The 144,179-nt window shown below is 39.9% G+C and overlaps 1 protein-coding gene across 1 annotated transcript; it reads right to left on the bottom strand.

Moving 5' to 3' along the window:
- Positions 1-2,095: 2,095 nt before the first annotated feature.
- On the bottom strand, positions 2,096-76,857 carry SPTLC3 (serine palmitoyltransferase long chain base subunit 3). The gene is made up of 12 exons (XM_061990476.1): positions 76,443-76,857; positions 50,247-50,438; positions 49,458-49,612; positions 48,383-48,531; positions 38,824-38,948; positions 37,365-37,458; positions 27,794-27,899; positions 20,414-20,633; positions 18,169-18,295; positions 5,936-6,071; positions 4,849-4,978; positions 2,096-2,483 (listed from the first exon to the last, which is right to left on the bottom strand). The coding sequence occupies exons 1-12, from the start codon at positions 76,554-76,556 to the stop codon at positions 2,370-2,372; spliced, it is 1,662 nt and encodes a 553-aa protein (XP_061846460.1). The 5' UTR covers positions 76,557-76,857; the 3' UTR covers positions 2,096-2,369.
- Between the last annotated feature and the right edge of the window lie 67,322 nt (positions 76,858-144,179).

The raw sequence follows: 144,179 nt of genomic DNA on the forward strand, positions 1-144,179 counted from the left end.
TTCCCCAAGCCCAGGGACAGTCAGTCTGTACCTTCTCTAATGTGTAGGTGACGGAAGAAACATCTAATAAATCAATTGACAGTCTCTGAAAAATAGCTGTCTTGACTCCTTAATATGAGAGAGAGTAATGTTCTGAGGGCAGGAAGAATTTGGCTTTAGACAGCAAACATTCCCCTATAGGGGAGAAAAAGTGATGATTCTGTAGTTTAATCAATCTCAGGCCTCTCTTTGAGGGCAATAGCATGTTGTCTGCAACAGCACGTGTAATAATGTTTTCTGAAATATAAACTATGGCCATCTATCCCAAGATGGAAGGTCAGAAGTCAGCTGAGGATCTGGGTGCAGATGTTTGACAGTGGAGATCAAGAAGCAATATATCAAATTCAGTCCTTTTCATTGAGGAACAGGTCGCAGAAACGTCTCTCCCGATCTCCTTTGCAGTAAATGCACTCACCCTGCACGGAACAAAGCTGAACACCACAAATGGCCAGGCTGCTCAAAGACAAAGTCCACGTTTCCTAATTCCTCCTTGTCCTGTGCTTGAGTATTTTAACACTTAGTCAGTGAGTTTGCTCTTATCTATAACCACAGCTCCCCTGAACCTTCACAACACTTTTCAAGCCCGTCAACCACGGTGAAGAATCACATGACACCATCCAGTCTTCTCCCAGCCCTTGATATGTATTTCCTAAAGCTGCCATTTGATATAAGGGAATGTGTTGTAATCAGTTCTTATAGCACCACTGGATTTTTATTAACTTGCACAACAACAACAACAAAAATCCAACCAAAAAAACGGGCCCTCGTAACAAATCAGCCTTGTTATATCCTGAAAGCTGCTTTAACAAGCAGAGAGTAATATAGTGTAATTGGTACTCTACAATTTAATTGTTCTGTTCTTAAATCCAATATTGCAGCTGTGGGTTAAGTTTACACCACAGCTTTCAAGAGAACATGAAAGTGTGGTACATCTGTGCAACAGAAAGCTAAACATCTCTCATCTGATGTGTTTACAATGACATTTGATAGTGTGGAATGGTTTGGAGTTCCTTCTTAAAGCTGCAGAACCGCTTTTCAACGCTGTAAAAAAAGAGAAAATGCCTCCCATCTCCTTTGAGCAACTCAGCCCACATAAGCCTGATGAGAACACTGCTGGAGGCACGGCAGGGAAACTGCCAGCTCTAACAATGCCTTCAAGTATGTGGAGCTTTGTCACTTGGGGAGCAGGAAAGCGGACAAGGACATCTTTCCTCTCAGATGACATAATCAATTACTCGAAAAACAAACCACTCAAAAAAGGCCACAATTAGACAAGGAAAACAACCCCTGACATGCATAAACCAGACAAGAATATTTCAAGAAGTGTTGTTAAGTGGATGACTTTGGCACATTAAGAAATGGTGGAGTTCTCAATTTAACAGGTGGCTGAATTGCTTACGGTATCTTGAACTTCACATTCTCTGTAACTAACAGCTTCAGCATTATGTACTTGTTAGTGAATTTATTAAGCCCATAAGTAGTTCAAGAAACTTAGGAATGAGCCCACAAACGTCATCTGCAGTTTGTGAACTGCAAGTATCTGACTGTTTTGATCAAGGCTTTTATGGGAAAGTTAAATGGTTATTAACATTATTTACTACTGCTACACGAAAAGGGAGCAAGGCTGCTGAAGAGCTTGCGCTGTGGTGAGATGTGCTAGGCTGTAGGTCAAATGTGTTAGCAATAAAGCATTTCTGCTTATGGCTAAGCCCAAAGTTTTGTACATGACAAAGCTTACAGTGTATTTAAGTGGCGGAGAAAGGGTCTGTGATCAGCCTACTTCTCTTGTTCTCAGCATTAGCCAGCTTCTAACATTTTCTGTCCTTGAAGAAATGCATGACAGGGCAACTTAGGCAGGCAGGTAACTTTCTGCTCATTCCTCTGTGGCAGTCCGCACCGATGTCTTGATTTATGCTCTTCAACAGAAAACAGCAATCTCACTGATGAAGCTCAGCTATGTCACCATATTACACTGGAATACATTCAGTTTTTAAACTTTATTATTTTAGTCACAATTAAGACTATCTGAAGCCTCTTCATAAAAAGGGGCTGTAACAAAAGCTGTACGCTAGCAACTTGATCAATGGATGCGTCCCTTCTGCATCCAAAACAAGGACAGATCTCCTGGGGAGGCAAATCTGTATCTGTATTTCAGTCTCTTGAATACAGAAATTTGATACAATAAAATGCAACACCCGAGCTTCCCCTCCTTTCAATTAACTGAGAAACAAAAATTGTCCTTAGAAGGGAAGAAATGCATTTGTGTTTTTTAGTTTTCAGGTTTTCCCCCTTTTCATAGCATCATAATGTTCTCTTCATGGGTGGAAAACTCAATCTTCAAGTTCAAGCCTAGTTTCTTCATACAGTTCGGGATGAGATGACTTGGAATACCGGGAATATTTCAGTTGTAGAAAATCACCCAATTCATCCAGAGCATTCAAAACCTGTAAGACCATTATACTGTGTCAATTCTCTTGGAAAAGAAATGAAGTGCCAGCAACCTCTACTTTACAGCAGAACAAGATCATAAAAGCACCAATTAAAGAAAGTTTAAAGGGCAAAATGGGCACATTTTGCTTTCGTTCTCCTGCAGTGAGTGTCAAGGCAGCTGTAGACGTACAATAGCATCTGTGAGAATAGAACTTATTCCTTCAGTAGGTTATGGATTAGTAGAAAGTACATTAATTGATCACAGATGAAAATGAACTACCTTTTTCTAAAAGCACAGCCAGATGATAAAAATCCAGATAAAGTTATCTTTGCTTCTGCAAAAGTGATGTATAAGGCAATACTTCATATTTCACTGTAGATCCCAAAGACTGGACTTGTCAGTGTGTTTTCTTAGATGAGGCTGAGCCCACAGTGCTGATCAGACTCAAGATAAATAGTCTGAACAGTTTAAGATATCTTCATGTATTAATATCACAGGCATAATTAATAATGCACTAACATTGTAATGCCATTTGCTGAGCTGTGTGCCCAGCTCTTAGATTCAAAAGTAGCCAGGGAACTACTAGTGCAGAGACAAGCAGCTCCGTGCTTTGCAGCATCTGATCCACATTCAAGAGCAACCAATCTTTTGGCAGCAAAGGAGAAAAGAGCAATTTTGATTTTAAACCTGTTTCTGTGAAGCCCCTAAAATGAGCTCAAGAACTAAAAGGATTAATTGAGTAATGGCTTATGCAGAGAGATGGCTTCAAGGTCATTAAGGATGTTATTCCTGGGAGCTTGCCCCTCCATGGATCTTTCCTCTTTTTATTTCCAGGCTGAGATTCAAAACAAATTTTGCCAAAGGGAAAAGTTTTCATTGTGCTTGTTACCTGTCCTTACCCTGGGTTTAGGCATATTCACAAACCATTTGTCCTAAAAACTTTCCACCTGCAAGTAATTAAACTCAGGGCATTTCCATTCTCCCATACTGTAAGGACATTTAAAGAATGCCACAAGTACTATGGCTGTGGTATCGCTTTCAGAGACAAAACACAGCGCCTTCAAGAATGATGGCTGAGGAGTGTTTCAGCCCTTCACTGGTACCAGGAAGCAGCAATATGCTGGTAGTAGGAACTGAACATGCAATGATGGCCCAAAAATGTAATGGGCTTGATATTTGGAGGTGGGGGGAAAGGAAGAAAATCAAAGCAACAAGAGATTAATCTTCAGATCAACTTCATTGCCTATTCCTACTTATCTAAGCCAAATCTACACATTCCAACAGCAAAAGCTGACAATGACCAACAGCAGGATGTAGCTATGCCCTGTTCTTTGTAATGTTATCTTCATGGTATTACGCCTTGGTAATAAACTACTGCACCTCGAAGAGCAGCAGGAATTTTACATTGCACACATGCAAAGCAGACCTTTCAATATTTGAGAGGCATCTACGCTGGCCTGGGAGCTGCTCAGCCAAGCAGGGCTCCAGCCTCAAGCTCCACATGAATCTCAGGACACAAATGGAGAGCCAGGGTCTCTCTGCAGGCACAGGTGCTTGTCTGCACAAAGAAGTGGCATTTTTAACTCAAATGCCTTCCCTGTTCAGAGATTTTTTCGCTTTGACCATTTTACTTGTACAAAAAGAGGAAAAGGGAAAGCCTGAAATGTACCGTTAAGCCTTTGTGCTTCACAGCCCTAAGCTTATTCTGAGAATGAAAGAATGTATATCAAGCCCAGCCAAAACACCTTCAGCAAGAAAGGGAGATGGAAAATTTCAAAGGGTTTATTTTAAACACATTTCTGACTGCATTGGAATGGAGGCTTATGATGGAAGTCTCAACATACTCTTAACAGCACTTCTGATACGAGAGAAAGATACAGAACTGAGACAGACCAGACAACACCATTTAAACTTCATGAGGTTCAAACAGCTCCAAACACTGTTTGCAATTGCCACCTGCACCCCTAAGGCTGTCCCAGATACTTCTGCAATTCAAGGAACACATGGAAGTGCGGGAAGAAAATAAGGGTATGGAAAACTTGCTTTTTAGTTACTTCCATATCGTTTCAGGTTTCCTACTCTGACAGTTTTGACCTAGCATTTAACTCTTGTCTTGCTGTGGTCTTCATGTAGGTCTTTATTAGTGATGACAGCTTTGGTCACCATTAGCAATAGAAGAACATAACGAGTTTAACTTTCCCATAATTTATATTTAAAAATAAGATATGTGAGGCTAAAATGCCTTTAAAGATCAAGTGACAGGGCCACAAAAACAAATGTAAAAATGAATTACTGAGGCTCAAAGTATCAGACACACAGTTTCTCCCAACCTCCTTTGCATCTGAAGTTAATTTCAGCTGGACATCTGCTGTGCTTACCGTGTCTAACATCTCCCGTGTATGTGCAGCTGACACACAGAAACGAGCCCTGGATTCTGTGATAGGAGTAGCTGGAAACCCAACCACAACCACCCCAATGTTTTTCTGTAACATGCTTCTTGCAAAAGCCCTAAGGAGAGAAAAGAAAAAGACCCAAATGTAAATTATCTCCAATCAACTGACCACAGAGAGAACATTCAAGTATAATAAAACAATGGGTAAAGTCCTGTCTCCAATTGAAGTGGATGGTAATATCCCCATTGAATTCAATAGGAGTCAGAATTTTACCAGTAGGACTGGGATTCTTTGCTGCTTAACAGCTCATGAAGCCAAGTTGGTGTCAAATATTAGAGGCAGAGAGAGCACTGTAGAATAGACATGACTCATTTATTTCAATGCAAGGCTTTGAGTGCAAAGTGGGCATTCACAATCTCTAAGCACAGACCAAGCTGGGCGTCTGGAAGGGATGAGAGTGAGTTCCTGCATGTCAACAGGAATAAAACTGTGTGACAGTTTCTTTGCTCTCACAACTACTCTGTCAGTTTAGGAACCTTTTGTGTGGTATGTACTAGGTTTAGAGCACATAGTCAACCTAAGTTGCCTGCAAATACTCCCCCACAGCTCAACCCTAACTTGCTACTACCAACTTCTGTCCAAGTCAGTGCACAAGTTCTGCCTTATAGGTACTGAAGATTAAAACATGCAAAAACTGTTTGAAGATGAGAGGAGGAAAAAGAACAGTCATACCAACCAATTCATACATCAAAGGTAAAGTACCTCTTTTAATGATTATATTTAATAAGAATTAAAAGTCCAAATTCTAAATGCTGACAAGAGTATCATTACAGAGCCAGTTAAAAAATGATGAGAAAAACTGAAAAAATCCTGAATACTGAAACAGCTCACAATTAACTCTAGGGCCAAATTTAAAACAGCACATAAATAATGATGGATTCACCTAACAGGGTATATTTTGCTTGTGAAGCATCTGCCACACATAACTATATTTTTCATGGTGTATACCAAATGAGCTATGAACTTGAATAGTGTTTGTTTTGCCAACAGGGTTTTTTTTTTCAGTACTTACCCTATCTTACCAGGCATGTAAAGGAGCAAGGGGACAACAGGAGAGTCATCATTGCCATAAATGATGAAGCCCATTTCATGCAGTCTTCGCCTGAAGTACCTTGTGTTTTTCGCCAGCTGGCGCACTCTTTGGAGCCCTGAAATGAGTCAGTCAGGAGATCAGTCAGTGCAAAGATCATAACCAAGTCTTAGTAACAGGTAAGGAATGGGGCTTCAAGTAACAGTTCAGAAAAGTTTGGCTGAAATGTATATGTTGCTATTTCATTCAGAAGAAACCCTTGGAAAGTGCTGAATGTTGGTTATCATGGCACTGTAGGTGACTGGAATTCCTGTTACACAAGTTCTGATCTGCAGTTTCTTACCAACCTTCAGCAAAACTCTAGTTACTCTAATATGCATCTACATATATATCTCTTGCCGAGTCCTGCTCAGTTTCTCTGTCCTCTTATCTTGCTATTATTACCTCAATATCATCATCTGACAACAGCCTTTAGTCGTTCAAGACTTTCAGACACAAGTTTTGTTCTCCACATTGTCCTTGGCCTCATTCAGTCACAAATCCACTGATGTGTCTCCCAGCAAAAATGACAGGAGAGTTAAACCCAATTATTTTTAATGAAGGAAAAAAAGACAAGAAACAACAGAGGAAACATGTGCTTGAAAAACCATCTCAGCCTGCTTTCTTTTTGCAGTGTCACTCAGGAGGCAGTTGCTGCCAAAGCACTTGCCTCCCCATCCACTGTATACAAAAGGGAATAGCCACACTCAGCATCACTGTAGTAGGAGATATGTGTCTTTTCCCCACTCCATGTGCATTCTGCTTTGTTAGCAAGCTGGTGTATATGCTGCTCTTCTGACACTGTACAGTGCTGCTAGAGTTGGTGTCACCTACTCTGTACCCAATATGCTGCTCTTTCCCATTGCTCCCCAGTCCTAGGTTCACACAGCCACACCATGGATCAAAACAGGCCTGGCATCTGCCAGACCTCACCAGAAAGAAAACTGACAAACCACTGTCAAACAGGTCGATTCTCTAAACCTGAATTGCTGTGCAGCTGCTGTGCCTGCCCAGCAGAGGCAGTGGGAGCACGTGCCAAGACAAGGATTTAGCAGGTCACTTCTAAACTACATTCTTAACTCTTGTTTTCCTGCCATTTATCAGCCCATACTTTCAATATCACTTACACTGTACCACCAGACATGAACGCTGAGGCCTCCAGTACGACTCATTTCCTCCTCATCCCGTAGCTTTTAAAGTGCCTTTGCACAGAAGGATTACATTTTTGCTCTCCATTTACTTTTCATGTTACTTTTCGTTCATTCTGTTCTTCACTGTCTGCTTTCTGCTGTCACCCTTCTGACTGGATGCCTGTTTCCCAACTTCACATCTTCCTTCTCATAACCACAGTGGCTGGTTAGGCATCTGTAGCTGCAGATTTGTCCTCAGACACCATTCTGCCCCACCATCTGCTGTGGCTTTTCTCCCATTCCCTCCTGGCTAAGGTGGGGATCAGCACACCTACATAAACCTCCATTCCATTAATCATGTCTGAGTGCACGTAGGTTTGCACAAGATCTACTGCTTCATCTGTTCTGTATCTTCCCCAGTCAAGGTTCTGTCTATGTTCTGGCTGGGAAATTTATAGGGAAACTGGGACTCGCTTCACAGTGATCAGTTTTTGCTGAATAAATTAAATGATCTCATAAAACCAGTGCATTTTGTAACTTTATGCAGAAAACTGCCCAAGCAGACAACCTGTTAGTTACAGTTTCAGTCATTCAGTTTACGGCGTTCAATGGAAGAGATCTGCTGGTTAGAAAAGGCCACAAATAGTTTAACCATCTCGCTAATGCTGCTAAAACAAAACCAGCTGTGTCAGAGCAAGGAAAACAAATGAAACACAAAAGCATCCTACTACAAAGCTTTCCAGTCACTAATAAAAACAATAGTCTGTGGTATTTCCAAAAATATTTCTGGTGTAGTAGATCTCAAAGAACCAGGAGGAAATGCTGAGGAGGAGAAATGGGGGCAGGGGAGATGGCAAGGAAAGGGAGTTACAGAAGAATGGCACAATAACGTGTCTGAAGAATACAAAGAGATTTTTTTTGCCCTCATTACAGTTTGTAAGGATGTTATTAGCACCTCTCAAATGCCCAGATTACAATGAGGAGGGTGGGGGAGTAACCTGAACTGGGGGCTCAAAGCCACTGGTGCTTCTTGCTGCCTTAGCAGCCCCTGAGCTAGATTCCCAGCTCTCAGTCTACAGCATTTGAAACTACTAGATTTTCAATTAGGGAAAGTTTTCATAAATGCAGATGTTCTTGGCGAGTGCAGCTGAAGACTTGCTGCCTTCTCCTTTCTATTCAGCTGTTTACCACAAAGCTGGAAACAAAGTGTCAGCCATGCAGGATTCCAGACCCTTCAGTATTTATCAAACCATATGCACATGGCCCAGAGTAGAGCACTTTGTCTCGACTTCTTTTAGGTACCAGGAATTTAGACTCCAAAGCAAAAGTGGGAGTCCAGCAAAGGAAATATTGGAGCTGAGAGACGAGTTTCAGGCAACCCCCTGAAAGTCAAACAGCTCTTCCCTTGCTAAATCTATATGCTCAAGCATTTTGTGTGGGACAGATCCCCTTTTGAGACTCCCTACAGAAGTCATTTCAAGCCAGCCAGTGCTAACGCAAAAGAGCCACTTCAATGTTTTAGCAGCATCCCAGAATAGTAATTTCATTTGCAGAGATGCATTAAAAAGCCAAATAAAAGATCAGAGCGCTCACATATATCTGGAGGGAAAAAAAGCACATTAGGAGACAATTGCTACACACACTGTATTTGTGGGTGGGTGGCTGGGAGGAACCTATTTCTTTACCAAGTGTCAACGCTTTCCCTTCTAAATGTGAAGCTTTGTGGTCAAAGACCACATACACACATCATATACACAGCCATCTTATATGCTGTCCTGATAAGGGCAATAGACCCCTTAAAGTTTGTGATTGTATTTCAACACTCCTTTCTGTTCCTTTATGAGACCCTCCAATGTCAGATATGGAGGCAGATCTGAGCAAAATGTTTATTTAGGTCTTACTGGCCTCAATTTTCCCCTACGCTGCAGATTAAATCAGTGTAAGAGTGATGAATTCAGTTTAGAATCAGATCTTAGTCCAAATCCACTGTGGTAAGTTTAACCAAAGACACAGCACTTGAAAACTATTTTCTTTGATTCAAGAGGCTGTGGTCTTGCATCCTTTGTTACTGATGGAGTGAAAATCTGCAGAGTCAGATCCTTGAGCTAGAACATACAGCTGCATCTATTGGAGGGTAAGGATTTACCTGTACTAATTAGAAGATCGGGTCATTACACAGTAAGTAGATTTGTTCAAAAAGTCTTAAGTGCTTTGCAAAATTCTTAAGGATTTACAGTCTATGCAAATAACTTAGAGCACAGCATACAGGATACCCAGATAGTTGTATTCCATAAAATATGTGCACCACAACACAGCATATGTTTAGAGAAAACAGCCTGGACAGGGAAAACTGACCCTCAGCTCATTAAAACTAAGCCCACTAATGCCCTGGTGTTTTCAGCTAAGGTTAAGCATGACATTAAGTTCTAGATCTTTTTATTAATTAAGAAGGGACAGAAAGATTGAAAACTGAAGTATAATAAAGAGTTTTTAGATTACACAAGCTCTCTTCACACTGCTGGGGACATACAATGATACACAGCCAGCTAACCGGGATTTTGTTAAAACACAGGATCAGTTGTCTGGATGGTACAACAAAATCAGATTTACTGCATCTGCAACCCACCTACTGCTGGCAAATTTAGACTTTACATTTGTGGCACTGCTTCGAAAATGTCTGGTTTCCTGCAAAGTTCTGAGGTGTTGGCAATTCTGGGGAAAACATGGATGATATTTTTATTTGACACGCATTATTGTGTATTGCCAGTTTTAGCTCATTAATTTCTGCAGGCTCTTAGAAGGCTTTAAAGCTTAACATTAATATGGTTTAGTTTAAGGAAAAAATACAAAGAGAAGACAAGAGAGAGAAATGATAAAAGACAGTGGCTTGCTTGTATTTTTGTTGAAGCAATAAGCTTTTTAAGAGAGACACTTGGTAGATGCTTTAGAATCATAGAATGGTAGGGGTTGGAAGGGACCTTTAGAGATCATCTAGTCCAACCCCCCTGCAGAAGCAGGGTCACCTAGATCAGGTCACATAGGAACATGTCCAGGTGGATCTTGAAGCCCTCCAAGGAAGGAGCCTCCACACCCCCTCTGGGCAGCCTGTGCCAGGGCTCCCTCACCTCAACAGTGAAAGAGTTTTTTCTTATGTTTAAGTGGAACTTTTTGTGTCCAGCTTCATCCCATCCCCGTAACAGCTTTGTCACAAGCCAGGTCACAGCTTCAGCCCTGCTTTCAGTGCAGAGCTGCTCAGGAGTTTGACAGCAGGAAGGCATCCTGACTACACATCTGAGGGCCTGACCTCAGGCCGGCGTCACCTGGCAAAGCTCCACACACTTCAATAGAGTTTTGCTGTTTATGCCAGCTGAGGACCTTATCCTGGCAGAGAAAGAGGTAGTAAAACTATCAGCTCTCTGAAACAAAAGTTTGTTTTCCTCTTCCAGAGACGTCTGCTTCTCACTCCTGCAAGATTTTAATAAGCAGTGAAGCTGGCTGCTTTCAACTCCTGCACAACATTCTACCTTTGAACTCTTCCTGTAGGCTTCTACCCTTGGAAATTTGGACTCAGTATATTGAAAACAGGGATAAGCAACCTGTGGCCTTTCATATCAAGACCTCAGGTGTATTTTAATTGAAGGAGAGCTATTTTCCCTGAACTCATTCCAGGAAAGAGAATCTCACGCTGCACTTTTTCTTTCCTTTGGCACGTGGTGGACTCTTCAAGACACAAATCCACCTGCTTTAATCTTTTCCAGCTGTAGTTTCATAGGGTCTTTCTAGATAATTAGTTACACAATCTAACTTTTATGTACTGGTGTCAGTGTGTCTCTTCAATCTGGGTGCCTTGGATGGAGAACTCCACTCCCTGCTCTTCTCTTTTCTTCTAACAACTAGATAGTAAAAAGCAAACTTTCATAGGCTGAAAAAAACCGTTGGGAAACAATAGCTCTTCCCCACTAAACTGTTGCAGATGGATAGATTCTCTTCTTTTTTTTCCTCTGGTTGCATTATAAGAGTAACACACATGTACCTCCATGTGCATTAAATCATACATAGAATGCTATAAAATTGGGGTGCCTAAAGGAAATATGTTCTCAGATAAAAAAATCTTTATCAAAAAGCCACTTTGCTATCAAGTGGGGAGGAGTGAAGACATTTTCATCTACATTCTGATGCCAACTAGAAACCTAGTAATTGTGACTTAATTCAGCTGCTAAATAAGCCCTTAAGGACTTACTTAGTCTGTCCTATTTTAACCATGAACTGCTGAAAAACACTTTCCAGAGCAGATTAAGGGAAGAAAAAGTGGTGATTTCTGCTGAGGCAGAAAGGAGGAAAGTTGTACAAGTTCTGTCATTTTTGTGTTCTTACTTGAATGAGTCAGCTATGCCTGCCCAGCACCTTATCTATATTCAGATGCATAATGTAAGCATTCAGGGTCCTGCAGCAAAGCAGGGACAGAGCAGCCAGCCTTGGCTGAGCCTTATTTACTCCCAGCACAGGTGATTAATCACAGAGCACAGTCAGTCCCTCTGCTGAAAGGCAGCCAGTGCACAACGTGCTCCATCTGTATCGCATTAGGTGTTTCTGAAATGCCAGTGATCTAAAGGCCCTTAAGAAAAGGCACTTCTCTCCTTTGTGTTCCTCAGGCTGATAACAGTGCTGGATTCTTTGGGCAGCTGTGAGCAGCATCTGGATCAGAGGAGGAATCCTCATGCTCTGTCCCAGCAGCAAAGACACCCTTAAAAGGCACCTGTGTCATGGAGCTGCGTGTTGCTGTCTCTGGGGAAAGTGCAGCTTTCCTTGCTGGGGGACAGGCTAAGAGACACATCCAAGTCTTGTCCCATCCCTCCTCTGCCTGCAGTTAATACTTATTGGTGAATCTGGGGGACACCTCTGCATGGCTAGAGGACACTAACTGCAAAGCCCCTGCTTTTCCAGATGAACTGACCCTCCACAGATACATTTGGCTTGCTTTAGAAGGTGGACTGCATGGCAGGTGGCTCCGCCATTCATGGATGTATGGATGAATTGTTTTTGAGTAAAGATGGCAGAGTTTAGCTCTATTTCATCATCCACTGCTGGGAGAACATCTGTGATGTGTGTATCTTAGGCAAATAATAATCATGACAGGACATTATCATCAGCATCTCCACTGTCACAGTGCCTGGGAGCCCTAGTCACGGAGCCAACGTTGTGCAAGCAGGGAATAAATTCGCTTACGTACTTTAAATATAATCACATCCTTCCTGGGAATATTAACTTAAAATTAAGCCAGGGTTCAAGCATTCTGCTTGATGAGGACCTGAGAGAAGCAATCATCTCAGAATGAAGCAGCAAAATGAGAATTTGAGAGGGAATAGTAAAAAAAATAGACTTTAGTGTGCCTTCTGCAAACTGTTTCAAGCAGGTTCTAGGGTCTGTTGCTAAGTAGCTTCCCATATTAAAGCTCACAGCTAGAGTTTCATGACCAGTCCAGCGTGGCACAGATTTATTTTGCTGCTCTTCTCAGCTCCAGCTTCTCAAGTCCTGGCACTGGGCTTCATGTAGCCATATGGTAGATTGGCTCATGGAACCAGTTTGGCTGTAGGCTAACCATTTGTGGGAGGGTTGATTACTTTTCAGCTAGATCAGTCTCTGGTTCAGTTCAATGCATGGCTACACGAACACATGCTGGAAAAAGGGCACGAATAAGGGGACAGGCAGGGGAAAAAGGGGAAAAAGGATGGCAAGGCTGCCCTTCCTCACCCCAGTGCTGGTTTGTGCTGGGTTGTAGGGATGTGAAACTGAGGTTTTGAATTTACAGAGGACCCTGACAGGCAAAGCCAATGTTTTCAAAAGATTGCTGAGCACAGATAGCAGTGGGAAATGTTGGAAACTGGGCATTTTAAGAACCTGGTCCTCCAATTATATAAAAATCTAAGACAGACTGAAATGCTTTTAAAAAGAACATTTTAAAACCAGATCTTTTTAAGGCCAAGCCAAACCAGAAAGCAGTGCTCTGCAGCTTCTCACAGCCTGAATGAGCTCAAATGCAAGAACTCAAACCCTGCTAGAAACAAAAATGAAAACTAGTAGTTGCAAAAGATAAATCAATTACCACAAAAGGCAAAGGAAATTCACTTTTTAAAAGAAAACTTTCTATCTAAGCAACCTCAAGAATTATCTCTTAATATAACAAAGGCAGCAGATTCCCAAGGACAGGGGTTTACAATTTTCAGCATCCCATAACAACATATGAAAAGTATCTGCTGCTCTTGGTGAATTCTAGTTGCTGCAATTTGCTTTTCACACCACTGTGATTGGTTATCAGTCCTCAGGAAAACTGCTTTAGGTTTTCTAGCACTCTTAACTCTGTCTTGTAGTTCTATCTTTTACCTTTTGGTATTCTAAGGCAGAAAAAGGGAAAAAAAGGTCCAAGGTCACAGCTGGAGGGTCTGTGTTGCATGCAAGTAAGTGTACTTGGAAATCTGTGCAGGGTCCAAACATTCTGAGTCAACTTCAGTCTCATCATGGGGATAAAACCACTAAGGCAGCTGCTGAGTTTCCTGAGGTATCTCCAATGGTGTAATGAGAAGCCACAAGGAGAATGTATAAAGAATGTCTATACTATGAATTATAAAGAGTAAATGCCATGGGATCTCCTGCTTCCCAGATCTCTTAATAAATGAGGAGAGACACATTTGAGATGAAAAGGCCACAAAGGCTTAAGAGGGATAAATGATTTTTAGGACTATAACTGAGTGATGGAACTTGCTGCCTTATGACATTACTAAAGGAAATACAGCTGCCAGAAGTTCATATGCTTTTGAACAACTCTATTATAAGAACTGTGATAGTATCTATGGCATTATGTTACCAAGAATAAATGTATCTTGTTGTATAAGCCATCAAGTTTCAGAGAGTCCTGCAAAACGTGGCACTGAAAAACACCAGAACTTGTACTCTACTACAAATACCATTTCACATGACAATAGAAATGCATTTGTGATTTTTGTTGTCATTCTCTGACTCTTCTGACACAAATCAATCCAGAAACAAGGGACCTGGTCATAGTGACCCCAACCTACCTATCTTTCCCAGACAGGAACTGTATTTTGAGGAAACTGGTATTTTCTCCTAATTTAATATTTTTTGTACTTCATTTTCTCAAGTCACAGCAGAAAACATGGCAAAAGATGGAAACTGTAATAGCTGGCTGTAGGTTCTGCAACATCCTCCCAGTCCCAGTATCGTGACTGTATCACTGTATCTGTGATCACTGATATGTGATACACCCATACATTTATAAATGGTTTCTGCAGGAGATACCATATCTTCTCTACATCTTTTTCTTATGTCAGTGAAAGGCTTTTAAAAAGAGAACTTATGTATCCCAATTGGGCATAAGCACACATTTTGCTAGCACACTTTCACAGCAGTTTCCTGACCAGAGAAGAACAAGAAATGTCTGAGGTACCAGCACCGTTTTGGAAGGTGGTATGTTTGCTACCGTTTCATGCAGATACCTTTGTCCCTCTTCCTCTCCTTCCCCACATCAGGCTCTTCTTCTTCACTGCCTCTCCAGCTCATGTTCTCAGCACCTCATTTTGGCCCTAGTCTCCATCCTTATTACTCACTTGCTATCCATTCCCTTATGTTCCCTTTGCTTGTCAGAGTCTCTTCTCTCTTTAGTCTTCCTGGTTCACTTCCCTAAGTACCTGACAGTGCAGGATGGATGCAGGTGATGAGGGCCCCAGTCCTCTACTCAGGCTCCAGGTAAGAGATGCTCCCCCAAATTGAGCTGAAAGATTCTCCTTCACTCACTGGATCTTGAGATTTATTAATGTTCATTTCAAGCAGAGTGTTTTTTTAGAGAACTGCAACATCACAAGACTCAGATGGTATTTCATAGACATGGCAAAAACTACAGACTTGGCTATCACAATCAAAGTCTTCACCTCAAAGCCTGGAGAAATTCAAACATTTGTTTTTTCAAATTGTTCCCCCCAACACACACTTCCCCCCACCCAGATTATCAGACCCATATGTGTATCTAGCCTTCTTCTGAACCCTTTTCTGTTGCTATGAAAAACTTGTAGCCTGAAAGACACCTGCTGTGGATTATTTACAGCTAAACAGTTTAGGTTTCACAGTGTTGTTTTTAAAGTGCTAACCCGTTCCTTCCTTGTAATGGAGCGGTAACCCCTGTGTCTATAAACATCTATTGATACCCTGCAGTCATGCATCCAGTATAATGATCCTGCCCTGGAAGTGCACACCCCAAATCCTTTTCCAAACAACTCTATTCTTACTACTGGAAAATAAAAGAAGAAAACATGGGAGATGGATCATTTGGATACACAGCAGGAAAAACACAAGCAGGATTGTGCATTTCTGGCCCCTGGTATTACCCACTTCCACAATTCCACCTATGTTGCTCTTTTCTAGATCAGCTGCTTAACACATTGGAGGAAAATAATTAGCAAGAAGTTGAAGGGAATGTGAAAACATGATATCTGGGAAAATATAAAAAGGACATGTGAAGTGCTAAAAAATATAGAAGAGAGAGTTTTCAGAGCAGCAATTTAAGTGAACAGATCAAGCTTCCTTCTCTTAGTTTTCTTTTAATCTACTGAGGAGTCAGTCAAAATTCATAGGTAAGAACATGCTGGGTGAACAGACTTGCTGCTATCCCAGATTTCATACACTTTTTAAGAAGCACTCTCTAGTTAACATTAAACTTTTTGTCAAACTCGAATTTCACCCTTTTCCAAAACATTCCCAATGTTTTTTGCAAGGCTCCCTTCCCTACAGAACTGGCCTCTGGAGGACAACATGTCACTGGATATATCCTTACAAAGGATTCTCCATTGATTCAACAGGCTTCAGAGAACAAAGGGTCCCTGTAGCAGCTCTGGTCCACTTGAAACTTCTCTGCCAGGTGACTCTGCTGCATGGGTCATACATCTCACAAGGATGGGTCACATTCAGGATTCTATGATAGAGGACCAAAAGGACTCAGCCTGGGCCACTGTTGTCCTTGGAAACAAAATTATCCAAGAAGAGACAGTGCTTTCTCCCTTCTGTTCCCTACCCTTTCTAAGCCACCACCACCTTCTGTCTGATGCCAAAGTAGCATTGTAGTGTAGTCCAGCATAACATTTTTTCCTGTGTTTTGGGTTGGGTTTTTTTTGTAGTCCACAAGACAGTCTAATGAGGGGAGGCCCACATGAAAGAAAACCCAATAGACTAAAATAATGAGTCTGGCTCAGAAGGAAAAGCAGCATTTTTACACATCATAGCCAGTTTGCTAGCCTTTGTGCAATGCTCCAAGTTGTGATATATGATTTATTAATTTGTTTTTCTGTTCATTTGCATTTCATATTACAACACAAATTTAAAAGAAAACCTGACAGGATACTAATTGGTTTCATAAAGGATTTGCAGAAGACTCCAAAAGCACTTATTTTCTGCTGAAATACAAACATTGTGTCATTACACAGGCTCTTGGAAGAGAAAAAGCTGCAAACTGTTAGCCCTAAGACAATCAGACACTGCGTCCTAAACAGCTCTGTCTTGAACCAAGTTCTCCTACTAGCCTGCACTGAGCTGCACTCAGGATCACGCTAGCTACAGACCGTTTTTAAGAGGCTTTGAAGGTTTGGAAATGCTCCGTGTGTTTAATGTTTGACACGCCTGAGGTATGTCACTCTGGGGAAGGCTAAGATCGCCCTCTGATGGCAACCAGCTCCTGCAGCCCGGGCAGGCAGCAGCACGGCAGGACTTGCTGCATGCCTAGTCCCCGAGGTAGAAGAAACGTGTCAGAGCTGGTCTCTGAGATTGAACACGATGTAGGCGTCAGCATATGCAACCTTGACCTTTCAAATTACAAGCTGGAAACAGTTGTTACACTTTGACTTCTCTGCCAAAATGACAAAAGCACAATTTCCTCATTGCCTACATTGTAGTGGAGTTTTGCTGCACTTTGGTACTGCACTCAGCAGAATTTGGCACTGGGACTGGGCTTTCTATCCTTCCTTCTGTACTCTACGGTCCTGTAAATTCTGGCCTCACTGAAGGACTGCAATAAACATCTTCATAACCTCCTGTCTATCACAGTTTGAAAGAGCTCTCTAGGGTGCTGCAATGGAATTGTGCAGAGCAGTAGCATACCTGCTCTCATTCCTTTCCATTCCTACCTTACCCTCATCATATCTATCAGGGACAACTAATATAGAATTACTCTGTTAGTCCTACACAAGGTAAACAAAAACAGCACAGTGATGCTGGACCAGTACAGAAGAGATTACAACTCAGTACAGAATCTGTATCTTCAGGTGCAGCTTACACAGCAACACGATTCTCAGGCATTCCTGACAAAACTCATACAAATTGAAAAACCAGCAGCTTTTCACCGAGTTGGAATGCAAGTCCTAGAACACTGAATAAATATCAGAATCACTTTGAAACAACAGCAGATAGATGTGTCACACAGTTGTTTTGCTGCTTGCTGCATAGAAAGGATGTTACACAGGGGATTGGACTGTAGGTGCATCTGCAACTTCAGGAAAGGAATATAAATAAACCTGATTTTCATAAACATGCCAAGTAGTTAACTCCTTTGGGACAAAATGTACTTCAAAACTAGCTTCAGGACACCATAATTAATGCCTGACTGAGGTAGGATTTATTATAATCATCTTCCCATACTATCATTCCACATACAATGCCTGTTTTGAATTTCTGCTCCATGCTTGAGTTGCTTGCTATTTGGAAGGTTCACACTTACAAAGGAGCTCAACTAGCCCATAAATAAAGGCACATCGTTATGAGCCTCTCCTACGAACTCAGACCATCTACTCAAAAGGCAATGCATGTACTCCTATGTATTGCTGTAAAGCAGAGTGGGCTGGCAACTACAGAGCCAGAATATTTCCATCCCTGCTGCATGCAGGTGAGTGTGGAAAAAGAGAGAGAGTTGACAGCACTCAGAACTATGATGATTTGGATATTAATTTCACAGTGAGAATGATTTCCTTTGCACTGCTTAATGTGGCTTACCTTGTGTTGTCCCATCTAGTCCCATGAGGCACTTCATTGCCCGGATGATTTGCTCTGCCACGGGCGGACACATAGACGTGGCGTACACAGCACTGTGAGAATGAGTTCGTAAAAAGTCCACAAGGTCCTTACACAAGCAAAACAAAGTGTGAATGAGCTTTGAGCTGGCCAAACAGCAGATTTCCCTCTTAACTACTGCAGGAGTGAGAACAAGCTAAAGGAAGGGGACATTTCACCAGTTACCACTTTGCTTTCTTGGCTGCTACTGTTAATACGTGGCCTGAGGAAACATCAGTCAGGTGTAAATGCTTCACCATATCAGAGGGGCAATTGCTGCTGCAATAAAAACCTGCTGCTTCTGTGCTAAGACTTATAAATAAGCCAAAACGATTTAAAGGCCAATGAACAACTGCACTTAAAATCCTACTCAGTTCCTGTCTGGGAATGAAGCAAAGCCTACATGACATCAGTATAGTCCCTCTGCCACGAGACCCAACTCAGGAAAAGAAATCTTACTGGGATCTATCTTTGGCTATCAGCATATAAACTTAGTTCAGCTGAAACTTTCCATCTGTGTGGCAGGGACAGTCATGTCAGAGTTGCTAGAGTTGCTTCAACATTTCCTCATATAATAAAGAGCACAGTGTGTGCTCTCAGAAGCAGCATTGATGTACTGTGGGCATGTCTGCAGCAACAGTAACTCTCCTTAATCCGGCGACACTGTAAGAATTTAGCGCTTAATCAAGACCCATCATTATTACCACAGCTGATACCTCCTAGTGCAAAATATCAGAGTAACAGTTACCACACTAAAAGCTGTCACCTATCAGTGAGAAAAGGACACGGCCTGTTTGAAAACTGCCACCAGAAAAAAAACCCACCCACCAAAAAGAGTAGCACAATTAATTGCTGAAAAAGCCAAATAAATGAGCCTTGTGCAGTAACTTCAATGCTAAGGATAAAGATGTACCCAGCCTCATCCAGGTTATACATCACTATATTGCCATTGTAACCCTAAGGGTTTGATCAACTAGCTGAGAGGGCCTCTGTGCTCCAGCTAATGGTGAATAAACAGTGCCACAGTGAGTTTTTGGCTGCAGAAATGAATATAAGTGTGCTAAATGTGTTGGGTGAGCAGCTGCCACCAAGGTCTGGAAGCCTGGGGCAAAGCTTAGTGATATGCACAGGCATGGAAAGAGTGACCTACTTTCACTTAAGAAAACTTACAAGGATTAGGTGATGAATTACTTTAGACTGCTTTTCACAGGTCTAGGCTTCCTAGAATTTCCAGTTACATTACCCACATTGTCTTTGGTAGGAGTTAAACCTTCAGATACAAATTCAGCAAGCAAAGGAAACAAAGCAAATCGATTCTTGCTGTATAATGATAGCCTGTTTTAAGATCTCCAGAGACAGAACCAGAAAAGACAATAAAGAAATACATGCTTTATACTTTCTTATAGTCCTTTCATTCTACTCGAGTGCTACTCTTAATGTTATCCTGACAACAACCATATGGGCTGTCTAAACAGGCTTCCTACTCATTCAGCAAACTACTTAAGAAATACATTCAATGGGGTATGAAAAGGATAAATAATCAGCAACCACCTGATAACTCTGTCAAGCAAGAAAACTGATGACATTTCACAATGGTGCTGATTATGCTCTCTCTTCTACAGCCCCAGTTAAGCTCAGCACAACTTTTTGTTGACATCTGTTGTTGGCAAGAGGTTGTTTTGTTAATGCATGCAGAGCAACTAAGGACACGGATTTTACTATTGCAAAAGGCTCTCAGTAACCCTCTTTCTCTATCCTCCTAAAAATGCAACTATGACAATTCACAACTGTTTAGGAATTTTATTATCAGTGGATGAATTTGTGGCTTTAATCTCTCAGTATTGCTCCACACACTGTTTACAAACGTGAAACAAAGGAACAAGCAGTCTGCATGCAAATTAATGTCGTGAAGTATATTTAGCCAACCACAACGTGTCTAAGCTTTTCCAAGACAAACAACAATCATCAGGGTGGCACAGAAATACTGAACCCAAGCAAATTACATAATATGAACATTAGACACAAATAAGAAAGTCTGACTCTTTGATGTGCATTTGAGATCCAGACAAAAACGGAACTAGCTTTAGAGCAGCGCTCCTGTAGAGCGGTCTGTGTGAAAATAATGAGATAGATGTATTAAGAAGGCACTACCCTCCCACACCTGGATGTTACAATGTCTGTGTTTTACCTTTTTGCCAGCTATGTATCCTCCAGCTGCACCAAAGCTCTTTGTGAACGTTCCCATTAAGACGTCAACATCGTCAGGGTTCATACCGAAGTACTCCACAACTCCTCGGCCCGTTGCCCCCACGGCACCGATGCTGTGAGCCTCATCCAAGTAGAGGTAGGCTTTGTATTTCTTCTTCAAGGAGACTATCTCTGGCAGGCGCACGATGGACCCTTCCATGCTGTGGATGGAGAGAATCACGGATGAGCAACAAATGCTGTACACTTCTGTTCCTTAAGAAAACGTAGGTGTTAAATGCTTTACTCCATGAAAGATGATCTGGAACCTCAATTTGTATCTACAGTCCAAAGAAAAAAATGTGACACTTTCCTATCTATAGATGAGTATAAAAGAGTCAAATGGATTTAGAACACAACCCATCAAAATCAGTCAAAGAGTCTTTGAACATTTGGGATTTTTTAACATGCAAGGAAAGGTAGAAAGCAAAGGGGAGATACTCACCTGAAGCAGCACATCAGCATTCACTGCAAACCTAACATTCTAATCAATTACAAGGAATTGCAACAATTCAGTCTGGCCCTTGCTATACTTCACTGCCAACTACTGTGGCAATATTTAGGGGTAACAGCTCTAGAGCAAATTACTCATGTACAGAGGAGTTGAGTGTAAGACATGCAGGAGATGGATCACATGAAATGCACAGATGATGCCATAACTCTAAGCAGTCCCAGTTTTCAGAGCAAACAGAACCAGGGATTAGAAAAGGGAGGTCAAATCCACTCTTGCCAATTGCTGCTCCCAATATGTACTTTTTAGTAAACATAGCCTGCTACCTGGTACTCAAAAGAAAAGTCGTTGCCATTCCTTTTCTTTCACTTCTTGTAGGCCTGCAGAAAAGGAAATATCCTGAACTTGCACCAATGGTGTATTGAGATTTGTAGAAATTAGAAAAGATTATAAATCTTTTGTATTGTTGGTAATTACATCATTAAGTTAGAAGGCACAGAGGAGGCAAAAAGAAAGCCCAGGGAGGTGAATAAGAAATGCAATCTAATCTCATAAAGATGAAGTATCAATAGTATTGCTGTCAAGAACACTAGATCTTGAACACCTTTGTGAGACAACTACAGCCATGCTTAGATATGCTCTGATGCACTTAGTATTCATTTCATAATGAGTTACACATGTTCTCTTCCACTAGCTCTATGAGCAGGTCTTTTAAGTGCTAAATACTTCCTATCAGACACAAAGTGAGCGTGCTGTGTGCCAGGAAAACCAGCTATCCATGGCTAACGCCTGTGGCTAAGTTGTATCTGATCACAAACGCTACAATAGTTTCAGGTAAGCAGAAATGAGGAGTTTGTTCCCAAACAGCACATATAAAGAGCAGTGCAATCAATGCAATTTCTAGGCAACTTTTAGATCCTGGACCAGTGGCTTTCACAGACTGTATTATTGTCAATCTAGCTGCACCATGCAGCTGGAAGTCTGGTACCACAAAAAGAGTGGGATATGCTTTTAGCACTTGGGAAACTCCTAACAATTTTAGTACTTCTTCATCCTTTGGTCTCCTGAGTAAGCTTGGAAACAGCTTACTCTCCAGTTATAAAGGAGACCTGCCCATAGGCAAGTGTCTGCTAGTTTGAAAGGACAGCAGGGGGGAGCAGCCATGGACAAGGATTGTTTTTGCTGTTTGTACTGGGAGGTTCTGAGAGCCTGGCTGTGCCTGCCTGAAGGCACACTTTTGGCTGTCAGGTATCTGCTGGTAAATCTTGCCTGGCCATAGAAGGGCAGCTGAGGGGGTTGTTTATTGGCACCGCCACGTCTCCTGCAGCAAGGAAGGATGGGCTTGTACTGCAAGCTCCTGAAGCCTGGGCTTTCTCACTTCTCCCAAAAGGCACTTGGCAGCTGAGAGAGAAGCAACTTGAACCACTACAGCTATTTTCCTAATGAATACAAGGGCAAAAACATAGTTCTTACAAAGCCCAGTGTCCAAGCATTGGTCAGATTAAAATTGTACCAAAGCAGTGAGATGCACTCAGCATCGTATGTGCTGGGGATGGCGGTGTTCAGCAGTGACTGCCCAGCCTGCACGGTGGTCATATGGTCAGGGAGGGAGAGAGGTGCCAAGCAGCACCTCTGCAGGGGGAAGAGACCCTCCACCCACCACCTATACTTGAGCAGACCAGCTAGGAAGTGAAGGACAGTAATAGTTTTCCCACATTTACATGGACGTCATCAGGCTTAGTGGCTCATGGAGATTCAGATGGGAGAGACCTTCAAAAGATAGGAGTAAAAATGGGAAATTAAAAATATAGAGCTTCATTTGCTTCATATTTGTGGAACAGAAGCAAAGTTGTTGCTGAATCCCAGGACATACAGAGCTGGCACATGGCTGTTGCAAGATTTAATGATTAAGAAGACTTAATGAAAGCCTTTCGTACTCACATGAGTAGGAGATTTCCCTTTGAACTCTAAGCTGTTTAGCAGAACAAGGCACTTGTATTCAGTTTGTGTTGATTTACTGCTCTTGAAAGATGCTGGCTGACATAAATGTTACAATAGCTGACAGAGATCTTAACATGGCCTTGAAGTGTCCATGGAGTAGAGTGCTGCTGGTTTTGTGTACATTTTCTGTGCTGCCATCCAAACGCCTCAGCCCTCCTAATGACAGCTGTTTTGCTGCCTACTCTGTTCTTCTCTTCCTTTCAACCCTGGGAGATGGTCTGTGATAGGAACACTGCTCTGTTTAGAACTACTCCAAGATAAAGCTGACTTCACAGAACCCCTTGGGTAGCCCAAATGGAAAGTTGACAATGCTTCAGTAAATACTGATGTCAACTGAGTTTAAACCAGAGAGACAGAAGTGAACTCTAGTCATGTTTGGTTGTGTCACTTCTACAGAGCTATTGATCTGTTTCCAGATCTGCTCAAGCACACAGAATACATCAAAAAAGCTGGATGCAGATGAGCACAAGCTGGCTCTGTCCAGGCCATTTACATATCTCATCACATGGTATTATATCTTCTCTTGTAACAAAAATTGATAGGGATGTAAAGCTTCCAGACTGCAGCTGACCCTCATCTCCCTTGTTTAGCAGGTGGGCACAAAAGCTTGCTGCAGTACACACTCAGACTGAACTTCCAGGTGTGAGGAAAGAACAGAAAATTTAGTGCTCACTGAATTTTGAAGCTTGGTTCAATCTCTGCCAAACCACCGAGATTCTTCCTGACTCAGCTGATGAATCGTGGAACCACTGCTTTGACAGACTGGAGGTGTGCACTGTGCTGGTCCCTTAGCTGGGAACACAGGCTCTCCCTTGACAGGATATCGACAGGTTCTATCCAGTTAATTTTGAGACTTCTCAGGAAAAGAGTTTTCTATGTCCTACTACAGTACCACAGCTTCTAGTTCTTTTTTCTTTTCTGTCAGGAAAGTCAAGTTATGAACATTCAACCTATTATCTGCTTCATAACTGCACCACTCAAGGTCTCCAAATATGCTGTATAGTACCACCGTCCTTTCAACATCTGAAAACTTTACCTGTTCCCCTCTCAGGCTAGTTTGTAGCTGGGAAAATCTCTCCTTTCCTGACCTATTACTACCAAGATGCATGCACTCCATTTTACTATTTACTTTAAGGTATTGTTTTCTTACATAAATGTTGCACAATTCACACAACAATCTGGTTTGTAGTTTGAAGCAGTAGTTTCAAGGAAATTTTCCAAGCCTGCCCTCAAATACAATCCCATACACTGAAATGATAGCAATGTTAACCTTTAATGCTGGTCCTTGGCCAAAGACATTAAACATTACCCCGTTCTTTTCTGGAAGTCCAGTCACTTAATCCCAGGAAATAGAATATAACCCTGATAAATTTCCCAAGGAACCTCTAATGCACATGAAAAGCATTTGACAATATCTAACTGATCAGAGAGCTCTTTTCTTAGCTGTAAGGGGAAAATACCCAAATTAAGTTAACAGCAGGAAAAAAGCATGAAAAAAACCAGTCTGTTTTGATCAGTTTCTGGTGCCCTGGGCCTTGGCCTGTCTGACTCCTAGGTAAATATGTGTGCAAGAGAGAAGAAGCCTAGTACAAACCATGTAAGAACACAGTAACTCATTAATCCTGAACTGGAAATCATAGAAGCCAAGGAAAACATTAGCTGGAATTTAAATAATAGAAATATGATTTAGCAAGTCAGTTTAACTTATGCCCTGGACACTGCCAAAACTTGTTCATGCTTTTCGTACTGAAGATTGATGGCGCGATGGCCTCTCTCAGTTTGGAACACAAGTGGAATACATTGGCTCCTAGGCTAGTTCAAGTTAAGAACCAGCTTTCATTAGTAGTTATATTTATTTTTGAGGGTTTTTTTCTTCTTCTTAAGATAATAGAGACATTAAAAAGCAAACAAATGTATACTTCTTGCTATTTATTTGACACGCAGCTTGAGTGCTTCCCAAGTGAAGAGGCCAATTCTGCCTTCAGTCGTAACCAAGCGAGATCTGTGGGTTATGGTTTCAAATACAAGTCTGATTTCCAGAAATGCTGGTGTTGGTTAACAATGACCCTTTTCAAATTGTGCCTGCTGGTAAGTCTGGGCACATGCACAGTGTAAACACTTTAACATACTCCTAATGGAAAAAGAAAGCAAATTTGTTTCCATACCATCAGCTTCACCATGCTAAGACTGTGTTGTCCCATGTAACAATGTTTTTTTAAAGAAGGAAAGCTTAGTGTTGCTTTTGCATCTCTGGAAAAACCATTTCTGTAAATATTTGCCAAGTCAAACTTGCAAGTCAGGGTATTTTGACTTGGAGAATGGCTCTGAACAAGTTATTTAAATTCTATATTAGTTGTCCCTGGAGTATAACTTAAGTCCTTTAAGGAGAGAAAAAAAATAAAGGCCAAAAAAAGAGACAAAAAGCAGTATTAACTATGGCAAGAAGAATACATGAAAAACACTCTACTTCCTCTTAAACCTTCTAGATGAATGTTAATTTGGCATCTGGGAAATCTTCAAGAAAACTCATATGAGCCAATATGGGGTTGGAAAATTTTGGTCTCCTTCAAAAACACAGGCCAAGAGAGGAAAGAGCATGCACACACAAACCAGTGAGAGTATTTCTAATATGTCTTTCTCCATCTTTTCTTTTGCACATGAAATGTTATTGGTTATGTCCTGGATTAGACTCCACAGAGCTGTGTGCATCTGGGGCTGGCAGCAACGGCAGGGATCAGCACAGTGGGCTGTGCTGGTACTCTCCCTCACGTCAGAGCAGACTTGCTTTGCAATCAAACCACAATCTGCAGTTTCTGATCTGCTTAGACTATGAAAACAACCAACCAACCAACCTAGCTACTTCTAGGGCTAGCTTCCAAAGAGAGATTATCAGAGAGTTGAGCTTTGGTTTGCTTGATGCCTTTCCCAAGCACAGACACCCAGGGTGTAAGTGGTCTTAACGCTATTTAGCCCTGATGTGGCTGAAGGAACTTTATGGCTCCTTTTTAGTGAGGTTCTCTGAGATTTAACAAAATGAAAAATATCTGGCATTGCATCAAATGGCTGCTGGAACTTTTGAGAATGAAAGTCCCTTGGAAAATTAACTACAAAACCAGAGGAAAAGAAAATTCTACAGTAAATATACATCTAGAAATATGGTTGTACTTATTATAGTAGCAAATATCTGCCAGTGGATTTGTGTCTCATTGTTTGGACTGTTCCATGCTTCTGTGCTACCAATATACTTTCTTGCTCCCTAGTGGTCAATATCCAGTGTAAAGGATTTAAAAGTGAACAAAGCTCAGCAGCTGGAGCATTTTCTGCAGGCCATGTGACCGATGGCAATATTTGTCAGTAAAATGTTGGTGGTCCACTTAAGTTCTGCATGATCAAAGTCCTGACATCTCAGTTTTCTTTCAGGAGTGCCAAGCTATGTTTATTTGCAGTTTCTCTCTGTTTATTCTGGTTGAAAGGAGATGTTCAGCCTGCTTTAGATCAGCTGATCTGCTGCTGACCTGTCTCAGCTCTGAGTGACAGGTGTTTAGATAAGGGCTGATTTGTCCTCTTTGCAGATGGAAAACGTTAGGTGAAAAGAAAACACTGACAACTAAGAAGTTGTGACAACGTGAGATCGTAAAAGATTCCTTATGAAGAAAGTTAATCAGCTCAACTGTGCCAGCATTTCTCAACGAAATGGCATGAACAACTGCTCAACCAGACTGGCTGTATTTCAGTAACATGTGATATGATGCTCACATATGAAGTTTAATGTTGCTTTCATAAACCATGTCACATGAGTGGGGTTTTGGTTCCCTTTACCCTGGTGCAAGTGCTGCTACTCCCAAAACTACTCTTGTTGTACTCCATGCCTCTTTCCTCATCAGCACAGTAGCTTTGCCTAGATCCCTGAAAACCCTCTCACTGTCCAGATTCCTGTTTCTTCAGCCCTTCCTTCCTCTTCATGATCTCTACCTCTCCCTGCTCCAGCTCCTTGCCACCAGGGGCTCCTCCTCTATGCTGTCCACCAGCCCCAGCAAGCTTCTCCTGATCTGAGCAGCTGCCAGGATGAAGCCTGGGATGGTGAGCCTGGCTGGTGCCTCTGCTTTGCTGCTCAACTCTAGTGATGGTTTGTGTTTCTGGTTGAGTGTGAGATGCACCACACTAGTGAACCAGAGCTATCTGACTAGGACGCTCTAATTATATGGTATTATCAATGCTGATATCTGATGGATTCTCAAAGCCACTTCTCTCATTCAAACTCCTCCAGGGACTGGGGCTACATGAAATACCACTATGTAATTCTTTGAAAGACAGTGTTTTGATTATTTTTCTTGTTAAAAGTGTGAGCCCATTAGATCCAGTCTTAATTACCAGAAATGTGCTGACATGACTCGACCTATGTTTAGCTTGTGTTTTTAGATTCCAACAGCTGGGTATGAAATGGGCATGAAGAACTTCATTAATTCTGCATACTTGTCTTTTGATCTGCCCCTGTATAACAAACAACTCCAGAAAACTCAGCTTACTCACTTAGCAAAGCTCCTCACCTACTATAGCTCCATGAATTTTATCACATCTGTGATATACACTAGCTGATGACCTGTCTTCCTCTCACATTACATTTCCCACTCCACTGTCATTTGCTAAATCAACGTTCAGAACAATTCACGGGGCCTAACTGGAGCAAATTACACCAGGGCTTGGACTGAGGTAATGGAAATCAATATTTATAAGATAAGAGAACTTCACTGTAACCTCTGATCTCATTAAGATTTCTCTCAGATACCTAGAGTTAATGTTTGTTTTACTCAATAAATCATTCTGCCCTCAGAAGCAGCGAAGAGTACTCGCATCTCTAAACGACAAACATACCTGTAAATGCCCTCCACAAGGATGATAACTTTTCTCCATGCTCTGTGGCTTCGAGGCTGCCCATATATTATTGCTTCCCTCAGCAACTTCTCAAGGCTCTGCATATCTTTATTTAAGAAAAAGGAAGAAGGAAATATATTAACCAAGATTTTTTACTGGGCACTATTTTTCCCTACAGAGAAAAAGACAACATTAAAATAATGTGCCTTGAAGACAAACATCCTTCATTAGTAGGTAAAAGCCAACAATTGATTTAATTTGCCTGAATGCAGTGTAGTGACCAGGAGAGTTACAAAAATCTTCCAGTTATGCACCTTATCTGGGAAGCCAGAAGTTATTGGCATATATTTTTATATATGGAATACATATATATTGGCATATATTTTTATTTAAAGGCAAAAGAGAAGCACTTTGCTTTAGTACCGAGACTAAGTGCCACCAGTTCTCTATATGGGTTGGTGATAGCCGTGTCTTAAAGCTGAGGTGAGTTTTCAGTTGCTTTCCAACATCACCGTAGGCTCATGAATAACATGCACTGCTTCAGCAAAAGTTTGGGTCAGGCTGCATGAAGCACATCAGGATGGCAGCAAGAGAAATCCTATCCATCTCAAGAAGGAAGAATGGAAGGTTGCTGATGGGAGAGAAATAGATAAAAGCATATGGCAATGGCACAGGCAGGCTAATTTGGTGCCAAAACGTTTGCCAGTGGTGGGATTGATACAAGGAGGTCTGGAACTGGGTAAGAAACTTGTCTACTTTCTCAGGGGCTGAGTGTGGATAATCTAATAAAATTCTTGAAGAGTTGCCACCAAAGTTTAAAAAAAACACAGAAGAGGCAAGAAAAAACACCACAGGAATAAAGGTCAGACCAAATGTGACTCTCAGTGCAGAGCTGAAATCTAAGCAGCACTCTGATACCTGCACATGGATCAATACTCTCCAGAATTAATTATTCAGGTACTTTTTAGGAACATGGATTGACATTTCAAAATGTTTTCAAAGAACACCTTAGAGAGACTTGTAATACCCCAAGGAACACTATGAATCAGCTTAAACTGTGAGTTGAGAAAATCAATGGCATTTTTTCACGATATAACCCCACTTTTTCAGCAACATAGCTTAATGCAGTTACCACAACCTTCTAAAACAGTACAAGGCTCATCTTTAAAATACAGTTATACTAACTGAAAAAAAGCCCACACCTTAGCTATATTCCTGTTGACCTATAGCTTGGTTTCCACCTGACTGGAACCAGGCCATTTGCATAGTAACTGTCCACTATGGTAGCCTGGAACATGAAAAATGGTCAGGTTATGATATGAACCCTTCATCCTGACACCTCACCTCTTGCCACTTCCATTTACTGATGTCAGTGAGTGATAAATTTCTTAGAAACACATGTGCCACTCTGCACCTTACCACGTAAGCTCTTGGCCTAGCAAGGGCTTGCTATAACTCAGAAAGTACAGCACATGCACAATAAGTTGCCCCTTCTTTCAGTGGTGCAATCTCCCACAGAGCTCAATGAGCTCCCAGATGGAAATGCTATTATGAATAATGCAATGCAGACAGCACAGTTTCCACTAGATGGCAATCAAGGAAATAAAAGTTCCCCGGTGCTTCATAAGAGGAATTTATAAACCAGCACATGCACATTTCATATAAGAGAGCTGCTCACCTTTTCTTACATTTTTGAGTAGATAATATTGAAAAACCCTTTTGAGAAATAAAGGACTCCATAAGATGACAGAAAGTTCACTCAGTCACTCAAAGTAAAATCTGGGCACCCCATTTTCTTCACAGAATTATTTCTCTACTGATGTCACTGTCATTTCAATCCTTTTGGAGCCTTTGAAACCCTCCTCACACAAGATCTTTCAAATTCAGTATTTTGTCTACATGTCAGTCCAGATTCCTTCTAGGCTTCAGGAAAGTCAATTTAGCTCTCCAAGCTAAAAGCATGGCTTGAAGATTCAGTTGATTGAACATACATCCACATGAAAGGAAAGAGGGGAGGATACAGAGAAGGGAAATGTATAGGGTTCTGTTTAATAGAGCTGTTTAAAAAAACCATACATGGGTGTGAACATCTCCTCTGTCCAGAATAGTGTGGAACATGACACTACAGACAGGGAAGAACCTCTGTGAGGGATGAGCTTTCCTGACTTTACAAATGACATGGGCCTGGTGGAGCACAGGCCAAGGACACACTATTCTGCAGGATCAGGGCTATCTCACTTTGGTTTTGATGTCTCATTCTGAAAAACATGTATGTGTGATCCATTTTTAGGCCTGTAACAGTCAACATGATTTGTTTAGGTGCAAATGAGTTTTACTGAGCTTCTTACTCTGCACTTGTAGTGACTTATTTGGAAAGGGGAAATTGGAAGGGAGAGAAAGAGAAGATGTAATGCTCTCCATGTACTTGTGCTTTAGACTTTCCAGAAGAAGGATATACTGAATGCCAGGAAAAACAGCTGTGCAATTCAAGGTGACTTCTGGATATCAAATTATTTGCCCATTAAGTACAGTTAGACTGTGAAACACTGGGACACTGAAATGATGAGTTCCAAGAGTCCATCTTGAATAACCAGTTATGGGGAAAATAACTGTCCTTCCTTGTTAGACTATCAGCAGCCCAGGCTTTCCAGTGGTAATGGCCAACAACCGGCCACCCAGGAGCTGGTGTTAAGAGTTTCACTTGAATAATTTGTCAAAACACAACCAAATCTATCCTTGTCTCACTTTCCACCTTCTCCCTATGGCATATAGTCTAGATCTGGAGAACAAAGTTTCCTAGCTGGAGACAGTGGATCTCCTGGGCCTTTTGGAATTCAATACAGGCTTGCATAATCCTTGTTTGGGATCCTTCCTAGTTACTCCAACAGCAACACCAACGCCAGGACCTGCTGGCAGGTCCAGGTGAGCCTGGCACTGGGCGGGCAGCGGTGTGTCACGTTGCCTGCAGTGCAGGTGGGACTCCAGGCTCCTGAGGGCCCCGGCCCTCTCCCAGGCACACTCAGCACCTCCTCACAGGGAGACACGGTGTCTCCACCCCTTGTCCTTACATTGCAATGCTGGGGATGTCATCACCTTTCCTCTGCGTGGGATGGAAATCTCCTGCGTGATGTCAGCTGAATCCTTTTTAATTAAAATAAGCAGACTACCACTACCCTTATCACATTCTTCTTTCCCTCGCCTTTGTTTGCCACTCTCATTTTCCATTTCTCCCATTTTGCACTCTCATGCAAGTTCATGCAGACTCTATTGCTACTTGACCCTTGTCAGCCTTCCATGCAACCACCTCTCCTTTGCTGCAGTGCAGCTGCTGCAGCACCCTCCTCCTCTTCTCTTGCTGTTCCCACACTGCTACCTGTCCTGATCACTGGCCCTTTGTGGGTGACTTGAGTGGCTAGCTCCAGTGCTGTCCCTCCCTGTAGACCCCTAAAGCAACAAAGAGAAACCACCACCAGGGTTTTGTTGACCTAAACAGTAACTGCAAGGCTGTAGAAGGTCCACATGGAATGGGGCGGTGGGACTGGTGACTGCTGCAGCCACAGTAACAGTCTGAGAGTTCTCTCTCTGCCTCTCAATAAATATATAACTCTCTGGAAGTAAAGAGCACTTGCTTAGGAAGGTTTCCTGTTCACAGGTGGCGAGTCAAACATGGCTTTCTCAAATCAGAGAGGGCAAATGCAGACACAGCATGCTAGGAGCAGGATATACCAGTCTCCTCTCTGGCAGCGTCTGTATGCGTCACATGGAAATACGTGCCAAACTGGATTAGGCTGTGGTCCATCTATCTGGTGCAATAATCTTGTCTCTGATAGTGGCCAGAGGCTTCAAGGAGGACAAAACCTTAGTGGGTAATGTGCCTTTCATCCTTCTTAATTCAGGGATCACTTACATCTTTGGGGAAAATCCCCCAAAAAACGTAAGGAACCACCTTGTACTAAGCCACTGCAAACTCTGTTTTTTCAACCAAAGACATTTTTCAACCAAAGACTCATTTTTACCTGTTCATTTACGTCTTTCAGTCCCCTCCATTTTATTTACTTGCTTGCCTAAAGACATGCACTGACAGTTTTCCACTTCATTTTCTCTCTTCTCCTTTTTTTTATTGCTAGAGGATGTATCTACACTGAAAGGTAAGGGCCTTCTGCTGCCTAAAAGTTCTTTTACTGCTAACTACAACTCCTCCAAGTAGCTATGTTTTGTCTGTAAGATGTCCTCATGTTACACATATCTGGACTCCAAAACATTAATTTGACTGAGAAACGCCAGAGTTGGATTAACAAAAATATCACAACTATCCCCCAAGCATGAAACTATATGTGATATGGAAACCTCAATAGCTCACACCTGCATGACACACTTCTGTCATCAATCACCTGGTTTGTAAGAAACCCAAAAAACCTCTTACTACTTTTACAACACTCTGAAAAGGTGTGTGAGGAGGAGCATATAGTAGAACTAGAAAGGACAAACAAATCCTAAGCCTTATACAACACCTTTTTATACAGGCTGATGTGAACAGAATTCACTTGGATATAGTTAGTAACACACTAATCTGTTCACTGAATGAACACAGACATCTGATAGCAGTGTAAGTCCCAGATCTGCTGCACCTGACACCAATATAAGACCCCCCCCCCCAAATTGCTGTGACAAAAACACTTGCTAAAATCACAGGCTGATTAATGGTTAGCTCTTTGGTTTTGTTTTTCAAGTTTTATTGGAAGGGTCAAGGGATTCTGGCTAATATTTAACCAAGATAATGGCCAGGGGGTCTAAAAAAGTGCCTTAAAATAGATGTCATTATGGAAAGATTGTCTTACAAATAAGAGCCAGTGATAATTTGGTGTCTCCATGGGCCAGGAAATAAAAACATCCTAGAGTGTGGCTCCTATATAGGTAAGGGACCTTCATGCTGCTCACCTGGGGAGGGTGGGAGAGGCTCCCTAGAGCCCAGGCCTGGTAAGGGTAACATCAGACACCTTCTGGCACAAAACTAACCAAGACCAGGCCCCTATTGCTGCAGAGGCAGTGAGATATTTTAGCCTCAAACCTTCCTCTCCTTGCATACTAGTTGTTGGACCACGCTGCTGGCTGCATTTCAAGTGTAGCAACGTAGCTCTTCTCTAGCTTCCTAAACAAATTGCTGCCTGGGACAATGGTAACTTGAATGGTGCCCACACCACAGCAAAGGAGACAAAAGACAGGTGATTTAGAGGCAGGTCAGAATGAATTTAGCCCACTCAAAACACTGCTGCATACATTTAGGACTGCTCAGGTCCTTCAAATTAACAAAAACCCAAACCCCTCCAGCCATTCCTCACAAGCAGAGGCTCCAGGGAACTGAGCTTTGCTGCTAACATCCACAAAAACTCACAAGTGCCTGGAACTGAAAAAGTCCCTTAAAGGCCAAATACGCTGTGGCATAATGGTGTGACCTTGGCAGGGTAAAGAGCAGCAGTAGTGCTAGTGAGTGCCCACAGGAAGGGAATGCCCTGCTCAGTAGTTTTTAGTTATAAGGTTGGAAAGTATTTACCTGAATTTCTTTCACATAGATAACCTGTGGGGGTGTGCCTGTGCATTTCATTCAGCCTAAGCCTGTAAACTCCTGTCTGTCTACAAGGAAGGAACTCTGTTCAGGAGGCAGGATGCACAACACATTCCTATGTCCAAATAAAAATGGACTAACAAGTCTACAGCACATTTTTGTTCTGTTATTCACCTTAAGGCTTGGAAACCTCACATCTGTGCAATGTTTTTGTCACGGAGGAGAAACATTCAGATGCCTTTTATTTTGCTTAAGAGAAGCACACAGGTCTAAATATTTCATGTGTCCTAGAAAAACAGATTATGTGTGAAAAGTGTAACACCTAGAACAGCTACTCACTGAAACAGAATTTCATTAACTTTTGCAAGAAGAATGATACATAATTAAGGTATAAGGTAGAGATTACTTCGTGGCTTATTAATGCAATAAGCATAATTATTCCCCTTTGTGTAATGACAAATAGATGCAGTATTCCAGATTATGTGTTTTGAAACAACACAGTTTAAAAGAATTAGCTACAGCCTAGCCTTTGAAAGATGAATGTGCTTCAGTAGCAAGTTTTAAACTCTCTTTTCTGCAAAATAGTTTTATCATAGAACAAAGTTTCTTATAGTTTTTCCTTTAAAAACATTTTTTCCATAATGGCAAAAAAGGGGAGGAGAGAGAGATTTACAATGCCAAGCTTGCTGGAAAGAGAGGTTACTAGCACGCACCTGTGTGTGTTTTGTGTATAACATTCAGGAAGTAGCTGGTTCAGAAAACATACCATTGCTTCACTGAATTGTTACAACTATTCCTCCTTGTTTTGATAGCCATTTATAAAAACTGCAACAAACATTCACACCTCACCTTTTCTCCCAGTGTCTCTTCTACGTGTGTGCAACCAAGGAAGTCAGAGCCAAAGTAAAGATGTTCTAAGCATTTCTATCAAGGGTACTACACAGCATTTTGAAAGAGGCTGATGTAAGCAACAAGAAGCACAGAAAAATGTCTGCTTGCTCAAGCTGCATTCAAATAGCAAAAAGGTAACTTCAAAATCTGCTGCCTCATTTGAAAAAATTATGTCTTGGGCACAAGTGCTGGTGTTGCTTGGCATCTCTTTTATTGCCTTTATTGTAGAGCAATAGTGGGTCAAACAGTGTGTGTGTATAACTTGGCACAGCTCCAAAGGAGGTGAGCCAACTCATGCCAGAAACACAACTTGGCTTCATACACACAAGTAAGCATGAAATGCATGTTAAACCCTAATCCTCTTTAGGACAGTACTTAGATTTATCCTTTGTTTCTGCATCTTGTTGGAGAATTGTTCCAACTGCTCAAAGGCCCTTGCCAAGCCTTTGACACTGTAACATCCTCCAGTTCATACTCAGAGCCAAGCTCTTGAAAGAGTCATCAATTTCTTTCTATGAAATGACACACATCAATCTCCTGTCCTTGAAAAGTGGAAATACTCTCCTTGAAGTGGTGAGTATTGCCCTTTTCTACTGGAACACAGAGGAGTATTTTAAGAAGTAAGACAAAACACATTACTACCTGGCACTGAAAGTAATGCTTATAAAGATCTTCAAGTGGTAACTCAAGGTGCAAAGTTTTCTGTTAATCCACAGGGCCAATATAGCATAAAGAACATTTCTTTTGCATCATGTAGTCTGACACAGAGAGTGGCTTAATCCCCCTGTTCCTAAGCATGACCACCACAGAACTAATACAGCACTAACAGACTGACAATTTGGGCCTGTGTGTGCGTGCCAGTACGTCTGCTATATATCCACACATTAGCAAGAAGGATAATCTGGGAGCATAGGAACACAGCTTTGATCTAACAAAGCAAATGAGCACCTGCTTAACTGAAAAGAAACCTCCCAACACAAGCTTGAAGATTAATTAAGGACACACATAACTAAATTTGCTGTACTGAGGGGTATTACACTGCTCCCTGACAGACCCACGGAGAACAAGGCCTCCTGCTTCTTTTGGGGTGAAACTGTGCATCCTGCAAAGGCAATTCTCTTGGATAATGCTTTCCACTCCCATCCCCACCCAATACACAACCCATTTTCTCCAAAGCAAATGGCATGTACATACATTTCTGCATGTGTGACTTTAAAAGCTGCTGGCTTTTGTCAACATGGATATGCTTAAAATATTCAAAAGAAAGAACTTTCTAATCATGGAACTAACATACTGAGAGAGTCTCAGTGGCTGAGAGAGAGAGAGCATGAATGTGTGAAGCTTCTCCACATGAAGTGCTCTCCAAAAGCAACTTAAGTTAAGGCTCGAGGCCTACAAAATTGTGATGACAAGAGGTGATACTCAAATTCCAAACAGTCTACATGAGTTCTCTTCATGGGTCTAAAGAGTTTCACTGTAGGTGATGCCTCAGCAATGGCACACCAGACTGACTTTGCAAACCACATCTCTAATCTAGAAAGCAGTGAGTTTTTCCAAAGCAAAGCTTCCACTAATGTTTGCAGAGACCCTTAAAGGGACTGTCTACATATTCCAGTGCTGGATTAGTGCTTTTTGGGTCAGGTTACTGTTATTTTTAAGTTCACACATCAGCTTTAATTTGTCATAAACACAAGCAGAAGCTGGTTACATATCAAGTATTTAGGAGCAAAATGAAATATTGGGAGATGGTTAGAGACTAAATTCCTTAAAGCAAGAATGGCAGCTCCAAGTGATGTCTTCCCTGCTTCCCTAGCAGTTGAGAGTAACACACTCCTCCAACTGGAATGTTCTTTGAAACACTGGGGGAAGTGACACAAGCCAGCTGGGCCGCACACAGCGTAGGTGGGTGGAGAGGCTGAGAACATTTGCATTCAGGTAGTGAGAGGTCATCCCACAAGGTGTGAGGTAAACCTAAGTTTGAATGGGATAAAGCACTGAACAAAGTAAGGAAGAGTGGAGTAGAGTAGTATAGCAACTGTGCCTAGCACATCCAGATTTGTGGAAGTGAAGCGAATTGGGGTATGCTACAGGCTAATCTAGGAATAATTACTTCTGACAAAACATTTGGGTTCAGATGATCTTTAAGTCTTAAATGGTCTTCAGAAATTGCTTCTTGCCCAAATTATGAATAGATATTAATTATAACAACACCTTATATTATAATTGTTGTGTGCTTTTCATTCCAACAGATCCTTAGGCCTTTTACAGCATATGCATAATTCATTTCTGCTCACTTCAGGGTTGCACACCACACTTAATAAAGAGAAGAGACTGTATGAGCTATTAATGAAGGTGATTCCACCTCTTTTCTCATTCCTCACCACTTCTCTAGTTTCTTAACCTCTGTTGCAATCAATGCCTGGTGGTGGCAATGTGAATTGTAAATTATAATGAGAAATATGAGGAAAGCACAAGCTCTTTGCATCAAACCCAGTCACAATGTCTGTGCCAGTAGCCACAGCAACATCAAATAAACGTTAAAGAGCATGAGTATTTTAGAAGATAATTATATGACTGCAAAGTTAATGTGTGATTTCTGTAATAAAATTATACTTCAAAGAATATTTGGTTTGATGCTTTTGATATAACCATCTGCATCTTTGGTATAGCCCCCTGGGAATTCAGGATAACTGTTTCAAAGTCACACCACATTAATGTAACTCTTGTTGCACTGAACCTGCTAGAAAGAGAAACGGGAAATAAGGAGTATGGTTTTGTAAATATGTTTGTACTACTTTGGCTATGGTGACAATAATAAAACCTTTATGACACCACAGTCATTCAGCATGTCAAAAAGATAACCATGAGGTTAAGACTCTGGATTTTGGAATTGAAGTCCAACCTGATGACTCAAATCATACACAATAGCAATTATAGCATTACACTATTAACTTTTCCCACCAGAAATCACTCAAAAATATTGGGCAGTTAATCCTTCTGTGTGGACAAAAGTATTATCTGGGAAATGACAATAAAACAAGCACTGAAAGGAAATGTTCTTCTTGCCTTTATAAGTGTGAACAACTGTCTCTGATTATTTCCAAGTTTAATACTCACTATTATGCTTGAAGATTCTAATAGTAGCACCTGAAAGCCTCGCACCAAGAACGAGAGAAGTGTGGTTCAACTCATCACTTAAAATGAGGCAGCCCTGTGGAGAAGGAGTACAATTAGCATCTGCATGAATTGGGAGGCTGTTGATGATCTTAAAGGTCTCTTCCAGCTGAAATGATTCTATGATTCTATGTGTGTCAGCATACACATGTGTCTGATACAGCATTATACCAACTAAACTGGATTGAAGATGAACTAGATTTTCTGCCACTTTTCTGAAGGTACTAGAATGCACTGCTAAGGCAGGCAGAAACTGTGGGATCGGATTCTCAGGCATTCCCAAGTGGTGCAAAGAAGTAAAATATTTCCTGCAACTGAGTAGTAGTGAAGAACCTCAGTAGAGCCTGACTTTATAGTAAAATCAAGTGCTCTTCTTCTATTATCTGTCTACAGTCTATTTTGTGTTGCAAGGAAAATGCAGTCACTGATAGTAATGTAAGGAAGAGTAACACTGAGACTGGACTGACATCAGCACTGTGAACTGTAGAAATGAAATCAGGACAGATCAATGCTTCATTGTCCTGATTTCAGCTGGGATACAGTTAATTTTCTTCCTAGTAGCTGGTATGGAACTGTGTTTTGGATTTGTGCTGAAAATGGTGTTGATAACACAGGGAATTTTGGTTATTGCTGAACAGTGCTTGCAGTCTCAAGGCCTTTTCTGCTTCTCATCTTGTCCCATCAGTGAGTAGGCTTCGGTTGCAGAAGCTGGGAGGGGGCATGGCCAGGACAGGTGACCTGAACTAACCAAAGGGCTATCCCCATATCACAGGATGTCATGCTCAATATAGAAACTGGGAGGAGTTGGCAGAAAGGCGCTGATCACTGCTTGGGCATCAGTCAGCAGGTGGTGAGCAATTGCATGTGGTATCGTCACTGGGGGGGGCTGTTGTTTTTTTCTCTCTTGGGTTTTATTTCCCCCTCTCTTCGTGTAATCTTCCCTTTCATTACTAGTATTATAATATTATTCTCATATTTGATTTCATTTTAGTTATTGACAATGTTCTTATCCTGCTGGGGGACTCTGGGTATGTGAACAAGCGGCTGCGTAGTGCTTAGTTGCTGGCTGGTGTTAAGCCACAACACCCATACATCCCACTTCCATTAAGATGGGATGCAACATTTCCTTATGTTTTAAGGAGAAGCAACTTCAATAAGAAAAGCTAAACAACTGTATCTCTCGTCTTTAAAGAGATGTTAGATATGTGTGATAGGAACACCCAGATGATGAAGGAGCATATTTAAGGTCATAAGGTCATCAGCCTTATGATTCATGCATTCCTGATATCCAGCTTTGGTCCTCAATCAAGCTTTGCCACTTAATGAATGCCCAGAATACTGCAATAGGCGTTAAAACAATTAGTAAAGGATTGTTCTATGTGTTCCTTAAGGAAGTACTCACCTTCCCAACAAGGGCTGGAATATTCATTGAGTTAGTTGCAAAGCCCATGCCGAACACCATAGCATCTTCCACACCGAGGAATTTGGCCACAAGTTTCTCTATTTCTACGTGTTTGTCCAGAGTGCCTGCAGAAATAAGCACGGTAAATCTTAAATCTCATTAATCTCTTAAATTTATTAATGCTAAGGACCTAAAGCATACAAAAGAACAGGCTACAAGTGTGTCAGGAAGCTATACGACACTGAAGTTCTAATGAAGGTTTTCCATTTCTGTCTTCTGCATGAGGGATAATGCAAGAAAAAGTGAAGTTGCAAAGCAGCTATAACTAATGCTAACAAATATTGTTGCTGTTAAGGTAGCTAAAGAGTTCCTTTGGGAAACATTTTCCTTTTTCCACAACAAAATCTTTTGACATAGTTTATTCTGAAAGGTAATTTTGTGCCTTTTTCTTCTCCTGCAATGAGACCAAACCCATCTCCTTCTTGTAGGAAATGTGGGATAAACATTTTAAGGTTTCTTGAGTTCTCTCTGGATACAAATGCAAAAACCAACGACAACAAAATTATTCCATGTATTTTTGTGTGCCTATATGTATGTGTACAAAATGCTTAATTATGATTTTGTATGGTTAGACAAATATCCTAGTTTTGGCTGAGACAGAGTTAATTTACTTCCTAGTAGCTGGTACCAGGCTGTGTTTTGAATTTAGTGTGAGAATTACACTGTTTTTGTTATTGCTAATTAGCACTCATCTTGAGTTAAGAACTTTGGAGTTTCCCATGCCCTACTAGCCAGAAGCACAAGAAGCTGGGAGGGAGCATGGCCAGGACAGCTGACCTGAACAAAGGGCTATTCCATACCATAGGACATCATGCCTTAGTATACAAACTGAAGGGAGTTAGCTGGGATGTGCAGATCACTGCTCAAGCATTGGTCAGTGGGTGGTGAGCAATTGCTTGGTGCATCATTTGTCTATCTTAGGTTTTATGTCTCTTTTTCTTGCACTCCTTTTCATCACTATTGTTACAATGTTTAAAAATTACTATTATATTTTATTTATTACACTGTTCTTCTCTCAACCCATGAGTTTTACCTTTTTTTCCTGGTTCTCCTTACCATCCCACTGGGATGGTGGAGGAGTGAGTGAACAGATGTGTGGTGCTTATTTGTTGGCTGGGGCTAAACCACGACATCAAACAAAACTGTTATCCATCTTTTTCTGCTTTGGAAGGTAAAAGCTATGCCACTCTCTGCAGTTCAGGTTAACTCTCCTCTTTCCTCCCTCTCGACCGTCAGACATAAATGACAAGGCAACACTAGAGAGCCTTCTTTGTTGCACATTACTTATTACTTATCCAATACTAGCTCTCCAAAACAAATCAGGTGCTCCAGCTATCCAACAAAAGCAGTATCTTTCCCACCCAGTTCACAATGGAGGATGACAAAATACAAAAGACAACAAATGAAAGAGTAGTGTTAAGAGATTGATATAACAAATAACTTGGAAGAGTAATGAATCATCTCAACTTGCCAGCTCTCTAGTCTTTGGTTGCCTGGCTGTGCATTGCAGGTACCAAGGCAGAAGGGACTCTTACAGGATGATCTGTGGGGAAGAAAAGAGAGTGGCCTGTGGATTCTGCCAGAGCATTTCCACTATGAATAAGGCTATAGGCAGGGAATAGAAGAAAAAAATTAGGGAAGTGAATATCCTACCTCCCTTGCACTGCACCAACTAATGTCACAATCATTTAGATAAAGGGAATCACAGCTGATGGGAACAAGAGACCTGTGCTCACTGTGATGGACAAAGGCAGAGGAATGAAGTAAAGCAGAAGCTCGGCTCAAGTGTCTCAACAAGAATTGTGAGTCAGGAAGATGATCTTACCTTCACCACAGAGCAGAGCTCATTAAAAACACCTCAAAAACCAAACCAGCAGTAATGTAGTTTTAGCAACACTACTAAAGCTCAACTGGTTACAGAGAGGTAGTGTCTTAATTACATTTTCTTGTTAAATATCCAAAGAAAGAGTGGAATTCACTTGGAAACAGAATGTGAAAAGAAGCAGTCAGGCAAGTAACTCTCCAATAGCCAGGGAGATAAGGGGCAAGGACCATGTGGCTTCTGAAAAAAGCTGGATTACATGGACAGTGAAGAACAGTGGTGCCACAATTTTGCACAGAGCCTGCCTAGGTTCTGCTACATCTGAGCCAACTGCCACACAGCTTCAAATGTCTCCTTGTATCACACAATGTCTGAGCTGGCTTATCTGCGGCTCTGTACTCTGGTAGGTTGCATAACATGACACAGAAAATTTGGCTCTGCAGAACCCTCCAGTAGATGTGAGCTGACTCTGTATGCAGCTCTTGGGAGGATAGCTTCTTTTTATGTCTATGTATCCCAAGACACACAAGGGTATGTGCTGTCTCTGCACACAGCTGCCCAGCTCCATGAAATACAAAACCAGTGTTTCAGAGTTGAGCTGCACACTGTAACACTACTGGGGTGGAGTTAAATTGCTTTTTGGGGTTGCATCATGTTTTCTCTTTTTACAAACATGAAAAGCCTGACTCACTACAGATTATTTTGTTCAAGTATCTATTAGATGAACCAGAAAGGAACAGCACATTTTTAACCTATTTTTGTCAGTTTTGAGATGGTGAAGAATGAAACATTCTGAAAGTGATTGATTGCTACTTACTATTTACTAATCCTAACAGTGAATGCAGATGATCCTGCATATTACTATTGCCTACAAATCCTAGAATACAAATTGGAATCAATATGAGTTTGGTTTGCAAAACCAAAACCTGAACAACAAGGGTTTGCAAAATGAATCCTACTTTTGAATGACTTTAATTGAAGTGGCAATATTGAAAGTGGTAGGTGAGGCGTTGCAGAAGCAATACAATACATATCAGTTCTGACAGTGAGAGGTTCATGACAGCAAGATACATTGACTAGGGCATATCAGCTTCCATTTTCACAGGTTTCAAATATAAAGGGCATTTATTTAATAAGTTATGCAATTGTTTAACCAGATCAGAAGATTTCTCCACTATGGGTCAGTCCCTGGACACTATATAAATTGCACTGAGTATATCAATGCTCTCCACTGGAGGAAACAAGGGGTCAGATATGTGGCACTGGAATGAGGTTTGGCCACTAACATTCACAGCTGGTCTCAACAACCACTCCAACAAGCATAAACAGCACTACCAGACAGATGCAAATTTGATACAAAGGAACTTCCACTGTCTGTTACATCTCAAGGTACATAAGAAAAGGCAGTAATTACACTAGTCTTCATTAAATACAACCTTAGCAGTGTCAAGTCAGGTTATCATGACCCTTAAAATGTGTTGTGCTGGATTTACATCAACATCACGATCTAGTGAATGAAAAGCACTATACTAGATATCTTTTTATTAATACACTGTATGCACAGATACCTTCTCTGCTTGTCCTACACACAGACATTAGAATTTTTCCACCTTACTCTACCTGCTCTGAATTTTATGCTGACTACAGCTTGGTTTGACCTGAGAAATGAGGCTACAACTAACTACTCACAGATGTATGCCATCCTGCCAGGAAAGATTTAAGACAAAAAGGAAAAAAGAAAGTTACCTGCAGCTTTAAGAGACAAAATGGAATTCTTTCTTTTGAAAATGATCTCCCCCTGCTTGTGATTCTGTGGAAACGATTTCTCCCTGCTTACCAGCTATATGCAATAGAATACAGCAGGTGTTACTGTGTTTTAAGTTTATATAGGTGTTACAGAAAGTAAAATTGAAGATCTTATCACAAGTGGACTTTCACAATGTTAGCCACCTCCACAGATTCCCACACTTTTCAAAGCAAACCCCTTCATTTCCAATATCTCATGACCTAGTTCCCTCCATTAACTTATCACCGTACTCTGGCAACGGGGAACACGAAATACACTGTGCCTCTCTGCAGGCTTTCATAGCCTTGCCTGTGCTCTTGGGTTGAAAGTCACTGTCAGCCTGTTAGACAGATCAAGCTTGAAAATGCACTTCCCATAATCCACACTGTTCATTATTCATTATTTTTGACACTTTCAGTTTGGACAGAGTGGTTTAGGCCCTTGGCGAGTGTGTCCAATAGTATTTTGGGTTCTTATATGCTAATGATATGTACTGGCTAAAGAGACAACACTGGCAACAGTTCTGAGACCCAAATATGACAGTAAAAAACTGCCTTGCTTCAAGGTAAATAAAAGCTGGAGGAGTAAACTGAGATAAGCAGCAAGTCATTGAAAGAAAAAGATAAGATTCCCATAAAAGTCACTTCCACATATGAATAGCAGCCAGGAATCCTATGGATCACTGATGTGACTCACCAAGGTGAGTAAGAAGCATTACTCCAGGGAAATGACAGTTTGTCAGAGGTATCCTTAGGAGAGTGGAGAACAGAACAAAACTTAGAAACTTCTCCATCACATTTTAAACTTAAGGTCACAACCTCCTTCTGGGAAGATATTTGTCACAGACAGAAAAATATTACTGAAACACATACACACCTTTAAAAGCAAGACTGGATGAGTTATTACTAGGAAGATGAAAAAAACACAGACATAGAAAGTGTATTATTTATATACATCGTTCTACAGAACTGGATGGTGCAGCTGGTATCACTGTCCTACAGAGCCCACTACAAAAGCAAAACCTAAACCTGTAAAACAATAAATATTGAGGGAAAGAGGAACACCACTGTTATGCAATTGCCTCATTTAACACTAGGTGTGCATAAGAGAGTCCTCAAAGAAGTGGGTTATGAGGAAGCATTTGAAAGAAAGAGAATGCTCAAACTATCTTAATTCTACCAAATGATGGGGCTTTCATATCACAAAGATACTGCAGTTGTTACACACACAATGACGTACCTGTGTAATTTACTCATTGTGAGAAAAGAGTAGATTCATTTTAGCAGAACTTCCAGGTTAAATCAGATCCAGTTTTGTTTGCTTTTTTGCTTTATAAGAACAAAAGCCTAAAATTTACAGTTTAAATCAGCTTTTTAATGTCAAAGTCTGGAAGGCAGTGTCTTAAGTTTCTAAGTAATTGCTTCTATGTAGATAACATTATATATTTTTGAGATATTTTAGGTTTTAAACAGGTCATACAACCCTGAGTTACTCCTGATGTTTTCAGTTCCACCTGCCAGAAGATGGACTGTCCAGAGTTTAAAGATGCTTTGCCAAGCACACTTTTGCAGTGGTGAAATACCAGGAACAAACTTGACCCTTTGATCATAATTTGGATCTGTTATTTCTGAGAAGGTAGACACAAAGTTGATTTATGTCAGTAGGAGATGACAAAGAACAAAAATTCCTCTTGTGAACTGTTTCCTAATTTACAACATAACCGATCAGAAAGCAGCCAAGATTATGAAATATATATATACACACACACACAAATTATCACTTATGTGGCTGTATTTCTTCTTAAGCTCCTATTGGAAAGCTGTAGCTCTTTATCTCTTCCTCCTAACTGAAAAATGGATGCTGTATTTTTGTGTACAGTACTGAGTTTAAAATGAGCCCTGGCTCTGACTGAAGCTTTGATGTGGTATAAAACAAAGAATAGTCAAATAACTATTTTGACCTTCTTGAAATGCTGCTAGAAATTCATATGAGGTCTTAAAACCTAATGGAAGGAAGTGAAGGGGATAAAGCTATAGCTTCATAGTTGGCACAGGTTTTCAGATCACATTCAGATATTTAAAAATCCTCAAACAAACACAAAGCCCTGCAACTGAAAGATAAGTTGAGTGTTAAAAGGCAGTCTCCGAACCACGACCATGCCAGAGTGAATCACCCTGCAAGTGTTTTGTGCAGGCTCCATCTTGTCCTTTGGTCCAAGACATAATCACAGGAGAAGGGTTTCAAATGGCAGGAATCCTGCTTGGCTGCTTAAATAGCACTAATGATACATTTGCTCCTATTACTCATGTATATTATCTCCATAAGGACTAGTGGTGAGTTAGATAAATAGAGCACTGGAACTACAATGTGACAGCCCAGTCACTGCTCTGGTGCTCAGCCCAGGAACCTTTAATGCAGGATAATCTCCCTTATTGTTAAGAAATATAACATTACTGACTTTATTATCTGCAATCAGCAAGCAGGACACTGTTAAATGATCATTTCCGTATTTTTCCCTTCATAATTTCAAGTTACGATGCTTAGAAAAAAGGTGACTGCAAACACCATGGGATGGGCTCAGAAAAAAGGCTTGTGAACCTGTCTAAACAGTAGCAAACTCCCACTCTAGCCATTGAAATACATTGATTTGCATGGCAAAAGGGACTTCATGTTCGAGTTGTTCTTTCTGCTATCCAAAAGGAATACATGTGATTTCTAATTTCTTTAGATTCCTATGTGTTTGTATTTTTATCAAGACAAAAAATGATGCTTTTGAGAGAATGATTAAAATAAATAAAACATAGTATAGAGATTTTTTGGGGGTAGCTTACATGAAACACTCTAACATTCTGAGTACTCCAGTTGCTTCAATAGCTGGTTTCCAGTTACCTAAATCCTTCAACATTTAAAAATTATTGTCTCAGACCCAACATTTATTCCTGGAAAACAAGACTTTCTGCTCTTTCATGTCCCAACTAGTTTCTTGATTTACAATGAAGTAGCCAAAGAAATTTTAAGAATTGGAATTGGCTTGTTCTGCACCCACAGGGCAGATTGCTACTGACAAAGCTGTTTTAATTTGAATTCCATTCATGGTCAGTTTTGTCAGATATGGCAGGCACAGATCTCTTCCTTAACATCTCACTCAGTTAATGCAACATCTTTTCTCCTGGCTTCAGTAAGTTTAACCTTGCCCTTCTCAGATGTGCTCAGAATGCTCTTACCACTCTAAGTGAAAGGTCTTACCACTCTTCCCAGCCTGTCCCTCTGACCAAGATGGTCCTCCCGTTCTACATCCCCATCTGCTCCAAAGTTTTCCAAAGGTTCTTTCTTATGCTTAATTTTTTGCTGCCAAAATCCTTCAGGGACTCTTTCCATTCCATGTACCATCCAGAACTGAAAAGTCTTTCACCTCTAAGCAGACCATGATATCACTGCTTTTTGCCTTCTGCTTACCATCTGCAAACTACCACTTTCACATATTCACTTCAGCTACTGCTCTCAGAAGACAATTCCCAAGCATATGTGCAACTCTTTCTTATTGATCTTGTGTCTTCTTTTAATGTCTTTTAATCTTTGTGTCCTCAGAAACACTGAAAACAACCAGGTTACTGTTTCATTAGTTCCTTACATGCTACTTCTAGTCTAAGTACTATCCAACTTCATAAAAATATGAATAAGTGTATGTTCCTGACTCAAGATGAAACTGAAAGATAATATGCTAGTCCACAAATGCAACAATTACTGTACAGCAATGGCCATTGGCATATAAGCAATACTATAAATTACTAAACAAGCAACAATATAAAACAATGCTTAACAACTAGTATTAAATGCATCATGTCTCTTTGCCCAGAATCCTTCACCTGACAGTGGTCTTGTATCGATGTCTGGGGAACAATGAAAGATAAACATATATATAGAGTAGAAAGCCAGATCCTGATTTCAGCATAAGGACATCCTGAATCAGAAATAGTTTTGGTATTTCTAGTAACTATCAATGATCTCTCATCTGTAGAATACAACAGAGTGTAAAGTTTTAGCATCTGTAGCCTTCTTTGCAATGGAATCCTCAGGTCTGCTACCGTGAATAGTCTGAATCAAGTTCATGGGACTATTTGTTGTGAAAGCAATCAGAACTAATCTAAAACTTTGCTCAATCTGTCAAGTACTGCACAGGAGTTCTGATGAAGAGAAAGTCCTAGAAATCTGTATACATTGCTCTCAAAATAGACTAGGTGAAGTTTGGGGCTTTTTTTTTTGAGAGTAAGTCAGTGATGTGTGTCTGTCACATACAAATTTCTGCAACAGAAAAAGAATGAAGAACACCAGACATTCTTTGACATGCTACAAACAATTCGAAATGTTCTCAGACAAAACAGAATCCAAGAGAAATGGACACAGAGTAACCTTCCTTCAGTACTGTAGATGACTGGTAATGGTGGCCACTTCCAAGCAATTCAATCAGTGTTAATCAAGCAATTTCAAATTGTGTTAAACAATCTGTCATCTCCAAAAGGAAAGTAGGGTCAATGTCTAAACCCTTTGGATGGTGTCACTGACATATTTATTAATGGCAAATCAAACCATGATGACAAGATAAGAAACATGACAAAGTCTGCATTACTTTTTGACTGGCAATGAGATTTCAAATAAAAATCCCAACTGAAATGCATTATTTGTGTTTCTATGGCTTACACTTCTCTTGGGGCAGGGACAGGCAGCATAGTTGCCTGTAAAAGGTGTGCCCAGGTGGAGGACCTCCTGCAGCAGGTGACTGAGCTGCAGGAGGTGGTCAGCAGGCTGCATAACACCAGAGAGGCTGAGGAGGAGTTCCAAGCACTGTCTGCACTGGATCCACAGCCCACGGCCAAGCAGCCAAAATCCCCCCAGTCAGCACATAGGGAAAGGAGGTAGACCAAAAATGAAGAAGGAAAGCTTGCAATGGCAGCACCATGCAGAGGAAGAGATTTCCCCTGAAGCCTGAGGTACCCTTGCAGAACCTCTTCACTGCTCTGCAGGCTGAAGAGGAAAGATCAGTCATATGAGGAGAGATGCTGGAGCTGAGTATGGCAGCCTACATATAGATATAGAAGCAGCCTACAGAGAGTGGAAGCAAGGACAGATAGCTTGGAAGGAATACAGAGAAAGTGTCCGAGCAGCCAGGGGTCAAATTAGGAAAGCTAAAGCCTTGATGTAATTAAATTTGGCCACAGGTGTCAAGGGCAACATGAAAAGCTTCTTTAGGTATGTCATTGATAAATGGAAAACTAGGGAAATGTAGGTCCTCTCTGGAAGAAAATGGGAGACCTGGTTACCCAGGACATGGAGAAGGATGGGGTACTCAATGACTTTTTTGCCTGTCTTCACTAGCAAGTGCTCGAGCCACACCACCCAAGTCATAGACAAATCAAACCAAAAAAGTCAGACGGAGCCTTCCTGAATTTGTTCCTTAGAAGCATGCTAGAAATTTCTATGCTGTGCCTGTTAATGTCTTGTGAAATATAATATATTCTTAGAACACGGGACTAAAACAAAAGAACACTTTCTCACTAGTCTGAACACTTTGTATGTGGTAACTGATACAAATCTGCGATACAACTAAATCTGCCCTAGAACAATTCTGAGAGTCTCAATGTTTAGTTTACTGCTTTTAAAAATTAAGCCTGTTACTTCCAGCATTGAAAACCCCGGGGCACTACATGACACATTTGGTTTTGCTTTTACAAAAAATCCTTATGTGACAAGGAATAAAACACAGCAGTTTTAACAGTGAAACAAGTAATTGTTGATGTGACTAAAGTTTGCTAAGCATTCAATTCCTTCAAGATATCTGTAAGGAAAACAATATCATTACAGAAACTCTGGTGGCCATCTAGCTGTTTACTCACCCATTTCCTGCCTGGTACTGCAGATTCCTGTCCCATATTTTTCTAACTCTATGGTCACAGTTTTCAAAGCATTAACATCCGTTTCTGCAAAGCCGAGGTAGTTATAAGAACCCATATTGATTACATTCTTGATAGTCCTTCCTGTAAGCCTATAATTAAAGCAAATTTTAAAGAATTGTGTGACTTCCCCTCAAACCACAAACAAAAAAAGTAAAGAAAAACACCCCAAATTTTCCCACCAAATTTGGTTCCATGGTCAAATTCCTATTTGGGAATTTATAATCCTCACAGTTTAACATTCTAAAAGTGCTTCTAGCCTTTCTGTTTTCCTGGCTGAATACTGCATCCTGCTGAGAATGTTCTCCAGAGTCCAAGCTCTACATGGCAATATTCTGGTATTAGGTGAAACGGTGCTTTTATGGATGTAAACAAACAAAAGTAAGACTTTATATAGAAAACAACTTAAAGACACTATTTTTTTCAAGCAAGTTGTCAACGCTGCCAGAAAGTGAAGAGCGTTCACACACAGAGAGAAATTAAATGTGAGGAAATGCTGTGGGAAACACTGATACATTCTTAATAAGCTGAAATCTAGTCAACCTACACACTGTGTGGTGAATTTCCATATCTATTTAACTCAGTAACAGTTGCAATATACTGAAATAGTCCAGTGGCAAACTGCTTCAAACTCATCATCGAAGACTCTGTGTAAGGAGCCACATTTATGTATTGCAAGAAATTTCCATTTATATCCTAACCAAGGGATTCACAAATTTTCTTGTAATATTCTGACTAAAAGTCTGTTACTATGAATGAAGCATAAGCAGCCTTACTAGTGCTGCCATGGCCAAACAAAACCCATTTGTGATAAGAGTTCAGTCCCTTCCATAGTGCATTTCCAAACAATATTCAGGAGAAAGGGGACACATTGGCAGCACGGTACTAATTTCAGAAAAAAATATGCTGATATATATTAGTCAAGGATCTAGGTATGAAGGAGTAGATTAATGTGCTTTGCAAATGTATGAAGAGTACCCTTATAAAGCGGACAGTTGCAGAGAATAAGCTGACTCACCTAAAGGTCCAGTTGTAATCATCTGTAACACGTTCCATGAGGTCAAACTGCGGCCCTGGGACACTGCAAATTGGACGATTCCAGTTATCCCGTATTCTCAAATAGAGGTTTCTGGTGTAAAAGTTCTCAAAATCTTGATAAAGTGGCACAAAATCCTGGTTTAAAAACATTCACAGGGTTATGTTGCTAGGAAAATGTCTGCTTTTGTACCTAAGCCATTTCCACTGAAAAGGAAAAACTGCTTCATTAGTAAACCATAACGATTCCACAATAAATAAAGCTTTAACAGCCACATGTTCCTATGGCACAAACAATTCTAATCAGCAAATATCTTTAAATCCCTTTAAATATAGAGTTGGCTTTTTGGGAGCAGGGGGGTGAGGGGGAAATTGGCCTAATTCTCCATTTCAATATTTGGAAAATTGAAAACAGAGGGAACTCACAATTCTTTCCCTTGGAGAAGCCAAATATTTCAAATTGAGCATTTTGCTATCTGTGGAGCAGATTGCAAAACTGGGATAAACAAGTCATTCTGTTTCATGAAATTCTGGACACTTTGGATTAAAACTACTCCAGTGTAAATGATCTGGGTATTACTGGTCCAGACTGGAAATGCAAACTGCCAGTAAAGACAACTAGTTTGGTTGATAATTAATTTCTATCTATGGAATTTACTGGAAAATTAGATTTTAAAGAAAAGGTATGGAATCTAAACAGTCAGGTTCTTGTAGGTAACTTGCAAGCATGGGAAAACTCAGCTGTGGATACGTAATGTCTTTTCATACATACTTTTTGCTCTTCTCTTTCTGCAGCAACGTTACGTTTTTCTAATCCCCAGGCTCTCATAAAATCTCGCAGGTAGCCAAATACTGTTCCCACTCCAAAACCCAGGAAAGTAAGAACGGCAACATACATTGGTGCCTGTTCAAAGTGTTCAACAAATGTTTTTTTGTAGAGAGTTCCATTTGATACGCCATTCTTCTGAAAATATAGAACAGAAACTTGTGATTAATACGTTTCATGTCATCAAAGCTTAGACCTAGAGGCAAATCTTTTTGTCTAATATGCCACAAATTAGCAGAGACATTTAGACCTCACACTGTATCAGATGATGTAATCTGTATCTGAAGAGGAGGATCATCCATTTTCCCTCCTCTCCACCAATGTTCCCACTTGCAGCTGTCTTCAACACCACTCCCTGGTCTATTTTGAAACACGTGAAACTTATGAAAGATTGGCAACACGTTATTGTGTAATTGGACAATTATTTCAAAGATGATTAAATGGAAACCACAATACTCTGTTCTTGCAAGACAGAGCTATAAAAAGGGAAGGGCAGCATTAAAAATTCACCTACACTGTGCCTGACTCTGCTTCTGGAAGTATTGTGTAACTCAATTGCAGCAACTAACTTACACATAACAAATCCTGTCTAAAATAGGGCATCTTTATCTCTTTACCATGATGTTCTTTAGATGTGAGGAAGTATCCAAAACACCGCAACCCCAGTCTTCTATTTCTATTTTGATTTCATAAATGCTTTTTATCAGATTTTCAATGACCCCTTCTACATTCCTAAGGACACTTACAAAAATGGACCAAAAAAAAAAAGGAGGAGAGACACAGACACTCTCCTTGCTGGAATTAGTGACCTCAGTTGTGAGCAAATTAAACAAGTTCACAAATTGAAGAAGCTAAGTTTTTTAGTTGCAATTTCTCAAACCAACTTATATTCAGGTCTATCAGACTATTCTTTGAAAATGAGGTAACTCCCTTATCTTTGCAAGCAATGATGGCATTTACAGTTCCTGCCTAGTAATTGGCCAACCTGTCAATTCACAAATTTTGAAATGTCATCCAGAACAAATAGTGCCCTCTGTAAGAAATTAAAGACATATATTTCTGAGTGTATTATAAAGCAAGACTACCAACATTTGAAGAAATGCCATTAATAACATTGCTGCCTGTGGGATGTATGAACTAAAAAAAGTAGATTGTCTGTTTATGAAATGCAGCAAGCCGAAACAGAATAATCATCTTAAGAACAACTCCAAATTCCCTGTACTGGTCAGACAGAAAACTATTGTTAAGCTTCATAATGCATTAAAATGCCTTTATCCTCAAAAGATTTTAATCGCTGTCCAATAAAGTTTTCTTGGGAGGGAGAAGCAAAAAAACCAAACCAAATTTAATCCCCAAAAAAGATGTTTGGCACAAGAGCAAATGCAAAGATTTTGAAGGAAACTTGCAAAGGAAAAAAAATACTGGTAGGGATGAATAGAAACATATTTAGGCTTTGGAAAGATTTATTGCTCTGCAAGGGAGAAGGAACCCAGGGCTGGCTCTCAGGCTGGTGAGGGTATAACTTTGAAGTAGTTACACATGCACTCTTACCTCAAGCTAATTGCTCTTTTAGGACAACTTATTTACCATGAAAAACATTTTAAGAGGTTAAGTACATGGCCAAGTCATATTTCACTTGAGCCACAAAAGCTGTGTGCACACAGAGAGAAGATAAAGCAAGCATTTCATCAAGGATTAAGCTCAGTCATATTATCTTACATTTGCCATGGGCTAAGAGCATACTGACAGGTCGTCTATGGCAGTTCAATTGAGACTGTAGTTTGTCAAGCTGTGATGATGTGGTAATGCACCTGAGCCCGCAGGAGAGAAACAGCATGATGATTATGTTCATCAGTTTTGTTAAGAAACACTTTTTTGTTATATATCTTATTGGTAAAGGAATAGGGAAGCTCATATCAGACTCCTGCAATGCCAATCTCTTTTCGCACAATACAACTCTTCCGTTGTAGAACTCCGTGTTCAGCTGCTGCTGTTTGATGTCGGTATGACACATCTATTTAAACATGTAACCACTGTCACCTACTATCCTTAATCCAAACAGCTAGTACTAATTGGCATCAATAGTAGTAAAGCACTAAGAAGGCAGAGTCAGACTGTGACTCATATTCTCCAGTCTATTAATGATGAAAACCAAGAGTCTTCCAATAGCCCAGTGTTAGTAAAAGTCTGGGAGAAGAAATTAAATAACAGTGACATCTTGTCTAAAAACTAAACTGAGGAAAACAAAGATTATTTCATCTATTCCTAGAGTTTCACCAAAGAAAAGTAGACAAAGAGTCTCAGAATTGGAATAACCAAAACAAGTGGGTTTGCTGTTTCTGGAGAGCAGTATCGTGTCCTCCACAAGAAGGACATTGAGGTGCTGGAGAGGATCCAGAGGCGGGCTACCAAGCTAGTAAAGGATTTGCAGCACATCTCATATGAAGAACAGCTGAGGCATCTGGGGCTGTTTAGCCTGGAGAAAAGAAGGCTCAGGGGAGACTTTACCACTCTCTACAACTACCTGAAAGGAAGTCGCAGCGAGGCGGGGATCAGCCTGTTCTCCCTAGTGACAAGCAATAGAACAAGAGGAAACGGCCTCAAGTTGTGCCAGGGGAGGTCCAGGCTGGATATGAGGAGGAATTTCTTTACTGAAAGAGCTGTCAGGTACTGGAACAGGCTGCCCAGGGAGGTGCTGGAGTCACTGTCCCTGGAGGGGACAGTGGGTGGATGTTGCACTTAGGGAAATGGTCTAGTGGTTGATAGGGCTGGGACAGAGGCTGGACTGTATCATAAAGGACTCTTCCAGCCAAAGCCATTCTGTGATTCTATGATCTATTTCTCCTGACCCCTTTTGCAGATCATTGATAAGAATATCCAGGTCCAATAAGAGATGGCTGGAGGTCTCCATTCCCTGTATCTCCCAGGTCATCTTTTCAAAAATCATCTCTTATCTGTAAGTCCCCATTTCTTTGGCAGCAGCCCAGAGCTACTCAGCAATTTTGTGTTTAGTTTCCTTTAAACATCTTGAGTAAATACCCTTTTTTAATTGCTAATCCACATTTTATTAACTTGTTTTTAAAATTTTGCTGGCATTCCAAATCCAAGTAGTTTCTCAGTAGTCTGTCACATAGTGAGTACACTTTCCAGGCACAAATGCAAGGAATGGATAAATTCAATGTAAATAAACTCAATGCAGAAAGGCTACAGAGGAAATTAAAACTGAAAGTTATGCCGTGGAGTTTGACCAATCTAGCATTTCATTGACTTATCAGAAACCAAAAGCACAAACAAGAGATGCAATTTCTGTGTGTTGAGTCTCTACTTTGCTTATTAGATCATGCTGTCTTGTACTCTCTTGATACCAAAGGCCACACTGGCTGCTCAGCCTTATAACTGTAGCACATAGTTGCAGTCCCATGTTGACAGATTTGGCAGTGGCCTTAAACCACAGCTGCAAATCAGTTTCCAGTAAGACACTCACAGCAACAGAATTCCTGGACAAGATTTTGATGCCAAGGAAGTCAACAGGAGTGATGCCAATGCAGTAAAGTCAGCTTTCATAGAATCATAGAATGGTAGGGGTTGGAAGGGACCTTTAGAGATTATCTAGTCCAACTCCCATGTAGAAGCAGGTTCACCTAGATCAGGTCGCATAGGAACATGTCCAGGCGGGTCTTGAAGACCTCCAAGGAAGGAGACTCCACACCCCCTCTGGGCAGCCTGTGCCAGGGCTCCCTCACTCTCATGGTGAAATAGTTTTTTCTTATATTTAAGTGGAACTATTTGTGTTCCAGCTTCATCCCATCACCCCTTGTCCTGTTGCTGGCTACTATAGAAAAAAGGGATGTCCCAACCTCCTGACACCCACCCTTTAGATATTTGTAAATGTTAATAAGATCTCCCCTCAGTCTCCTCTTCTCCAGACTGAACAGCCCCAGTTCCCGCAGCCTTTCCTCGTATGAAAGATGTTCTATACCCTTGATCATCTTGGTGGCCCTGTGCTGGACTCTCTCCAGTACTTCCCTGTCCCTCTTGAGCTGAGGAGCCCAGAACTGGACACAGAACTCCAGATGAGGCCTCACCAGGGCACAGTAGAGGGGAAGAAGAACCTCCCTCGACCTGTTGGCCACACTCTTCTTGATGCATCCCAGGCTGCCATTGGCCTTCTTGGCCATGAGGGCACATTGCTGGCTCAATAGCTTTAAGTGCAATACCTCTTAGATCCCCATTCAGAGCATTTTGAAACTCTCCTTCTAATGAAGAAGGCCCTCCTAAACACCCTCAGCTTTTAACATAGTGAAATGAACACTAACAACAAATCTAGCAGTGCTATTAGAATGAGCATCAGTGTAACATACTGAATATAATGGACACACAATCTTAGCCAAAACAGCTTGCTCTACTAATAATAATGCAAACTAATCTCAAAGTCTGTTAAGCACATTCCTGGCAATGCCTTTATGAACAATAGTGACAAAACATGGTATTTGCATTAACAAAGGAAATAAAAGATAGCTATGCAATTGCATGAATGATGCTTAAATATTTGTTCATATTAGCTTTAAAGTAAGGAGAGAATTTTTCAGTGCATGTAGATTCTAAAGCCCCTGGAATAGTGCTAGCTGGCATGAGTCAGATTTGTATCAAGGGGAAAGCTAAGAATTCAACAGCATAGATGTAGTGTCATGGGTAACTGCTTCTGCTGGTATAAGTCAGTAATAAACCTGTGTGAGTGGAGTTGCATCAAAGAAACTGAGCCCTGAGAAGTGTGTTCTGTAAAGAGGATATAAACTCTACAGAAATCAAGAAATCCCAATCTGCTTTTTGAAACCTCTCCTTAATTAAATATTTTGGAGGTATTACGGCCACTTCCAATACAGAAGCAGTAGGTGCAGACAGCTATACCCTTGAAATAAAACTACTGGGAGAATAATAAAGTCATTGTCTTTAAATGTAACATCCCCCCCTAAGAATAAAATGTGATCCAGAAGCATGAGAAACTTTATTTTACTGTCCCTCAGTTTAAGAAAAACATTTTATCTGTTCCTGGATCAGATTTATATCATATTTTTGCATGTAACCTATTAAAAAAGCAATGCAAGTTCACTGATCTACATAAAACTTCCAAGACAGATATGTATAAGAGGAGATAGGTGTTGAAAGCTGGGAACCAAGTGATAGTCTTGTTTGTTCAATATCTGACAGATTTCAGGAGGCCATTGATATCCTAAGTGAATTAGAACAGTGTGTTGCTGAAAACTGCTGGGAGAACAGACTGATAATCACTGATGCAACATCTGAATGGATGTCCTGTAAATGCCTGCACCCTTCTGGAGCAGAAGCTGAAGATGGGATACTGCAGGGTGCCCTTTTGGCCATGAGAAGGGTATGGTCTGGCTGAATCCCACTCAGAGCTTGCCACTGGATAATCCCAGTTTGAAGTGGCAGTGATGCAGTTCTGTCCCTTATGGATCTTTGTTACCTAAAGGCTGAGTCTGAAAGAATAAAACTGCCAGGTTCTAGGCAGACCCACCAGGTTGACTGCCATAATCATTGTGATTTTCCCAAACCATCACTATACCTAGGCATTGATTAGACACTGGGGAATTCTGAATGATTGTATGCAGTCCTCAGGAAAACAACAAAGGAAATTGAAGTTATGAAAGTCAGAAATTTCCTATAATGAATATACTATTGACACCAACTGAGGCTACTTCACAAATCTCTCCAGTTACTAGCAATATCCTTTAAGTATGTGGTTTCTTTTCTATTACATTTCAGATCTTACAGACTCAAGTTTCTAAAATGTAAACGAAAAATGTCTACAAGGGGAATTTGTAGTTTACTGAGCTATAGAGGCAAGACTTAAATTCGAAATAGCTGTGAAACTTTTATGTCTAGAAGGTGCTACAATGAAGGTCATAGCCTCCTGCAATGTGATATAGCCACAAGAAACATAATCTTCACACAGTACAAACTATAAATAGCAACCAAGCCAAAAAGACTTTAGTTCTTATTACTGATTGCCTGCAGAATCCTTGTTTGGACTGATTATTGATTTCTGCTGAAGTTTCAAGAAAAAATATGTACCTGCTAGTAAGGCAATCGATAAGAACTAAGAGTAAAATTTACAAGACTGTCCAGAAGGATTAGGAAATACAAGACACCTTCAGACTAGCTCAGGAATCCATGTGCTACTGAACTTAGCAGAGACTTCAAATTTAACAGCTCAGGACTCTGAAAAGTTTGCTCCTTGTAAAGAGTATTAACTGCCTGCTTGTTCTATTCTGCTGCTGGAGGCTCGTATGAAGATCCAGTTCCTTCACCATACTTTTTGCAAAGGCCTGGAAATGGCTTTTGATTTGTTAATCAACTGTCATTTAATTACTGACTGAAAACTTGGAGTCTCTCTGTACAAATTCATGACAGCAAACTACATGCAAATACCAACAAAGGTATGAAAAGACAGAATCTTCACCTTTCAGACTTGCATAATGTATTTCAGTCAAGCACAAGTGAAACTCCAACATGTTCACCTCCTAATAAATTCTTTCAGCATCAAGTAATTATCCTGCAGTACCAACTATGACACTAATACTATGAAAATACACGTGAATGGCAACACATTTGAAATATACTCTTCAATAGAAAACACTGTTATATTATTAGGAAAACAATACCCTTACTGTTGGTTTTCAGACCAACACTTTATTCTGATGCGAAAATTATGCTTTTGAGTGCAACATAGGAGGTTGGAAGGATGCAGAACTCTTATCCATAAACAATGTTAAAGAAGACAAGAAGTCAGTAGAAGTCTAGAAACAGCATTGCCAAGAGGTCCAAACTAGAACAGATATGAACTTGGAAGGTGCACATTTTGCTGTCTTAGTTTGGCAATTTTTTATGCAGATATTTACACTAATTCAAGAAATTTCTCAGCCTGGTATTTTAGGACATGAATTTCTAGTCCTACACACACTACAAGCAATGTGCACTCTGATATCAATGAATGTTTATTTGCAACTGTCTACTATGTGCAGTTTCCCCAAAATCTACAGACCAACACACATGTTTTCATCTAGTATGAATTTAGTCCAGCAAGTCCAGAACTACACATTGCAGAATGGTCATGCTAACATGTTTGTCAAAAGAAAAGTCATATACATCTCTTTATACTGCAGAAGCTTAGAGTAATGCACACAGGCTCAGGACAAATGCCAGCAGCAAACCATGAAAATGTAATGTGGTGATGGGAACAAAAATCTAAGGAGACCTACATTGAACTGTAGGTTTCAGAAATTGCAATATAAATCATAACAGATATTACCCAATACTAGCTAAGATTCAAACAGCATATGGGAGATTAAAGAAGGCATAGTAAACTGCTCTCCCAGTGGCTTTATAACATCTGTACATTGCAAGCAATAGCAAGAAATACCACAAATTAAAAGGAATATGTACACCTGATATAATTGTTTCTCTCTTCGACATCACTCCCAGAAAACTCAACTCACCATAACTAGGGAGGCATGAGGGCAAAGATGACACTTAATAATTTCAAATTATTAGAGACAGAGCAATGAAGTTAACTACCCAGAGAGAGAGAGTTAACACCAGAAGCTATTTCCTAACCTTACAGCAATTACAGAGTAAAAAGCCAGGCATGTTGAATCAGACAAAAGAACTGGATGAAACTCGTAGGTTACAGCAACTCTGACACAGCACATGTTAAGTTGCTGCAAGTGTTTACGACGATTTCCAAAGCTCATAGTAAGATTCATGCTGCTTGGTCACATCAGAATATCTCCTGATCATTCAAATGCTATGGCTTTGGCTCTAAGAATGAACAAACAAGATGATGATGAAGTGGTATCACTTCAAAGGCTGTTAGTTTCTGCACATCACTGACAATGATCTCTCAGTACAGGAAATTTATTCCAGAAGTAATTTAGCATTTAGAAATTCATTCTATGCATCTCATATACATTTTTATAAGAAACTAGTATTTGTTGGGATTAAGACTGGATATGAATGCAAAGATATTTAAGATGACCTAACCACACTGTTAGTGATTTTGTCTAGTGTGGATTCTGAACCAAAACCTCCACAAAGCAATCTGCCAGCTCAATTTCCCACGTAGTGACTTTGCAAAGAACACCAGAGTACGTTTTAACCAGAATCAAATTGCTCTCCCTGCAAAATTCACTTGTGAAGAAAACACTATATGTGAACAGACAGATCTTAACTTGCATTAGCTGAATCATAGTCAGGTCCCAGAGCTTCTCCCATTACATAGTACAATAGCTTCAAATAGGTGATAAATGGAAACAGTTTATTAATGAGGCACATAATCCCTATCAGATGGATGTGGTCTCATCCTGGATGACATCAAATATGTCACAAACTTCAATCTTAATGCCTTAAAACTTCAGAAATAGTCTCAGGCCATCATTGGTTCCTTAAATGATAGAGCTAGTGATGAAAGTATCTGGAAGGCATAATACATCAGGACCATTGTTAAAGGTTCACAGATGTAATTTACAGCACTTCACACTTCCTACCTAAAAGATGTATATCATTAGAATAATTTGCACATTATTCTAATTCTTCTGAGAGTTATGCATAGGCTAAGTTGAAACAAGAAGTTCCTATCGTTTCAAGGAGAAAAGAACCATATTTCAGAAAAGTGACAACAGAAAAAATCATTGCCCATTTGCAATCAGAGTCTTAGCTGGATTCATGCTACCTCTTCCAAGGTTATTAACTACTCTTAAATAATATTGAAGTACAGGTTTCTTGGCACAGAATGGTTTTGGTTGGAACCTTTAAAAACATCTAGTTCCAACCCCTCTGCCGTGGGCAGGGACACATTCCACTAGACGAGTTGCTAGTGTACCATGGGTAGTGAGGAAAGACAGAGATATGAAGTACCACCAACAAAAAGATCATCAATTTCATGATGGGGAAAGCAGAATTTCTCAAGAACAGCTGGGAAAAAGGCAATAAGGATTTGTGTTTCTAGTTTTACAGGTATGGGAATTCAAATTCAGTAGGAAGGCAACCATCTGGGTAGAGAAGGTCTTTCTCCAAGATATGAAACATTATAAAAAAATGAAAGATAACCCAAACATTCAGAATAAACTGAATAATATATAATACATCTAGATAATATAAATATATATAAAAATAACACAAACTGAATCATAAATAAATTGTTTGGCACATAGGCTTTTAGGGCAGAAGAATTTCAGTAAGGTGAGGGAGACAGTCATCCTATAAACGTGCCAATAGTCTTGCAGCACATCACAGAGGGAATAAAGTTGAGAAAATGACTAGCTTGACACCTTCAAAGACAAGAGAAGTTGTCTTAAGCAAGAAGATGAGAATCCATTTAAACAAGTTAGGCAACTTGGTAGCAGTGACCATGGCATAATTGCAGTCATCAGGACTATACCAAAGGCAGCATCAGAACTGGCATACATGGTCAAATTAGTGCATGATTTAACACCTTGAAAAGGGCTGTCACCCACCTAACCTCAAATTAAACTCCGGCAAGTTTAGAGTAACCTAAATTCACCAACTTGTGCCCTAATGAAGAAAAGCTATATACTTTAAAAATGGCAACAAATGAATAACTTCAGATTTTTTTTCCACCTAAAACTCTACAGAAACAGCATCATCCTTCTCCAGCTATTTTTTTTCTTGGAAAATATCAAAAAAAGGTGGATTCAATCTGCTATGATTAAGTAATGCCCACCCCTATATGACGAACTCACAGGTGGACTCCTCCAGGATCCCAGAAGTATACAGCAATTCTGCAAGAGGCTGCTTCTTCTCACTGATTTAAATTTCTGTCTTAACCAATTGGAAAAGATGACCTGGGCTTTAATGACTTCTCAATGTCTAAGTAATTGTAATGATATTCATTAACCATTATTAAATTGGCTAATTCAATCCTAGAGCTCAGAATGAAATAATTGTATTCTGCTTCGATTGCCTGAAGATTAATAAAGAAAAATCGATTGTTACATCATTCTATTCTTTAGAACATCATACATTGAAGCACTCCTTGTTAGTTATTCCACTAACTATGAAAGTCATAACACTGAATGGTTGGCTTTTTCTCATCTGGACCTTTTGTAACTATCAGGTTTGCAAAAATGACCCTTCATTACTCTCCTATGGTTTCATAGCAGTCTAGATATAGACAAAAACGAAAGTCCTCACCCTACCATGTACTAATTTTCATCAGTTAGATTCATATCTGCCTAGAGGCAAACACCTAGAGGCTGTAGTTCTTGGCTTAAAATACAAGGATTAGGTGAGAGAAGCACACTATAAATTTAAGAGGTGGAAAACAGATGCAAGAATGGTGAGGGAAAGGAGTGGCAAGCATGTTTTGTTGGTTCAGCAAAGGAAGACACCTTTTCAAACACATACATAGCAAGAGACAAAAAGCCAGTTGAATCAGCCTTTGGATTTGAAAAATTTTAACCTATTTTCTAAGAAAAGAATGGCTTGTGCCCTCATCTGACCCTTCTGTCTGCAGGTTCCCCTCTGTCTGTGTGTGCAGTAGCTTTTGAGCTCACAGACCAATTCCAAGCAAATGTGATGGAAGAAAGAATTCTTCAAAATATAAACTTACTGAAAGCTTGAGGAAAATCTGACCTTGATAGTGCAAAGAGATCCAAACCCATGTGCTGAAAGATAACAATAACTTGGCTCTTCAGCCATTCTTGAAGCAAATTACACAAGCAAAAGTGTAATGACCCACATACCATTCAAGTTCACCAATCCTTTGAGAGATATGATAGGATTTCTCTGACTTTTCCATCAGGATAACACTTCTGTTCACACATCTGTGCCTCTGCTCCTAAATTTGGGATGTACCAATACAAAACAACAATAGCTGGTAATACAAAGATATGGCAGGACTATCTAGAAGGGATGTGCAGAAGCTCTGATCAACCCTACACTCTCCTGAGCTGCTTGACACATTTCAGGAGGTACAGAAGATGCCCAAACACCACTTAATTTCTCAAAGATGACCACTGTCAACAAGACACAAAAGGAAGGCTTGCCCTCAGAAAGGAAAGGAACTTTAAAGCTCATGAAAATGTAAAGATTTTGAAGTGCTACTGCAACAAAGAGTCTCATATCTCTGAAAAAAAACATAGTTCTTGTTGACAGTTATACGTGATAAGCCAGTCAGAGTAAAGCTTCCCATCGGATTTAAACATTTTCCAGAAGACCTTGTTTCACCTCTGCCCTTCCACATTTGAAAAAAACCCAGAAAAAATGACAAACCTGAAGATAAACTCTGTGCCCTTCTATAATGGCTGCTACATTTGTGCAATGAGGCAAATCATGAGCAGTGACAAAAGATGCAGGTGTCTCTCTCAACTGCAATGGAGAGAGGCCTCACATTTGTTCTGACAGCTTTAGTTTACCCAGTGATGACTCCTGAGAGGGTAAACTACGTACTTACATCCTACCATCTAGTAAAGGAAAACAGAATTTACTTCTGAGGAATGTCCACATGTGCAGAGTAATATCTCACTAGCATGTCCCACAGTACAAATCAATATATAAAGAATTAAAAAAGCTCAGTTCCAGTGGGGGAAAAAACAACCAAAACAAACCACTGAGGTCTCATGCACACAAGCTCCTCATAGAAATCGAAGGAAACTCTGCTGTAGGTAAATGTTTAGATGATAGATGTTTAGGTAGGTAAATATTTCAGTGTTTCACACATAAGGCTTCACAGTGAATTCTGAAACAATGCTAGTAGACTCTGATAACTCCCAGTCTTACATTGTTTCCCACTCCACAGGGAAGGAATCTCTGCACTCCCTTCTCTCTCATGTAGAAAATTAATTATCTTAAACTGAATTAAGAAATTTTACATGCCCATCCTGACAGCTCCCTTATGGACCAAGATAATAACTTTGGCCTGTGTAAAAATCAGTTCATACAAAATCAAGAATGACAGGAGTGACATGCAGAATAACCTTCATAATTCAATAATAATCCCTTTCTGAGACCACATTCATAGCAGACTGTATGGCTGCTTCTTCCCTCCCATGTTTTTTCTTTGTTTTCATGGATCAAAGCTAAATTCTTAGAGCACAGCAGCTGCTGGGAGAGAATAAGTGTAGTAAAACACTATTGGCAGGGTTTTTTTCCCCTGCATACTACTGAGGAAGAAGAGTGTGGAAGCTCTTAGAATAAAATTGAGGTAGAGGTGCCTAATAGCAGGGACACACAAGGCAGAATCCAGGGTGGTCTGTCAGTGAGGGAATATGGCTAAGGCACTGTGAGCTCCACAGAAAGTGTAGCTCAGTAGTCAGACACACAGCTATGGGCATCAGCACAAGGCACAAGAGAAACTTCTAAAAAAGATGAAACTTGTTTCCAGAAAAACAGAACTATCAGCTGCAAAGGCTGAACTATATAATTGGCTTTTGTTACCTGTTTAAACAATTGCTTGAATTATGGGAGGATCTGATGTTTCCAACAACATCTCTTTAACCAGCAGTGCTTCAGCTCCAGGCTGGCAGGAGATCACACAGAACACTCTCTGTGTCAAAATACACTGTGTTTTGCAGCAAAACAGTCCGTGTGGCAGGTGATTTCTGCAATGCCTGAAGGCAAGGTCTTGCCTCAGTGACATGCAGGGGCTCCTGGCTCACAGCTTGCACAGGAGTTGGTAGGCTTGCCAACTTCCTCTTGATGCTGAGTTTTAAGAAAGCAAGTTACCTTTGAAGTACATTCACTCTGCACGGGGTAGTTGCTCTGGAATCAGACTCAGCTCAGGGCACTGGTCTGGCTTGAGTCTTGCTTACATCTACACAGAAAGAGGTAGTAGTTCATATCCCCATGCAATGTGAGAGTCTAACCCCACAGTGAACTATGAGCTCTAGCATTAAGTCAACTTAAAACAGAAATAAATGAGAGGTTTCTCCTTTGGATATAGGGAGGACTAAAGCAAATTCAGACTGAGCTAAGTACTCAGCATAGCCATGTCCATTGGAGCTGTCATGTGGAAATGATATAGAAACGTACAGTGACAGGCACTGACTTCCCTGAGGGACCTCGAAAGCTACCAACAAAAAGTTATGCTCATTTCAGAAAAGTCAGAGAAAAGCGTGCAGAGAGATGATATCACTTATATTTGATATCACATATCAAATACTGTGAAACATATACTCTGTGTTCAGGTAGTCTGCTTACAGGTTTGCCTTGCAAATGCATTGCTGCTTCGTTCTCACAGAATGAGGATAAAATCCAGTATCCTCTGTTATTTCTTAATGAACAAAACAGATTTGAAGTTCTTTTGGAAAGAAAATACCCTGAACAATGGAAGAGTATCCAAACTGGGATTGTACCATAGACACACTGCTCAAAAAGGTAAGCTTGGCTAGATCTGTCCATTATATGCTAAAATTGCCCGAGGGCAGCCAAGTAGTAAATTTGGGTCCTACATCATGCCTAGAGAACTGAATCAGACAGTGCAGTGGTAAGTGCAGACATACAGGAAGACAGAGAAGATAAAAATGCAATTATGCTTAATGTTCGGATTATCACTTATGTCTTGACAGGAATGGAATGCAAAATCTTTACCCTCACTCAGGTGTGTTACACCGTGTAGATTACGAATACAGAACATAACTTCTAAGGGAGTAAATTCATGCCAAGAATGGAGAATATTTGACTCAGGCATTCCTACACTGCCAAGAGACCACAGAATTTTGAAAGATTTCTATTTTCTGTGGGAGCCATTCCAAAACTCTGACCACTCCGTTTGCAAAGCAGGGCTATGTTATTTTGAAAATCCATCTGTGTCCCTGGGTGTCTGTAGTGAGCGAGAGATAAGTGGTACCAACTTTTTCCTGTATTACAACCCTCAGTAGAATAATGTGGAAGGCTTGCATTCCTACACAAAACCCCTACAATTCTACCCTCATTTCCTATGATCCATCTCATTCTAATACAGTCTTCAGATCTGCTTCTGGTATCTTAATAGACATACTGCAGAGACCACATTTCCCCAGAAATACTACCCCAAATTTAGCTTTCCAAAGAAAATGGTAAAATATTCTTAATGAATGTAGGACGAAATGGATTCAAGCCCTCTTCCTAACCCAGATAAACAGAACAAGGGTTATAACCAAGTTATAACCAAGGTTATGCTTTTGCTTTAAATAAATGTTCAGTCAACACTAAAGTATTTCATTTCAAAGTACTAGGTGTCAGTCAACACACATGCTGGCTGTGAAACAGTTGATGTTTTCGCAGCTATCCATTTGCCACTCCCATTGCTTTGCTATTTGCAAAGAAAAAAGACAGGAAAAAAAAAAAGGAAGGAAGTTAAAAATCAACTCCCTTTGTCTGAGATTGCGGCTGTTTACAGATCGACATCTTCCCCTTCCTTGAGCCATTCCTTCTCCTCGGTTCCACGCCTCCATCCTGGCTGAGATCACCTGTCACAGACTCAACCCATCCACCTTTCACCTCCTCTTGGCTTTCCCTCTTAGCCTGGGGCTATGCCGGCACCCCCGCTGAGCTTGGCACGCCCCTGACCTAATTCTCACAGTGCATTTTGCTCCCTCGGGCAGCTCTACCTCACTCCACCCCAACATCACCACACTGCTGAGCATGGCTGGCTCCCTGAGACAACCAAGCAAACCAGACTCTCTAGTTCAACCAGTGCTTTATCTCACTCCTCCACTTCCACCCTGACTGACCAACTGTCACTCGTCAGAGACCTCTTTCTCCCTTCTGTTGACTCATACAGATTTTACCGACCTTGCCTTGAAAGTGAGAAGGAGTTACAAAAGTTCAACTATGATTCCTTGTAACTCATACTGCCACTCAAATAATTAGAAATTCCAGCAGGCAGGTATGCCTTATTCACAAAAATACTTTTGACAGATGTGAAAGTGGGGCCTGAACCAAATTGTTTATTGATAACTGTAACCTGCTTGTCTTCCGACATGCTTGGCTTTCTATCTAGCTGATGAGTATCCTGATTATGTGAAACTCAATGTCAGATAAATTAGATATTAGTAGCTCAAGGATTATTTTCCTATTCCAGAAGGACCTATTTCTGTCAGCTCTAGGGACATTCCCATCCTTCCCTTCCAATGTCTTGAATGTGTGTGCAGTTTTGTTGTTGTTGGGTTTTTTTCCAGTCTAATTCTCTTTTCAAAACACAGAATATTTCAAAGTCCTAACAATGTTCTGATCCACCAAACTGCTAAAACACAGCCTTGTTTATGAGCTCTGCTAAATCTTACATGTTGAACAATATGGGCTGGAAAAAAAACAAACTCCAATGACAAACTCCTGTTCACTTTCACAATGTGTGAAACGGAACATGTGAAAGGACAAAGCACAGGCACCTCTGCTTGTTTTAACCATGGCTAAATGAGACTAATAAGGAAATAAGGCTCCAGCAGTTGCTTCAATCTAAGAAAGAAGTTCTTTATCAACAGCATCAAAAGTAATACTCGTTCATTTGCCTTTACCATGAGCTTTGTGAAATTTGTGACAGAAGATTTATCATCAGACTTGGTAACTCTGTCATCATGTCATCATAGTTGAAGCTGTTTCCTATTGTAAGAAGGTATAGTTAGCAAACAGGATTGTGATTGATGTCTGTGTCTCACATCTCTGCTGAAACACCATGTTGCAAATCCTGTGTGATTCTGGAGAAAATAGCCAGGGTTTTCGGCCATACAGCTAAGTGGATATGGAGCACAGCCAAGAACGCAATGCACTGTGCAATAGTGACTACATGTAGCCCTGAAACATTAGTCATAGGCCAGGAAGATGGATTGGGTTGGAATAAAAGGAAGATAGGACTAAGCAGTAAACAGTGAAGTCTGCAAACAAAGTATTGTCAACCATGGCAGTTACTTACTGAGAAGTGTCAGGGGGTGGAGATATTTTGATTAGCTTCCTCAGCAAAACATCACTTAAAATCACAAGAAACTGAAGAATCCTCAAACTGCCCTCTGTCAGTCTTTCAGATGACTTTGTTAAGGTGGAAGCCTTTCCTGGATATCTGGTTAAAAGCTCTTTAATGTGTATTCCACACTATTCAACACTTTATATGAGTAGCCCTGAACTACAAATATTATGATTGCCTAAATCTCAAGGAAGAAGAAATCAAAGCTCTCTCAAATGCCTAACCATCAACATTCAGGCCAAGCTTACAGAAACTACCTGTCACACAGTGAGAGGATTGCATCTGTTTCACTTCTGTATTGAAGCTGATGTCTCGAAATATGCTGTTGCTGAGTACATGACATACTCAATCAACAGGAGGTGAAATGAAATCATACTGCCTTTGTGAAATGGGTGACAGCAGCCAGATGACAATGATGCCTTTGACTCTCCTCACCTTTGGACCTGTCTCCTCTAAAGGTGTAGAATTGATGCACGACTGAAATAGAATTAAATTGCTGCAAAACAATAACATTTAACTTGAACTCAAATTTCACCTGTAGATAGACTGGTAGAGGAGAAATGAGACCAAAATACACATTTCTATCCTGACTTACTGGCAGCAACTAGAACAGGAGACAGGTCAACTGCTTACACAATACTGGTAACAAAACACTGATGTCTGAAAAAGTGGGAAGACTTTGATGAAAGCTTAATAGATACTGCTCCTATGTGTAACAAGTATTTTATAAGAGGAGGACAAGAAAAATAAAGTCTTTATCTCAAAAATTCTACAGACTAAATAAATTCCAGAGACATGCAGTGATAAGATAATGCACCATGCAGAAATGAGTTAGAGCAGAAGTAAACAGAGCATTGTGAACTCTGGGAATAATAAATCCTTGGTTTCTACATGTGTCTTGTGTTGACTGACTCTGGTGTCAAATAAAGCAACACAGTGACAGAAACTTCCTTCTTATTTGGGACATAGATCAAATCTCTTTTCTACTGCAGATTCTCCAGGGTACTGGAGGAATGAGTTCACAATGCAGCTTCTCTTTCAACAGGGAATACGCAGGGCCTTTCTCCTGCCTCCAGCTGCCTACTTTAAGGAAAGAGTGGATATGCCTTTGTCAAATCTGGCTGAAAATGCCTGACTACTTCACAAGTTGTTAAGGAGTTGACAGACAGACAGTATCACTAAGTCATTCTTGTTCCTACAGGAAATGAAGCCCAAACCACTTGAGATAGTATAATGTTACCACACTGAAAGAACAAGCTATGTAGGTGGGCTCTATCTTCCCCCTCATACACCATTCCTATACAACCTATAAAGTATTCAGCAGGGAATACAAAGAAGCATGTTTTAAGAATCTGCAAATGGTCATTTATATAAATTTTGCTTCCTGTAAATGTTAACATCTTTACAATAAAATTACAAGATGACAATACTTTATTTCTCATCTGGTACATCATGAAACAGTCAAAAAAGCCAAAGTCTCTGAGAATAATACTGACAAAATCAAATAAGAACATGCTTCACTTACATAAACCCATGTATTTCTCAGCCCACATGCAAGGCAAGTTTTTAAAAGATCTCCAGTTATACTGAATCACAGAGATAAAACCCCACTAATAGCACCTTGCTTCTGCAAATTGTAAAAGATTTTCCATCTATTGTTGGGTAAAGCTGATTTTTGCCTTCTGATCTGCTGGATTTAATTATACCATGCTGAAAGCATAAAGATGATCATACCAATATTTTCAGAAGCTTCAATTAATTGGTATCGTGGGTTGAGGTGAGATGGAAGCTGAGAGAGCTCCATTTTTTTGTCTGTCACACTTGGTAACACCACCTTGCTCACTAGAGAGTCTGCTGAATTTCACTCTTGCATAACCTCCAGAGAGAGAGATCTTTGATGCAAACGCCAGAGCCATTTCCTTACCAAATCAAACAGGCGATGGCAGCACTTTCTTTATACAGTAAGACAATAAAAGGTTTTCTCTTGTCACAACAGAAATTTAGGAAGAGCCAAGACACTAATGAAGTGCAGAGAAAAGCCTGTAGGAAATGGACAGGTGAAACTGTGTGCTTGGGAAGTTGTTCACAGGGGATAGAATGATCTTGCAGACATTACGTCTAAAACTGCTGCTGTAACAAGTCCTCTGCTAGGCTTCTACATTGAGCAGCAACACTCAGGGCCAGGGCTTTGGGGCCAGCTTGCTCATCCCTCCTTATGTAGGAAAAAAAAGACAGCTTCCTTGCAGCCCTTCGTGATCCTGTTTATCTCTGGTTAAAGACAGTTATCTCTTGCAGAAGTTCATTTCTTTAGCTTTCACTGGTGAGCAAGGGATGTGAGAAGGCCATACATTCATTCCTTTAATTCCTTTTCAGGGATGCAATAATTACACCTCTCCTAAGACAAAAGGTTTAAGCCAAGGTGAAACTGAATATTGCTAAAGGTACTCCTCAGTTCCCAAAGCACAAGTCTCCTAACACAGGACACAAACCTATTCATCGTTATTTTACCAAGTCTTACTAATGCACACAGCATATCCAGCATTTCACACCACTGCACATCACTATACCAGTTCCATTAATATATATCTGAAAATGAAGATAGATTACAGAATTGATAAGCTTTCTATCCCTTGAAAACACATGTAGATTTTAAGAACAAGAAATTAGACTTAGCATTTATCAACAGCATAATTGTCATAGAATGAAAAACTATAATGGTGGTACTTCTCTTTCAAAGGTGTAAATTTTGGCAAACATTTTTGTTTTGGACTCTGTACTTGTTCCTGCTCGGTTAGGAGTAACAATTTTATTTTAGAAACAAAGGTCTCTAAGTTCAAGCTGAAGAGGCATTGTTAATAAATGTATTGAAAGAAAAAATGACTAATAGACAAGTTCCATCCATGTGGGGTTCTTCCTAGATTGATAATTTTGTATTTTTTAACCTGGGATGAAACTGGACCGGATACAGGCAGAAATATACTTTGTAACACCCCTTAAATGTTCACCCACAGATGCATCAACTTAAAGGCTTACAAAAATCTCACTATTGTTTTTCTATAACCTAAAGCAAGCAAAAGAAACAGACGATAAGTCAAAGGATGCTTGTGATTAGAAGAGAGGAAAAGGGAAGGAGACTGCATCAATGCTGTTTAAATAGGGTTTATTTCTTTTGCAGTCAAAACAAAAGAAGAATAAAAGGTTTATCTGTTTGGGATTGAAGCCACCCTAGTACCTGCTAAAACCTCTCAATCAATCTTACCATACATATATGCAAACAAAAAAGCTGTTTATGTAACAATGATGCAAAGCCAAAATTACATATAGCAATGCCATATATGAAGCAGATGACACCAAGAGACCTGCAGATGCGCATTTTTTGTGTCAAAGTAACATATTCCATTTGAGCATGCTTGAGTAAAGTGCTGGAAGTTCTAAAGCTCAAACTCACGAACTTGCATGAATGTGCTCGTGAAAGCTGGGAAAAGATACTGATTTTTCAAATGCTTTCTTGCACCCTGTAATGCCTCCAACAAAAGTGTGTTCGCTTTGAATTGTTTCATTGTTTGGTGTTGCTATCTGTGTAGCACCTGAAACTCTGAGGCTGATCAGCAACTGGTCCAAGTAGGAGATATATTTGATCAGGTCAGGGGGCTGGGATTCTTTCAGAGAACAGATAACAATGAGTTACAATGTGACAAGGCACGGGTGATCTTAAATTTATATCCCAAATCGTATTCCCTGACCTCCAAGGGTCCCATCTAATCACTACAGCCACTGACACACAGCTGCTGGCGCTGGATGGAATGATCTGTATCCTGCACTCTCTGGGCAGTGGCTTGGGTGAGCTTTACAGATCTCCTCCACAACAGTGTGCACAAAGGCCTGATCGCAGCTACCTCAGGGAATGCAACCTGGGGATCATAGAGGAAGTAATGTTCCTTCCAGGAGTCAAACATCAAGTTTTGTGGAGACACAAGGAATGAACGGGAAATGGAAACACAGGGACAGACTGAGGTGCTCTCTTGCAGAACAGCCCCAAGAAGCTCAAGACTGTACAAATGGTCCCTGTGATTCCATGTGTAAGGCTCACAGCTTTGCAACTGTGAGAAGATTAGCCAAGTCTCAGCTGTATGTGAGTCACAGAGAGGGATGTATGGCAGCTCTTCAGACCAGAGGAATCACCAGCAGTGACAGGGAAGCAGAAGCTCACATGGAATTTGCTGGAGGAGGCAGAGTGCAGCATGTTGTCAGCTGAAAGGGCTATGAGTCTCAGCTCCCCAGCAAAAATTTACCCTACTATGTTCCTGTTGCTATGTGTATAAATCCACACTCTTTGGTAGGCCGAGGGTGAAAAGAGGGGGAAAGGACAGAGCATGTCAAAGCCTGTGCTTGGCCAAACGGACAATGGAAAGAATACATCTGAATAATTTCCCCTCAAAAAAGATGATCAGAAGAACAAACAGGGGTTTGCTACATCTACTGGATGTTCACCCAGTAATTCAAAGTACTTTGGAAGGGAGAAAGTCCCACAGCCGGAATAGGTTAAATGTTAGTTTGTGCTGAAGGCATGGGTACACATAGATGACATCTGCCCTGGAATTGTATAATTTCATAGTAAAGGTATCTTACTGAATGCTCTGTCCACCTGGTTGAATTAATACACCCTAAAGTGAGAAATGCTCCAGCTCTCCTTCAGTCTGGCACACTGTACTAATGGTCCCCGGCTTCCTGCTTTTCTCCTTAAATAATGCTTTTCTTCCCAATTCAACATCCATCCCACAAGGACGACTCTCTCAGACAACAGTCTTACAAGGCTTGGCTGCTTTCTAAAAGAGTTTTCTCTGGAAAAATTAGCTGTCAGGAATGGCAGGAATTCTCTGTCTGAGCCACTGCTCGTTGTAGGGAAATGTAAGTTCCTGTTTGGTGGTTAATGCCACAGTCCTAGCCACAACAGAAGTTAATAGCAATGAAAAATAATAATCCACAGGACAGTTCATATGTCTGTTGGCAGCAGAAACAGACCTGCATATCTTGATAAGTTAAGGGATCTTTATGTTTATCTAGTACCCTATAAAACAGGATTTGAATCATCACTGCACACTCGCAAACATCAAGCTGAGACAGAGAGCATGATGTTAACCATTATCCTGGTGAAAAGTCAGGTTTTACATAGACTGTGGGAAAATAACGGGAGATTGGCATGGAGGATTACAAACATGCTCAAGTGAGCTGCAGCTGAGGTGTAGAAAAACACACATATCATACTCATCTATGTTTAGCCTTGTGTGTTGGACAAGTAGAAACATCTGTGTTCGTATCATAGAAACCTGTGATGGAATTAGAGACACCCTATTGAACATGCTTGAGATTCCTGCCCTGCTGTGTGAAAGAGCAAAGCACAGTGGTAAATGATGCCTACAGAACCCCCTGAAAAACAGGCACAAATAGCAAGTTTTGTGAATGTCTGGCACAGAATGAGCTCTGTGGTGCCACTTGTGTGCCTCTGCCCAGGTGCCACTTAGGGGATCCTCCGGTTGGCAAGGTGACAAAACTAACTTTACTCTTTGCATTTCATCCGTGGTTTCATGGTCATTCCCATGTCCTGCCTATGCTGGCTTGCACAGAGACCCAGACAGTCCCTAAGCAGACATTATCTTCTCATTCTGCCATTGCAGTCATCAGCTTGCAAAAGTAATTCATTCTCATGCTGAAGGAACATAAGCAGACACGCAATGGGACTAGCCACTTCATGGCTTTTTTTTATTGATTATCTCTACTAAGCACAAACAAATTGCTTGCTAGGTATTTTACTCATAGAAGCCCCACCATAGTACTGCATCAGTTCTGTCCATTTTTAGATCACACTTAGATTTAGAGGTTTCCAGGTGCTAACAGGGTAGTGACTCTAGCCCTAATGGAAACTTACTTATTATGCTATGAGAAAAATCTCTAGCCTTACATGTAAAGTCTCATCAATGCATTTAAAAGCATTGCTATATGAGTTGTCAACTGTTACATGTGTCTACAACTGGCCGCATCGCAGTTTGTAGAAAGACGTCTTCAACATTTCCTGCTTCCAAAGCATTGAGCTCATCACATAGCAGGGTAGATGACAGACACAAGGGTGTGGATCAGACAGCTGTGATTATTAGCTGAGAGTGCTGGTGCAAAGCAATGAATTTCTGGGGCTAGAACCCAAGGAGAACAGAAGCCAGGAACTGAGATTGAGGAGGTCATGTCTGTGGTGCAGCTGAAGCAACAGGTGAAGTAACTGATGGAGAACTCGGTATCTTCCTATTACGAAACTGCTGTGAAACCCAGAGGGTTTATGAGGATTGCACTTGCCACTAACACATGCACAATGGAACATGTCTAAAAGGCTTAGGTGCTGCAGGCAAAACAGGCTGGGGCCAAGAGTCCCTTTTCAGGTTGTTCTTACCCGAAACAACACCAAAAAATATTCTGCTGGTAGATTATAATGTTTGCACAGTTGAGGCCTCACACGTTGGGAAAAGCTGTAGTGTGATCACTCTTTGCTCTTTTGTCTTATTAATAAAGGCCTTATCACATGATTCTAATTGGGGTAATTGGCTTTTTCCCCCCACAGGACTCATTAACACATTGATTTTGCATCCAAAATTCCCCAGGTACACTAACTGCTGCAAAAGCACACGAATTTAGTGCTATCTATACATGTGAGAGGACAGAGCACAAATAAATTACAGGGGATGTTTACAACATATAAGAAAATGTTTCCTATGAAAACATGACATATTCCTTTCATGACTCTTAAAAAAAACAATCAATGCTTTCTTAAAGATCTTCACTGGGGAGTAAGTGACACTGTAGTGCAGAAATGGAAGGCAGAAAAGAAGAGCAGCCCAAAGCATGGAAGGGAAGAGGTTCAGATGTCATAGAACAGCAGGTAAATACAATCAGCTTCCAAATTTTAGAGTCCCCAAAAGCTGGAGGCTATCAGATTTTCAGGCTACCAAATCAGTGGAACAGATGTTATTGGGTTTGACCTCATCCCAGGCTCTTTTTTGCTTTCAGAAAGGACCTTGAAAGCCCTGGAAAAGGCTGTAGTCTTATTCACTGCAAGTTTCTTCCAAGCTACTGTCATTCAGTGCAGAACAAGAAAAAAAAAGAATTTGCAAATAGTTTTATATTATTTTGGAGGCTGCTCTCTAAGGCATACAAGGAAATGCTCTATCAAAGCAATAAAATTGTTGCATGTGTATTGTAGGAAAAAAGAAATGTTTCCACTGGACAAACATTATCTATTGTTTTCAAAAAACCACGTTCCCTACAGCTGACACCAAATCAACAGCACTGTAACAGCAAAAGAAACCATCACTAGGAAAATACCTTCTCCTGGCTACTACAGTTAGATAAATAAATTGGTTAGCTATTGAATTGTGCTTTGGATAAAGGCAAATCTGGGCTACAGGTTCTGGAAGAACAAAAAGCATTAGCCTGTGTTACAAGCACTGATGAAGTGGAAGACAAGACCCACGACCCACCTCCCAGAGCTTAGGTCTTACTGTGGCCCAACTTCCAATGAATGCAAAAGAAGCAAAGAGAGCCTCCCCTACCCCCCTACATTTGATCATCCCTGATTACCTTCCCTGACCCATTAAACAAAATCCTTTCTTCAGAAACCTGGGGGGTGGTGTTGTATCAAAATTGCTTCTGTCATACACACACCAACACACTAAAGGTTTTTATATCGTTATGATGCAAAACACATTGTTCCTGAGCCAGTGTTTTCCAAAGCAGTCTTTCCAAAGCCAGTGCTTCCTGTGAGCTTGCTAGAAGGAAAAAAACCCAAGGGTTTAGGGAGCAAATTTCTACAAGCCTGATGTTCCTGTCAGTTGTGTGCAACTATTGCTACATATTCCTGGCTTAGAAGCCTTGACCGTGCCATGTCCTTGCTGCAGCCTCTGGACCACCAGTTGCATCTCTCAAACCAGAATGTCTCCATCCTCCACAAGAGTTTCTAAACTGCCATAAGTCTCAAGTGCTAGAACCAGCATCATCATTCACATCTCCTGAATATGCTAGCACTATATTTCCCCTCCTATATAAGGAGTTTAGTGATGAATTAATTTACTGAATAGGCAGTAAAATACATATACATGTGTGGCAGTGTTAGGGGGCAAGGTTAAGAAAGAGCAAGAGGAGCAAGGGAGCAGGACAACTGGAATCATGACAAACCTGGCTCTGGTTCCTGCACAGGCTTCCTTGTGCACCTAGCTGCCATATTCCCTGCTCCTCAGATCCCAGCTGCAAAGTGGGAAGCACACCTCAGCAAGGTGTTGCAAATGTAAACACACTGGAAGACTGTGTGAAATTGCACACCCACAGCAGTAAAGCATGTAAACAGATCAGGTAGGAAAGAACAGTATCTGTTCCTGTAAAATGGGATAAAGCCTAAGTACCGAATAGGGTGAGGCAGCTGGGGCGGGGAAACAGACCAGACAGGAACGGGGAGATTCCTACGGGGAGATTCCTACGGGGAATGAGATTCCTGGTTCATGCAGGACTCCTCTCTTACTGTTTCCTTCTTTCCCAATCCGTGTTTCAAGCAGGAAGAGAAGGGAAATGGTATGTAATTCAAACATAGTGATAGACCTGGACTTACAAATCTGCCTTTGATAAGCCTCCCAAACTTTCTAAGGCTTCACTTCCTCGTCACTTCCTCCGCCGGGAATGGAGTTTACCAGTGGTTCAGTGCTGCTTTCACACATCACACAGCTGGGTAAAATCCCTTCTCCTCCAACCACACAGTGTTGTGAAACTTCACTATTCTAGCAGGTACATCTACTAACATTTGCTATGTTTCTTTGCCACTCCTTTCAGGTCAACCTTTATTTCCTTTTTGCTCCTCTCTATTATTCTACTCTCTAGCCATGTCTTTCCGAATAAGGATGAAATCCTAATTAATCCCTTCCTGGGAGTCTACTGCTTTCAAAGCCACTCATTTGCAGCAGGTTAACAATAATCGAATGGCAAGGCTTAGTCCTTGAAATTTGCCCCTCAAAGCAAAGATTTGAGACACTGTTGTGACAAATAGCCGACATACCAAATGTGACAAATAAAAGGATGCTAAATCAGGTTTCTGGAAGCAAAATTTAACCATTGCACAAGCTTCTTTGCTTTCCCCATCCTACACAAGCCAATGATTGGGAAACATCCATACCAAGGGAGACACCTAAAGCCAGACAATCATCAAGCATGACACTGGGTGTGCCTTCATTAGAGCGCTAGGTGCGTGAGAGCCCCATTTAGAGAAAGATATAAGATAGCAGTTTATCTGCAAAACAGTGGAGCCCTTGCCACAGTCATCATCTAAAGCTTTCAAAAGGGATAGTCAGGTGAGCACTCGGGCTCCAAAAACAACCTTCTCCATCCCCTTTCTCACCAGTCAGCCTTTTCCTTGTTACTACGAGACCTTCTACTAATGATCACTGGCACATTCCCAGTCAAAAGAGGTATCGCAGACAGAAAGACTTGCACTGGTTTGGCAAAAGCACACCTTTGGTTTTGTGTTTCATTCTTTAGGATACTACACATTTTACAAAACAGTCACATAAACAAGAAGCACTGGTTTCAAAGAGAACAGCTTGACAACAGAGTAAGTAAACTATCTAGGCAGGAGAGCAGGTGTCAGTAAAGTGCAGGCATCAGTTAAGCCAAACTTGCAGTAATGTAAACATCAAGAAAAGGCAGCTTCTCCTGCCTACCTTGTTGTTGTTGTTATACGGCAGTAAATCATACTTTAAAAACCAATCCACACACACTTCAAGTTGATAAACCAGCTTTCCACTAGTGATTAATACATTCAAGTCAACTCCACCATCAGCTGAGCTTTAAAAGGAAACTACTATGTTTCAGCGTGCATATGTTTGACATGAGCTAGAGGCTAGTTAGTCCACAGGACCAACAGGATGTTGTGTGAGCATTCACAAGTCTCACTGCAGCTTAGGATGATAGAAAAGAAGCAGCTCCAGGTCCCAAAATCATAGAATTTAACACAGAAGCCTAATCCATACGACCTGTTGAATGAAGACTAAGACCGCCATAAAACCAGTTTAATAAGTAATGTTGCAACTACTTATTTGTTTTCAATACTGAGGCAATTAGGGTAAACAATTAAACCTTACCTTCATTCCTTTAGTAATTCCATTTTTCTTATGGATTCCACTTTTTAAGAGGTTATTCTGTTTCTGGTGATGGTGATGTAGATGTCCATTGCAGACAGCACTAGGATTAGCCATCTGTTTAAATTAGTCAGGTTCTCAGTTCTTAAGGGTGTTTCGGGTCTTTCTACCGTAAGAAAGACAGTGGGATGAGAAGATAAAGTTCTTGGTTAAGGCCTGAAAGGTATCCAACTGGTCTGTCAGGATTTTCCAGGATGAGCAGAGGAACTGTCTTTTGCAATATCTTCGAAACTTAAAACTGTTTCTTCCATACACCTTCAGTCCCAGCAAGCTAAAATGTGAAATACATAGCAGTAGGTGTGCTCTTAAAATCTCTGAAAAATACTGCTCATTGCTGGCTACTGCATGAACACAGCTTCTATGAGTCAACAAGACTGCTGCAGCTATCAAGAAGTGGGTGGACTCAGAGGCGGAGACACTTAAAGCTGTATTGCCTCTTAAATACCTCCCAGGGAAGAACATTACTCTTTTTTTCTTCCTGGTTCCACTCAATGCAGAGCTACTTTACTCCATTCAGAGCACAGCAACGAAGTGTTTTGAAAAGTTAACAAGAGGCATCTTTAAAACCACGTGCTTCATCTTGCTAAAAGTATACTGGCTGAAATAAAAGTAGTACTTCACTGAGCAGAACAGAACAACTCTTTGCTTTCCTTTTGAATCTCTTCTTCTATATACAGCATGATAGACACAACATTAGCCCTGCAAGGAAATGGAAAGCATTTTAGTATTAAAATGAAAGTTTATCTAGAGTTAGAAACACTATATTTCGCCTCATCCTACAGATGCATATACAAGTCTTTACCAAAGTGAACTGTTCCTTTAAACTCAGTTTGGCCAGTAATGAGACAAATGGCACGTTATTGCAATTAATGAGAAATGGGGTTCTAGAAAGTTGGTTAATTTAGTGTTAAAATCTCAGGTTTTTATCACATGTGAGTCTACTAAGCAGGACTAATATGCATCCTTGCTTTTAACATGAGTTTACTGATTGTGGAAATACATTTATTGCCATTGTTGCTTAATCAAATTCTCGTGTTTCACATTAGAGTGGCAAAACACAAAAGTATCAGCATCTCTGGTAGGATTTGATTGAATCCCTTCCTCCCCAAATAATGAAAACTAATATGGAGACAGATTAAAGGAAAGCTGTAGTATTATATCCATTTTGGAAAACAGTAAGGATGAAAGGCTGGGAGAAAAAAAATACTTGGATTGTTTTAACTAGAAAAAGTCACTATGTCACCTTGGCAATAAAATGTAGGTGATATTCAGAAAAAAAAGCATACAACATGAGTATGTGGAACACAGGAGATGAAATATTACATGAATCACTATGAAAACATACAGGGAAACACATAGCATTGGTTTCAAAAACTTGCCTTAGATATATATTAAATTGCTAAGATGGAATATCTCCTTTGGAGTGATTTGTAGGTTATCTCCAATGTGTTGGAAAACTTTCAGTACCTACCCAAGGGAGACTTGAATTGAACTGTGTTTAAAAGAAGTATCTGTGCATCTTTCCCTCTGTGTTTCACCTCGTTTCATATCACCCAGTGGTCTTCAGAAATTTACATTAAAATCTGAGAAGACCTCCAAATGATACACTATAGAGCAGCAGAACTGAAAAAGCAGTCCACCTCTAACTAGGTTTGATTTTTATATCCTTGGAAGGATGTCTTTTACTTACATATTTCAATTAATAAGACAGCAGTAGTTTTGGTCGAGACTTAACTGACTAAAATAACACAGCAATAGCAAAAAGCCAAAATATTTTGCTTTGCAACTACACTATACTCACCATCAGAACTCAAATCTCCATGTTTTATCATTTTGGTGGTTTTTTCCTAGGCAAGAATGTCTCATTCCTGTATGAACCAGTCTTTTTGAGGCTTCATTAAGGCATCTGTAAGGACATTTACAATTAATCTGCAATTGAATTATGTAGCACTATGGTGGCTGGGAGTTGATATTTGCAAGGAAAAGACTGAGATGAAGACAAGCCAGAAGTAGGCAGAGAGAATTGTCAGTAAGGCTTCCCCGTGGACTTATCATCTATGGTACCGTGATAAACGGAACAAGATAATGTAGAGCACGGTCTCTACACCTGGCAGCCCCTTCCCACCAAGAAGCACTCTTCCTTAGGGAATTGTTTCTTTGATTGTCATAGCACATCAGTAAAACATGCCATCTGCTCAGTCACTTACTGATCATCTCGACCCTGTCGTGCCGAAGGTAAGACAAGAAAACTTACCAGAGTGGTGCTCTTCCCCTTAACAGCTTCCAGTGTCTCAGCTAGCACCTCTGCCAGGCATGCTTCCCAACAGACTCAGCACCTTCCAGGGTACAAAGTGATATAATTAATGTCCTCTGTGTGTCTCACTCTTTTTTTTTAATTACTTTTCTGGGGGAGGGGAATCTCTGATTAGATAACAGTTCAGATGACGCAAATTCTGTCTGGTCCCAAGGCTGTAAGTCGACACTCATTATCTATTTCAAGGCCTAATGAAATGCCTTTATATGAATAAAATAGTGAATGAAATATGCTATATTAGTTCCAGTTTTTAGTGTCTGCAATGTTTGAGATCACAAACCAGCAGCACTTACTACATTTAAGTATGAATGTACATGAGCGTTTTTACAAACCTCAGAGAACAGTTGTCCTTTTGGATTTCTTTTCACCATGTCCTAAAAGCCAAAGCTCACTAAATAAATGCTGCTAGTGGCTGGGTAAAATTCCTGTCCTGATTCCATTCAGAACAAATGATTTATAGGAGGAATAAACCTGACCAAATACAGACAGATGATCTGTAAACAGGATGTAGTATTCCTCCTGTAGAACAAAAATATGTTCAACTGTGCCCTTCAGAACTCCATCTTACTCAAAGCCATCTGTTATTTGGGCTTTTATATCCATATCTATCATGCTACCAATTAGCTGCATCTAAATCTATTAAAATACAAGAGTCTATAAAAAATATGAGAGTCTATGCTGCCTGGACACTGGAGGAAGAATGCAATAATTGTGTACTTTGCAACACTCAAAGCACCACCCAGCAGTACCCTGTCTCTTTTCACCATTTTGGGAAGCAGGAGGAAAAAATTTACTATGTTGACTATACAAGAACTGTGTGTATTTAACTGCAGGGGGCTCCAGACCTACTAAGATGATATGTGCACTTCACTTTAGGAGCTTAGGTACTGGCCAGAAGTAACAAAGTTGCCCTTTGTATATTGGCAAGAAAATGGTGAATTTCTAAGGTTACTAGCAGACCACACACCTACACAGATGCTAATAAAGTCTGTATGACACAGCTGCAATGACTGTAAATCTGCAGGAAAACCACCAATGAATTCCCAATTGGGTCTTTGCTGATTCACCTCTTGAAATTAGGATTCAAGTTTTTAAATCCTTTGTAAATGCTCCGACACAAATTTCTGAGGAGTGTAGTACAGAAGTCAATAACATGTATACAGTTAATTAGCCAAGGTCTGACAACAGTGCAGAGTGAAAAGGGCAAAAGAAAGCCTATTGTGCAAACTTGCAGTCTCTACACATGGAGCCACACATTTGAGCAGCCTAAGCCTGACTGAATATATTGTTTGGTACGCTATGAAGCTACAGCACTGCATGCAACTGTCTTGCAGAGAAAAAACTTTAACTGATCTTATTTTTTTTCCCCCAAAATAGGCTTTGAAAAACTGTTATTTAGTACAAACTCTGATGGATTTGTGGCTTTTTAATCACAGAGGTGAGACATTACTAATCTACTTTCAGGCTCATACCTTGACGAGCATCACAACAGCATGATTGTGTGTGAAGCCACATGCACACAGGAACATGGAGAGAGCATTTGCACAAAGAAAAGATGAAATTCCACATCTTTTTTCAAGCTGTTGACATTTTCTGCCCTCTCTCTTGTCTCTAAAAAAGAAAAAAAAAGAATCTATAAGGTCCCCCAAAACCCAACTCTAGGTAGTCCAGAATAGGTGTCACCTTTAAAACCTCATTAATCCTCTCCAGTTCTTTCTTTTATGCATTGCTCAAGGGGAGCTCTTGAGAAACAGTGTGATGCGGGCTGAGACTTGATCTTTTCATTTTCCATCTGAATTTAATCTGTATTGCTTTATCATCACAACCTTTTGTTTCTCTTTCCTTCCTGTCAATAGATTTTTGTGGACAGGCTCTCAGAAACGCAAAAAGAGCTTTTGGCTTTCATCCCTCCTGCTTACCCACAAAATCATCTGTGGGCTCAGGAAAAAAAACAACCCAAACACAGAGTAGCCACTGAAAATTTTGAGAATTCATATTGGATGGCACTAGTAAAAACAGTTTTTGTGTGGGTATGAGGAAGGACAGAGATTTCCAGTTACGATCACAGGATAGCAGTAAAGCAGTGTGACATATATATACATATATATATATGTGTGTGTGTATTAATTGGGAATCAAAGGTTTACTTTGATGTAAGCAAAGTTACTGAACTGGTCAAAGAGTGGAATCTACAGTACACAGGTATAAATCAACATTGGTATTTGGCAAAACTGGTGCTGAGAGAGGGATGAAGTGCTAGTAACTTAAATGAAGATATGTTTCTACTAATTGTTCACTTTCAGGAGAGAGGAGAGAAATTTTCCTCACACCTCCATCAAAGTACATGTTTTCAAAGGAAGCTCAAACATTGCTGACTAGAGCAGATGCTTATTTATGCTGCCTGCACACCCTGGCACAGAACGTGTTCTGAATTTGGCTTCCCACCAGCTCTGTGTCTTCCTTCAAATTTGTTGTACACTCTTCAGAACAAGGCACTTGTTTTACATATTGAACTCATGAAGCTCCAAGAGTTCAGCTCAAAGCTGGTACATACACCAGAGAATAAAATCACCTGAAGCTTTCCCTGAGCAGCAACTTCTATTTCAATGCATTAGTTTCAGCCAAATTCTTACAGGAAGCTAGTTTCTGTTTGGAGTCTTTTAACTGGCATGCCAAGACTCTGGAAAAGCAAAGGCTTCTTTCCTATGGTACTCATTTATTTTTCAGTTCCACACAATCTCTAATTTTAATATTATGCAAGGTAACATGACAGACTTCAGTAAAGAACTGGAATCAAGGGTTGCTTTTTTCTAGTCTCTATACTTCTCTTTTTGAAACAAATCCCTGTGTCAAAGCAGCATGTTTCATATCACTGGAGAATGTTAGGTAAAACAGGTCTTAGAGTACTTTTTGGCAGGCCTTGTTCCATTCTCCAGCTACATGCATTCATCCTTGGAGATGACTATTCCGGCTATATTTAGCAGCCTACTGCTTGCAATGGATTTCAAAGCAACCTTTCCTATGCATGAGACTGTAAACCAGGATAGAGGTCTTGTGCTGCTCTTCCTTGCTGCTAAAATTTCAAGCTACCAAGTGATTAGCTACAACTTGCTCTGAGACTAGTGAATATCCTTCAGTTCCAGCTTCTTCACTGTGGCTAGCAAACTTCTAACACAGTCTTTACCTTAAGTAGTTCTTTTTCTCATGTGGCAAACAGCAGCTGATGACACAGATTTACAGCAGCATTGATGCAGTTTCTTTTCATAAGGTTTCCTTCTTTTTCTTTGCTAGAGGGAAGCATGCCAAGAATTGAACAGAGGTGACTTAAGGCTTCTGACTGGGATATGCAAAAACTGAATACTCATCAGGAAAGGAGAAGCTGAGGGTGGGGGGAAGTGTTTCCATTGAAAACAGGTGTACAGAGGCAAGGGGTGGAGCCAGGATTGAGAACTGTCAGGATAAATTCTGGGAATTGAGGTTCATTATTGTATCTCTGTAAAAGAAATAAGTGAAAAAAGGCCTTACTCCTCCTTTCCTTCCCACAGCAACTGTTGTGTTTCTCCTTGTCAGCTCTAGCAGCTAATCTAGCTCCTAAAGTCCTTGTCATGGAGACAGCTGAGCCTTGGCCATTTTACTGCCTTAGCTGCCAGCTGCCCTAGATGACTGCCTCTTTCACATTAAACATAAGATTAGGCATTGAATATCTGTCAGGACACTTGTTTTTGGAGACCAGTTTCTGCAGCCCTAGGAAGCAACTGACTTACATGAAAAGCATATGAGTGGAGTATGTGCTACTCCCTGCCACTTAAGAATTTCAGAATTCTGATAGTTTTCAACTCTTTCAAAACAGTGTGAACAGTGAAGATTACACTAGATTTCTGAGGCCAGGAGAAACCACCAATCTTGAGTCAAGAGATGATTAGATTCAAGATTAGTACAATTTTACTCAGTTTGGTGCACTTCCAGTCCATAGCCTGGTGCTCTATTGTGATCTTGGGTCTGATTAAAGGATCTCTCATGAAAATTCTCTCATTTAACCAGAATTCCTCAACAATGGAATATGTAATACTTTAGCAATAGCATTACCCAGGTCCAGATTTTGATGTTTAGCACAAGCACATGAGCACAATCAGTAGTTCCACATAAAAACAACATCTAGATGGAAAAAAAAGATTCCTGTGATAACTCTGCAGTGAGTCACGGCCCTTTCCCTAAGATGACACACGTGCTTCTGCAGAGCTCTGTTGACTTTAGGCACTCTACTCAGGTTCAGATTTACATTCAGATAGACTCAGACCAGATTCTATCTAGGCCTAGTTTAAGACTGCTTGTATTCTTACTAGCTTAATTCACTATGTCTCACTGAAACTTGCCATGAAGTTAGATACTCTCCCTGACATCAAGCATGAAATGTTTCAGACCAAACTCCCCTTCCACAGGATGCTTAGGGCAATACTTGAATTAACTTTAGGAAGCAATATAATTAAAGAAAAAAATCCCAGATTTCACCCAATACAGACAAAATCATCCACATATTTCCTCTTTTCCATATATGCTTAATTAGAATTGTCAGTGGACTTACAAGAATTCAAGCCACTGTTCACTATTAGGACCTTTGACAACATTGAACACCCTGGAGTTAAGTCTTTTTATCCAAGTAGTCATTCCCAATACGCCACACAAAGCTTTTTTGCAAGTATCTCTGCTTTCCTACAGTTACACAGGTATTTTAGATATTTCCAATGAAACCAATACAGCTGTTCACAGGGTAAAAGTAAAGCTGAGAATAACCATTTATAAGACATGGCCAAATTACTCATAGTTCTTATAACACTTGTTAAATCATGATTATTAAATGTGGCTACAGTTTAGATTCTATTAAGTCTTACTTCCAGGGTTGTCAGGGCCTTCCTAAAACCCCACAGCATACCTCTGTCCTTTAGCATCACCTTCAACTAAATCCAAGTTGTTTTGCTCTCTTGAAATAGCTTAGTGAGTTAACACCAGCAAAAAGTAAAGACTTTTGAGCTAACACTAGCTCATGTGGCAACAGATGCCAGGATACTGCCATATTTGGTCTTCAGACCTCAAAGCATACATAATGATGTTTGATCCTGACAGAGGGTATATTTCATCAGATATTGGGATTTCCTAAATCATTCACCAGGACTATGAAGGTTTCCTAGTCAGTTCCAAGCTGTTACTCTTTAATATGTATTTACTGGGCTTACATTTGTGATAGATACTCCGAGAGGACTCTCTTCCCACACTCAGCATTGCCAACTGCCACAGTTTGATCAATAGTCTAACGGTATTTAATGTTTCCCCTGTAGCTCCTGGAGCAGTGGGACTTGGGGACATCAGCTTTACACAGTTTTAATTTTTTTAAATGACAGTAGAGGGACACTTGAGTTAGTGCTTTTTGTATTTTCATGTATTCCTCTGAAGGCACAAGGGCAGCAACATGGTGTTTTAATGAAAGCTGAAATTTTCAAATGATTAATGGCCGTGGGAACTAGGCTGCAAGATAAACAACCAATATAGCAAGACCCATGTTGAACCTGAAGCCTTGGCAATTCTACCTATGCAGTGTTCTGTAATATTTATTATTTTCTGAGCCTGAATTTCAGTGTTTCTTCCAATAAAACCAAGTGAATAAATTGCATTTTTAATTTTCAACTGACCTTATACACTTGAATTTTATTTGCATAGCTTAGTTCCAGATAAAAAGCAGTTGACACAACTATTTCTGCTTTCCAAGGAACTAAAATATTAGTTAATAAAATTTTTCTATGTTTCAATATTTCTTTTGGGTCCAAACCAAAATTGTTTTAGAAAGTTTTTTTGCTAAATAAACATTTAAACCCATTCTAGTTACCTTTTTTTTTTAAACCTTTTGAATTTGTCTCCAGAGGGAGAAGATCCCATAACTGAGGGATCATTTTCATACTGGGAGAGAGATGTTCAAATTCATAGTCTGTCAGATTTGTAACAGATTCTCATCCCTTTTCTGCAGCAGGGACTTAAACCACTAGACTCACTTTCTTTTACTCTCTCTCACTACAGCCAAATAAAATTTCATTCATGTTCTTCCAAGGAAAATCTTTCAGTGAAACAGATGCAGAAGGATACAGAAGTATTGGTTTGGGAAAATAAATTCAGAACTTACTGAACCTTCTGTTCCTCAGGGTTTTGTTATACTTTCAATTTTTTGCAGTTTATAGCATGTTTTTTTAAATAAATGCAGCACACTGTAAAACCAGTTATAAATCCACAGAACACAGCCTTCAAAACATCATTCACTTTAACTGAAAACTAGGTATTTTTTTTCAGAGGGCACTTCACTGCAGCCCATTAATATTAGGCTCAAATGAGCCACTGAAATAATACATTTCAAGGTGTAGGCTCTTTGCTGTAGCTGTCCTGGTGTTCACTACTCTTAGCAGCTTAAGCTTCATAACCAGAAGGATTTATGTCAAATCAATCCCAAACAAGACACAAACATTAACCAGAATCTGGTATAGCTGTTCCACTCACTCCAGTCCTTTGGCAATCAATGAGTTATACTCCAAAAGCTAAAATAAGTATGAAATTAAGCTTTTCCTGGCACACTATTTGGAATAACGATACCAGTGTAAGCTTATATTTTGTGTTCATTAGCTTTTTACAGTTCCCAACAATCTTATCTAGTAAGATGTCACAGACATGAAGGCTCATTTTCCTATTTATCAAAAACTTGTTATGTAAAACTGAAGGAATAAAGGACCTGAAAACTGCTCAGATGAATGAACTTGTAGTGACCTCTGATGGCTGTGAATGTGTATGAAACGTGGTCCTGTGATTATTTGTACTTCCTTAGGAGCTCTGGGCTTCTAATTAAAACAGTGTTGATGTGGCCAAAAAAAGCTCTCTTGAGATGGAAACCAAACGATTTATAAGGGAGTCCTGGGATTACTTTTGCTTTGCAAAATCATTAGCAGAGCAAAAATAATTTTCAAAGCAAAATCATAATTTTCTTTCAAAAGCATGGTGAAAATATATACATATATGTGGGGAATATACATACATATAGGGAATAAGGATAGTGATAAGCATTCTGTATATGATACTTTCTTATCACTTCTACCTGTGCTACCTTGAATAGGCAGAGAGGTTCATGCAAGTGTAGTAAAGGAGGCGATCAGGCCTCTTCTCCTGGTGGGATCAAGAGCTTGTTACAGTGTTTGGAACCAACAGTGAAGCACTTGAAGCAGCATATTTAAATATTGACATGTGGCCAGAGTCCTCCTGTACTCCATCTCAACTCCATATTCCAGTTCAATCCTTTTAGAAAAAAGAAAAAAAAAAGAGTAATCTACATCAAAGTCTTCAATATTTATAAAACAGTGCTCCTGAACATTCAACATCAGAGTGTTTGCAGAGATCCACTAATAAGGCATTGAAGTTAAATAATAGTTCACAGGTGATTCCACTAAACTAATCCTAACTAAACCATTCTATGAATCCTCTGGTATAGTTCAGAGTCAATGTAGAAATCAGGAGACCTCTCACTTTCTTCAGTTAAACATGGATGTTCATCTCAATTTCCTCTTGCCTGTGATGTTTTCACAGAAGATAGCACCATGGATACTTAAAAGAGAAAGAAAAAAAAGCTACCTCTTGGCCTCTACAATCAATTTGAAAATTCTTTTGTCTTAAAGTTGAGTCCAAAGCCATTCAATTCAAGACAAAGCTATATACTTCTTTTGGTGGGCACTGAATCAGGTTCTTGGAGCAAAAAAGCACAAACGGTAACGTGAAACCAGCTACAGAATTGTCATACTGTGGGATAGTCTGACTTTTCACAATTTTGTTTTGTCCTACTTTGGACAAAAGTTCATAACCTTGAAATACTGAACAGACTGGCAATTCTGAAATGCCTTTGATAATTTGATACTAAGAAAATGCAAACAAAATCGATTAATTGCTTTTTTGGAAGCATTAACAAACACATCTGTCAATGTTACAGTTGAGATGGAAATAGATCTGCAAAAAAAATTATTTTGATGAAACTTCATTTTTCTGAAGGGAAATATAGAGGCAGCAGTCTTGGCACAGCAACCCCAGACATTGGCAAAAGCCCTTCCTGATTCACAGAGGCTCATTTCCTCCATAGGCAAGCAGCAAGGAGGGGTTTATGTCAACTTGGTCTTAAGATGATAATCTATTTTCTAGAAATATGTGAGTATTTGTGCTATTATAAAGTGAGAGTATGTACCAGAAAGTGCTTTTTAATACTATGTCTCTCTTCAGGACATTCAATGCAAATTAATTGTAACATGGATTGTTGGGAGATATATCAAGAGAGAAATGGGGACGCAGATGAACTTATAGGCAAATAAGTGAAAGATGGGTGCCAACTTAGGAAAGCACAATACACTAAGAGATACCAATCAGTGTTAGTACCTAAAATAACTTAAAATTCTGGGTGCAGGGAGAATGGAAGAAATATTGTTTGTTTGGGGTTTTTTATACAATGATATACAGACTTTATGCCACTGTAGAGTGAAATAAAGAAGTTGAGTGGCACGGAAACAGGGTCAGGATCCTGACCTATTAATTCACGTTTGACAGTGAACAGAAAGAATTACAATAGAATCACAAGAAATTGAGTCAGAAAAATCTCAGAGTGCCACTCTGAGGTGGAATGACAAATTACACTGAGATATCAGATACTGTTCCTATGTTAATTACACCTGCTTCAGTGGAGAGTGGGTGACAGTGACACGGGAAGCCCACAGCTGGATAGGGACTTTAGAAGTAGCTAAATCTGAGTAGGTACATCTCTAAGGAGAACAGCAGAATGCCACATGAGTGAATCAAACTGAAATACACAATTGAGTAACGAACCAGGAGAAAGAGCAAGATTGCTTCCCCATGGGAAAATACATTACTTGCAAGATAGGTGTTGTACCATCTGCATTGTCATCTCCATCCTAGCATAACCTAGGAATGCTACAGTTAATTCATTCCAAAGATGTGCCATGTTTTAGCTGGGGTAATGAGCACACAGGAGGCTGTGTGAGGTTTGAAAAAACAAACAACAACAAAAAGGCAACGCAATGTCAGAGTACTTGAGTTTTACTGTGAGATAAATTTAGCTAAGTCAACCTTAGGCAGATGTACAACACTGATCTTGTAAACTGAAGTGTCTTGCCTTCACTATGTTTTACCTCAGGAAAGCTGAGGTGTTTTAGTTACCCTGAGGTTAAAAGAGGGAGGGAGTGTAGGGGTGGGTGGAAGCTGCTTCAGCCATAGTAAAGACAAGCAGTCAGTTTAATTTATTGTCAAGTAAGCAGAAAGGTTGTGCCTAGATAAGAATATAGTGCTGGCCTCACGTACTTAGCCAGAGGCAAGCACCTGAAGCATTACCTTTCCCTTCAATATTTATAGTGACATAATTCACATTTGTGGATAATCCACATCTTGCTCTAACAAACTCATCGCTCTTGAGCAATGAAGGCAGAACCTTCTTCTCTTTTGATTTTAGGGTCAAAAGCAAAGCTTGGAGAAGGTTATTAACAGAATCAAACACATTCAGAATTGCTGGGAAACTGTCTCTTCCATTATAAAAATGGGTTTGGTTTTGCTCCCAAATATTTGTGGGTTTTTCTTTTGTTCTCAGCAAACATAATGTAGCTATTACCTTCCTCTTTTGAAGCTGTTTTACTTTCCCCTTGTTTTCTCTACAAACTGATACATCAATTCCCATATCCCACTGCACGTTACTTCTGAGAATAAAGTTATTAAGCACGTTAAAACTTGCTCTTCCTCTGAGGTTAGGGATCGGTCTCTCTTCCTCGGGAGCTTCTGAAGTGAATACTCCCCAAAAAGCATCAGTCAGCAATTTCTAAAGTGAGTCATTTAAATTAAAGAGGAAAATCCAGGCTTTATAGATTAGAATGGAAGCAAAGTCATTAAATTCATATTAAATATAACAGAATAGCAGAACCAGACTAGACCTTTTCTGTTGCAATTTGCTGACTAAGCAAGAATAAAAACTTACACAGCTGAAAGGCCAGTTTCTCTTAAAAAGAGCACACAATCTTTCAGGCATCTCCCCTGAAAGATATGTAACTTTTTCTTCTATCCATTTAAGGGCAAGTAGGACATAAGGATTACTCCTAATCGTGGCACATACAGAGACTGGAATGCCTTTCCAATTGAATTGTTCCTTGACTTTGGACTGAGACCACAAGATTTATCTCCTATAGCTATTGAGACCATTTTTGCATATCAAGGGTATATGGTCATGTCAAAGAAAAATTCTGATCCTCTGCTAGGGGCTACACTATAAATAAATTCTTCCTATGTAATTTTAAAACTCTCAGAAAGTTGCAGCCTAAGTGGCAGGCATTCAGCTCACAGTAAGATCTGTAGGGATGTTAGCAAGCTGGCCTACCCTTGTCCTTCTGGCTCTATCAGTTCAACATCAGTTGAACATTATTTAGAACATAACATTAATCTGCTGATGTTAACATATGGGATAAATGCATCACAACCAGAAGCTGTCACAGTCTAAGCCAAGTTACCAGGAAAAAACAAACCCACACCAGCATGAGAATTCAGAATGTGAGACCCATTCTCACATGGAACGCAGCAGTCAAATCCTCAGTGTTTGCAAACAATTCAAACGTCTCCACCAAAGCAATCACATGTGTCAAATATTCACAATGGATGCCTGCCACAAAATGCAGCAAACAAATCATTAGTGCTGATTAACCAGTATAGCCTTGTGTTCCATTATTTACCATAACCAGTTATCTGGGTACATTTCTTATCATTAAAACACCCTTGCCCCTCTCCTCTTTACCTTTTTCAACCGCTGGCCATCATCTGTTCTTGGGATTTCGCTGACTGACAAAAGAACTTGTGACAGAACTGAAAAGACACAGAAACAAACAAAATTAATTTACACCCATTTTAAATTACATTGGAATTAAAAAGTGACCTTTTACTTCATTCCAAATTTTAATTGAAATTCAATCTATTTGTACTCACAGGAACACACAGGGTGTGATTTTCAACACTGGCTCAATTTTTCTCTAGCTTTAAGTAATTGGCCTCAGCAGGGACAGAAAAAAGGGAAGCCAGGGAGCTCTCAAAATTGCATAGCTTGTGTCAGATAAAAACATTGATAATATTTCCATTGAATTCACTGTGGTTTGGAGCTTAGTCCTGAGTACCAGCATGCAGCTGTAATAGCTGCTGACAGCAGCAATATGTGAAAGGCTTACAAAATCCCTGCCTGAATGTCCAGCACTATGGTACCATATCAAGAGTTCTCTTTTATGTTATTGTCACTTGAAAGAGAGATAATGTGCTCAAGCATTACACTGAAGACTGTGGTAAGAGAGGAAGCCAGTATATGCACTATTTTGTCTCTATCTACTACAAAGGTCTAGAGGAAGACAGCAGAGTGAAGTTATCTCCTTTCTATTGGGAACTAAATCTACCTAAATGGTTCCAGACCTAGGAAAAGTACAAAAACAGTTCAACATAGAAGTATGGCAGAGTATCTGAGATGGGAAAGAAGACATGGTGGCTCAGATTCTCAGCATGAATGGCAATGACATGCAATTACGTTAATGTATCAAATTGTAAACCTGGACCACTAGATGTGGGACAAGTAGACGCTCAATTATTGATTGTATCACCTAAGGACCAATATGATGGAAAAGGCCTTTAATATCAATCAGATACAATATAAGGATCCAGGATAGCTAATCCAAACCTTACTCTAAACTCAACTTTTTAAAGGTAAATATGATTGTGATCTTCAGTATTTTGTTCTCTATGTTATATACTTGAAGGTGTCATCTAAGCCCAGGGACAAGCCACCCTTCTGCTCTACATTGACACCCTCCTTGCAATCAGCTGCACGTTTGCTCTCCTAAGCAGTGAATCAGTGATGAACCCACCATTTCTGATGGCAGCTGGCTACATAGTGCTGTAGCATAGAATTGTTACTTATGAAAAGACACAGAAAACCTCTGTACAGCCAGTAACAACGCTGATGGAGAAGCCATTCTGCATCCCAGATGTCTACAGCACTCCTAGGACTCATTTTCACATGCAGACATTTCATTTTTAGTGGACTTCTGCTAAGCCTAAATTTAAACTGTCCACAAGCACCATCTGCCCTTGCAATGTACTTGTTCCTTCTGGGCTACCAGCAGCCCACAACAGGACCTGGAAACCAAGCATGTTGCGGCACAATCCAACAGATGGCTGTCTTGCATTTCTTTCCATTAACAATCACATTTGCTACAGGGAAAAATCTGTCCCTGTTCTCTGGAATCTATTTATCATCATGATTCTACGCACTTTTTCAGAAAGAATGAATAAGAAATTCCCTAAACCCCCCGTCCACCTTGTATCTGGAGAAAATTTTAGCTATGGCTGCTGCACTATTTAAATACAAGACCACTATACTAAACCTTTATTTTTCCTCATTAGGCCTCAGTACTATACCAGATTTTTCCTACTGTTATTTAAACCTTTTCAGTCTGTCATCATTCAGCAGAACTAAAACAATAAATGCACATAAACATAATCATCATCCAGTATAATTAGGTGGGAGTAGCTGGTCTACACTACCTGGGGAACCAGAAAAATGATCCAATAGTTCTATCTGGCCTTAAGAATCTGAAAGTCAGCAGTTAGTTATAGAACCTAAGTAGACTTGGCTAAATACCATGAAAAATAGTGAATAATTTTGTCAGAAGCACTGTTGACTTATTCAGTTTGTGAATTATTTGTGGCTTGTTATTAACTGCATGACAAATATTTTTAGTGCTGAAGATGTTTATGAATCTGAAATACTTCACAAACAGTCAGTGAATAATTATCCCTGCTGAAAAGTAATATTGCAAGTCATTATGGGTTACATGTTTTGGGTTATTTTGTCATTTCAACTGACTAAATTATCTAACCAGAGAGTGAAAACAGATACTTGCTGAGCAGACAAATCAAATACCTGAAAATAAAAAATCAAATTCTTAAAGAAATAGTGGCAGGGGATAGTTCATTAAAAACTTTGTAATTTTTTTTATTTTTTAGATTAGCAGGTGTTGGAAGAACTTTTGAGCAATTAACACATTCCTAGAAAATCTGGTCAGGTCAGGAGCAGGACATTAGGAAAAAAGCCATTTAATTAGTTTGATAGTTCATAGAGAATCATTCTGAACACTCCCATTCCTTAATTGACTTAATATTTATAATTAATCACCCTTGTCAGAGTAAAATGCCCCCTATTCTTTAGGATTTAAGATTAATTAGACTGCATCCGGGACAACTCCATTGTTCAAAGGACATAATAAACACAACTTGAAAGAGTATTTAGTTTAGATTAGTGGACAGAAGAGCTAAATACAAGCTGAAATATACTGTTTACAGACATCTGCACAAATACCAGTTTTAGTTCAGCTTTGCATTCACATTTGCAGTTGGTGTTCCACAGAGAACAAGCATGTCAGGCATATACCTGCAAACACTTCAGCGCTTTCTTGAAAACATTGCTTCAGCATTTCTTCCTCTTTACCCTCTGCCCACAGAAAACTTTGTGGAAGAATCCTGGCTGCCCATTCTAAATGCTTTTGCCAAAAGCAACGGTATTTGGGATTTGAAGCTCATTCTCAGAACTTCATGCAATCTGCACTCCTTCATATACTGGGGTAAAAAAGTAGCATGTTTCCAGCAGGTAAAAACACCACACTCCTCATCTCAACTGGCACCCTTTAATCTCTTATAAAAGAGACCTAACTAAAATTAAATCTAGAGATATTCCCAGTTAGAAACTGAGACATACTGCTGGAGAAGTTTATTTTTTAGATCAATACAAAAGTAGTGGTTTCTTGGCTTCTAATAGTTAAGTGTGTATCCTGCTGCTTCTAAAGTCTGTGGTAAAGCACATATTGAGTAAAACAGAGCAGAGCTAATGACTACACCAATGTTTTTTAACAAATAGCACTTATAAGTGATAAAAGGATAGTTTTGCATCTCAGACCTGAACTAGGACACAGAATCTCTAGCACAGAATCTCTCACAACTCTACCATAAAGGCTCTGTATGACTGAAAAATTAAAGTCATGCCATTCCTCTGAGATGGAGTTGCTGTACTGAAAGCAGAGCAGAGAAGCCTTCCATGCCTTGACTTATTGTCTTGGATTAAATGTGATAAAGAAGATTTATCCCCATCTCCTACCTTCCTGAACTCCACACTTATAGGAACATAATCGTGAAGTGCTCTTGTATGCATTGAACCCCACGAGCACAAGCCCAAAACTAATGAGACCAAGACATGGCTGTTTGAGCTTAAGCTATCAGGGCAGCTATCAGACACCTTGCTTTGACAGCCATCTAATTCTGTACAACTACACAGAAAGCCCCAACTTAAACACCTAGGAAGCAGAAGCAGCTGCAACTGCAACACACAGATGTAGTTTTTCCAAAAAACCCACTCCAGTATCTCCCCTCTGTGCTGCAGCAGTGATGTGAAAAACACGACATTGTTCATCTCTCTCTCTCTCCAAGTACAAACGTCTTACAAGTAAATTTTGTGGTTAATGCAAGTTGACAGAAGGTTTTTACACTGTGCAACAATATCCACTGTCACTCACCTGAACAGAAGATATTTCAAGGGCAGTCTACTTCTGTGTGACACAACTACTGCCTTGCCAAACAGATGACTCGCAGCAGTAACACTATCTCCTGTCCCTCAGCTGGACCGTTAACTTCTATCTTGTGGCATATCTGAAGATTAATCGGTATCTTAGCCTGCAGTGGTCCAGCTAATTGGAACACAAACACACTCTGTGGAGAGTAAGGAGCCTGAAGAAGGTGAAAAGGGAAAGGTGGTGGGCTTTGAAGGAAGAGTAGCCTGCTAATATTTGAAAAAAACTGGAAAAGAAATACATAAAACTAATTTAGAGATCTATTAAAAATGAATTAATGGCATCTCCAAATGAAATTACAGCTCAGATAATCGCTCTAATGGCAGGGTCTCTGGTGAGCATTAATGCTTAATTTTTTCTTGTATTTGATGAAGGCATCTATTAATTAAAAATATTTGTATGAGGTAGAGGCTTGACAAGAACATTCTGTGCAACCGTACTTCAGGGAGCGGCTTCTGTTAATCAGCCATTTGAGGAGAAATTGCCTGTGCTCCATAAAGCTAAGGCAGGACTTTATTTCAATAAATCTTATTTAAGGCCTGTGCTTTCTAAATTTCCTCTGTGTCTAGAATTGGATGGAGTAGGCTGCTTCTATAGATGACATAATACATTTTCCTTCCCATTGTTTAGTCAGCTTGTACTGAAAAGAAAGCTTCATCTTATCCTCCTTCTCCCTTTTACTCCCCTTTTATTGTTAACCTTTAATTGAAATGTTGAACATCCCAGTACAAAACCAGATGCTCTGATATGTACGAATGTGATGTATAAATGAGGAGGACAAAGCTAAACACACATTCAATAGTGGGTATGAAAATATTGGACTTAGAGTCAGCAACAAACCAAGACCACGTGTCATTAATGAGACTATTCAAAGTAATTTTGATGAAGTTATGGTTCTGTTGTCATCCAGTACTGAGAAGGAAATGCTTAGCATTTGAAAAGAGAATCATTAATCATTATGCAGCTCTCCAGGGCACTAATTCTTTCAGGATTTTCCTCTTTGTTCCCCCCTTCAGTCCACAACCTTTTTTCCTTTCTTTTTTTCCTCTCAGCTTTTCCATACAAACAGTGCTACGAAAACAGAGAGGATTAGAAGTTGTCCCTGATGTATTTCATTGTAAGGTTGTTGGTTTTGTCTTTCTGCATTTATTAGTTTGAATTCTGTCTGAGGAACCTGTTGGCTCTAGAGAATGGACAGGAAGGGCACCAACAGGTTCGTATTGTATGCTTGCCTTTTTAAGCCTGTTGGGAACTCACTGCTTTGCTATACAGGAAAAAATGCTGAAAAGAAGGCCAACCATGCTGTTTCACATTATTTCACTATGTGAATTGTGTGTGAATCGTGAAGGCTCCTCAAACAAAAGTTAATCTCAAAGTCCTGTTGTTAATATTGTCATAACTAGCTTTGGCTAGCAACGGCAGGAGTCTCCATTCAGGACACTAGTTAAGTAAGCTACAGTTAAATTTATCTACCATGGCTATTGCTACGTTGCACAGAGAGAAACGAGCACTGCAAAAAGGCACTTAGAGAAATAAACATGAAGGGTGATGTATGGATGCAGCTTTCTGAAAGCTCTAATAAAAAGGTCTGGCTGTGTAGTCCATCATGCTTCTAAGTCAAAGATGGGTGGCATAAAAGCAAGTGATGAATGTGTTAAATTGCTAAAGTGTGGAACAGGGTGACAGCCTAGGACTTGGACTTCCAGATTTCTTTGACTATGCTACTGCAAAGACAGAACACTGTAACTGGCCACGTGGGAACAACAGAATAAAAGCTGTGAGCCTCCTCCCCTTTTCAGTCCAGCTGCAATGCGGTCAAAAGAGGACCAAACTGAAGTAGACTGTGGAGGAAGGAACTTTTTATTCTTTTAAAGTGACTAAAAATGCATTTTAACAGATGACTTAATATACATCATGGCTCATAAGAATGTCCAGTTCCTCACTCCCTTTAAAAACTTACAGATAGGCTTTATAGATCTGTTTCTCAGCAACATCACTCATTTCTTTAACACTGCAAAATTATACACAAGACCACTCTGCTTGCTTGAGGAATGGAAGACAAAGTCAATTCCCCTCTTGGGATGGAGAGAGAGAGATGCAACCTTCCCAGATCCAAAAGCCTTTCTCACCTGGCAGTCAGTTCCACAGGCACTCACAGTCCCTGTACAAGAAGCTGTACCACTCTTACAAAAGAAGAATTCAGCACTGAGGAGGACAGGAAGAGGGATCAAGGAGTGTTGTGCTCCAGTCTCCATCCTAAGTCTTGTTTATGCATTATGATTGAACATAACTAAGTATCTAGGATTTTCCTCACCTTCTGGATTGCTCAGAAAAAGAGGAAAAAACCACTCCTTTTTCTTTCTTCTGTATTAGTCCCAGAATCCCCCCAAAAATATTAAAGTTACATGCTACGGATAACCTCAGGACATTTTAGGTCTGTGGTCATTTATATCTCCTTTTTGTTTTTATTAGCAAAACATACCTTTACAATTAGCTCTATATTGTTTCCATCAGATTCTGTGTTTCATTAAATATTAAGTTTCTTCCTACTATTTTTTTCACCTACCCCTGCAGCCGATCCCAAAGTCAAAGCACAGCCAGAACATCCTTTCTTGTGAGTTAAATTCATTCCATACTGAAGCTTATGCAGCAAAGGTAAGACTTTTCCCAGTTAAGGAACATTCAAATTACAGGTAATTATAAATGTCAGACAAAATCCCCTCAGTTTCTCACCCAGAAGGATGGTTTCAAATGTTGGTCAATCATGCTCTTTTTTTCCCTAAAGAGAGAAACTTTCCAACACCAGTTTTACAGATTCTGTATGTACTGGTACAGTTGGAATATGTATTTTGCAGCTTCAAGAGATTATTCCAGTAATAATCAAGTAAGAACTCCTAAACTTCTAGCATTTGCTCATCATGAACATATAGCATGAATTGGCCTATTCCCCAGACACATCCTTCAACAATAAATTCTGATGATACTGACATATTGAGTAGAAAAACAGAGTAGACAATAGAAAACAAATGAACTATCAATCTGTCTCTAAGCGTTATTGATCTGGCATTATTAATGGTATTTTCAGTTCCACTGATGGGCATCATGCTGCAAACAACATGTAGAGCCAGCTCATGGAATTTGTCATCTTTCCAACGCAGTGAATGGATCTATGTAAGTTTTCTCCCCAGGTGAGAATCTGACCCAACATTTAGACATGTCATTGCTTTGATATACTTGCAAATTGAAGAAGATGGTGGCATAAGAAGCAAAAGCTTCAATGCGAAAGCAGAAAGAGAGACAACTGTAGTCTGTCAGCACAGGTGAAAGAAGAGGTGCTGGAGAACAGAATAATAGTGATAAGTACCAGAATTAGATTTCATTAGGCAGAGAAGACTGAGGCTTTTTGCTGGCCATTTTACAATTCTCTCTCTTGACTTGTTTACTGATGGGAAATGTTTGCCAAGGAACTTTGGAAAAATAGTGACATACGAACAATCTGTTGCGGCATATTGTAGTGGTGGTGTTTGTGCTGCTATAGTTACTAAGCTTTTAGCATTTTTGTAATTTGTCTTGAAAAAGCTGGAGCTTGGCATGAAGTTTTTGGGTGCCTCTACCTTCAAGTCAGATGGTTTTCGTATTTTTTGTTACATTTCTGTAGATTTTTTTTACTATGTTAAGAAAAGCCTGAAGATAGGCTGTGTCAAGGAAAAGGACGAAGTGTGCTCAGCTGAAGAAAGAAGCAGAAGGTGGGGAAAAAAAAATCAAACGCATCACAAGATGCAGAGAAACAGGTGCAAATTCTTTTCAAGGTGAGAAGAGTGTTTACAGGATATTCACAGGTCTCATGTAACTGCAAAGCTAATCAGGCTACACCAATAGGCCTTGAGATTTTTACTTTCTTTTGGTTTTAGAATCTCACAATGATGACTGACTTCAACACTAGGCTTTTGTACAGGATAGGAGCTTGACTCAGATCCCTGTGTTTCTGTGGGCTCATTTAATGGACTCCATAAAGATCAAATCTGCACACTGAGAGAGGTATAAACTTCATGTATTTTTAGTTGTGAATTCAAAATGGGTACAAGAAAGCACAAGGATGAAGAGCTGTACAAGCAAGTTAGGAGACAATGAACTATGACAACAGCAACACCACCAAAAAGACTGATCAAAGGAAAACATGAGACTCCTGCTTCTGCCTGAGCAGGATGCCTTAGCTCTACTGGCCTGACACTAACCTGTAAGATACATTTCCATTTCATGATAAACCTACACCAGAACCTTCTGTTCAACTACTTGAACTGCCACGTGGCTCTGTTGTGATGGGACAGAGAACTACCTAATCAGAAATTTGGACTGTAGGTACAAGCACAGAAGAGAAACGGAAAAGCAGGGAAAAGAAAATGGGAACAAACCCAAAGTCATTGCTGAGTAATCCAACAAAGAGGAGAAGAAAATACCATAGAGAAATTGGCCATGAGGGAAGCTGGGAAGTGATGTGTGATCAAAACACTGCTGTATGCTATTCCATTTGGGAATCTTTCCCATCACTTTCTAGGACTCCATATACAGGTAATTCCCGTAACTGATAGACACATATAAAAAAGTTTCAGTCAGAAGAATAAGACTCTATCCTCCCCCTCCCTGAACCACAGCCCACACAGAACATCCTACGCTCCTGCCAGGCATCATCCTAAACATATGGAAAATCTTTTCTGACACATGTAAGATTAATAAGGCATTTAGCTAGTGTTATGGAAGGCTTCACTGCTCAAGTGCCTTGTCTTATCACAATTCTGCAACAATTATCTTGACACTTTGAACTTTCCATAGGTCTTTTTGAGGGAGCAAGGTGAAAGAGGAGTATTACAGTGCTGATGATGAACCTGTTAACAATAACACTTGTTCTGTGCAACTCAGAGATGAAAATATATATAGATGATTCTACCTGCTTTTAACATTAGGCCTCTCACAGTAGTAAAACAGGGGGATGCATACAGAAGTTCATTACAGCACCTTGAAAAATGATACAGTGTAAGCTTAACCAACAGAACTGATTAACTCAAGACAATGTAGCTAGACTTTTGGTGTGATTAAGTGTGATTAGATACGTACATGTATCATGAGGTATAATCTATCAACATTCGTATGGAAAGAGTAATATTCTTTATCATATTACCTGAAAAAATTATCCCTATCTATATCTAGATTATAATGAGGTATCTATACATGTATTAGAAACAATTATGAGTTAAAAGAACAAGGGCAAGTCCAGACCTCACGGTTATTAAAAAGAAAAATCCCCCTCCGGGAAGTTTATTCCACAATATATCTTCTAATTTACTATTCAGGAGCTCACATCAGCCACTGCTACATGCCAGACACCTGGCTTCCAGCACTATCCTGAAACATGAATTCTATGTTCTGATGTTCCCCCATCAGCCCCTGTCCCGTTGTCTCACACCATGAAACACAAATTACCTGTAAAAATGATAATTCTCTTATTAGTTTTAAAGGTCAAATCAAATGATGTGGAAAATATGCAGTGGTGTGACATATAATTTGCATAATTGCCACAAAAACACTGCACTAAAGCCATGAGGAAAAATAAATAGAAAAAAAAAAAAAAAATCAAGCTCCACACTAAGGAAAAGCCCATCAGTCAGGTCTGCAGTGAGAGTAAAGTCAGGCTGCAGCACTGACATAGAACAGCAACAGCAACTCAACAATCCCCACTGTGTGCAGTTCTGAATTTATTCCCTTTTATTCCACCCATTCCTTTCCCCTGAATACAAACACATATACAGTGAGAAAGGCAAAGAGAGATGTTTCTCATCAACACTGGATCTTCAGCTGATTTGTTTCTAGACCTGTAATGCAGTTTTCAAGGTCATTATACAAGTGCACTACCTGAGAGGAGACGGACACTAAGATGATATTGCCAGTTCTACCAATGTCCCAAAAGGTGTCACTGGACTCCCAAAACATCGGAGCTAACAGTGGCCCGTCAGTCCCTGGCATCTCCTTTGCAGGTATTGCTTTTCCCTTGCCTAAGCACTGAAGACAAGCAGGGAAAAGATTTCACTTGGCTTTTGCAAGAAGGTGCTGTGAGCATCACCTTTCTCCAGGGCTTGCTATTGTGGGCATGGCCTGTGGATCTTGCTTTTCCTCAGGACAGAATTCATGTGGGGATAAAACATGAGCTTCAAATGCACAGGGTGCAACACCATAGATCCCAATGGAAAGCTGAAGACTGAAGCACTGGCCAATCATAGATTCAATAAGCTTCTATAGGTAGGAATGAAACTCAGCTTATAGCTTAGTGACTTCCTAAAAGGCCTCACTTACAGAAAACAGACACTGGACAAATATAGTTTGAATTCATTGAAGAAAAAACTAAAACCAAATCTGTCACAAATCTAAATCTGAGCTGTTTAGAATCAAACTTGGGGTTTCTTCTAATGCCCTGATATTGCTTGCTTAAACTGAGTAACACAATGGCTGGGTTTGGCTGATAAACTCAGAGACATTTTCAACAGGAATTAGTTAACTCAAATAATTGGTAACAATCTTGCCATCTGCTCAATTTTCTTAAAGTTTAGGGTGCACCTCTCTCTGTCTGCCTGGCACACCAGTCATTACGCCAGGCTTTCTGCTTGGTGCATCTGACACAATGATGCTAATTTCTAAGATGAAGACAGCAAGTTATTGCTATTTGTGTCAACTAAGTATTAACTCCAACTGATCACTAGTTAGTATGACTCAGTTTATCAGTATATCCTCTTGTGTCCTTGTGTCTTAATTCATGTGTAAAGTATTAATCACACATATATCTATTTTGTCTTTTTTAATAATGTTAGTCTTTTACAATGCTAGCTTTACTTTGATTAATTGAAGCTGATCATACCTTAAAATAATTAAGCTGACAACAAGTGTCTACACATTAGAAAAATGCAGTAGGATATTGATGAAAAAAGTGTTTTATTAGATTACGTCTCCCTTTTGGATTTATAACTCAGTTCATTTCATATCATATATATTTATCATCTAGGTTCTTAATAGAACTTTTTAATCAGCAGAAGTGAGAGAGATTGCTTATTCATTTGACATTTCACAAATTAATAAAAATGCCATGAATGAGCAAATTGAAATGCTCTTACAGACCAAAAACCTTGCTGCTTATGAAATGCAAAGCTCTGTTATGAAATAAAAGAGGTAAAATTATTTTAACTATCAACAGGCATTCACACAATTCACTGCACATATTAAAGGAATCCCCACAAGGTATCTAATTCAAGGTCAAGTTATTTTACATTTCCATAATATTAAAAACAGGGGGAAAAAAAAGTAATACAATGACACACTAGAAGAGGGCATCAGGTAATTAGATATGGAGCATTCATGATCCAGGCGTTCAGAAAGCTTAAAACTAATTTTAGAAGTGAGTGATACTGCCCAGTTTTTGTTTCTAGGATCTGATTAACAGCAGTCTCAAAAATACAGCTGAGCTAAAATATACTAGCATCCTAATAATAGTCAGTTTGCACATGGCTATCAGATACACCAGAGGTGGAAAAAATTCAGGCAATATTAATCAACCACTAGAAAATCATTACAGTTCTTAAATAGTACCAGAGGCACATACATGTAACTAATAATCATGTGAATTTCCTTTCCTAAGCCTCCATAGATATCAACATACCTGCAATGGTGTTAAAGCTATTACAGCTTAGAAAACAAACATCCAAGTAATTCATATTCAAACACTTTTTACTACTGCATTCCTTCTCAAGTCCTGCCTTTTATTTTTCCTGCCTACTTGCTATACCTTGTCTCTGACAGCAGATTTATAGGGTGAGAGCTGCCACTTGTGATGTTAGTACAATACCCAGCACAATCAGGCCTGTAGATGTTAGAATGATAATAATAAATCACAGTCTGAAGGGGCAGTTCAAGTAAGGGAAATATTCTTTGCCATGAAACATTGCCTAGTGGTAGCTGGGCAAATTTTCCTGTACTGAACTCAAGCATACCCTGACACAGTTTTGGAGGGTGCATGCTTGGAAGGGGGAGCTCTGCTCTTCTCCTAGTGTGTGCATTTCCCCACTTTCCTTGGCTGACACCACACACGTTGACAGTGCACTGTGTCATGCTGAAACTGTCCGATTAGCGCGTGAATTGAGACCAGCTATTATTTTGCACAGCACTGTCTCAATTTAAATATGTCCATTTTCTTGAACTTGAGACGAAAAATATGAGTACTAATTATTATTAAGTTTTTATTAACAGTAGGCTTCTCACAGATGCTGAGGCCAACTTACAGACTTCCATCCGCAGACAGTGGGTGTAAATTAGTCACGCTTTTAAAAATACCCGTTGCAATGCTGAAGTGGCGTAAAGCAGCTTTAGTAGGAGTCTTGATCCCCTTATACTTCATTAATTGAGATAACTATTACAGTTGATGCTGTTCCTACCTAGACAAGGAATAGGAGGTGGGCAAGAGGTTTCCTCATGGAGGAGGGAGCTGCATCTGAGAAATGGTAAGATTCTGATCCTGTCACCTTACTGCCAGTCTTGGTAAGTGTCATCCTTAAAGGACCTGCTTCTTGATTCCATAATCTGATTCCTCCCACTATTGTGGAGCTGACAAAGATCAGCAGAAGGCAGATTTATAAGGTCAAATATTTGCTTTGGTTTCTACTGTAATTATGAAGAGACATCTATCATTTCTTATGTCCATTGACTGTTTTTCTTCTTTGGTATATACTGTTCACTATCCTAGACTGTAGGGTTTCAAGGGCAGCCATTGTGTTTCGTGCCAAACAACATGGCTCTAATCCTTGTTGGGGATTATTAAACACTACTGTGAAAGTAAAAATAACACGCACTTCTAGACAACAGGAAAAAAGACTGAGAAGTGCAAGATCAAACTTTAGATTGGTGAATGCAACATGATACAAAGTCCAGAGCATCACAGCAATAAAAAATTGCTGAGGGGTCTGGCTGGGAGTCCTTGTTCACAGTTGCCCTCTGCTGCAGGTAGCTGAGCAAACTCAGGCAAAAGCCTTACAACAGTCATGGTTATTGTCACTCCTTTCTTTACGTTCTGGAGACAAACGGTGCTGAAAGTTATAAACAGGGTAGAGCAGACAAAGTAAAAGTTGCTGCATAAGACAGTTGGAAGTAGTTACATTTCTACCAAATCTCAAGATCAGACATGATTTATTTTTCATTTGTAGCTTGGTTCAGTATGGGAACACACAAACACTGTAATCTGTCTGTCATATAATAGCTCCAGACCGGATTTGGATGAGAGAGACATTCTGAGAAACATCAGATGAGGAAACACACTGAAAGATGATGACAGACCTATGCTGCAGAAGAGGAAGATTTGTACACAGCAGCTTATACATCATTCCTGACTGCTGCCATCAGATCAGAACAAGATTTTACCTGAAAGGCTAGTATTGAGCAAAGGAAAAGGGAAAAAAAAGTTACAATGATTTGGTCAGAGGCTAAAGATCAGATTGGCACACCAAAATCACCACCACTGCCTGATCACAATTAATGTCAGTATATGTTCTAAGGGGGAAACTTGCTTATCTCCCTCCAAGGCTGACAAGCCCAGCTGAACTGCAGTTCTCCTTGTCTTTCTTGAAGTGGTCCACATCAAACTGAATTACGATCTCTTCCCCTCAAATCCCACTTTCCTTCCTGATTACAGGCAACCAACGCACTTCTAACATGAGAAGAGCTCTTGGATTTGTCTGCCAGAAGCTCTTATGTTGAGAATGATTGGAATATCTGATCAACACTTGGCTGTATCTATAGGGTAACTCTTCCTACTCTTAGTGGAATTGAGAAGTCTACACTGGGATTTGAGATTATGACACATGGGGATTTCCCTTTAGCTCTAGACTTGATTTGGATGAGTGAAAAAGGTTTTTCTGAGAAATGTGAGATGAGAAAACACACTAGAAATGTAGAAGAGATATCCAGCTGCTGTTATCTGGCCACTGAAATGCTGCAAAATGAACATTTCAATGTGGGTATGTTCAGTTTAGGCCTGAGGAAGAGCCTGAATCTAAGTCATGGACTCTCCTGAAAAGCAGCACCAAAATGCTTCTGAATGCAAATTCCCTACTCAGCCATACAAGTGTATCATCATTTGGAGGCTGTGGGTGTGACACTGGTATTACTTGAACTGGTTTCAACGGCACAACAGCAGTGATTTGTCTACCTAAGGCTGGTCTTGACGGTAGCTGCTGAGACAGAGTCAGACCAGGAAAATCATAATTATGCATTATTCTGACAGCCAGTCTGTCAGCAAATCATTACCTAACCTACAACTACACATGGCCCATTCCCAGAAAAGACAGCAAATAGATCATAACTGAAGGTATTCCAGAGCAAGAAGAGACTATTTACTGACCCTTCATCTACCTGCAGAAGACACCTGATGGCAACTTTACTTATGCTTGAACTGACTGTCAGCAGGTAGGAGGAGGAGTTTCAATGTGGCATAAACAGTAGCTCATCTCATAGGTTTCAACTGCTTGTCTAGACAGTGCCAAGGTAATGAGTCCTGAAGTTAGCTCTGAGATGTTTATCTTCTGAGGGCAATGTTCTATTTAATGTTTTTGTGACTATACTTCTTGGTGGTTTAGAAATACTACAACCTTTTTCTTTTCTTTTTACTTGAAAGAGAACCAAACAAAAAGATTATAAAATAATTCAATAAATGGAACAGAGCCCTTTGAGGAGCATTCACAGCTATATTTTCAGAGCTATTGTCTAGATTTCTGTAAGATGTTTGGAAGCATTTCCCTCAAATAAACTCCATTTGAACCATGGCACAAAGAATGCAGATCAAGTAACACCACACTGATTTAGTGGGGTTTCATCACATACTCACTAGGGTTAACATGGAAGACTGTTCTGAGCCTTCTGTCACTATGTTTTACAAGCAAGCTGCAGTAAGACTTCTGTCAGCAGAAGTTAAATGTACCAATTGAGGGCAGTATATCATCTGCACAAGAACTTGCTTAGAAACAAAGCATGCTTTTGGTTTGTAAAATTTTTTCAGCCAACTAACTTTTTCTTCTCAGCAGAATTTTTTTCCAGTAGATTTTTCCAGCCTGTTACAGAATGGATGTTATGACACACACACAAAAATCCACTCTGCTCCTGTCTGTACAGAACAGAATATTGTGCTCTGGCTTAATCTTTCAGTGATCACCAAACCGAGGAGCAAATTATTGCTGCAGGAGGTCTGAAACAATTTATGCAATATTTTGCTCATGAAGACCTACTGTTATTTCTCAGCAGTCATAATAGAAAAATATATACTGAATATCTTCTTGCTTTTTAGCATTCATAGACTTTGCAAGAAACACGTTTCGAGTTGCCAAATGCAGTAGCCAGATGAAGGTGAGGCTGCTGCATCTCCTTGTTCCTGGGTGCAGTGAGTAGTGAGGCTGAGCATCTGTTCTTAACAGCTAACCACACAAACATAGGTACACAACAAATATATATGTAGATGTGTGGCCAGCTACACGGCTCACTGCAGATGGAAACACTAAGCAGTCAGTAACACACAGTACCAATAGCCTCCTATGGTTTTCCTCTGGCTGAGCAGAATAAAAGCCTGTTATTAAAAAACATATATATACATACATATATAAACATATTATCTACACATAGAAAGCAGATGTCCAAGGTAACTGACCTCATACACTCAGCTTACCCAATACTGAGAGCAACTTGATCCTTGCTCTCCCCAGCTGCAGGCACCTCAGTACCAGCAGCCCTACTTCAGCTGCTGGTCCAAAACTGCTCTTGCATACACACTAGATATCTCTCCACTAACTGGTCTCAAGCACTCAGCCTATCCAGTAACTGGCCCTGGATCCTCTCATCTCTATTTGCCTCACACAGAGATGCACACATGCAAATGCATCTCACGCAGTCAACCCTCACAGACTTACAGACCTTATGGTCTCCCTAGTAGTTGTTGGGCTTCTGAGTCCCTATCATAGCCAACTGACAGACCTTCTGGTCTCTCTGGTATCTGGCCAGACTCACGATTGCATTGACACCTGGCTCCCAGGCCTCTCATTCTACTCACAGGTAGTCAGGTTTGCTACTTGCTAGCAATCACATACTGACGTACCCACCACTCCTGCTCATTCCTTTTGCTATCACTACTGGCACGCGGGTCCCTGCAACTCATGGTCCAGCTCCAGCTGCTGGCAATGATTTCCCTAGATACATGTAAATGCATTCAAAAGAGAGTCATTCACTCAGCAAGACATCGAGAAATGTAGTTTATTGAGTACAAACTGCAGTGATCAGGGGACCAGTCCCTTTTACCTCCTTTTTATTTTTCCACATTTGCTCCTTTCCAAACTACCTTGATTCTCTTTCCCTACCTTTGTCTCCTCCTCTAAGCCAATAAGTCTCCCAAGATACACCCACAGCTCATAATGAGACTCACACCAAACTACCCCAAAACTGTAAAGTGCTCTGGAGACCACCTCCCATTGACCCAGTGTTGGTGACCCTCCAGCCCCTGGAACAGCCTCAACAGGGGCTGTCTGTCTAGTCTCTGACTAGGATAATGAGGTCCCCCAAATGCTTTAGTGCCTCTGTGCTCCTTTGTGTTTGGGAGAACAAGCCTTATCACATAATATAACAAAAAAAATACTCAGTATCGATGTCCTGAGCCACTGTAATGGACGGCAGAAATCTTACTGTAAAGCTACAGAACTGTGCTCAGTAAAGCCTGGGCATAACACCAGGTTCAAGACTACCCAGTGCTGGTTTTCCTGTAGAATGAGGCATTCCACAGTTACTCAGAGGCACAGTGAATTAAGAGCTTATATTGTACTTCAGAAACACAAATACATGCAGAGCACAGCAATACATTTGCTATGCAACCAATTTTATCCACAAGTTAATACAAAATGTTTCTGTTCTGCATTCTGCATTTGCTGTTATCTGCTAGTGCTTTCAGGCTGTAAGCTTTGTAGAGAACTACAAAGGTATCCAAAATCAGTATATTTTTTGTACTTTATATAGGATATTATTAGAACAGAAGCAATTATTTCAGCATATTCTAATTTATACTTCATGTATGGAATGTTTATATATATGATAACAAATACAACTGAAATTCAAAGGCTTTTTGATCGTTTGAAGGTGACAGTTCACAAAGTGATGAGACTAAGGTAGTACCACTATGTTGGTATTGTGGCTGACTGTACAGAAAAGGTTAATTTCAAACTCAGGTCATGTAGTTTCCATGCAGATCTGTTCCTTTCCAACCACTTTCTGGTGATTTACTGTAAATGAATAACCTGGCATAAAAATTGCTCAGTCAAGATGTGAAGCACAGATGAAAAACATCAAAGCAGTAACTTTGCAGTCTAAATGCTGTCAGAGCTTGGTATCATTGTGGTAACAAAACCAATGGGGTAGTTTGATAAAGCGCATAACCCTGAGTAATGGGAACAGAAACTCTCTCTGATGACCCCTAATGGAGATCTTCCTGTCTGTAATACCGAAGTGAAAGAAATCTTCAGTAGCTGAAAAGTTTGTAAGGAAGGGGAAACAAAAAAGCTAGAAATCCATGTTGTACCCACTCCTGGGGCAGAAGCAAACTTAGAAGGAGGGCAGATCCTGGCAGAGAGGACAGAGTTTGTGGGAAAGAGCAGCAGCTCAAAAGCAGAGAAAAGCAGCTGCAAGAAATGACAATGAAAGGAAGACATAAGAGCTCAGACCTTCTTTAGTGTCTAACAGTGTTGACATAAGAAAAAAGTACAAATCAAGACTGAAAAATGAACTGCATTTTTAAAGGTCTGAGCAGGTACTCTTGACAGTGAAGTAAATTGGTAGACATTCACCTTGTTTGAGAGCGCAGATGTGGACCCCAAAGTTCACATTAAAAGTGTGTTAGCATTACTCTGGCACTCTTGCCCAGCCTATGTCTGAGAGCCCCTGTGAGAAAGGGGCAGCATTTACACTATATACCAAAGAAGAAACTGTAGAAGTGTAGAACTGTAGACAGAGTGAGGAAAGGCAGCGTACCACAGAGCAGACCGAAAACATCTTTTCCTCCTCACTGGAAAGGAACCATCTCTGGGTCCAGCTGAGTAGCCAGGTCTTCCTCAAAGTGAGATAAAGATTTTCCATCTACCTATAGACAGTATGGTCAGAATTACTCAGCCAAGATCAGTTGCAGTTCATGTTGTAATTTGGGCATCTGTCAAAACACTCTTTACATTGTAACATGCAACTCAGTTGTGGGATTCATGACACTTGGCATGTCACTCAGTGTTAGCAAATGCTGTACCCTTTTCAAGTCTGTGATTGGCTTGGCACTCAGTACAGACACCAAAAGTCATGGATAAGCACAGACGTAACTGGCTTGATTTCCATAACTATAGAGCACCCAATGCTCTAAAAGCTCGGGGAATGAAATGATGAAGCTTTGGTTCAGTCTGTTGTAAAGAAAACATGTAAATTTTCATTCAGCTGAACATCTCAAAACTTTGAGATGGCTTAGTATGATTATAATTTGCACTCATATCTTCTTTGAAGACAAGGCATGATTCATCTGCAAAATTAGTTGCAGATGGAGGCTCAGGTCTTGGGAGGATTGAAAGATTCCAGGCTCTTTGGAAGGGTTTCAATTTACAGCCACAGCCAGTTCAAAATGAAAGATGAACCAAACCAGCTAATACACATTGCAATAGAACGTGAGGATCTCCTTTGTCTATTCCCTGGAGGAAACTTCTGGCATAATAAAAGGCTGCTAAAAAGAAAAAGAATATTTCTTTTCATATATTTTACCCACATTGTAAACATGTCTTTGCTGCTCTCCTGGATTGCTGTTGTGTGTCTGCTGTAATTGAACAGTCTAATGCAAAAAGAAATATTATACAATCTGAACACGAAAATAATGGGTATTGAAAAAAATCCCTGCAAACAGCCAGAAGTTAAACAGACACAGAAATTATCATGTCTAGGCATAGCATTTCTATTAAAGGTGCAAGTAGATTAAGTGCCTTTATGTTGGAAAGTAGGACATTTGTATATATTCCATTCTATCTAGTTCTACATTTTTTTGTTACAAAAACATTTGTGATTTTAAGGCATGGACATCTGCCTCTGCATTGGGCTGTGTCCTGGACAATTAAACCTTTGCTACTCAAAACCATCACAAACTAGTGGAAAAGAAGAAATGGAGTTAAGCACAATGGGAGGTAGGGTTTTGGTGACTAGCACAGTCACTTAATTTTGCAATAAAAAATTTACTATTTTTCAGGTTAATGCTGCAGATTACTATGTAGGCTTCATTTCCATGAGCAACTAAGTGGTTGAGATGTAGAGTCATCAAAAGCAATGAGACAGTATTAACAGTGTTTAGAGATACAGTAGGGTTGTTTTGTTTTAAAATCTGCTCATATCAAACAATATTAAGGAAGCTTTATGTATTTCTGTCTTCTCTTTTACTTATTTAGACAGAACAACACATTACACGTTTTTTATGCCAGTTCTGAGGACAAGTTGATGAAAAACAAGCTATAAATCATGGAGGAATTTAAACTAAACAAAAAAGAAACACAAAAAACCCAGATGTTGAAAAACAGAGTTAGAGAAAAAGCAATCACTGACTGGAAGTTCCAAACTAACAAGTAGCCACAGATTAAAAATGTTATTAGCACACAAAGCTCTTTGACGGGAATGCAAAGCACTGAATCTGGAATTTTCTAACTACTGCTACGATATCTATACCTCTTACTGTAACTCCAACCTCTGGCAAACAGTACTAGTATCTTTTCCTTTCAGTACTTCTGGGTGACTGCCAGCTTCCTATTGATCCCACTAAATCTTTTATTACAGATGTATATTAAATACATAACAAACATACAAACATATTTTTATATATTAAATGTATCATTTTTATTTTCTTTCCATCTTCACCCCCCAGGCCGCAGCAGGCATATACTGAGCTGGCTTTACAAGCATGACAGCCCATAACGATAACTTGGAATGAAAGAGATTAAATCATATGTGATTATAGTATCAGTTCTAAACATGTCAGGGCTCTAGGCACTTAGCTATATGAATCTTTTGGAATATTCAAATATGCCCTTTTCAAAATATACTGGAGAAAAATGCTGATTAAAACCATTTTTCTTCAGGCAGTAAGACATTCCAGTATTTCTTAATTGGCACATACATTTCTCACAGCAGTCCACCTGACACAGCACAAGTTTTGAGAGCAAAACATTTTCTCTTTTCCCCTATTTTTCAGTATTTCCTCTGTTATTCTGGGATATTTTAGTTTATGTTGTCAAATTTATTTCTGTATGGAAAGAGACGACAGTATAGCAACTAGTTAATCAAGGCCCATAGCTGCCTTAACTTACTTCTCTACATGAAAAGGACTTTTCCAACCATGGTTGGACCACTGTACAACACAGACCACGTGAAGTCCCCTCACTGGATCAGGTAATGTGAACCAAAAAGCCAAACTAATAAGGCTTCTGCTAAATTAGAAAGTTCATTCATACCAATCAAACATTTGTTTAACTTCCTAAACATAGAAAACCACATTCCTAAATACAAAAATAGTATCACTACCACAAGAAAGCAGCAGAAGAGTGGAGGAATATCCAATAGAACTATTTAAGCAACAAGAGACAGTAAACAGAAAGAATTGTTCTAGAATGCCAATGCGGGTTCAGCGGTGATCACTCTTTTAACAATACCAGCAAGAGTAGCTGTATTTGTGAGTTTTTTACCAGCTGAAATGGAGCTGGAGTAATTCTGAATCCACCACAGGGCAAAAATGCTCATGCCTTTTTGGGAAACATCTGCAAACAGTGAGTGTCTTTCCCCTTTCTGAAAGACAGCAAGGAATATTTGAAATCTAACTATAAAGACACAGGTTAAGAGGTTTGTTGAGCAAGTATCACAACTTTTCATTGACAGAGACTTTCAGAGGCCTCAAGTATGCTTCAAGACTTGGAACAGTTGGGATCAGGTTTCCTTTAAGACTGCTTCATTTAAGTCCAAGCAATGATGAAGAAGTAGTCAGAAAATTATTCCAGTCAGAAATTCACTGATCTCTGTGGTCATCTGAGACATGGACGTATCACCTTTACTGGTGTAAGTCTGAACCTGACAAACGGGAACTTGAGGACAGAAGTAGTGTGTCCACTGGCAGAAGGAATGAAGGTTGACAGAGACATGAAGGATTGCTGGAGGGAAGATTGTTCATGAAAACAGCCTATTCAGGAAATGCCACTAGAAGCATCTATATGTTGATAGTTGTGTCACTGAAGATTTTAATCCATATTGGTATTTAAATGTCTAGATTTCAACTTTGCACATGGATTATTTGAACATTCTGAGTGATCCCTCTGTCCTTTGCAAAGAACCAGGAATAAAGTGGAGGAAAGGAAAGAGTCACTCCAGGGATGGTAGCAGTTCAAAGCACAGGAGTCATTTGTACAATCATGGCATTCTTCTTGCTCCAGCAGTGGCACACCATTAATGTCATCTCTTTAGAGACTCTAGAAAGAGAGTCTTGTATTATCTCTGACCCAAGGAACTTTGCTATGGATCCTGAAGATGCAGGGGAACTGGACAAAGGCAGGGCTGAGTGGGGGGGCTAACAATAATGTTTTTCTCTCTTCCTGCCCACCCATGGTTTGCTCACTGCTCTTCACAAATGAACTATTTTCTCTTTTCCTCTACAGCGGCAGATGATATGGTAGAGAAAGGTGTCAGGAATAATAAGCAATACTACAGGGTAAGTAATAAAGCCCTACAGAATATATAATCCTTTATGAAAAACTCTTTTGGAAATACTGTAAAAAATATCTATTTATGTGTTGGGAGTGGGGAAACCACAGACCGTAAGCTTCCTATCAGTCAGGAACAGTCAGTATGGACAAGCTTTAATTTGCTTAGAGACTTGGAGGGAAAAAATGACCTTTCATTCAAGGCACTAACATTATCTATGCACAGAATATCTTTTTGCTTATGAAGTATTAATGTTAATATGATTTCACCCCTAAGTAAATAGGATGGTAGAAATATTTCTGTACATGTGCTTTTAAGAACCTGTGGAAGTAGCTTGCTTTAGTCCATCCCTTGAATAATAAATCCTCAATGAGGAGTAAATAAATTTATTTAAAAGGACCATGAACTTGAATTTAGAGTTAATACTTTCAAGCTCCATAAATCTTCAGTGACTAAAAAGACTCATGCAAGACAGACCTGTATCTGAGCAGCCAAGATTAAGGTATAAAATCAATATATGTAATCAAAATGTATTTCATTTCTTGCCCCCTTTCTCAAATGATAGCTAATAAGGCCTGGAAAGCATTGAGAGCATGTCTGCAAAAAGCAAATAAACTCCAGAGATACAGTCTGTTCAAGTAAGAGGGTGGTTAAATGTGTTATTGTTTGGTGGAAGGCACTGGAACATTTCCAGTTCTCTGCAGCTTGTTGAAAAAAATGAAGAATATTAACAAAGCTGATACTAGTTTTATCCGTGTACATGAGGAAAACCACACAGGACTTGATCCAGAAATCACTGGAGTCACAGGCTTGTAGAGATTTAGACCCAAGTCAGATCTCCAGCAAGCAAAGAGTTTCCTTTACAATTTTACTCCTATACTTAGCTGCAGTTGCATCAGAAGCATCAACATCTTCTCCCAGAGAAGCATCCAATTTTTGTATTCTTCATGGAATCAGGCACAATGTATCACACAGGAGGTGGGAAGTTTGTACATACAGGTCCATGACAGCAACACAACAAAGTACCCTATCTCCACTGCCAGCCTTTAGAGTCCAACATACACCTCTAGAGAGCACTATGGCAGTGCCAGGCTGTAAGAGGCTTAGTATGCTAACTTGAGCAAAGCTTTCCAAGAGTGCAGTACTTAACAGGTGCCAAGATTTTGTGTTCTGATGCAAGAAAAAGACCCAGACTCTGTTACAGTTAAGAACTTGCTAAAGAGTGTCACAAAGAGCTTGCTAGCACAGAGTCTGGGCTGTGGCAGCATAGAAACAGATAACGTTACATTATGCCAGAAGGATAAGCATTAGTAAATTAATGGCCACAAAATGGCCCAAACATGCAGCAACATCTGTAAACATCAATGACATTTGCTGCTACCACCAGAACCAGCATCCAACAGCAGGGAAGTCATCAATGAAGCTAGAGTTTGAAAAGGGACAGGTTGCCTGTGCTGTATTGGAACTTTGCAATTTTATCTTTAGCAGTAAAGCCGGGAGAGCTGCAGAGTGCAATCAGACAGCTACTTAAACCAAAAGAGCCTCCTGAGCAGTTGCAATATAACATTAAAACACATGCATGTCGCTGTTTTAATTTTTCTTCCACATTTGCAAAGTTGTGTTTTAAGGTAAACATATTAATTTATCCTTTATATTGTCTAGCAAAAAATCCAACATGAAGTAATCTGACATGCATGAGGCAGTCTGTACTTTTGTGGGTGGCAAATCTGTTCACTGACAAACTTCTAGAAAATCTGTCACCCAGCAGGCTCTGGAGGTCCCAAAAAGCAGCAGGACAATCTGCTACAGACCTGTTCGGGCCTTAGCTCTAGTGGATAATGCACATGGCCATATTGCGGGGAGTTGTTCTCTCTTGGCAAGCAGTGCCTGAGCATCTTTGGCAAATGGCAAAAAAGCAGGGAAGAAAATTAGAGGTCACACGAAGCATCATCAAAATGGACTTATTGGCAAATGCCTGTTGCAAGACAAATAACTATACAGAGGCAGGAGCTTCAGAAACACCTGCGTTCACCAACTGTCTTCCCAATCACTATGAACTGTCCATTTCCATGCCTGTAGTTCTGCCTCAGAATATGCAAAGCTTATTCTTTGACACGTTGAGCATTTGCCTCTGGATTAATACTGATATGAGCTACAAAAAATAAAGCCAAATTGTACAACTTCATTATGTAAAAAGAGGCTTGTTGTACTTTAACAAAATTAACATTTGGAATATAAATAGGCTATTTCCTAACAAATTTGCCTATCAAAGCTTCCTCTTTCCTGTGCCAAGCAATTCTGGGTAGAAAATACTTAAAACCTACCTCTGGGATACAAGCATTTGATCAAACCTATAAAATCCAAGGCTATTAATGATAAATGTGGCAGCCCTAAAATTATGCTAAATTATCAAAACCATGCATTTATGAGTTTACATGAAAAGTACAAAATGCATGTAAGTCCTTGTAATCTAAGGAGTCATGAAAAACCATCACCACAAGAAACAGAAAAACTCTGTGTATCCTAAATTGTCAGTACAACTTTGATTTAGTACCAGAGGTCAATCCATCCTACAGCGCTATCAAACAGCAGTGACACCATTATTCATTCTTTCGACTGGAAATAGTGACAAGATCTCTGGTGCTGTGTGGGAAACAAGAACTTCTGTTCCTCAAAAGACACAGAGATTTGGAACATGGCTTTTGTCCAAATTAAAGAGGAAAATACAAAAACTATAGCAAAAAGATTCTAATGGGAATACTTAAAAATGGTAGCCCCCCCCCACCACCAAGATCTTACTGTGGAAGGCAACTACAACTGTTTTAGTTCTTGGACATTCAAGCTATTTTGACTTTGTTCCTCGTACTAAGTAAAGTCACAACTGCAATGAAATTAGGACACATAAATCCCAAATCTGCACAAATGTCAATAGTATTGCAAGCATTAAACAAATCAAATATTTAATTTGGAAGAATGCAAATACATGATAAATTAGGGTTATTAAAAATGGCTCTACCTTTCTACCTAAAAAAACAACTTGCAAGATTTTGAAATACATTTTACAGAACTTCAATAAAGTGAGTCCTTCAGCATTTCCCCCATCAGTTGTGCTTTTCAGGAGTGTTAGCAAATTATGAAGCACCCCAGGTTTCACTGGGAAAAGCAGCACCTCCTGCTTATGAATCTGCAATCCCCCTCTGCCTGGAAAGCCTCACACAAACCACATTTCTTTACCACATCAAGACACTGCCAGGCCCTGCCTGTTCCTGTTTATACCACTGCCAACCTCAAACAAAGCCTGTAAAGTAGGCGAGGACAGAGTTAATGGCAAATTTCCCTTTGATCTGTACTTTTGAGGCCTGCTCCCCATTTACACAGTGGCAGCATTACAAGTGCAGCAGCACAGAAGGTAGAAGCAGAGACCTTACTCACTCACGGGGCTCCCACCTGCATGAAGCACTGTTTGACTTCTTTTGCTCTTTCATTATTTCAAGCTCATACAGGATAGAGTTTATCTGCTATTCTCTCTTTCCCCAGGAGGATTATTTGTTCATCAGGCATTTATTTTAAAAATGCTCTGCTAATTTCCATGTACACTGCTGCTTGATGCAGGGAAAACAGATTCTTTTTATAGATTTATTTAATTCACAGATGCTATTTTAATTGGTCTCCCATGCAGTTGTCTCTCACTGGGAATCTGGATGGCTCTGGGGAACTGGCAGCGACTTTCAGAGCTTTTCCAGGTCAGCGATTCAGATGTAACCAGAATCACTGGTGACTGAGAATTAATGTGGAGAGAACTATTTGACAGCCTGTGTGAAATAAAATAATGACTTCAGTCCAGTTGCAGTTTGACAGATTACCAGCAAAACCAATTGGTGCATTTATGGGGGTTTTTATAAAAGGAGCCAGAAAATGAGCTTCTGCAAATTATCCTTCACATTAGGGCTGAAGGCAGCCATCAGAGTTGCAAGCATGAAGCCTTTATTTATCAGTACACCTTTTTCATGGTTAATTATGGACATTTCACATTTTTTCCAAATCCTGTCAGTTTGATATTCTGGGGACTGTTTGCTGTGCTCTGCTTTAGAGTAAGAAGGCTAATCTCTTCAAGCTTCATCTGTTATCCAGGGGAGAAAAGAACAGCGAGAGGGAGGGAGGGAGGGAGGTACTTGTCCTGCATTATTCTCTACAGAGACTTCGCAACATCTCTCTGCAGTGACTGGAGGGACTGCCTTGAGCATGTAACCTTTAGAAGGTTAACATTTGCTTTTGTAACCTTCTGCCTCGTGCTCCTGCAAACAACACTGCAAGTATTAGGATAGGTTGTAAAAAAATAGTCAGACCACTGAACTCGGATAAAAACACTTCGGCACAGCAGTAAGGGCTTTATCCCTCATCATATTTTTGCTCCAGTAAGTCCTAACTGGACATTTTTCTTACAATTTCTGTCAAAAACAAACAGTTTTCCACTTCACACTCCTGTTTGATTAGCACATGCTTGTTTTCCAAACGCTCGTTCATCACACTGACAAGACTTCCTCAAGGACTGTCTTTTAAAAGAAGCAACACCATTAAAAGACATGGCTCAAGACTTGTGGCTCTTTTTTTTCCCCACAAAAGGGAGAAGTTACAAAACAAACTTGTATCTGTAGTGAAATACTGCTGTTGTAGACCACCAAATCCTCCATTCTTCAAGGAATGGATGCACTCATTCAGCTAAAATATATAAAACTAGAGTGAACAGAAGATGCATATGTTCTTCAATGAGAGAATGGAAGAAGTTATATAGGAATTTAATTTCTACTAAGAAATAATAGCCAATAAGGAGTTTAGTTCTCTTCAGCAAGGTTGTCTGTGTCTCAGTGGTGTATCAACTCAGCGTTATTTGGCTTGTTTTTCCTGTGAAGTTTGTAATGAATTGCCACTGGTAACAAACTAATGAGGTTGTCAAAAGCTACAATAAAGCAACTCTGCAATTGATATGAGCAGGATAGGATCTAACCAAAATATATTAGAAAGCACACAAAATTCAGCTCTGCTAAGTGCTAAGAAGAAAAGGTACTAACATCTCTGTTTAGTGTCATGTAAGGAAAAAAGCTGAATAAGAAATGAAAAATTTCCCAGGAGAAAGGATGCAGAAAGAAACCTAACGACCATTTTGTCCATGGCAGTGGAAGTGGGAAGCAATATGCAGCTAAGACCCAGTTAGCACAATTTCTTTTAAGGAAAAAAATTCCCATTCTTTCCAATAACTTAAATAGTGCATTGTACCAGAAAGTAAAATTATTGTATGCCCAAGGAATGCTTTGCATTCTTTGGAGATCTCAAGCTAAGAAGTTCAAATTCAATTTCAAGTTGATAGCAGCCATGAGGAGTTTAGAAATTCAGGTCTACCAAATAGACAATGTAACCCAAACTTCTGTCACTTCCCAATTAAGGGCAGGGGTTGCAGGGCAATCTTCTTTGCAACACTGACAGATTATTTGCTGCCTGTTTTTCCCTCCTGCTACTCAATGGTCAATTAGTAGTTAGCTTTATTAACTTCTCAAAGGGTCAATGGTTGGAAACAGCTGTTTGAAATCCATGGCAGTCCCCAATTCCTTAGAAGAAATTAAATAGGTAAACTGCTGTGCAGTAATCCAGAAATTAGTAGGTGTAATACATCATCTTCTATTATAGCTGTCAGTTCTGGCAGCTCTTGGTTCAGTGCCAGAAGGCAGTCAGGCTGTACAGGAGATTGCACACCACAGAGCCTTCTGATGGCACAGCTCTGAAGATGTGGGCAACTGTCCCTGTGAGGCCCAGGCATTGAGGCTCTGCCTCAGCACAAAAAAAAAAATAGAAAGAAGCAAAAAAAGAGTAATTGGTCTTTCAGGGGGTCATTCTAATTACCAGGAATGAAGCAGAATAGGTTATGACTTCCAATCACAGGAACTGGAATTATATTGATAACCAAGATGCAATCAGATGCCAGACTGGTGAAAATTATCCTGGATCAGTTAATGGTGGAATTACTGAAGTGAATGGAGAGCCTGGCCTTCCTTTGTTAACCTAGCAAACAATGTATATGCCTTGTCATGCTGCCACTGGAAGTATATCTGATAGTTTAATTCTGTGCCAAGGTATTCATACACACAGTTCTCAGTGTCCACACTTACCCTGAAGTGTGAAAGAACTTCTGGTCAAATGTGCACCAGTTCTAGCTTAGTGAAGCTCTCTACTTGCTCCTGGGGAGACTAGATGGAAAGCACACAGGTGACACAGGATCCAGAGTTATCCACACTGTACCTAGGGATCTTTTAGAATACCATATGGCAAAATATTCTAAGAGCAAAGGCAGAAAGTCAGTTCTGAAAACAGGATGGAAGCAGCCCAAGGAAGAGAAGGCAGGACTATGCAATACTTTGCCTAGACACCTCAGCAGTGTGATCTGCAAACAGAAATAGCTTATCTTGGGACCAAGGTACTCATTCCTGCCACCTCCCTTCTCCTCAAGCTCCCTTACCAAAATAAATAGCACTGCTTTACTTTCTCTCAGCATGCCAGATGACAACGCAGAGCAGTTCTGCAGTTGCCACACAAGTAACTGACTTATCCCAGCAAGGCAAACAGCTATGAAGTAGAATTCCTAACAGTTACCAAATTGTTAGCAGTCCCTGCTTACAAAGAGGATAAGCAAGATACACTGCAATTGCAGGAGTGGGCAGAAGAACACACTGCTGGATGATACAGATCTAAGAGCTGAAAACATAGGGAATTAACAGTTCTTACTCCATGACTGGTCTGTCATTTGAAGCCAAGTTCAGAGCTGAGAACTCAACTGAGACTTCAAAAGAATTTAAGGTTTCACCAGCACCAGACCACAGCTAGAACTGGCTGTCAGGAAAAGCAGCCCAGACAGTTGTTCATGCTGCTTAACTGGGTGACCCTGAGAAGCAGCTCAGGTCATCCAGCATGCAGCTGGGAAGAGGTACTGGACCTAAAGATCTGTGGCTCCCTTTTTACACAGCAACTGTCTTCATAGCTATTAATTTCCACTTCTAAAAGAACAGATGCATCATAGTTAAGCAGCACAGAGAGACAGGTAATAGAAAAGATAATTTAGTCTCCAGCTCTGCAAGTTTTCAGTGTGCTGTAGTCAAACAAAATCTGTAGAATGAATACAGATAGATGGATCTAGCAAGGAAGGAACAGACCTGTGTTCACACCCATTGAAGGAAAAAAATCCATAGTAATGACAAGAATCAGGGTTATTGGACAATTCAAGTAATTATACATTTGCTTTATTACTCATGTACCTCTTTTGGAGCACTAGGATATGCAGTGTATATGTCACCATGATCTCAAGAATCTGCTTTACTACATGTGATTTTAAGGACTTTACCAAACATTCTCATAGCATGGAGGCATTTCTAAAGGGAAATTTCTCCTGGGTCATCAGATTAAGAGAATTATACATAAATGCTCAGTGAGTTACAGATTCCAGTAATTATAAATTTAAAACCCTGTAAATCATGTTTGTAAAATGCTTGGAGATTAGGTTTGGTTTTGATTTTTTTCAAGTTCATCCAATCCTCTATAAGCCACTTAAAATTTCTTCTACTTCAGCTTTTTAGCTCCATTTGATTATCCTTGTTGCTCTACCTTTAAATTTAATATTGCTCAAAGTGTGAACATTTATAGCTAAAACAATTTGGGGTAGCAATGCTACCTAGCATGGAGTTTCCAGTTAATTCCTTAGGAAAGTATTCACCTAACATAACTAAAGACATTGCACAGATGAGGCATGCACACATTCTAGGGATAGACGTTCCCTGTACTATGGAATATCTTATGAGGCTGTTCTTAGCTAAGGATAACAGGCATCATTTTTGCTACTTCAGGAGAAAGCAATGAATACTTTACAAGTAGACACTTTGGAAATGTGCCTGTGTGACACACAAGAAGACCAACTGAAGTCCCAGCAGAGAGGAAAAATTAAATGTGAACAGATGGACTAATTCAGCATTTTCAAGTAGTGAAATCCAAATGTGAAAGAAACCTGGCTGGCTACAGATGACAAGGCCTGTGTCAGTTGAATCTTCAAGCTATAATAGCAGGCTCTTCATTTTTATTTTTTCCCCCTCTATCAAATTAATCATCTTCTGGAAACTGGCATTTCAGTGAGTTTGAAGCAGTCAAATAACCTTCTATCTCCTGGGGCTTCAGTTTCAAATCAAAATTCAATGTGCCTCTCAGTAGACTTCTTGCTCTCAGTCTATTGAAGAAAAACCAAGCCAGTCTGTACAGTTGGTTATTTATGCGTGCCAATACAATCTTTTTAGAAAAGGTCAGCATAGAAGAAAAAGTTTTCATAGGTCAGCTGTGAAGTACCCTACCAGAGGCAGATACAGCTACTTACACAACTCTCTTCAACAATGCCAGTTTCCAATACAAGTTGATGACACACTACTTTTCTGAGCACCGCATTTAGATAACTATTAAAAATCCTTAACTGAAAAGAAGAAAAATGAGCAAGAATGACCTACCAAGCTCACTCTTACTTGTCAAAGTCCCACACCATACAAACCTCAATTTCGGTAATCTACCAGCAGCATGGGAACCATATAAAGGGGCTCATGGCGCTGGGCAACAGTAAGAACGTAGATAAAATAGATTCTTTCTTTGATGTTTCCTCAATGGGAACAATGTGTTTGGTTTGTGTTAGTTGTTTGGAGGTTTTTTTAATTAGTGGGGAAAAGAGTTCTGAGGAATCTGAAGCATCTTGAAATTTCTACAGAAGATGATTAAGAATATCCAAAAAAAAGTCATGAAAGAAAGACCTTCTCATTGTTTTGACTTGCAATATTTTCATTATGTAGCAGTGAGAACAGTTGCAAGGTAAATGTTCTGTGCAAGCAGACTACTAAATCCAGTATTGTGGTGTACAGTAAGACGAGGACCATATCTGTCTACAAGTAAAGGGGTCTCAGGTATCCTATTGAGACAGATGGCTTTAGCTTATACAAAACTTCATGTCCACAAACAAGAATCCCATCATTTAAGATGGGCTATCATTTAGCAGACTGCATTGAAAGTTGGTGCATCTCTGTTGTGGTTGGCCTCATATTTATTTCTGTTGTGGTTAGCCTCATATTTCTTTAGAAGCAGTAGTATGACAAAAATATAAACAGGAAAATTATATTTAGATTACTACTCTTCCATCAATTGGAAAGGAAGCATTTGACTGTTTTGTGATACTATTAATTATTTTACAGTCTTCTGTCCCACACATTATGAATTAAAGACATCTTGAAGGCAGAAAAGAAACAGAAGATGCAGTATTTGCATGTGCATAGAGATAACTTACACCAGAATTATCATTAACTTATGCTTAGGCAAGCCTTTAGTGCAATTGATGGTGTAAAGTGTCCATTTCCAGGCAGAACAACTCAGAAAAGACAATTAGGCTAAACTCAAAGGCCATCTACCTTGGCGTGAATATTTAGTGGGGACAAAGGAAAGCCATATAGTAACTCTGCATCAGGCTGTGAAGCATCATGACTATGTCATCTCCAGGCTACAGTGATTACAGTTTACAGCAGTTAATAATTTTGAACGTTTTTGCAGTACCGATGTGATAAGCTGACCTGACAAAACGTTTGGGGTTTGATGAAAAAGGTGGGTAGAGTTTTGTAATGACAACTTATTTTATTTGTCAAAAAATGCAATTAGTACTTTAGTTTGCTGTGCCTGAGCAGGGGAGATGAAAACTGGTTTACCCAACACAAACAAAAAACCCTTCCAGTGGTAAGCAAAACTAAAATTTGAAAAGTTATTTTAAAGTAAATATTTGTTCTAAATGGAGCACTTCATTACAATTCTAAACTACTCAACTTTAATAAAGAAAAAAGCTAGTTGTACTAAGGGAAATCTAAGCATTAATCTAAAACAAAGAGGCCAGTGGAGTAACAATTACATTTGCCAAAAGCACTACTGTCACCAGATCAGTCACTTCATTAAAAGAAAGAGTCCCTGATTGTTAATTTGCTTTGTTCTAGTCACTAGCACCTTTCAGGAGACTGTACAGAAACTCTTTCTGCCTGGAACATGTCAGTTACTTGCACTCAGATATTTATGCTTTCATAAAGAACATATCATATCAGCATCACTACAGATATTCAACCATACTACTAGCAAAGCTGTTAAAGATAAAATCTATGAAGCCCAAGGAAGTTCAAATTGCAAAGCTCACAAATAGATTACATTCATTTGATTACAATCACAATCAAACATCACTGTGCTCCTAATTTCAAACAGTCCTGTTTCAGCTGTGCTCATCACTCACTATTCATTGCTGGTTCCCTCCTCTGAAGATTTTAGGGACTGAAATTCTTACACTGGTATTTATAACATCAGTAAGGAATACTAAGGAGAACAGATCCCTAATTTTGAGTCCTGAATACCATGAGGCCAAAAATCCATGTAGAGAAGGCATTTCTTCCTACATTTTTTCTTGTTAATACATTATTGAAGATAACAACACAAAAGTGTCCAAACCTTCATTGCTTATGATTGAATATCACTTCTTAGCATCCCAGATCATGATCAATAATTTTCTATATTGCATCCAAAGTACACCTCCTCGCACCGACGCGAGTGCTTTGGCTCAGACTCATCAGGGACACACAGGAAAATTCACACTCCAAGCTAGGTGTCTAATAACATTGTACAAAGCACAAGGAGACTTTGGCACCTAAAAATGGATTGATAAGTCAGCACACTGGAGGAAGAGGTTGCAGTTAGCTGCCTAAGATGTCTAATAAACCAAAAAAGGAATGGATGTTTACAATTCCATGACACTTTCCTCCCTGCATCCTAACCATGATAGACTTACATGTGGCCTGAAATAGATAGATGTGTTGGACTGAGTCTCACAGATCCTTTTGGCTCCAAAAAGCCATTTATCTCTTAAGCAGTATCTACTGTGTTGAGCTCTTGAGAGAAAAATGTTGTGTTTACTCCTCCTCCTTCCATCTCCACATCTGCAGGTGACACTGATCATGTGGTTCTCAGCTGAAATGAGGCATTCCCTCGGGAACTGAGAAACGCAAGTTTGAATCTCTTTCATCTGAAGAGATTATTGATCCATGCCTCCTAGCTCATGATCACCATGGGGACTGAGTTCCTTTTTTTTTTTAAAAAAATAAAAAGGAAGCACCAACAGCCTTTACCCTCTGTATGAAAACCAGTGTTATCAGCACCCTACAATTCCAGCCAATTCCACCTTCACCTTAGTGGGACAGAGGGATAACTAACTTTGTGACTAGTTTGAATGCAAGATGTTTAACCTGGCTATGCTGCTTGTGGAATTTTATAGGCCTAAAATTTAGGCAGAAACCAGAATAGGAAATCATATTTCTACATAATGAACTGCACTATCATGACCACCACATTTTTTTTGTTAACCTTAATTGTTTAAAGTAAAGAAAAACCAAATGGAAGACTTACAAAATCTTATTTCTGACTTAGCTAGATTTGAAATTACCTTATAGAAAGTCAAACTGATAGATAGTAGCCATTAATCCTTCTCAATACAGAAAGTACTTATCTCATACTGTTATGAAAAATTAACCATATCTTTGAAAAAAGGAAAGACTTGAATAACAGTCTACTGTCAATCTGTCATGGTTATTAAGGAACAGCAGCAGCTATTCCTCCCTGGGCTTGACCTCTATCCACTGGACATTATTCCCCAGCGTGTGCATTGACAGGTCTTCACTGGGCAATTTATTACTGGAAACTAATGGCCCTATAGCAGCCCTTCACATCTATTTTTGAATTGTCTGATCCAGGACAGTGTTAATTATCACAAAATAACCAGCTATACAAAAGCTTCCAGACAAAAAAAAAAGGATGTGTGATAAAATGAGCAAAAGGGATATAACGATTAATGTCAAGTAACTGTTCAAAGACCAGCTCTTAAAGCATCTTTATATGCATGTGGAAAAGAGCAGAGGGACTAATGTAATGGCAAACGAGCTCCTCAATGTTTCACCTTGTTCTGAAAATGAGATTTGGTTTGGAATGCTCTCAGATTGATGTTATAATCGGTCACAGTCTTGAAGATGAAAGGCTGTGTGACAGTAGAACCTTGACAAAAAAAATAGGGACCACCATCTAATTGGGACTGTCCAAGTGCACTTCAGACTTCTGTGAAGACCCTTCAGAAATAATCCAGTAAGTCATTCACCAGGACTCCCCTGAGTCTAGGCATTACTTATATATTGTGCAATATAAGTGAAGAACCTACAATTCACCAGAAAACAGGCCTGTAAATGTTTGCCCTTTGAGCAAATTAAAAAAGGAAAGCAACATCTATGAGATGGAACAGTCATCACACAGCACACAGTTTGTAACTTCAGCTTCTGCCAGAGGAGGCAGCCTGATTCTGCCCAAAGGTTTTTAGGAACAGGATAACAAGCTTCTGCCAGGAATAAGAGACTTGTTTAATCCTGTCTTTGGGCAGAGGATGATCAAATGATCCTCTGAGACCCTAATGATGTTTCCTATGTCAAAAGTGACCATTTTCTGACCTGGCCAGTAGACAGAGGAAGAATATACATGCTTTCCTGTCTCATTTCTCTTTCAGGCAGAGCAAGCTGCTGCTTTAGATTAATATAGTTGGAGAAACTGACCATATATACTGAGTTTGCCATCTAGAGAAGGCTCGGAGTGGGAGAAAGGAAGTATTACCTCCCCCATTTTGTAGACTAGCTGTTAGATGTAAAGAACAGAGGCCTTAGGGAGGAAAAATGTTAAGCTTTTATTTACAGCTGAAGCCTCAATATCTTCTTGACCCTGCCTGCCTAAAGGTAGGCACTGGCTTAAATGTATCCTCGAATCAGGAACTGACAGAACAAATGACTCATTTAACTCAAGGGAATCCACAGCACAGGCAGAATTGGAAAATACGTAAACAAGTTGTTGGACTAGAATCAGTGACAAATGTATCCTTTGCCTCTCTGTAGTAGTGCAACAGGGAAATACTTGACGATTATCTGACTTAACACAAGCCATGCTAAATACGGTACCTAAAATGGAACGTTTGAACGGTGGATGCGGAAGAGGAAGCAGAGAAAAAGGCTGGGAGAGGAATTAGGGGTGACATTTTATGTCTTTTAAAAGTCTGACCTTTTGGAAATATCACTGTGTACATTTTAAATATTAATAAAGGCACTGGCTGTTAGAAGGCACAGGGCTGTTGTTGGGGGGTGACCTTTTATTGAAGTAAAAGAAAATTGACAGTTTTATTAGCCGTAGAATACTGCTAACAGAAGCTACAGGAAAAAAGCAAGCAAGAAAGGTGTCCTTGTAATTAGCTACATTCTGTAAATTAACCTGAGATTGTGCCTGTCTAAATGTCTCAATATTGCTGCAGGTCCCTCCACATCTTAGCCCAGACTTGGCAAACAGCTTGAAAGTGAAAGAGAATAACATTTCCTATTTCAGTTCCTGAAAGAATTGATGTTCCCAGAGGAAACAACCATCACACTGGAACAAATGAAAAACAAACAAAATCAGTGGAATCTTCATGATTGTGTGATCATGGCTTCTGTGTGCCACTACCAGCATTTCCCTTAGCATCTGTGAGCAAAGCTGGGCTAGAATCCTTTTTCAAGCATCACCAATGGCAGGACTAGAACAAAAATCAGACAGCTATTACCTCAGATCTACTTTTACTTTTTGGGACTTAATTAACCTAATTAAACCCTCATTGCTCAAAAGATTTAGACTTCTTCAGACTGGAATTTTGGTGCTACACAAGTAGGAAAGAAGCAATTGCTCTACTGCTTCATCTTAAAGCATTTGTTTGTATGTTTTTTTTATTAGAACTAAAACAGCTGAATTAATTCCTTGTCTTCATTTTGCTGGTCCTGATCTCAGAGGTTCAGCTGTTTGTGACCCAAGGCCAGTTGATACAGCACAGCTGCATAACCTTGAGTCAAGCTTCTGAGAAAATTGCTAAGTTGTGAGAATGAGCTGTGAAAAACAAATAGAGTAGAGCTATCCAAGATAAGAAAAGTAAAATTGTAGGCAAAAGTAAGATTGTTGAGACTGGAGAGTTAGCAGCTCAAGGACTTGAGAGAAAAAAGCCACCAACATGAAAATGCCTAAAGCCCTGAAAAAAACACCCAAACAAACCTAAAATAACAAAAAGAGATTTGAAAGTTGACAGCACAACAAAGGTTCCTTGATTCAAAGAGGAACAGAGGTCATTCCTTCCCCACCTGACTGATGACTGCTTAGCCACTTCCTTTTATCCAGGCAAGGCTAAGAAGCTTATGAAGAGTTAGTTCAGATTTGAACTCCTAGTACAAATAAGAGAAAGAAAGAAAAGGAAAAGCCTTTGCTTGTCCTTCACATACCCTTTACTGACAAACAAGGTGCTACCTAATGCTTTTGCACTTCACTACCATTTACTTAAGGTTATAAGATCTTTCGTAAATTTCAGCTCCATTTAGTGTTCTTTTCATTAGTTCTGTTATGGTTCACACCATAGAGAAAGCTGGGTTTATTAGCTATATTTAGTGTAGTCATAAAGGGCAAAATCTGCCCTCCGTTACGTCATTGTCCTGTAAAAGACATTCCAGCACATAGGATTCAGAGTTCATGTGTACCCCATAAAGCCATCTGAGCCTGTTCTTGAACATAGTCCTCCCTGCTAAGGCCAGTGGGAACGATGAGGACTTAAAAATGACAGGGAGCCCAGGATTCACTAGAGGGAAACAAGTCAGTCTTCACCTTTTTACTCCCAGGCAGCTAAGGACCAGCACCCCCACCACAAAGCAGCTTTGCTGGTGTAAGCAGCAGGTGGTGGTTGATCTATAGATCCTGGGTTTTCTTACCTCTCAAACACACTGTAAATATGTATATTAAAGGATAACTAGAACTTCAGAAAACAAGCTTTTTTTTAAAAAATGCAGATACAATTCATTTTCTGGTCTTGTTTTTCCTTTTGTAATTACTTTCTTTGGCTAGTAGAACACGGCCTACATTTGTTTGGAGAAACAGGCAGGAAGGGAGAAGTTAAGCCTAAACCAAATATTTATTCTGAATGCTGGAATTTAATCAGTTAATTCACATAGAGACATTAACTTGCAATCAAGTACAAGCTAAAAATATGGTCCGGAAGTCATAGATAAATCAAATGGGAGAGAAAACAGTGAAGTGATTGTAAGGAGATGTATAAGTTTGTTAGCTGGAAAAATAAGGTAAGCTGCTGGTTTTGTAGTTTTAAAGTAACGCTGTTACTATTTAGTTCTATTTAGAGGTGCCCAACTTCTCTCCTTACTCTTTTCTCTTTGTATTACTAAAGTTTAGGATACCTTGAGGACATTGTTGTATAATAGTATGTAACACCCATAAAAGACAGACATGTCACTCCATCAAAAGTGAGAACACAACTAGTCCACCTCAAGGGAAGGAGACCTGTCTCACACCACTGAAATGCAGCTGTTTCACAGCGCACACAAGATCAGTCAGCCTCCTGGGACAAGAGCTTCAACTGAAAACAGAATCAATGATTGTGATGCCTGCAGAAGTCAGTGGAAACTGTCCTCTTTGACTGGAGGCTCCAGACATGCAGCCCCCTCCTCTTCACATCCCCAGTAGTAACCACACTTGAGTTATCCAGAGCCTGGGAGTTATAACAGCATTGACATCTCACACAAAAAGCATTTAAAAAGTATTAGTATGGAAAAAAGACTAATTGCCAGATAAAAGTTAATACCTCAGTTCTGGGGTGGTATCACTAAACTTCTGTTGAGTGAAATCTTGGTTCTTCTCAATGCACTATAGTAAATGCCCCAAAAGTTACCAAATTTGCAAAGCTCCAATGTGAATGACAGAGTTATTCAGGCTTGGAAGGGAAAACCAGACTAAAGTGGAAACTGCTACATTTTGTGACAACAGTTCATAAAACTGAGTTGCTATAACAAGTTTCCTTGATCAACTCATATGACCTGAAAAAAACAGAGGTCTTGAAGACACTGAGTAGGCTGGAGAGCATCCTTTTGCAGAAGTGATTAAGCTTCAATTCAGAGCAGATACAGTTCAATTGCTTCAACAAAATTCAAGGAGTCTGTCTAACTAAGATAACTTTGAGTTACGGACAAGGAAACTTGTCTTCTGAGCACCTTCCATCCCAATCTATATTTTTATACTTATGTAACAATAGCAAAACACAAATTAATGGTCTTTGATTTCCTGTTGGGAAGTTGCAAGGAATGAACAGAGGACAAAAGTCTAATAGGTAATCAATTTCTCTCCTTTGCTTTCAAGAAATATTTCACTTTCCCCACATCCCTGGCATTTGTAGTTGTCTTGTAAGTTAAAAAGCAGATTTCTGCTGAACTGCAGCCTAAGCAAACTCCTCAGTAGATACGAAAGCTGAAGTTACTCTCCAGGGAAATGGCTAGAGATTTCAGCTTTTTGTCCACAGATCTGAAGATAGGAAGCATGAAACATATGAAACATTTGACAGATACTCTAGCAGAGAGAAAGGCATTTTATCCAGCCTATGATACAGTATCTTGCACTCTTGTCTACAAAAGCCACTTCCTGTGAATCTATTCATGCCTATGCAGAAGCCCTGCACTAGTCCTGTATGTCACTAAAATCTCAGGATTACTTAGATAACCAACAGTCAGAAAATATTACTTCTGGGATGCTTAGCAGCTGGTATAACTCAGAATTAAAATTTCAATAAAAGTGAAAGTTTAGACTGCAATACGTGATCCATCAAAATTATACCCAGGATGCCTAAGGAGCGAGATGGGAAAATGTGCACATGCCTAATGATACACAACAGAACACCACAATTATCTGCCAAAACAAAATGTACTTTTGGAAAAAAAAGTGCTAACTGGCACAGATTCACACATTTGTGTCAGCAGCTGAGCACACCAAAGGGCAAAGGAGGGAGAAGATCTGGGGAAAATGTGGAGGTCTCCCTCCTGATTCTGAGGTATTGTTCACAGTAGGAAAAGAAACCTTATTTTTCTTTAAAAACTAGTATTAAAATAAATCTACACAATAATTTCTTCATATTCCTGTTTCAGCCTAAATATTATCTGGCCTCAACAGAAGTCTTAATATTTGAATTAGCTATCTCCTTCCTGTTAAAATGCAGGGAAGTTACACGATAGCAAACAACTGTCACAAGGGACAGAAGAAAGTAATCCAGATAAACAGGAAGGGAGTAGAAAGCCTGGAGATGAGAGAATTGGAAGGCAAAGTCTTTTTATTAGTTGTTAAGAAATCACATAGTTAATATTTACAGAGCATGTTACATCTGGAGGGATGTGAAGGTGTTTGATATAGTCTGCAGATTCCAGAAATATCCGGGCCAACATCTTGAAGTCAACATTGGGGTTTTAATCAACAGTCTGCTCTGTCTTTGCACATCCATTTCCTGAGGGTGTTTCCTACCTCTAGCAGAATATGGCACAAGCAGTTGTGCTTGCACAGAGAGATAAATGAGAAAAGGCATTTTAAGCCCATGGTAGACTGGGTTGTCTCCATGACAAACAAACTGTATACTATCAGCTAAAAGCAAGGATGAAGAAGAAACAGAGAGAAGATACTCTGGCCTGTTAGCTCAAAAAGTTATAGCTAACTGTTACCAGTCACAGTTTATTTGATTTGAAACATTCTGCAATTCACTGTGCAGTGAAAGCAGCCTTATATCCCTAGTGCCTTCTGTGTAGTGCCTTTCATTATAACCAAAGTTCCCAGCCCTGGCCAGAGACAGTGTTAACAGTTTCTTGTCTCCTAAAACACAAGTCTCCGCTGAAGTTAACAAGCTCTGCAATACCCAGCAGAACTACCACACAAGTCATTTTCTTGTCTTTCAGCATTAGAGTAGATTCCTTTCATTTTCTATCACAATTTTATGGAACATCACTACATACAAATATGATTGGTTAAATCATAATTTGCTCCAATTTAGTGGAATAAAGGTAGTTTAGTAACTTGGGCTACAGATTTTCTAGATGACTAAGGTATTGAGGGTCTGGGGCCTTCATTTATCTTCATTTTTATTTAAGATAACAGTAGGCATACTTCAGTTGGATCTGTAATTCTTCAAGACTCCTCGTATATACAGTGGAAAACAGGCTGAATTGTCTCAAGGTTTCCCACCTGACAATATTGAGAATTGACTTAGCGATATTTAAAGTTAAATGAGAAGCTGAAGCTTTACCTCCAAGGGTATAAAGAGTACTTTCCTACTTTTAAGGATGTTTATAGAGATCACAACAAATTTAGACATTATGGTCTTCCAGGAATGATAGTGGTGATGCAAAAAGCCTTTTAAACACCATATGGTACATCTAATCTACATAAAATGTACTTTGCTTTGTGCCTAATTGCAGATATGCTTGTTGACTCATTTGGAAAACTTGATTAGGACTGCCCTGGAAAAAATGCAGCTTCTTTTGACTGAAAGCTATTAGACAGCTACACCAGTTAGTTATGCAGTGATTCAGATCTCTATATAGATAGAATTCTTGTCTAAAGATTTTTGCAACCAGTCTCTTAAGGTGTATCGACAGCTTTCATTTAAAATATTAATTGTAGATGTGTATATGTCAACTGGAGTAGACAGGAGAGTTAGGAAAATAACCAGAGACCTAAAAAACATGAGCTATAGAATTGGATTTGATTAATCTCAAGAAAAAAAAAAAAACTAAACTGAGGGAGAACACAGTAGTATTTTTGAGATATTCAGAGGACAGTGACTAAAAGGAGGAGTCCAGACTGGTGGGGAGGAGGAGGATAATACTTGAATTATGGCAGAAAAGATTTAAAACAGTTTTTGGGAAGACTTCTAGTGCTAAAGGCAGTGAAGTGACTTTAGGTCTTTAGATGTCACCCTCCTTTCCAGAGACAAGATGCACATTCCCCCTATCAACTCCTTCAGAAACACATTCTTCCACTATTCAAACACTACAATAAAGTACATAAACCCTCTCATGTGTTGGCTTTTATATTTTACTGGAATTGTTTTAATGAATATGGCAGTCTGTAATTGCAGACACAGTAACAAACTCAAACCTTCATGCCCAGTAAGTATACAGAGAAATCAAATTTTCATAGAGAGCAAGCAGCAATTTCAAACCAGGTTTCAGTATAGAGTGTGGTACACTGGGAAGCCTTTTCAAAGGCGGGTGTGGGACTTTCCATTTTCCTTAATTCAAGGAAAGATTCAGTAAGAGTGAAAAAAATAGAATTGCCCCTTTCAAGTGTATTTCAAGTATTTGAAGGACAGCTGAGTGTGTTTCCTGCATATACTTTCCTTATCGAGAACTTAAGATGCTGCTTGTAGTTCACATTTTTTCCATACATTTGCTTTTCTGCACCACAGTCACAAAGTGCTGACAGAGAGCAAAACATGCTCAAAACACATGTTCCTGTGTAACCACATGTGATCCTGGGTTGGCAGCTGAGCACACAGAAGTGCTACACATAAAAGCAGAAGCAACTGCCCAAGACTGTGGATGGAGGAGGACATGGAAACGGACTTCAGCTTTTGAAAGGCATTATGCTTCCGGCACACCAATGCACAATGTGCACAAAAGAACTCTTCCATACATCATGTTGTCAGACTTTTCCATCCCATCTGTACTGATTACCTCTGAAAGGAAGAAGTGTCAGCAAGTGCTTACAGTAGCTGCAAGTTAGACTGTGAGCTACTAGCAAGTAGCTGGTCTTCATGGAAGAGGCTTCTCTCTGAAGCCAGTTCCAAGCCATTGTTTAATGGAGTATATCCAGACTTCACCCAGTGTTGCAAATTCCAACAGCTATTCAAAGATATAATTAATCTCCTTGCTGAAAAGTACCAAAAAAAGGGGAATAGGAAAAAGCAGACACCAACACAGCACTAAGGCTTTTTACTTCAAGCATAGCCTTTTCTCCAGAGCTTTGATGGTTTTTCAAAGAAGTATCGTAAGCAACTGATTAAAAACAAGCTGCAAGTTTATGGAGAATCATTTGTGTAAAGATGTAACACGGGGAAAACCAGAATTAAGCAAATGCTTTTTTTCCCCCTGCTAGATAAGGAGGCTGGAGGGCAGAACTCAGCAGTCCAGTGTAAGCATACAGACACAAAACTTCAAATCAGCTAACTCCTGTGTATGATGGTCACCTGGTGGGTAAAAAACTGTCTAGGTGCTCCTCTATAAACCTGAAATCAGCTTTTTACTTTAATATAAATAAAATATACATCTGGATTCCTGCTGAATTCTTTGTTGATGCTCCTATGCTATGGCTGTTACCAAGCAGTCTTCTCTTTCCCCTAGAGGTCTAAGAAAGTAGCTTAGCAAAGCTTAACAACACTGTTTATTTTAAAAAAAAGATTAGTTGACTCTTTCCCTGCCCAAATACTTTATCTTTGGTCCACTAGACTAGAGGAAGCAGAACACACTGTAGAGAAATCCTGAGGACAGGACCGCATCTATGGAGGGCTGATACACCAAATAAAGCCCAGGCACAGGGGATGGACATTTGGTTCCTGTTCCATAACAGACCAATTTGTTAAGATGTAGCCAGATGGAACATTCCAGACAGCTGCAAATGAGTGGGCATGGAAGAGACTGAAACCTGTGCTAGTGCAGAGCTGAACTCCTGTAACCAAAACCTAGTGAAAGGAATGGGAAAAAGCCTTCTGATTCGGATTTTAGGGACCCCAGGACCACAAAATAGCCCGTGTGAGTCAGTAGATGAAGTATGTGGCTGCCACCATGTAATACATTGGTATTTTCTCTCATCCCAGAGCCCTAAATCACCATTTATAAAACAAAGAAAATACTTTTGCAAACTTTTTGGCATCTTTGGACAGTTAATGTTATACACATGTTCTGCAGTTAGCCATAATTTAATTGCACCTACCTGTTAGGTTCCAGTTTTAGCTGCACCACCATGAGCAGGTAAAATAATTATCATTTTTGCCAAATGAGATTTCTGTAGCTTTTATTTACACAAGCACTACATAGTTCCCAAAATTCTCTGTGCCTGCTCTCTGATGGAGTGCTGCATTTGGAAATCGTGAGTGGGAGTTTAAAATAGGTTCAGCATACAGCTCACAATGTTCCCATCTCTGTCATCCATATGTGGTTTGGACAATCTGGAGCTTTCTTTGAAAGGCCTCGCTCTGCCTGTCTTGCAAAATAAAGTTCTACATTTGCTGCTATTGGGCACTGCAGGTTGCAGCACTTGAGGATGTCACCAACTTGATAAACAATGAGGTTTCTAAAACCATCTGATAGCTAAATAGACACATGCAGGATCAAATGTTTGCCACACAAGCAATCAAACAAATTGATTAACATGGAGAAAGTGATTATAGAACTATATCTGTTCTATTATTAACCAGCAATCTGCATATCTCCCTCCAATTAATGCCTAGAAAGGAGATGCGAGTCAGTTGAAACCTAATTACTGGCATAACACTTTGTTGATTAGAAATGCAGTAACAGTCATTGCTTCTACTTCTTTTAAACAAGGCCCATTATAATAAGCCAAAGGATGTCAGTCAGTCACTGCTTTCCTGCCAGAAGTTTTTGCCGTAGCAACAGCTTCTAGTGTAAATGCACTCCTCTACCCATGTCACTCAGCTCAGTAATTGCCTTGCCACTCACAGAAAGAAAACAATTTCTGGCTTTGATGGGATTTTGTCAGCGATGTGAAACTGCCACTGCAATCTCTGCAGCTAGGTGTTAGATGGGTTATTTTGGTGGATCATAACATGAAACTAATCTTTAAGAAAGCAGGTGGAAGGATGCTTGCAGGTTGGTAGGCATGAGGAAAACGGTGCTGGCCAAGTGATTAACAAACAGGAAGTGTTAGATGAGGTGAAGCCAAGAGAAACAGAAGAAAGCAGAAGCAAAGAGGAGAAAGTTGCTTTGCCATTTTTTTTTTTACCATGAAAAACATCTCTCAGTTCAGCACATCTTTCAGAAACTCTTATAAAACCATATACACATATGCCACAAGTAGTTGACTAGCTATCTACAATTTCAGCTTGCAGGCTTTGTATTTGTGTCTCCCCACAAGCTGTGTATTTATCACCATCATTTCATCATTCCCAGGCTGATGCTGCAGATGCAGAGTTTCCCTTTCAATTTGCAACATCCAGCATTTTACTTCACAACCTGATTCCCAGAACGAAGTCACACAGTGTAGGATGCTTCCCATCTGTGGTGAACCCAAGGTCCAGCTTCAGGTTTCCATGTGACACCTGAGGGCCCCTCCCAAGCTCCCCATGCACTCATGTGTCTCTTCATGAACCCAGCTTAGCAGAGGGGCATATGCAAGGAAAAGGCTCTAGGAGGCTATCAACATCTAACCTTGTGGTCTTCCTGTCACAGCCAGCACCTCCAGCAACACAGACACAACTTTATTCTTCCCCCTGCTCCCTGTATGAATAATCCCTGCTCTCCATGTATAAATCATGTGGATTTATACAGACAGGCACAAGAAGTGTGTATTTTCTCTCTCTTATGAGGACACAAAACTTATTCAGAAATACAGTTTCTGAGTAGCAAGTTGAGGAAAGAGCAAATGGAAATGTTCCTTTTTCATGGCTTACAGAAAGGTGCATATATAAAGTCATTTTAAAGCTCCTTTTAGTTGGAAAGCCAAAGCAGGAAGAGGGTAACTTCCTGCTTCAAGGGAAGGAAACTTCAAGGAAAATAAAAGCCATCTTGCAGTATCAGTCAGAGGAAAATGTCTAGTCTTAAACCTCAAATCTCCCCTTGCAAGTATAAGGGACAGTCTGAAACAGCCAAGTTGTCACTGAATTGACACATCAGCTATACTTCTAGATTTACAAAGGAATCAGGGTGTAAGCAACAAATGATGTCCAATTTATGCAAATGATAATACATTTACACATTTTTTTCAAGTAGAAAAAAAAAAAAAGAGCTCCAACTTTCTGGAGTCAAAGAACCTGAGGATACCAGAAATACCAAGAATCTCTGTCAGAGATGCCCAAGTGTCTGACCCATACAGATACATTCCAACAGGGTACTTTTTGTAACACCTGACAGGAAAAAAACCATTCTAAACAAAAACATCTATTTCAGTTGCTGCCAATAAAGTTTTAGGTGGTTTTTTTTCATATCTATTGCTTCATTTTTCTATATTGTTATCTCAAGATCCTATGACAAGACTGAGATCAATTGTCTTCAGTACACTTCCTATTTCTGAATATACTCCCAGGAGATATGCGTTATGAAGGTCTTAAATGCACCAATCTCCTCAGGCTCTTCATAGCACTGTGTGTATCTTAACCATAGCACACACTTTCAGCAAGTAAAAGAATAGTAAGTTATTGGGGAAAAACCCTTTCATTCTTAGCTGAAAAGGTTCTACTTCAACTACAGTATATTTAATCACAGTAACATTAAGATACTTCCAAAATCGTTCTTGCAGTTCAAAGAAGTGAAAAGGTCCATTTTTTCAGGATGACACCAAACCTGATCTTTTGAGCAATTACAGCTTTTTTTATATCCAGAAAAGGCCTGGACTCAGAGAAACCTGTTTGTGTCAGCTAAAGCTTGCTGGTGCTCCCTCTACCCCCCCAAAAAAGCACAGTAACTATTCTTACCTTCAGAGGAGGCATGACAACTCCCAGTGGACATCTTTACAAGTATCCAAAAACCTCCAGAGCTGTCATGTCAATTCTAAAATAGCAAAAAGAAGCAGGATTTAGAGATTCTTTTGAGTTTCAGTTTTTTTCCCAAACAACACAAAGTTTGTAAAAATAAACCCATGCTATAATGGTTTTGATCACTGAAAAAATCCACCTCAACAAACAAAACCAAATATACAAAACAACCTTTCCCTTGGCAGGTAGCCTGGGCTTTGTATTGATCATTTCATGTTCTTCACATATGGCTAAAGGATATTTTTAATGCTGACTTAACACTAAATAAAGAGGGAGATACACAAAGGATATATCCAAAATAGCCTAATGCTTGACTTTACTGTAAATGAGAACACCAGCAGTACCCCAGAGTCGATTCGTGCCCTATTTTTGGTAGTTCATGTTTCTTTAGCATAGCACTTCTCAAAACTGAAAGATAAGCATAAAATATATATGCTTAAAATACAACCTAGGCAAAAACACTTTCCAAAATACAAGGAACAGTTGAGGCAGAGTTTAAAGTGTAATCACAAATTTAGGACAGTTTCCCACACACAGTCCTTTCTTCAGAGCTTTCAGTAACTCTTACACCCTACTCCCATTCTCTCCAGGTTTTCCCAGCTTTGTATTCTTTTCCTCTTATTTATTTTTTCCTTCCAATAAAAAAGCCACTTTCCTGTTTTCTTCTTTGAAAATAAAACACATAAACAAAATCTGTAGAATCACTATGCAGATAGATAAGAAACTGCTGCAAATTTTAAAGAGGAAATTACATATTCAGGACATTGAAAAACAGAATCAAGTGTATAAATTACTTCTGGTAAAAGCAGGTTTATAAGTATATTTTTCAAGATGTAGGGATTTGTCTAGTGCTTGTTTGCTCTGAAGGAGCTGGTAAAGAACCACCACAGTTGATACACAACATCAGTATGATGTCCTGAAAGACTTACCTCATACCACTGTTGATTTCACTCTGCATACTCCTTGTTGTGCTTGTATCTTTGAAATGCACAAACTAGGGAAAGTTCTATGCAAGAGAGTTACACATTCGGAATAAAATTGCCAAATGGTTCATGGTTTTATCAGAAAATGTAAATCATTAGGTCAGCCCAAGAAGAAAACGAGGGCATTTTAAAAAAGACAGGAAAAATCTGTCATCGTTATAGCAAAAAAAGCAGCAACAAATGAAACTGATAAAGATCACCTCAAGGACTTTAGACCACATCTCACTAACCATCTCACCTTTACCTCCTCTTCTGAACTCAGCTAAACTCATCTTCATGCTTTTTTCTGTTTCTAAGCTCTCTGTTTGCTAATCACTTGTGTCTCCAGAGCAGCTTGGCTAATTTGGCTCTGACAGCTGTTAGTCAGCAGGCAACACCCAGCACTAGCTTTTACCCCAAGTGTCTGTATTTACTCATTTATCCTTTCCCTCTTTTCAGGGGGAAAGATAATAAAGTCAGCATGATGCAGAGATGAACAGAAGGAAGCACCTCAAATAAGAAAGTACATCTCTTGCATTTAATTCATATGACATTTATGAATATTCATAAGAGAAACACCTAGACCAAAATAGAGAATGGTATTTTGGAGAGAAGAAACAAATGCAGCTGCTGATTAGCTTTGTAAAGACACACATGAAAACTGTCACAGTTTTCACTGATTGCAAGAAATGGTCTTTTCAGTATCCAAAAAAAGGTTCTTAAAGCAATGTAACACAAACCCTGGGATACCTGTGTTGGGCAGAATAAATCCTGAAGTAACTAGCACGTGGCAAAATGGTTTGCATGGTCACTGTAAAAGTGCCACGAAGCCAAGACATCAGTGTTGCACAAGTAGACTGATGGGATTAACAAAACTTTACACAAACAATTCTACATGCAATTTAGCTTACCTTTAAAGAGAACAGGGAAAGCTCAGCACTCCAGAGACTCCCTCCACAAAGCAGAGCTGTCATGCTTTGTGTTAAAGATACATGTTCTTACATGTGAGGTAACAGCCACACGAAGAATGCAGGAGGGTGAGAGATCCTAAATGAGGAAAGAAATAGAGAAGGTCCATAAGAGAGGGCTTTGAAACTTTGCATTCAATAGCAACAAGAAAACTCTTGAATATGAAAATTAATGGAAACCCCAGGATGATAGCCTACTCAGAAAGCCAGCCCTAAGGAGAGAGAAATTAGCTGAATTGGCCTCCTGACTTTGATAGCTGAGAGGAAAAACCTTAAGTGACAGCTAGAACAAGAGGTTGTTGTTAGAGTCATTGTAGGTTTCTTAAATGTTTGAGGATTTTTGCTGTGTCTGTAACTACTCCCAAGGTCACAATCAAGAGCTCAATCTTTTGTTGCTATACAATCAATTTGCTTTCTTAAGTTTACTTTCTTATTTGAACTTGCCTGTTGTGTGACCCAGTGGTGGCTCTGGCAAGTCGAGATACGTAGTTTCTCCAGAGACAATATCCATTAAAAGGAGATCCACAATGAATCTGCAGAATGTCCCATCAGGAAGACTGGGTACTCTGAAGACTGGTATTATCTAGATACATGACAGAAAAAAGATTTCCCTTATGACAGATATCATTCAGTGACCTACAAGTAGAGGAAGAAACGGTTTACCACATGAGGAAATACTGCCTTGTCTCATCTTGACTTAAGAAAAACCCAGGGTCAGTGATCTGTGAGCTTGTAAGAAAACACGACTTTCATCTGGTGACCTGAATTTCAAAGGATAGATGCATATTCTCTAATCTGGGGCTTTTAAGGCTGTATTGGCAGTGTTGTGTGTGTTGGTTTAAAGAGCTGCATGATTATTAGCAGCTGTACCTGATTACATACCAATTAATAGAGGAGCTCCCGCAGAGTCAATATGAAGATTTTCCTTTCCTCTGCTGTTCATTTTTATCTATGGCTTTGAGAAAAATCTATTAATCATCCCATGCATGTTCTCTCTGTGCTAATACAGTCATTTATTATGGTTATTAGGCTGTTATAAATGCTCAAGAACTCTGACAGATCAGACCTTTTTTGATTGGGAGCTTGTGTCCTTCTCCACTGCGCTACTCAAAATACCTGCCTATGTCTCTGGCTTCGTACACCAGTGCCCGTCCTGGTGGACACCAATAAACAGGGAGGTACATAAGTTTGCTGACTGGGAATCAAAACTAGAGACAGGTGCATCAGCTGCAGGGAAGGCCTGAGGCTGTCCCCAGGTCACAGAAGGTGACCAGAAGGTACATGCCTTGGCAGAGCTGGACATTCTGGCACCAGAACCAGGCAGCCATCATGGCCACCTCTGAGATAAACTCCAATCACGTGTTCAGGGGACGCCTCCTACACAACCCAGCAGGTCCACACTCTTGCCTATGCTTAGAACAAAACAAAACCCTTTGGCTGTGATTTCTCAGAAGCTCCTAAAAAGGCTTGTGATCGTGAGGAGTCTCAGCTTAAGTCAGTCTGCTGTTTTTGAAGATCCTGCCTGTCCTTACTATACTTTATGTAAAACATTAGTGTATAAATACTCTTGGAATTAATGCTCTGTCTCATGGTGACTGCCTGATACAAAGGAAAATATCACCCACTGATTTAAAATGGTAAACTGTTTATTCTCAGCCAGCTGGCTGGTGATATGAGCTACTCAATATTTAAAAGCACAGCTTTCTTCATTGCTTCTCTCAGTTTGAGTGACTTTTATGGTCTTTCTTTGCAAAGCTCTTTAACTGGGGCAGTGAATTTGCGGTCCACATAAGCCACCAGGCTCCTGCAATATGCCCTTATATTACAGATAATATAATTTAACATGCTAACTGATTACAGCACAATTCTGTGAAGGAGGATGGAAAGTTTTGATGGTCTAAGAGGCTATTTTGCTACACTCAAAGCATAAATGAGATTATTTTGTCATCTTCTAAAGATCAGCCATATCATTTGCTGCACACGTGCACAACCTCTTTGTCATTAATCCTGTGGTTATTAATCTGGTTTATGGTAGCAGCCATGGTTCAGAATCCAAGCAGAGAAAAACAAGGATTCAACTTCCTACAGTCATAAGGTGTTTGTTTTTACAGGTGACACGCCCACGGGCAGCTGTTGGAAAATGGGGCATTATTCAGTGAAGTGTAGAAAACAGCCAGACTACCCAATTCAAAAAGAAAAACCCTTTTGTAAGATGCACTGTCTCTACCAGTGAATATATTAGTGTTATTAATAATTGGCTGATATTAATGCAAAGCTGTGCTGTCACCTGCTACAGAACAAGGGCTATGTGTATAACTCCATCAGTTATTACATTACAAGGATGCCTGGAGCCTCATGCTGACAGTAAGTGAAGCAAGTATGGCATTTAATGCATTTAACTGAGTAAAAAATAAATATTTTTAAATCAGACTTTTAATTTAATATATGCATGTTCTTCACTGTGGCAATTACCCACAAGTCTACAAAGAACACTTTGGGCTTCAGGCTATCAGACAGTTTATTCAGGATTATTCTTATGGATGATGACACTTCATGGTTTCCAAAACAGGCTTGTTCATTACATTGCTTTCTGATAATAAGACTTCTGCAAGATGCCCCCTGCCACTTCAAGTATTTTTTGGCGGGGTCTTTGAAGCATGAACAATGCCAGAAAATTGACACAAGAGTGATTTCATCATCATAGGTAAAGAAAATACGGAAAAAATGCATTCTATTCTGACTCTGTCTGCAGTGCTTTAATCAAGGAAAACATTTGCTCAGCCAGGAATAAATGAATGGGAGCTGAAGGGGAAAAAAAAGACCTGTTCAGAATTATTAACCTCATTTTTCAGCTTAATTTTTAACACAAAGTGGAAATAAATAATCATCACCTCATATAAATCCATGGACTCAAGTTATTCTTGCTAAAGTAGGGTTATAGAAGCTTATGCTAGTTTAAAATATTCCTGTTATGTTTATTTGAATCTGTAGCCTTCCAGAAATCTTTTCCAGATTTCTGGATAGGCTGTGTACCCTAGTGGGCTGAGGACTTCCAAATGCTCCACTTGAGTCATCCTCAGCAATTAGACCCTTTGTCAGAGTGGGCCAAATCCCAGCCTCAGGTCACTGTGTTGCTAATACATGAGATGTCTGAAACAGTGAGCTGGAAAGTTTACAGATTTGAAATGCCAACGGCCCATTTTTTTGCCGTTTTAATGCTCGAAACCTTAAGGAATAACAAATTTGGCCCCTTGATCTGTGGTTCTCATGTAACTTCTATGTTTCTTCTCAGCTGGTTTCCAGAGCCCATGCCAGTAGTTTATCTTACTCTATTGTGCAGTATGCTGAGAAGATAAGGGAATGGGTCACAACAGCATCAGAAACATCACATTTGTTAAGCATATTTGCCACCACAATCTCCTTGCTATTGGCTTTTTCCTGTGCAGTTCTACAGGACTCATAAAAGTGTTCTTAAATATTAACCCATTTTATTTGCCTAGTTATCCTCTTGGCTCATTTTATTCTAAAATAATCAATAATGTATTTACCTGGCAAAACAGTTCCTCAAATATTTTCTAACTGGCCAGTAAAAAAAATCAATGTTGAAAGGTTTGCTTTCTGCATTACAGCTCTAACTAATGGTTTGTTTTTTCAGAAAAACATGCAGGAAAGTTTAGTCTTATCTAGCAAGCAAGGTTGTAAAAGATGGGGCTTCTTGAAATTGTGGCTAGAAGTTGAAATGGCTTAAGAGCCTTCCACTGAAATACATTTACATTGGAAAAGAAATTCTTAAAGGAAAAGCTGTGCTCTTCCAAAAAATGTTTGAGTATCATTTAGGAAGTGAGATCAAAACATTTTGCCTCAGGTTAAGTAAATTGGTATTGCAATTGGTATTTGGTTTCTGAGACAGAGTCAAAATATTAGTATCATTATAGTATAACATGTAACTGTCTGTCAAAACACCTCTTCCTGCAGAAAGGAACTACACTTCCCACAGGTCACTGCAACAATTCAGTAATGTAAGCCAGGATAACACATTTCAGTGTGGTTTTGCAAACAGAAATGAATTTTTATTGGAAAAATATGACATCACTTCAGGTTAAAGTCCAGAAAGGCAGCATTTGGACATTCCAGTCTGGAGTTAACATGTTTCATATTTTAGTGTGGATTTGTTTCCAAAGGCAATAATGTTCCACAGTAAAATAAATTCTGATTTTTTTTTTTTAGGATCTCTGCTATCTGACTGTGTATTATAATCCAATGAACCACACTAGCCTAAACATAAGGTAAACTGGTTTGACTGTCTCTAAAACATTACCACGCTGCTTTAACAAACCTGACAGGATTAAATGCAATGTTTTGTTACTAAAGATAAAAAAACTCTGCCCATTATTTTGCCTAGTAAGAGTCTTTCCATTTCGAAATAACATTGTATTCTGGAAAAGCACATGCTTCATAGCCTAGTATTTATTTACATTTCATGAAGCATACGTGACCAGAAAGTAAAACATTTTGTACTTACTGCAGTGTCCTTATTGAGGTGAGTGGGGTTGTTCATTCAGTGCTTTGAACTTCCTTTTCTGCAGATAAAGGATCCTGCTAATAAAAGGAATATATTCAAAGACAAGGTTAAGACCTGTGCTTAGACTGCTCAAGAAGTTTATATTGAACACCTCAGCTCTATAAATACCCAGGGAAAGCAGGAGAGGGAATGACACTGGTCGCTCTTAAGTCTGCCACACCGAACACTTCAATAAAAGCAGAAGCCATACCCAAGATTTCTTAGTTACTGAACACCAGGAATAGCTATAGCACTCAAAAATAGAAAAGACTACTGTTTTAGCATAGGACAATATGGACAAAATAAGGAGTAAAGGCTCTGGAGAAGGCAGGGCAATGTGAGGGGAGAAGATGGCAGCCATTTTCTGTCAGCCCGGCAGCCCTTCACAGCAATGCCTCCTCAACACCCCAGCATAGCAGCTTCCCCTTTCCCTGCTATAGCACTCAAAAATAGAAAAGCCTACTGTTTTAGCATAGGACAATATGGCCAAAATAAGGAGTAAAGGCTCTGGAGAAGGCGAGGCAATGTGAGGGGAGAAGATGGCGGCCATTTTCTGTCAGCCCAGCAGCCCTTCACAGCAATGCCTCCTCAACACCCCAGCATAGCAGCTTCCCCTTTCCCTGCTATAGCACTCAAAAATAGAAAAGCCTACTGTTTTAGCACAGGACAATATGGCCAAAATAAGGAGTAAAGGCTCTGGAGAAGGCGAGGCAATGTGAAGGGAGAAGATGGCGGCCATTTTCTGTCAGCCCGGCAGCCCTTCACAGCAATGCCTCCTCAACACCCCACCATAGCAGCTTCCCCTTTCCCTCACCCTGCTATCTCCATTTCCCTTCCCCTCTCAGATCTAGTATCCCAGGATCAACAGCAACAGTAAAATACCTCAAACTGGCAAAACCTCCTTCTGGGCTGAGAACATGGCCCTCACGAGTGAGGGACAACTGGACTGTGTGTTGCCCTCATGACTGAGGGACTATCGGGCTGCGTGTCACCCTCACGAGCAAGGAGGGATGACCAGGCTGCATGTTGTCCTCATGAGCAAGTAGGGACGATCGGGCTGCCCGTCACCCTCACGAGCGAGAGACAACTGGGCTGCACATTGCCCTCATGAGCGAGAGACAACTGGCTGCGTGTTGCCCTCACAAGGGATGGTTGAGCTGCGCCTCACCCTCATGAGTGGGGAGGGGCGACCAGGCTGTGCCTCACCCTCACGAGCGAGGGACGACTGGACTGCGCCTTGCCCTCACAAGGGATGACTGGGCTGCAGAGAGGCACTGAGGAGTTGAACTCAGAGGGACTCTCTCCCCTCAGAGCCACAACATGAAGCTTTAAAAGCCAAGCTTTAAAAGAGAGCGAAGACTTTGCAAGCTGTCGGTTCTAGCCATCTGACCTGGGACACCCTGGAAAGCGCAGAACAGCTACGCTCTGAAGAAACAACTTCATCAACATGGTCCTGAATCAGAGGCTTTAAAAGTTAAGGAATTGGAAGAAAAAATATTGTAGAAATGCAGTATGTATCTGTATCCCTCTTGCTCACCACTGAATCACTAACGCTATTGAGCATTCACCTCTCAGCCCCCTCATGCTATAATTGTTCTTTGATGGCTGCCCATCTGAAGTGCTAGCTCTTGTGGATTAAGCAGAGGATTGCTGTGCCACGTTTCTAAAGCAAAATAAATCCTTTTTCTCCCCTTTCGGGCTGGACTGCCATCTGATTGTGGAAATAATCTGGGGGTCACAGCTCATGATAAAACAGAAATGACTGGTCAGGCCCAGCATCCCTGTTATAACAAGAAACCTCTCACTTCTTTCTATCGACTATGGCTTACCCAAAAAAACCATATTGCCCTGCAACTGCCAGGGATATCCAAAGTGCTGCACATGGCCTACCTACAAAGGGACCCTCAGGGGAATTAATTAAAAGGAAATGACATTTTGCATTTAAAGGAGATCAGTTAGATTGCATTTGGAGTTTGCTGACTACCACATTAGACCGCTTGTATTATTTATATTGCTCATTCCATTCTGCTTCAGGTCTTAAGTTAGTGCTTTTTAATTTCAGAATAAAAGTCAATATGGAAAAATTATAATTTTGTGTACTTTAGAAGCTAGCAAGGGTTCCTGTGTGCTCCTGTGCAGAAAAGTTATAGGGTTATTTTTCTATGTCAGAGATCTGTTTAATCAGATAGATTGAAAGGAACCTAGTTTGGAGCAATTTAACACTGATTTAAACTCCACTAGTATCAGACGATAGGGCAGGGGCAGATATATGACACAGATGACTTCCATAACTTCAGGGGTTTCCTTTTCAAAATCATATTTAAATATCACCTCAACGTTTTGTTTCCATTCTGCCTGATGTATGTCTTACTTTATTACCTTTGCCATTCTAATTCTGAGCCACTCACTCCAGCCTAAGCACTCCAAAATGCTGTCTGCCCTTTTCTCACTGTAGTATCCCTGTTACCAGCAACAGCCTTGTCATCTACTCTGCACTAAAAGACGGGAAAGGTTCAGTCCCTGGATAAGCTTTCTGGCTCCTCACTCTAATAACTACTGCCACTAACACAATAAAATTTTATATCATTTTTATTGGATCCCTTCTAGAGCATTGCAAGAGGAGCACTGGCTTGCA

This window comes from Colius striatus, chromosome 2 (assembly GCF_028858725.1).
Source record: "Colius striatus isolate bColStr4 chromosome 2, bColStr4.1.hap1, whole genome shotgun sequence".
Taxonomy (NCBI): domain Eukaryota; kingdom Metazoa; phylum Chordata; class Aves; order Coliiformes; family Coliidae; genus Colius; species Colius striatus.

What these genes read in the sequence shown, in the direction of transcription:
- SPTLC3 (XM_061990476.1), bottom strand. Translation starts at nt 76,556, where the DNA reads ATGGCTAATCCTAGTGCTGTCTGCAATGGACATCTACATCACCATCAC. An exon ending in CTTGTGGAGGGCATTTACAG is followed by an intron (nt 20,634 to 27,793) that starts GTATGTTTGTCG and finishes CTCCATCCACAG; the next exon opens with CATGGAAGGGTCCATCGTGC. An exon ending in ACTAGATGGGACAACACAAG is followed by an intron (nt 6,072 to 18,168) that starts GTAAGCCACATT and finishes GACTCATTTCAG; the next exon opens with GGCTCCAAAGAGTGCGCCAG.